This window comes from Trichosurus vulpecula, chromosome 2 (genome assembly GCF_011100635.1).
Source record: "Trichosurus vulpecula isolate mTriVul1 chromosome 2, mTriVul1.pri, whole genome shotgun sequence".
Taxonomy (NCBI): domain Eukaryota; kingdom Metazoa; phylum Chordata; class Mammalia; order Diprotodontia; family Phalangeridae; genus Trichosurus; species Trichosurus vulpecula.
In genome coordinates, this window is record NC_050574.1 from 76,776,114 (window position 1) to 76,889,205 (window position 113,092).

General features: G+C 41.6%; 2 protein-coding genes across 3 annotated transcripts; one reads left to right on the plus strand and one right to left on the minus strand.

The window, feature by feature from the left end:
* The first annotated feature begins 4,999 nt into the window (after positions 1 to 4,999).
* On the plus strand, positions 5,000 to 7,439 carry EVA1B (eva-1 homolog B). Its single transcript, XM_036745805.1, has 3 exons — positions 5,000 to 5,151; positions 5,949 to 6,059; positions 6,355 to 7,439. Exons 2-3 carry the CDS (start codon positions 5,993 to 5,995, stop codon positions 6,762 to 6,764), a joined length of 477 nt encoding a protein of 158 aa, XP_036601700.1. The 5' UTR covers positions 5,000 to 5,151; positions 5,949 to 5,992; the 3' UTR covers positions 6,765 to 7,439.
* A 7,870-nt stretch (positions 7,440 to 15,309) lies between these two features.
* THRAP3 (thyroid hormone receptor associated protein 3) lies at positions 15,310 to 91,624 on the minus strand. 2 transcript variants are annotated; one of them, XM_036744306.1, is made up of 13 exons: positions 91,439 to 91,624; positions 89,357 to 89,410; positions 65,253 to 65,360; positions 36,776 to 36,943; positions 31,078 to 31,983; positions 28,717 to 29,469; positions 28,082 to 28,254; positions 26,850 to 26,961; positions 25,550 to 25,634; positions 23,422 to 23,609; positions 19,309 to 19,504; positions 18,396 to 18,536; positions 15,310 to 16,831 (listed from the first exon to the last, which is right to left on the minus strand). In XM_036744306.1, exons 4-13 carry the CDS (start codon positions 36,910 to 36,912, stop codon positions 16,610 to 16,612), a joined length of 2,913 nt encoding a protein of 970 aa, XP_036600201.1. In that variant the 5' UTR covers positions 36,913 to 36,943; positions 65,253 to 65,360; positions 89,357 to 89,410; positions 91,439 to 91,624; the 3' UTR covers positions 15,310 to 16,609. The 2 variants fall into 2 exon arrangements, with proteins under 2 accessions (XP_036600201.1, XP_036600202.1); XM_036744307.1 differs by lacking the exons at positions 65,253 to 65,360; positions 89,357 to 89,410; positions 91,439 to 91,624 and adding an exon at positions 55,856 to 56,072.
* Positions 91,625 to 113,092: the final 21,468 nt, after the last annotated feature.

Sequence of the window (113,092 nt, forward strand, 5' to 3'; positions counted from 1 at the left end):
GCATATGCATGGGTCCAGCAGGATCTCCTCCTAGAAGCCCAAGACCAGAGGAGAGCCTTACCCCGTCCATCACCTGCCCCCATGCCGTCCTAGCTGGGAGCCAGAGATCAGAGAGGGCAATCACCTCTCCACTCTGACAGCTAGTGAGAAATGAGGGCAGGCAGCCAGGCAGGCCAACTGAGGGAGCAAAGTGAGGATGGGGAGCTGGCCAGGGCCCTAGGCTTCCTTGAGTAAATATCTTCGTTATCTCTGGGCTATTATAACAGTCTCCTAAGACATGCTACCAGACTTACCACCATCCTAATAGAGCTCCAGTGATCCAAATCTTTCAGGGGATCCTTATTACCCTCATAAGGTCTAAATAACCTGGCACTTAAGACCACCTTCCACAATATCATGCCAGCCTCTCTCTGCAGTCTAATCTCATGCTCTTTGCTGTCACACTCATCTATAGATGGGGCAAGCTGAATGCTCCCCACAGATGAGCGTTGCAAACTGAGACAAATTCTACAATATTAGAATGCAGAGTGACCAACTCCATAGTTAGATTCTACAAAGGGAGAAAGGCTTTGTGAACAAAGACTATCTTATGTATCTTCGTACCCCTTACGGGACCAAACCCAAGGCCTCTTTCAAAATTAGCTGTGTAACCTTGGGCAAGATCCTTCCCCTCTCTGTGCCTCAGTGAAGGGTTCATTGATTTCTTTTGGGGGGGGGGGGTGTGGAAGCAATTGGGGTTGAGTGACTTGCTCAGGGTCACCCAGCTAATAAGTGTCTGAGGTCAGGTTTGAACTCGGGTCCTCCTGACTCCAGGGCCACATAACTGCCTCTAACTCACTGATTTCTAAGGTTCCTTCTAGGTCTATGACTCTAAATGATAAATGACGATGAGTATTTGAACATACTCCTTCCTGGATTCACACCCACTTGATGCAAAAAGGCACACATCTGGGGATGGTCTGTCCACCTTTTCCTCAAAGGCGTGTAAACTCATGGAAAGCAGACTCTTTAAAGGAAAGACCCCCTCAAGCATCGCACAGCCAAAAGGTCATTTCCCAGATTTGGCTGCTCACTCCCAGTCTCCTTTTTAAAATTTCTGATGTCTTTATTTTGATATTTATATTTCCCCAGTATATCCCTTCTCCGTCTTCACAGGTGCACCTTCACAAGCCTCATTTTTCCTTGTGTCAAATGAGGTTTGATCTAGGTAACTTCCAATATCCTTTCTAGCTCTGGATCTGTGACCTTAAGTCATTTTGCATCAGTTCATATAAGTCTTCTTGTGCTTCTCTATGTTCTTCATATTCATTGTTATTTACATCATAAGACATTAGTTTAATGCTCTTCAGTTTAACTATTTCCCAGCAGATGGACAACTACTTTGTTTTCAGGTTTCTGCTGCCACAAAACAAAAACTGCTGCTATGAATATTTTTAGTGTCCAGATGGGCTTTCTGTCTTTGAACTCCTTGGGATACATGCTTAGCCATGAGATCTCTACAGACAATACTAAACACTGATCACTGGGGGACTTGGTACTTGTGGTCTTTGGTCCACTTACCAGGTGTGACTAGAAAGTAATGATCTGGGGAAGCAGTGGGTAGTCGTTATCTTCCCAATACCATCTGCCCCAAATATGTGTACGTATATGTGTATGTATGTGTGCACATGAATGTGTCTGTGCACACATAATAAACCTTCCTTTGGAGCTGCTGCTCTGAATGCTCAAACCTTTGCTTTTTTTTTTTTTTAATAAATCTCTGGTGTTCCATCCAGCAACACAATTCAGTGATTCTTTGATAGTTAAAGCTTTGTGGGATGGCCAGCTTCTTCCCTTACCTGCAAGCATGCATACAGATAGTCCTTGGGTGGGGGCCTTGGTCACTGTTTGCACACGCTATTGTTTTGTAGAGTCAATCTCTGCAGATGTTGAACCTCTCCCTGTTTGCAGAGCCAGTGGAGCGGTCACTGTTTGCAAAAATCTGCCCCATTGTATAGAATCTGTGACTGTAAAGCCTGAGAGTAAGCAGTCAATCACAGCTGGCACAGCCCCTTCTATGGAATCTCTCTCTGCTTACAGAAGTTATCTGCAGGATCTGTGAATATTCAAGGAGTCAATGGATGTGCTGTCAGCGCCCTTCCCAGTCCCCTCCCTGGGTCTGCCCATCTTGGTGGGGCGGGGTCCCAGCCAGCTGTAGGCAGATTTGGGGGCTTCAAGTTATCGGCACAGTGGTTTTTCTGCCTGCCTCCATCTTTGGTAGCTGACCCCTAGGTGCTTGGGCATCTGCTGTAGCCCTTTCTCTGCATGTGCACCACCTCTTTAACTGCCTCGGTCCCACTAAGTGTCCCATAAAGTCTGGGCAACTGGCTGTAATTAGGACCCACCAGAGAATTCTTCACCCTAGGGCTCAGAAAGTGGGGAGGAGATGGGAAGGTCAGAAGAAGAGCTGTAATTACATAAGAAAGGAACTCAGAGGTCATTGTCAAACCTTCAGTTTACAGATGAGGAAACTGAGGCCCAGAGAGAAAATAACAGACCCTACCTAGGTCCTACGACAAGATAAATCCAGCAGTCTCCTGACCACCAAGTCCCACACATCTCCCTTCTCCAAGAACACCACTCATTCCTCTGATAAAACTCAAATGCCATTAGGACAGTGTGTAGTCCTCTGACTTCTCCCGGACACTATGTATCCTTTCACATTATGAAGTGATTGGCCCCCAGCTAGATGGCCATGTAGAGGATAGAGCCCTGAGCCTGGAGTCGGGAAGACCTGACTTCAAATCAAGCCTCAGACACTTACTGGCTGCAAGACCCTGGGCAAGTTACATACCCCATCTGCCTCAGTTCCTTCAACTGTAAAACAGGGATAATAGCACCTACCTCCCAGGGTCATGAGGATCAAGTGAGGTAATATTTGTAGAGTGCTTAGTACTGGCACACAGTAGGTATTTAATAAATGCTTATTCCTTTCTCTAATATGTTGCTGTTTGAATCCATTTTTCTGCCAGGAATTTAGAAACAAGTAGCAGGGAGGAGAAGGAATGGCAGGGGGATAGTGATGCTGATGAAGAGGATGCCCCCCATAATGAGGGTCATTGACCAAAATGGAGTTGGGGAATAGGACTCCCAAGGTCAGGGCTTTTTTATGCTTATACTATACTCTAATTTGGAGAGGATTTTAGCCCTTTAGCTGTTAACCCATTAGGCTCATAAGATCATAGAATTAGAGTTGGAAGGAATCTTAGAAGCAACCCAGTCCAAAGCCCCCCACCCCCATTTTACAGATGAGAAAATTGAGATCCTGAGAGAATGATGGGATCTTGTAGCCCAGGTCTCTTGAGTAACTAAAGTCCTGCTCAGAGAGGGAGAGACAGGGGAAAGAACTGTGGCCTGGGAGTCCAGGATCCTAAGTATTCTGGGCTGATTCCTGAGGTGGGAGGGGCCTAGGTCAGACCGGCTAGCCCCCAGCCCACCCTTGTCTGTCCTTCCTGGCTGGATTGCCCTCACTGCCTTGAGGTGAGATTACTTAGCTGAGCTCACCAAGGGAAGTCCTCCCCAGCCCCCAACCAAGCCTGCTCCTAACATGAGACCCATCTCTGAGCGGGGGCCTGGGCTGAGGCAGGGAAGGGGGCCCCTAGCCCAGTTCCCCCTTCCCCACTAAGGGCAGAGCTGGGGGCCTGGAGGGAGCCGGCTATGTCAACAATTTCCTCCATTCCTCTCCCCCTTTTTACCCCCCTTCCCTGAGCCCCATTCAGTCCAACCCAGTGGGCCACCCCGCCTCCCCAGTGTTCCACAAACACGGAAGGACACCACCTCATGGGCTTGGGGCTAAGTTTGAACTCTCCATGATTCATGTGCATGTGCACGGAAGTTAGATGCAAATGCACCCCAAACTAGCAAGCACATTAGTGCAGATGTGTGCACAAGAACTCTCTGTCCTGAACAAGCTCACACACATTTACACACTCACCCATGCACACACAGACATAGCCTGCAGCTCTCCAGCAGCCTTAGGAATGGAATCCAGCAATCATTAACCCCAGACTGGCCCAGGCTCAGCCAGGCAGACACATTCCCGACTACCCCCCCTCCCCAACCCGCCAACCTGAACAGGCCTCCTGCTGGGCCCCTGACCCTTTCCTCCCCTTGCACTCTACTACCTCCCCACCCAGATCCCAGACCTTGGGCGGGGGAAAGGAGAGGGAGGATTCTCCTTTGCTCTTGTGTAGTTGGTTCCTAGCTCCCTTAGGCCTGACATCTGAGTCCCATCTCTTCAATGAGTTCTCCGGTGGGGACACCCGAGCTCCAAGCTGGGGCCAGAGGTTTTGGAAGGGTTGATGGGACTCGGGGACACTGAGGTGGGGGAGATGGTGTGGAAACGGTCTGAAGTTTAGGGGGCAAATGGAAGCCGGGAGAGATGGGGCTGGGGCTGGAGGCTTCTGAAGTCTAGTGGAATGAAGTCAGGCTTGAGGGGTTCTTAGGCTTAGAGACGCTCTAGGACTTGGGGGTACTGAAGTGTAATGGAAGGGTGGGGCCTGGGGGATGGGGACTCATTGAGAAGGGGGGCGCTGAGGATTTCTGGGGCTTTCAAGACAGCTGGGAGCTCTGAGCTGGGTGGGTGGGGGACTCCGAGGGGTTCCGAGTGGATGGGGAGCCTGATGGGGCGCAGAAGAGCGTTATCTGGAGCTTTCGAAGGTCTAGAGGTTCGCCACGCAGTGAGGACGGGTCTCGGATGAAAACTACCCAGACCCCAGGGATGGTGATAAAGAGATGGGACTGGCCAAAACTCAGCAGACACTCCCCTTTCCTCCCTCCCTCCGTTCCTCTCCAGGGCCGCCTGGGTTCTCCAAAAGCCAGTTTCCTGTGCCGGGGGTGGGGGTGGGGGCGGGGCGGGGGCGCTCTCCCCTCCCTCCCCCCCCTCTTCCTTTCCTCCCTACCCCTCCTGGGCCCTCCTCCTTCCTCGGAGGAAACTTTCCGTCCGCTCCGTTGGCTGCCGGGCCGCGGCTCCAGCGCCCCCAGGACTGCCTAACTCACCGCCGGACGGGGCGGACAGAACTTCCTCTGTCCCTTTCCCGCCATGGAGGCGCTGGGCAGGTCGGGGGGCGCTCCCTGAGCTGAAGCTGTGGTTGGAGCTGCTGAGCTGCGCCGGTGAGTGAGGGGGATTCTGGGGCCCCGGAATCCTAAAAGGGCAGAGTCTGCGGGGTGTGCCGGCTACCCAGCAGGGAGGCGTGAGGCGCTATCTTCAACCCGAAGGGATTCCCCGAGAGCAGCCCCTAGCTTAGACTGTTTTTTACTATCCCTCCGGGAGGAAAAAAAACCCTCCGACCTCAGATGGCCCCACTATGCCTTCCCCCACCGGTCTCCCAAGAAGATGCCCTAAGGTCAGCCTCCAATCTTTAAATTAGCCCCCTTCCTCAGAGCGCCCCACCCCCCAAATGACCCGGGCCTCACGGACCCTCCCAACAGCCCTTTCCCCCATCCCCCAACTTCAGCCTCAGCCCTGCAGGAGTGACCGAGGAGACGTGGGAATTTAGCGGATCTCGCCCTTCCCCCCCCCCCCCGCCCCACTTCCCCACAAACCCCCAAGGGCAACAAGGAGGAGAGCTGAGACTAGTGTTTCCTTGGTCCGGCCCTCTGTGGAAATGGGGACCCAAGCCATCTGTGGTCTGGAGGGGGCCAGCCTGACGGCTCTCCCTGCCTCATAGGGAGTGTCTTCCAGTGTGGGTGGAGGGGGTTATATGGAGCGAAGGGAAGGGGATGGGGTCAGAATGCTTGGGTTACCCTGGGATTTTGAAGGGGAGATGGATTCAGAAAGTCCAAGTTATCCCTAAGGTCTGGAAAAGATTTGAGCGTAGGGATTGAGAACCAGGCTTCTGGATTCCCCACCCCCCTCCCAATTCAAGAGCAATGCAGGCATCTTGACCCTCAGTCTATTGACCCTACAGACCTATTCAGGGGCCTTGCACCGTCTACCCTCCTCAGAAGAAACATGGAGGCCCGGAAACGGGACATGGAACTGCTCAGTAATAGCCTGGCAGCCTACGCATACGTCCGAGGTGAGTGCTGGGTATAATGAGGGTTTTTTAACTCCTAGCCCAGCTGCCCTTTCTTCAGAGCCCCTGATGGACCCTAGATAGTCCACCATTTGTAGAATGGAGAGTCTATTCTCATCCTGAAGCCAGAATTCCCAGATAGCCCACAAACCTGGATATTGGAGCTTCTGGAGTCACCAGCTGCCAGGATGACCCTGGGCCAGTGCAGAGTTGGGCAGAGGGAGGGAACTAGCTCCTTGACTGGCCCATGCCAGGTGAAGAGTCCCAGTCTGATCTTGCCAACCTCTAATTTTTTCAGATCACCCTGAGAGTTTTGGCCTCTATTTTGTTCTGGGCATATGCTTTGGGCTCTTGCTGACCCTTTGCTTGCTGGTCATTCGGATCTCCTGCCGACCCCACCCTAGGCCTTCCGGAAAAGGTCCCCAAAAAATCTCCCGAGGAGACCTCCCAGATGGGGATGAAGACGAGGACGAGGACGAGACCGACACCATGACCCGGCTGGGACCTGATGATGCTGGGTCAGGCCCAGAACTGACCCCGGAGATGGACAGTCCCCTAAGTGTCAATGTCTTCACCTCTGCGGAGGAGCTAGAACGGGCCCAGCGGCTGGAGGAGAGGGAACGGATCCTTCGGGAAATCTGGCGTACTGGGCAGCCCGACCTCCTCGGCACAGGCACTGGCACCGTGGGCAGGGTTCATTATTATTGACAGGGCTCCCCACCTGCAAGGGATTCTGGGGACTGACTTGCAAATGAGCCACCTTTCCCTTTGAGGCTAGGGGAGGACTCCCTCCTGCTCCCCCAGGCCTCTAGGCTGCATCAATTCTCTTCCATGGTGCTAAGGCTGGACTCCCTCTTGGGGAATGAGCCCTTCAATTCCCTTAATGGATCCCAAGGACTAGGGACGGGAGGAAGAAGGGTCTCTCTGCCCTGGGAGCTTTAAGGAGGTGACCAATGAAAACTGCCTCATCAGCTCTTAACCTCTGTCCTCTTCATGCATGGCACCCGCTCCAGAACAGAGAAAACTTTGATAGCTGACCTTCAGGTCGAGGGGGAGCACAATGGCGTCAGTTCCCAAACTGTTTTCTTTCCCTCTTACTTGGGGAGACTAGGAAGTCAAGTGGCTCCCAGGAAAGGGGACCCCTGGCCTTCCCTTCAGTGTGCCGGAACCTGGACTGAAAGCTGGAAGGGGACATGCTCCCGAGCACGGAGAATGCTGCCTCCCTCCCCCAGACCTCCCTCCCCCTTCCACCCCAAACTCACTCAGCAGACCTCCCTTAGAAAAATGTTTTGTTCCTTTTCTACCCCGCCCCTATTTCCGCCTTCCTTCCCAGGCTTTGGAAGGACACTGACCTTGAGGGCTTGGCTAAGATTAGCTATATGTAGCGTGACTGCCTGGCGTGTAATAGTGTCTTCATTGGGTTTGTGAAACTATATCTAAAGCCGAGGCGGGGACGTTCTTTCCTCTAAGGGAAAAGGGGTGATGTGTGTCTGATGCAGTGATGGTTGTTGTTCGCGCTTCTCACGAAGCATGGGATGTCTGAGGGAAATGTGGTTGTGTTGGGGGCTGGGAGAGTGGACCTGCGCGGATTAGGTCTCGCAGTGAGGGTTGTGGTGTTGGGGGTGGGGGTGGGGGAGTTGTGGCTGAGTTCCTGCAAGTCTGTATTGGGGTGGGAGCCTGTCGCGTTCAGTGTGTGAGGAATACGTATGACTGTCTCTCCCGGGCCTCTCCAGATGTATTCCGGGCTGAGCTTCGGAGTTCGGGTTTGGGGGAGGGCTGAAGCAGGCCTAGGCCCCACGAACCCCCTTCGGCCCCCCGGAGAAGGCGGAGCCGCTTCCCACGTGCCAGGCCCGGCCAGTCTCTCTCCAGCCCAGCCACGTCCGGGCGGATAAAAATAGCCCCGCGGCCCTGGCGCTAATAGGAGCCACATGTTCGCCAGATGTGCCCGTCGGCTGAGAAGGGGGGGACAGCAAGACACGCCCACCGGAGGCCGGAGACAGCGAAGAAAGCCTCGCCCCCTCCCCAAGTAGCCCTGCCCCTCAGAAGCTCTATTACAAATACAATTTTATTATACTCTACTTCTGACAAGGGTGGGGGGGCGTTGGGTATGGGTTTTAGGGGGAGAGAATTAGGGGCCGAGGAGTCCTCGGGGCGGGGCGCAAAGAGGCCCGGCTGCCCGCCTCACGCCGGGAGTTTGGGGGGCCCAGCCACAACCCCTTCACCCGCAAAGCCCCGAAGGGGGGAACGCGTGGTGGGGTGTGCCTGAGGCACCCCCTTCATGAGGAAGGGGCGGGGCGACCCCTCAGAAATGGGGAGGCGGTGTAGCCTGTGTCCGTGGGCTAGGACAAGCCCCCTCCGGGCGGGAGCCTACATCTGGTTTGCCTTTGATTTCAGCATCTCGAACTTAGCCTCGGGTAGGGAAAAGAGAAAAAGAGGAAGGCCCGGACCCCAACAGACCTCCCCTCCTCTCCCCAACAGACCCAACCCCCGAAAGACTTCGCCTTCACCACTGCCCCAACAGCTCTCTTTCTCCCTCCTCTATGCTCAGGAATCCAGAGACCCGACTGGAATAAGTGATGCCGGCCTGGGGTTTTTGGTACGCCCTTTGTCGGGCTCTTCTCCCCATTCAGGGACCCCCTTCATTCCCCCTTACCTGCAGCTCCAGTCTCTTCTCCTGCTCATTTCGTAGCTCCTCCTGGATTTCTGACATATCCTTTCTGTCGACAACAACCAAGCTCAACCCCAGCCTTCACTAACCCGGCCGTCCCACAACTCTCTGGATCCAGACCAGGAAGGTCTCCCTCTCATTTTATAGATGCGGAAACTAAGGCCCAGAGATAATGACTTAATCAAGGAAATACGGCAGAGCTGAGATTCAAACCCAGGTCCATTGACTTCAAATAAGGGGCGGGGAGAAGGTTTCCCTCTTCACTGCGGCCCAGTCCCTCCCTGCCTATCTCATTCTCCCTCCCGCTTCTGCCTCCCCTCTGCTGTCATTCCTCTCTCTTCCCTCTCTCCTCCTCCCCTCCTTCCCACCCCGTCTCTCTCAGACACTTACTCCTGCTGTGACAGCAGAAGCACCAACATCTCTCTCAGACAAGCGACTTCAGCCTCCACCTGTTCCACGCGGTCTGTCAAGCCACTCAGGGTGCTCTGGGACATCTCTTCGGCCACTGACTGCTCAAAGCTGGCTTCGCCTTTGGCTGCCTGAGAGTCTGACAGGGGCTGCTCCGGGAAGGGTGGCTTGTCTGAGGATGGTTTTTCTGAAGAGAGTTTGCCTGAAGGAGTTGGTTTGTCCACAGAGAGGGGGTTGACTGAGGTCCTGTCCTGTTCTGTGGAAGACTGCCGACTCGAGGTCTTCTTGTCCTCGTCTTTGTCTTTGTCCAGTAAGATCGTCTTGCTCGCCTTCTTTTCAAGGGGGAGGGACTTATCCGCAGAAGGGGTTTTGTCCCGATTGGCGGTCTTTTCATTGTGCTTCTTCTCCCGGGAAGGTGCCTTCTCGTGGGATAATTTATCCCGAGAAGCAGCTTTATCTGGGGCCTGCTGTTTGGTCTTGGGGGGCTGGCTCTTTGTCAAACTGGGTTTCTCTTCCTCTTGTCCCTGGAAGAAGGGAGGTTAGAAGGGAAGGAAAAGAGAAAGCTGTGGTTACAGAATAGTAAAGACAAGTCAGGGCTTTGACAGGGGACTGGGGTGGGTGGTGGGGCTCCATCCTGGGAAAGGTTAGAAGTAGCTAAGTCCTGTCTCCTTAGAACTTTTTCCCACCACCTACCGCCTTCTGCTCACCTGGTGGTCCAGATGTCCACCAGCCATACCCCTTACAGACACACACACCCCCCCCAGGCAATCTCCAGCCCAGCCCTGTCCTCTCGTCAGGGTGGTGGTGGTTGGGGCAATATAGGGGTTTGGGGATCCTCACAGGAGCGGGGGTCTGGTTGAAGCTGGAGGGATATCGACCCTGAGGCTTCGACCGAATGTGGATGGAATGAGTCGTCTTGGAGTCATTTCCGCCATCATTGCTTCTGTCATTGCTTTTGCCTGGCACTGGTAAAGTCAGAGAGATGGTCACTGTGCAGGGAAACAAGGCAGACAGGGCGATTCCTTGGGTACCCAGAGAAGGTTAATCCTCTCTAATACAGTGCCTCAGGCTGAACAGTGATCGCTGACATTGAGGGCAAACACTCGCTTTTTGTCTCATGATCTCATTTGGGAGGTCCTACAAGCTGTATTTTCTCCCATCCTTATAAATGGGGAAAGAGAAGAGTTAACTGACTAGTTCATGGTCCCAAGGGTGAGAGGCGAAGGCAGGATTAATGGGATCAAGGAGTGAGAGGGGCCCTCAGAGGACCACCTAGGCCAATATCATCCTCCTCTATTTTACATAAGATGAAAGAGATGAGGTCCAGAGACTCATGAGCAGCAGGCCCAAGGTCAGTCACAAAGGTAGGACGAGGCATTTGAGTCTCTGTAATTCCATATCCCCTATACTCCTTCCTTCTCTCTGCTGGCATCCCATATATGTCCCACATCCTCCCTTTGATCCAGTGTGTCTCTCTGCCCATTCCATTTCTGTCCCTCATTCCTCCTATCACCCAACCCTTTGCTTTTGTTTCTTTGGTTCTTAGGCTTCCAGTCTGAGGACTCAGCCCAAACTAAAGTCACTCACAAGGACCTGCTTGGGCTCACCTCCTCCTGGTCCTCCTCCTCCACTTCCATCCGATCCTCCTCGGCCGCCACCACCACCACCACCACCACCACCACCACCACTTCCTCCTCCTCCTCCTGGTTCCCGAGAGTTCTTCAGCTTGTCCCCAGCTGATCCTGCTGCCAGAGGCCTGGAATACACTCAGGTCCCTGAGACTTCTCTGGCCATCTCTCAAGCCCAGACCCAGTGCTGTTGTTTCTTGTGGTTGGGGTGGAGAGGGCCAACTCCCACTGTAGGCTCCTCTCTCAGCCCCTTGGGAAAGATACCTGGGGGTGGAGGGCCGAGGCTTGGAGGGCCTATTAGAGGCTGAGGACAGCTTTATGATGGGGGGCAGAGTGATTTTAGACTCCATCTTCTTAGACTCCTTAGCAGCTAGGGGGAAGAGAAGTAGGAAGAGGAGGGAGAGGCCACTAGTTTATCCATCGATCCCTCTCTCCCCCATCCCTGCATCTCCTTTGCCATGATCTGTCATAGTCCCATGCCCCCCACTCCAAATCCCACCTCCGTTTCCCCTTTACCTCTTGTTTCCTTGTTTGTCCGCCTCCTCCCACAGGAGACATGGTTTTCTCTACCAAACACTGATGGGAGGACAGGTGAGAATCACACCGAGGGCCTACAGCCCTTGTTCCCTCCCACTCCTACAGCCAGGTTTGCGTAGGGAAATAGGAAAAATGGGGCACACACATGCCAGCAAAGTGGGACCCTTCTCTTGTTGGGGAGTGTGTGGGAGTGTGTGTGTGTGTGTGTGTGTGTGTGTGTTGGGGAGGGGCAAGTCATATTCATGGGGCAATCAGGGGGTTTTCTGGGCCTTCCCGCCTACTGTTTCAGACTCTGGAGCCCAGAGTAACAAGAAGGGCAGTGGCTGGGTGCGCACTTCTCCCCTTCAGGGAGGTCACTACCTGATTCCTGGGGACTCAGCCGACGGACTGGGAGCTTCTTAATCTAAGAAAAAAGTGGTGGGGGTTGGGGTAGGATTAGAGGTCCAGTTATATCTTCCCACAGAGATGGAGTGAGGGAGGGTATGTATGATTAGGAAAAGACTCCACACTTACCGGGGGCAGCAAGAGGACAAAATTGTCTGGAAAAACTCCTCTTTTGCCTTCAAATTCCCCCTCCCACCAGCCAGGGTCCTCTGTGGTCTAGGAGAAGATTGGGTAGATAGTGGAGGAGCTGTGGTCTTCCATGCCCAGGTTCCCCCACCCTAGGCTCAATCTGCTCCACAGTCCACTCTCCTAAATCCCTACTCACCTTTCTTAACACCTTTACCACAGTACCCCTCTGCAGGGCCAGCTCATCCGGTGCCTCAGGCTCATAGTCAAACAGAACTCGACAGCTCTCAGTTGCTGGGTCAGTGGTGGGTGAGGGTGTCAATCATGGGCCTGGGAGCCCCCTTCTCTTGGGCCCCTCCCTCCCACCTATGGTCGAGGCTGAGAGGAGGGGAGACTATGGGCAAGGAGTTTGGGTGTATGGGAGGTATCTCATGGGGATTACTCACCTGTTTTGGGGTATACGGGAGTTTCTTCTTGGGTCCGGGTCAGCTGGGAGGTAGGGGCAGGTATGGAGGGATGGAGTCTCCTCTTCCCCAGCTCCTCCAAAGAGCCAAAAGCTCAACCCCTTCTCCCCCCAAATATTCCCATTCCCCCATTACCTTCGGGCAAGACTGGGCCACTCCAGTGGCCTTGGGGATGACATCAGGGATCACGGCACCTGGGAAAGATCATGGGGAACTACAGGGGTATGGGACCATTGGGGGCCACAAGATAAAGGCTGAGCATTTCTGAAATTGGGGGGCAGGAGGTGAAGGATTCAGGTAGGTCCTGCAGGGGTCTAGGAATTATGATTCAAGGACTAAGGAGCAGGGAGGTCATTGAGTTGAATGAAGTTAAGGATTCATGAAGAGGGGGCCAGTGTTCACCAGGGAATGAGGAGTTGAGCATCTCACACAGGGGTCAGGGGCTCTCACCATAGGGCCTATAGTCCAGCTCTTGCACAAAGTTAGAGGGAAAGGCCCCCAGTTGCCCATTCTTCTTCCCCAGCCACCAACCATCTTCGATCTGGAGAAATGGCCCAAGTAGATAGACCCCAAGGGTATAAGCACTTCCGCCATGCACCCTAGTCTGAAACCTATGCCCAAAAGCAAGTCCGGTGGTTCTCTCCTCACCTCTCGAAGCACCTGGACCACCTCCCCAGCCTGGAGCTTTAGCTCGTCTGGCTGCTCCGGGCTGTAACTAAAATTCACTTTACACCATCGCTGGGTAGCTGGAGGGCCCCCGGGCTGACCTGGGAGGTGGGTAGCAGAGCTTTGGGTCAGGGGTATGGGACCCATCCTGGAGACCCTCTCCTATCCCCTGCCCTGGCCCCTGGGGCCCTTACAATAGTAGGGGGGGTCCATGGCTAGGGGGAGGGCTCAGGGGCCGGAGACACTCCCACCCCCTTCTCTCTGTCCCTCCCCCATGCTCCGAGCGAGCGCTCGGGCCCTCCCACCCCGAGCCCCAAGCGAGTCCCCATTGGATGGGAAGGCAAGAACCCATTGTGTTCAGGGGGCCAATGACGACCCGGGAGAGCTTCGGGGGCGGGGTGAGGGAGCCCAGGGTGACCCTGCCCACGCCCCCACCGCCGTGGGACTAGGGCAGGTGATGGGTACGGATTCTGCCTCCACCTGTCCACGTCCAGACCGACCCCACCTGAACCCCACCTCGGCGCGTAGAGCGGGGCCTCCGGGGGCTTCCGTCATCCCGTAGACTCTCCGGAATCTCCTGGGGTGAAGCCAATGGCCAAGGGTCAGTGGAGGCGACGGGAAGTCACCGAGGCTGCCCACTGGCCCCACCCAACCCTCACTCTCACCTGGACGTTGAGCTTGGGGAAGAGACCACGGCGACCAGCCAGCTCCCCCAGGAGCCAGCCGTCCACGGACCCCTGGCTCACTTCCCGGAGCACGTCTCCAGCGGCTAGAGTCAGCTCGTCTTCCCTCTGAGCCTGGTAGTCCTCCAGCACCAGCACCTCTGCGTGCGGGGAAGGAAGGGATGAGGGAACCGAAGCCCTCCGATTGAGGCCTCCCCCCAGGGAACGAGGACCCGGGAGAACGCGGCCTCGCACATCTACAGGTGAAAAGTCCCTTTCACAGATGGAAAAGTTGCCGTCCGAGTGAAAGCTGCTACTCATCGAGACTTCATGCCTTCCTCCAGCCCTCGCCTGCCCATTTCAGGAAATCGGGATTCCTAAGTTGCACCCCGAACCGACCCCCTTATCCGTCCCTCACGTACCCATGGCGTCCGGGGGTTCCAGGGGCTGGGCTGGCTCCACTCCGCCCAGCCGGGGGAAAAGGGGAAGCCACTCCTGGTTTGTAAAAGGGCTGGGTGGGGGCAGGTGGCCCGTCCGCAGGTGAGCGAGGAGGGGAGGGGAGGGGTCGGGGGTGGGGTCAGGCTGCGGAGACTAGAAAGGCGGGACCGGGCGTCTCTGGGGCTGGCAGCTGTGGGGGAAAGGGGGAAGGACCCTGTTCAGCAACTTCTACCCCCCGCAACTCTCACCTCCAGGGCAGAGAGAGCCCCTCCCCGCTAGTGTCCTTAAAGCCGACTTGTGGGGTGCGGCGGCCCCCACCCACGCCGGCCGGGCGCAGCCTAAAGGCGTGGGAATCCAGTGGGCGGAGACAGGGGCCGACACACCTCTTATTCTTCCCAGACTGCTAGGTCTATTGCGTGGCCCCAGCCCCTGGACAGAGCTCGACAAACCTGGCTCGGGGTTCTCCGGTCCGTCTTTACATCAGCTATGTGGATGTGACCGGAAGAAAGCCTACCAACTAAGGTGAAGAATTTGCAGGCAGAAACTGACTTCAGTTGTGGGCGGCAAGGGAGTTGAGGACCTGGAGGGTATAGTCAAGTCTTACTTTGCAGGTGGGTTTTAAACAGTGGGAGGCCTTCAGGGATTTGCTCCCACCGCCACTTAGCGTTTGATCTAACCACCACATCCACCAACTCTCAACACCAAATGAGTCCAAAGGCGTATGTATTGGTTTCTGCCATAGGGGAATGGAGGAAGTGTGTCTCTTTTTTGAAGTAAAATCATTCCAGCTAAGAACCTGCTAATGTGGTGTTGGTGGTAGTAGGGAGCCCGCCAGGCAGGCCAAGAACAGAGCTAAAGTAAGGGGATTGCACATTAAGAAACTGCTGTGTGCTGACTCGGGTCACAGTAGTCTTTACACGGTGCTCCCACCAAGTCCTCTTTTCTTGGTTTTCTTGGGCCAGACGCTGATGCTTGTTTGAAGGCTTACCTCCCCCCACCCTAATCAGTCCATCAAGCTCTTGGGCGTTCATTGCCCAGGTTTCTTGGCTCTGACTTTCCTTTTATCTTCCAGTCCCCTACCTGGTGAGATAGAGCTCGGAGCCTGGGGGAGGGTGAGTCACCTCCATAGCTACTACCTTGCTCCTTTCCAGGCAGATTCCCAAGATGGCAGAGGGCAGGCACACCTGGAATCTCAGTGGAGAGGCCACCTCACCCCACCCCTCCAACTCCCTCCTCCTCCCTCCCTCCAAGAAGAAGCAAGGTTCACTTAGATCTAGTGCTTATTTTCTTTATTTGCTGGAGGAGTTGAAACAAACTTTAAATTTTTTTCCTAAACATGAATCATTCAAGTAAAACCAACTGAACTATAGAAATTTAGCAAAGTGAGGGAACAAAAGTAGCACAACCATCTGAAGGTGGAGAGGGCAAAGGTATGGAAGGGGAGGGGAGCAGTCTCTCTTTTTTTTTTTTTTAACAACATATATGTGAACTCCTTATGATTCTGCTTGTAGCAAGCATAGGGACTCATTCCAGATAATTGTTTTCTCCAAACATCTTTTGAGAAAATTTATATTTAAAACATAAGGTGTAATAAAAAAAATAACCACAAAACCCCCACAAACCACACCATAACTGCCTTCCTTCATTAATCACAGGAGTTTTCATTTTATAAAAAGATTAATAAAAAATATTGAAAAAATTATTTTCATTTTATAATTTTTTTTAAGCTAGAATTCAGAAGTTTCTTAGAAAACACACCAGAAACTGCCCTCCAGTTAACATCCCAGTTGCTGAGAGGATAAGCACAACTCGGAAACATCTTGGGGTCTAGTCCCACAAGGGATGGAAGCCCCCCGGAAATGAGAAAGGATAGAGGGTGTGGATGTGTGTGGGGCCAACATCCTGTCACAGAGAGCTCGGCAGGGAAGGCTTATGCAAACAAGGTACTTTGAAAGGACCTAAACTTACTACATACAAAAGCTGCTCTAAAAATTAGGTTTTTCAATGCTGCTTGGTCCCAAATCAGAGTTGACATGCCAATGTTTTGTTATTGAGAATCATTTTCCTAAATTAAACCTGGAGAGCTAGTGTTACTAAGTATGCATAGAGATCTAAAAAACTGTATGGGTGGGAAGGGGGATGGAGGAAGAGGAGAACAAAATTAACCAAATTAGTCCTCATCTCTCAGCTTATACTGGAAAAAGAAAAATAAAATTAAATAAAAAAATAAAAAATAAGACTTGGTTCAAAATGGGACACAGACTGAAATCCAAACAAGTTTTCATAGCCTATGCCCCACCCCATTCCCATACAAACAAGCAAGAAACAACCAAAAAGCCCTACTTCTGGTTAAGGGTGGAGAGCTGGGCCCTCCCGCAGCCAGCCTGCACAGACAGCTCTGAGTGGACAGGCCAGGGATGGTTCCCCTCTAGTCTGGGGTGGAGGTGGGGTGGGGGCCTTTGGGGTGTATTTTAGAGGATCCTCTCTTCAGCTCTTCAGTCTTTCTGGGACATCTCCCCAGCCAGTGCTAGATGCCTCCCTCCCTTGGGGGTGGTTGCCCTCCGGGGGATCTTTACTCAGCGGATGCCTGTAAATTGTCCTTCTCCTCTCGGTTTTCTGCCCCACTCTCATCATCTTCAATCTCGCCTTCTTCTCCGCTAAACTTGTCATGGGCCCACTTGGGGCTGGTGCTGGATTTCCGGAACATGAATCTGCCCCTGCCCCGAGGAAAGGCGCCCCGGCCCCGGCCTCGGCTCACCCATTTCTCGCTGCCTTCACCCTCTCGGTCATCGTGCTGAGGAGACAGCATAGTTCAGTTAGTTAAGAAAGCGCCAAGACTAAAGTTGCTGCTTATCTGCCCACCAATGGCTGAGCCCAGCTTAAAAACAAATGCTCCATCTCCATGCAACACCCCCTTACCCCCTCTTCACCAAAGCTACCAGGGAAGAGTGTGACATCTCACTAAGTGAGACGACAGCTGCAGGGGGTGGGGTGGGGGGGATGAACAGAAGGAAACTGTATTTCTACTCCCCTTCCTTTCCCATCTCAGGCTGACCATTTCTTCTTTTAAGAGGCCCAAGTTTTAAAAACTGCCTCTATTTTCCCAACCTCTCTCTACCCTAAACTTTTAGAATTAGAGTGAAGTATTACAGAGGAAGCAACTAGTTCAACTAAACCAAAGCAAAGGCCCTGGGCTAGTTGCTAGGAAAAAAATTAGGCTGAAGGACAAACTGTCTTGCCCTAGGTGTTAAGATTCCAGTCCATGTATCCTGACTCCTATCCTACATGACTAGCCAGAGTAGCCCCTTCCCCCTTCTGCCATCTACCATCCCTTGTAGCTCCACCAAAGCCTAGATATGTTCATTGTAACCTGGGGTCCTCATGTGCAACTCTGGGAAGAAAGAGGAATGGAAACAGGCTTGTTACTTCCCAAAGATGGCACAGTAAGATGTATAAATTGTTAGACACAAGCTAAATTAACTTTGTTGCATTTGATTTCAACTTTGTTGATGGCTGTTTGGCCTTTATAACCTGGTTGTCCACTCCCATCTTAAAAATAACAAAAACAAAACTCTGCCTTGGTGAGAGTTAATGTCAAAGAGGCAGGAGCTGCAGGAAGATATCCTACTGGCCACCTACTCCTGACAAAGAAGGCAGAATAGCTTTCACTTCAAAGGCAAGGAATGGCCTAAGGTCATCTAGGCAGATCTATCAGATGGGGCCCCCTAATATGTACAGAGGGGCCTTGTCTCCTATAAGGAGCTATTAGGGATCTGCTCTGAGGCCCTGTCTAGATATGAAGCTCCCAGAACTTCCTCCTAATAAATATGCACTTCATTCCCAACTGGGACAGAATGCTAAGCTGTCATTCCCTTTTTTGCTAAACTAGTGTACCTTGGTTAATATAATCGTGCTTTCAAGGAAAAAAATTATTTTCCTTCACATCTCAATTTTGGGGAAACTAATCCTTTGGTGATTCCTTTTAAGGACCACCCCTTAATCTGTTTTATAAACCAAGTTTGCTCAAAGAATGGAACCAGGTAAGCATGTACTTAGTTCAGATCCTCACTGTTAATCCAATTCATTACAGGGCCATAAATTTTAAAGTGGAAGGGGTCCTAGAGGTTATACACCTTGTTTATAATATTTCAGGATGCTTTAATTTGTCAGAGACCCTCTGGCTCCCAAATGCACAAGCAGCGGGACTTCCCCTTGGCTGGTTCATTGGCCCTGGGTAACTTTTGGCACAGAAGCCAGTTGGGTGCCTCCTCTACTCCACATTGCTGACTGCTTAAGTAAATCCCTGGTATCGACCATGGTCTAGGTCAGACTCCTTCTCCTTACTCTCAGACACATACCAGGTAATATTTTTTGCTTTTGGGTGTATATTCTGGGTCCCATTCCTCCTCTCGGGTCCTCTTCTGGAAATCATTGCTGCCACTGCTGTTATTGCCAGCGTAGTTGCCTCTGCCCCAGCCTCTTCCTCTAGCTCGAAATTGCTGCAGCAACAAAGAGGGAAGAGTTGGTCATATTTAAGAAATGGACAGCAGCCCCTTCTTGAAGACTGTGTTAGGAGATCTTAAGCTCTGATGGAGAACAAAACCGACGCATGTCCTCCTGCTGATAAACTGCTCTCTATCCAATCACGTGGCTGGACACTCAGGAACCTCAGACAGCTAATTCAGCTGGAGTATGAATGTCACTAAAAGCATTCTGCTGGGCGACCAATGAGAGAGAACAAGGTCAGAAACCAGAAGCTACAAAAGAAATCTTTCAATCTGAATAAGTAATTACGTTTGAAAAAGCAACTATAAAAAGCCAGCTGAGGAAAAGTGACTGGTAGAGGAAACCACCTGGAGGATGAGGAGTCTAGTCTGTCTGTGGGCTCCTTAAGAACCTACCAGTTCCTGAACCCAGAGATACACACTGCTGATGCAAAATGAGTGTTAGAGTTGGAACCTGTAACCTCTACCTGATGCACCAATCTTTCCCCATCCTCTACAATATCCCAACAAAGAATGAAAAGAGCAAACCTAGAATTATTACTACAAGATGAAGAAGGGAAAGAGATATAAAGAAAGTCTGCCCTGACCCATGGGGCCAGAAGAGTTAAGCACATGAAGACAGATACTGAATGTTCATGCTGAACAACTCCTAGAAAGACTCTCCTGGGACAGATGGACTTCTTGAAAAAGGAGAGAAGCACCCTTAGAAGCCTGTCTGCAGGTTATATGGTAGGGAGGGAAGGGATTAGGGTATGGGGTGACTCACAAAGGTCCCTCGAGCTCTGCCTCCTCTCTCACTTGGACCCACAAAATCTTTGGTCCCCAGCCGGGATTTGTCAAAGCCTGTGGTGCTCTCTTCCCGCTCCTCGGTCTCTTCGGTGTACTCCTCTGCTTTGTAAGAATGTGATGACTGGGAGGAGGAGGACGACGACCGAGACCGATCCCGTGTTCGACGATGCTTCCTGTGCCAAGAGAGAAGCCGGTGTGGCTCATGAGCCCCTTAAAAGAACCCTGGCTTGACCAAGCACCAGCACCTTGTGTTTTACAGGTGAGGACTAAGACAAGATATCTCAGGAACATGGCTGCTGAAATGGGTTTGAACACATTTAAATTAAAAAAAAAAAAGACAAACCCAAATGCACCCATCTAGGATGGGTTCTTCAAAATTCACTTTCCTTACAGAGCCAAGTAACAGGTGGTAACATTCAGTGGGACAGGATGAGAACCCAGAGAGCTGGAGAGGCTGTCTCATGAGTTACTTCTTCTGAAGTGGCCATTCCCTTTGGAACCCAGGGAAGATTAAAGACTAGAGCTTTAACAATCTGCCTTTAAAGATGATGTATCGTCTGTGACTGAGAAGGGGGGGGAGAGGCTCGGAGAGACAGGTAACTAGCAATACATTTTCATGATCTAGTAGGTCTATGTGATTTGCTGGCCTCTAGAAGGAAGTACAGAGGTTTGCCTCTTGAGGCAACACTGGGTCACATCATTTCTTCACCCCCAACTGCCCTGGATGGGGCCAAGTCATAAAGCCTCAGAGTTCCAAGGCTCATTTTTAAGAGAATTTTAAGCTCCCACTCAGAAAAGAGGAGTTTCTTTCACCTGTTACCATGTACTGTGGTTCCCCTTCAAGAAATGTCTGCCTCAGAAGCATTACTCTGACTCTAGGAGCTGGTAGTGTTTCTCATTCCCAGAAGTGCTTCCTTCTAGTATTTCTGACTGGTATGAATGTTTAGAGATTGTTCTGCCCACTCAATGGATCCCAAATCATAATCATAGACTGTCAGAGCCGAAGAGGTCCTTAAAGATCACTGATTTAACGTCACTTGACCAAGGCCATAAATGTAGCTGGTGGTAAAACCAGGATTAAGCTTGAAGTTTCTAAGGGAGAAGAGTTTACAAAGTTAGGGCTAGGTAGTCCAACTGTCCCCAAGACATGGTATGAGAAAATAAATTAGGTAGTCATACCTGTGGGATTAATATACTCCTATACTCACTCCGAACTGCTGAGAGCCATTTACATGGTTGGTGATAAACAAGTCCTTCTCCTATGCGCCAAGAAAGTAAGCATCTCAGAGGGCATCTCATCTGAATTCTGAGCAGGAATTCCTTCTACCACATGCCAGACAAGTAGTCATCTAGCCATCTAGAGAACCCACTACCTCTTAAGGTACTCCACCCAACTTTTGGACAATTTTAATTACTAGAGAGTTTTTCCTTACATTAAGCTTTGATATGTCTCTCAGGAACTTCCATTTATCTTAAATTTTTTAAAAAATCAATGCTCCCTTTTAAAAAAGTACAACTGAGCAAAAGAAATCAATGTGCTGCCGCATTCTTCATCATCCACTGTTCTTAGTTCTAACCTTTTCCACATAACATCCCTTCAAATGTTTGAAGACTATTCTGAGCTCTCTAAATCATCTCCTCCATCAGGTAACACAACTCAGATTTTTTCAGTCACTCCTTCTATGGTATGATCATGGCCCTCCAACTTATCAATGTCCATACAAAAAAAATATGGCGCCCAGAAATGAAAGCACCACTTCAGCTATTGCGCGACCAGGGCAGAATACAGTGATATAATCATTTCCCCCTTTTAGAACACAATGCAGTCTAAGAGCATGTTGTCTTTTTTTTTTCTTTTTGGTGGTTGCCATATCACAACACTGATTCATACTGAAGCTTGTAGTCCACTAAAACCTCCAGATCTTTTCCAGCCAAGCTGCTCTCAATCCATACTTCCTCTCCACTTTCCCTGGATTTTCTCACCCTCCCTCATTAACAAACTTACAATTAGGTTCAAAGATTTAACTTCTAAGTATAAGAATGACTTTATATTTATCCTAATTACATAACATCTACTGAGATATTCACATCAATATGCTAAGTGGATGAGATATTTTTGGAAACTATCACCCAACTCGTTACTTTTTCTGCAAATCTGGTAAGTGTCATCTATGCATTTCTATCCAAGTTATTAGTAAAATGCTAAATCAAAGAAGAATGTAAATGTCTAGCACATATTAGGCACTTAACTGAATAATTCAATGAAACCTTTCCCTAAAATATGGTCATGAATGTCCTTAACCTTAGAGATATCATTTTATAACACCTATTTGTTACTTTAGTCAATTAGTAACAACTCCTTCCCTAAAATTAGAGTTATCCTATAGTAGAACAGAACACTTGAGGGGGTAGAGGCAGAGTAGATTTCCCTCACTGGAGTTCTTCAAGAAGCAAAGCTTTATGACCACTTGTTAGGCATGCTGTGGATGGGATTCCTGCTCAGGTTTGCACTGCTCCATGTGGCTTCGGAGATGCCCTCCAATTTTCAGTCTATGATCAATTCTCTCTCTTGGAAGGAGTCCAAAACAGATTTGCTGTATATAAAATTCTACCCTAACACAAGGGACCTGAATAGACAATACATAAAACAGAGAGTACTGGAATGGAACGTAGGAGACCTAAATTCAAGCCCTAGCTGTCATTAAATAGCTATGTGAACACAGGGCAGTCAATATGGTTCAACTGTGTCAATTTTACTTATCTGTCAAATGGAGAAAATATCTGCTCGACTTTTCTTTCTCAGTGCAGCTTGAAATGTGATAATTTATGTGAAAGTTCATTACATAGTACTAGACTAAGGTAAGGTGGTTGCAACTTAAAAGTACCCAGGTCTATTGTACTCTACAGAACCAAGTAGAAGGTTAGAGTATTTTCAGAAAAACAAAAACCAACCAAAAACAAAATAAGGCAAGAACTTCCTTCACTGACATCTTCCTCTGATGCCTTCATGGGGCACGGAGGTTGAGATCCTGGGTTCTTTCAGACTATGCACAAGTGCTGGATGGTCACACTAAGCTACAAATGCACAAAGAATGGTCTAAATGTTTCTAATCCATGAATCCACCTAACAAAGTAAGGAAAAGTTTGTCACCAGAAGACAAGGCACCAGCTGATGACTCCACCCCCCCCCCCCCCGTCCCATCCCCCTATTCCAACACAGCAACTCACTAAGACCTTTCATTAAAGGGCAGAGGGGTTGTGAACTGCACTGGTAGACACCAAAGAAATCAAGGGTCCTTGAAATATATTAGAAATTGTATAAGAATTTAAATCCAGTTAATTGGTCATGCAGGACAATATATTATTACATTGTCTATTTTATTTTTTTTATCAAGAAAGGCCAGTTGATGACCCACATTATTCACTGAGAACTGTTCAATTAATTCATTGCTAAAAAAAAATTTCCCTCAAAGGACTAAGATCAACCACCAGCAAGTATACTGAAATGAATTGTTACAGGCTCAGCAGGCTATTCTCAAAGAGTGGTTCTAGAACATACCGAAATATGCTGAAATAAGCCACCAGTGACAGACTAAGCATATCCCCAAGCTGACTACTTTGAAGGGGGACTACACGTGTTTGGATTTTGATAAGTTATGATTTGTTTCTTTAAAAATTTACTTAATAGTCACAACTTGTCTAGGAAGGAGAAAAAGAAAAATTGAGTCCCTGAACCTGTCTGGGCTGACCCTCTGCTGCAGAGAAAAACTGGGCAATCCCTAAAAAAACATTTATAGGAATACACCTACCCAACAGTATTAGTTTCCTCCAAGGAAACCTGATATTAGGTAAAAGTAAATTTGAGAAGTTTAATTTCATAAGAATAATATTCCAAATTGGTGATTGACCAAATAATGTTAGCACAGGGCGGGGTTTTAAAATATGGAAAAAGGAGTTGGAGCAACTTTTTGGAGGAGTGTAGCTACTACCAGCAATTAAAGCTATCAATTCCCAGGCAGCCTGGAGAGTCTACACCTGGCACCTCCCTGCATCAAGCAGGACACCTAGATAGACACAACTGCCTACATACTTCTGCTTTTTGGATCCTTTGTGAGTTTTCTCAGTTTTTTCAGTTGATCTCTCCCGTGAGTGGCTTGAATCTCGGGAATCCACTGATTCTCTTGACTTATCTCGTTTAAGATCTCGTTCCTTATGTTTTTTACGACGTTCAATATCAAGGCGAAGATCAACTGGGTCATCTTTGTATTTTCCCTCAGGCTGCAGAGAAAGAAAGAAGTAGGAGTTAAGACTTTTGGACCATAAATATATCAACATATTAGCCACCCTAAAAAACCATGGTTTTCAGTACGATGAAGGGGAGGGAGTAGCAAGAATGCTAGTAAACATCTATCAGCTGCACAAGTGACTTAATGTCCCTTCCTAACAAGAAACTTTGGGCATTTATTTAACCTAGCAAGAACAAGTCAAAAACAAAAACAAAGCATTACAGGGAACTAGCTCATTTCCCACCACCATTTACAAATTACTCTATGCATGGAGACTGACTTGAGAATCCCAGATACAGGTTGAAAATTCTAGTGAGAAGGGCTTCTGTAGAATGGAAGCCTTTTCTCTTTCTCCTTTGTTGGGTGGAGAGGTAAGCTAGGAACTGGTCTGAGGGCATAGAGCTACCATGTTTACAACCAACATCATCTGATGACACCTGATATAGGTTGAACTCCAGACACATTCCCAATCTGCTTTAAGGCATCCTGCCAGCCTGGGAAATATCCCAAAGCACTGGCTGGCCTGGAAAGCAGGAACACAGAACCTGATCAGGCTATCCTAACATTACTTCTACAGATAACTGAGGAAACTTCCTCAGAAGGCAGCTGAATAATACAAAACAAAGGAAGTGGCAATAGTGGGCAAATGATATAAAAATATCTACCTTTCCAGGTGCTTGACAGAGAAGTTACATTACAGAGATGTAGTATAGTTATGTTGGCATTACACCTCAACAATGGCTTTAAAAAGAAATCATCTGTTATTAACAGATGCTTTTTTCATTCAAAACCAAGAGGAAGAGTGGAACTACAATGTGTGCATGGTGGTGGTGGGGGGCGGGGAGCACACAAAAGACAAGTTTAGTAATTATTTAGCTATTAAAATTTTATATAATTAAAATTTAAGCAACAAACTTAGATGAGAGCCCTTGATCTCTTCCTGATGGGGGCACAGAGATTTTTACAGGGTGCTAGTACTTTCAGTAGGGGTTGTATTTTGCCTGTTGGCTTTTGTACACTTCCCCAGGAAAGAGAATTTATTATTTCCACTCAGACAACGAACTACTCCCAGCAGCACTAATGGTCACTGACAAAAGCAGCTACTGCTCCCTTAGGTAGAGTGAACAGTGATTTAGCATTTCACCCCCCCCCCCCCAAAACATAGAGGACAAGATGTCTTCCTCTGTTTGAAAAACTTCCCTGTTTCATACAGAGCCAAGCTGGTATTCAAAGAGGGAGAAAAAAAGCAGTTTATCATATTTATCTGATATAACAAGTTGTTTTTGGGAAACCTTGAAAATAAGTACATAAAAATTAAGGTTTCAGCAGGATGGGAAACATTTCTCATTTTCACCAAAAACATACATGAAGAAAAACATATAATCTGCATTAGCCTTTAAAAAATAACTCAACCCAAATCCATAATACAATTGTAACACTTCATACTATTGTTCATAGCAGTCTAAATGCAACTGGGCTGGGCAGCATTAAAGTAACAGGGACAAATGATATGGGTACAACATTAGAACAAATTAAAAGTTTTATTTTCCTCTCTCTGACATGCATGTCTTTTTGAAATCACGTTTGGAAATAGCGCATGTATACAATTGATTTGATAATACTTACAAGCAGAAAAATATCACAAAAAGTTTCTTCTCTCATCATGGGCACTTGTTCCAAAACTCCTCTCTTTTTTTTCTCAATCTCACCTCAATAGACTTTGGGGTCATTTACCATATTCTAACCACTTCACAAAGGTTGTTGATACATTTAATAAAAATTAACCCTTTGTAGTTCATTTTTAGAATTATGCCCATCCTTAAAAGAAAAACACAAACTTAAGTAGAGAGTAATTTAAACAAAAACATTTCTGTTAAGTTCATGCCCAACGCACTCATTTTGTTGAAATTACTGATGAAAGCGACAGTTCACCTTGTAGCCAGGCTCCCGCGTGCCTTTCATCTCGTCATGAGTCAAACCATGTTTTCTGAACGTACTGGGAGAAATATCTATCCTCCTAGGGAATTAACAAAACAAAATCCAAGTCAATATTTTTCCCATGAAACTCAATCTCATCCCTTCCCATCTTTAGTGCTACATAACCACTTACCTCTAAAATTCATACTCATTCACTATCTACTATGTGCTAGCCATTCAGGGGGCCAAGAGATAAGTAAAATAAAGTTCCTCCTCTCATAGTTTATCAGCAGGAAAGAAAAATACCTTTGGAGAGTCCCAGAATAGTGGAGAGAGGGGGAATCTCAGAGGAAGGAAGATGAGAGTTTGTAAGCCCTGTCTCTTACATACAGTGGCATCAGTATCTGAGACCCCCTAAAACTCTTAAACTGATGATATGTTGCCGATACGCATCAGTGTAATTTCCAAAAAGAGAATTCCCTATACTCTGATGAAATCATAAATCTGAATCACAGCCAAACCTCTCTTCCTCCAACAAGCCTATTCAGACAAATTTTAAAAAAAAATTACTCAGAGGAACATAAATATGAAGTCAGCCAAAGAAATCAAACTGATTTGGTGTTCCAACTTATTTCTGCTGGCTCTACATCCAGGGCAAAACCCTGAGAACCAGCTCCCTTTTGTAAAGAATGGGGCTGTCTCCCACTGTTCCTTCCCTAGGAAGCTTCAGGCACAGAGAGCAGAGCTGGTTGCTGAATGCACAGCCCCCAAAGCATTTAACAACAACAACAAAAACCCCAAAAACCTTGAGCCTGGTGTCTAAACCTCTGCCCAATTCAGAAGGCAGAGGATAACTTTTACTGAAAAACCCACCCAAAGAAATGTCTAGATCAGAAACACAACTTGCTTAGAAACTCTCAACTCATCATGGTGCTTAATAAACAGAGAAGGGTTCAGAAATCTGCTAAAATAGTTAATCATATGAGACTTCCCCCACATCACCCCCTCAATATTTTGCAGCCTCTTTTGGAAAAGTAACCAATGTGTTTCAGGAAAACTCAAAGTAAGCTAAAAAGGAGAGCCTAGCCCTTTTGGCTAAACTTTCTGGAGTCCCAGACCAGCCCATGTCTGCCAGGTGTCTGTTTTTACTGGCCTCATAATCTTACATCATTTCTCTGGTGCACTCTACTACAAGAACCAATGCACCACCTGAGTTTGTATAAAGTAGCTCTAAATTCCATAACTAATATAGAGAATGTGACAAGCAAACTAAAACCTTCATTGAAACCTCCATGAGCAGAATCACATTCCACACCTGTGAATCTCTGGGCTCTTCTTGTTTTTAGCTGCATCCTGCTCTGTTCCCCTCTTTAGGTATTTAGTAAAACGTTCATTCAATGTCATTCCTGAGGATCCAAAATGATGCTCTGTGGAGGATGCAAAGAAAGATGTCTCATGATTACTATAATGCAGTATAGTATTGGTGGGATGCACAAAGACTCTAGAATCAAGAATACCCCCATTCAGACTCCTCCTCTAATGCTATCTAGTTCTGACTTTGGGCAAGTCCTTTCACCTCCCTGGGCCTTAGTTTCCTCATCTGTAAAATGAAGGGGTTGGACTAGATGGTTTCTAGTCCCCACGAGCTCTAAATCTACAATCCTGGGGGCTTAAGGTTAAATCTTGACACAGAGCAAACATACCAAATAGAAAAATTCCAGAGGTTAATGTAAACCTCATTTATTAAACACTGTCTTTGTAAAGCACTGAGGTAGGCATTGGGGCAGATGCCACCCACACACCTGTAGTCAAGGAAGGGGGCTTGGGGACATCTTCCCTTCCCAAAGCACAAAGGCTCCTTCTTCTAAAACAAGCCCTTGCAGATGTGCCACAAGTCTGAACCAGACCAGGCTCTGCCTCACATGGCTGCACTCCCGTTTTTGGTTTCTTCCTTCAGCACATAAACTCCTCCTCTAAATTACCTAGGAAGGGCAAAAACTGATCCAATTTCTAGGAAATGGTTTCAGGCCTTAAGATAAAAAAATCCCTGAAGGACATTTTTATCAAGTGGTCAAAGAAAAACACTCATTGCAGAAATTAGGGAGACAGAGGGAGACGAATTATTAAGATCTGTCACAAGAAGCCTATAATCAGAAGGTCTACACATAGACCAGAAGCTTGAGAAGTTTAGGAGGAAAAGGTAGAGGAAATCTGAAAAATCCCTTCATACTTAAATTGTATATCCTTGCTCCTACTAAAGGAGTTTAACCACTCTCACCAGACACCAGTAATTAGCACTTGAAACCCCATAATTTGCTGAACTGGTGAGGTGGCCGCAGAAGCAATTCTCTCATGCCAGCCAAGGATTTCAAAGACGTTTGTAATAGAATGAACAGTCAAGGAATCAAGAACAAGAAAAGAGCCCTCTCCTTTTAGAGTCTGACTGGCTACTTGGAAGGAGACCAAGACTCTTTTCCTCCAAATGTCCTTAGAAGAAGCTGAAGGTATGGAAGAGCAAGGGAGGGCAAGTGGTGGGCTTGGACTCACCTTTAACATGGTGAACAATAGTCACAATGTGCTGGGCAAACAGCTCTGAGGGGCTCCGCTGAGACTGAGCAGACTGTATATGTTGGAAAATGGAACGGAATTCCTGATCTTTTTTGTTACTATGGACAAGGTCTCGACTTAGTTTGCGTTCCTGAGCCAATAAGCCACTGGGACTAGAAGAGAAAAGGGGATGGGGGGGTGGAGAATAGGAGGGGAGAGGCGTTGTCAAGAAAAAGGCACATACAAAACTAGTATGACTAGAGCATGAGTGCCCAAAAACTGCATCAGTGTGGCCTGAAGGCTATCACTGCAGCAACCCTGCCCAGCCCATATGCGGCTGAGCCTCTGGAAATCAGTTAATAAGGTCTAAAGGAGCCTCAAAACATGGCCCCCACTGCCCAGCATCCTGGGGAAGCCCTCTTTGGGCAGCCTCTCAGCACACAGGTAGTGGCACAGCCCTGAAGAAACATGCCCAGCCTGGGGAGGAACATCAGACCCCCTTCTTCCCCCAGCCTCAGCCCCTCACTTCTATGCAGCCATCATGCTTGTACCTTGGCTACTGCAGCACCCTCTAGGTCCTGAGGCTGCCCGGGAGCTCCCCCACCCCCCCAGCAGAGGGCACCATCTGCTCTCACCGGGCCAGGTCTTCATCGAAGGAGTCCATGCGGACGTTGACCTGGGCCTCCCGGGTGATGGAGAAGGAGGACTTGCCCAGGGGCATGCTCTCAGCTCGGGGTGGTCCCAACTTGTCACGGGCCTCGGTGGATGCTGGGGTGGTGGCGGTGGCCTTCCTGGATGGTGGGGCTGGCGGGGACGAGCTCTTCTCCGGCAGGGCCTTATAGGCAGTCACCCGGAAGTTCTTCTCGGGCACGAAGCCCCGGTGCGCAGTGGCCTCGGTCCTCTTGGTGGGAGCCCGCTCCTCCTTCTTGGGCCGGTCAGTGTAGGCATCATCCTCCAGCTCCTCGGCTTTCCTCTGCTTCTCCTTTCCTGTGGGCACGTACACCAGGCCTTCCCACTTGCCAGGCCGCTCCTCCTCCTGGCCTTTGCTGGTGCCCGCAATGACTTTGGAAATAAATTTGGGTTCATCCTCAAACTCAGACTCCTTCCGGCCCTTCGCCTTCTCCTTGTCTTGCTCATCCATTTCCTCTTTGTGGAACTCAGCCATCTTCTTCTCAAAATCATCTCGGAGCTTATATCTCTTGGGGGACTGGCTGCCCCGAAAAGGTTTCTCTGCATCAGCTTTGGGAGCAAATGGGTCAGACTTTGCTTTTGGATCACCCAACCCCAACTCAGAGAAGCTCCCCTTTTCTTTCATTTTTTCCTTATCAACATTTGTTAGTTTCTGTTCCTTATCTTTTCCATTCTCAGACTTCTGCTCTTCCAGGTACCTTTTCACAGAAACATAAATACACACATACAAAAGAGATTTTTTTAGGCAACTTGCTCTGTACAGGCTTTTAAAAAAATTCTCTGAACACATCTTTATGATTCCAAAGTTACCAAAGTTTTACAACTGAGCTAATTTTGAATAATTTTCTTAAATAGTTCTTGTGTAGATTTATGAACCTAATGCTAAAGAAGTACAGGACATAGGAGCATAGGGGAAAAAAGGTGAAGAGGGAACAGCAGAGGGCATTTTTAAAGTACTAAAAGAATCTACTTACCTCTATAGACTTAGTCTATAGAAAAAAAAATTAAGGTCTTACCCAACACCTCCACTCAGTCATTTATAAATCTGCTTTCAGCAGTTAATACACCAGAATGTTCAAGCTTGGATTGTTTTGCTTTACACAACACACATTGGAAATAAAAGTCTCAAAAGCGACTTCAAATTTGATGCAAGTCGCCTAGAAGATCTAAACATTTCATCTACTGCAAATACAAATAAAAACATTAGTTAATGTGGGATATTTCTTATGGAAAATGAATACCATAATCAATTCTTCTAATAAGGATAGCTGTCTACATGTGTAAATTGGTAAAAGGCAAAATGTGAATCATTTAAAAACACAGTTATGTTTTTAAAACACCGAGCTGAACAAGGGAGGTATGACCCATTTCATTGGGATAATTAATATAGAGAATATCTACTGCAGTGAAATTAAAACAAAGAATCAGAGGGAAGCCGAGCACCTATAAAGATACTCTCAAGGGAGAAAAGACTCAAGGGCAGAGCAATGGAAAGGACACCTTCTAGGAGAGGCAAAGTAGAAGACAATGGCATAGTATACTTCTCCAACAGCCACAAACACTGGTCTATTCCTGTTGCCTTTTACCCCAATACACTCACACAAAAAAGAAACAAAGATCTGCATTCCACTCACCGTGTCCCCTAGTGCAGAGAGACTGGGGTATTTTGCCACGTCCTCTCCTAATATGCAGCCTGGTGGGTTTCTATTGGGATACACACCCACCTTGCAGTTTTAAAACAAGGCATTCCTGGGCATAAGCCTTGGACTTCCCCATTTTGCCCAGGTCTCCTGAGTTGAATGTGTGGGTATGCAGCTCTTCACAATGATGGGCTGGTGTAGATCGGTCATAGTAGACGGTAGGTCCTAGCAGGTGAATGCTAACCGTTCCAATGGTCATTCACTTTGGCAAAGACCATACTCTTTGATGGCTGACCCACAAAGCTCTACTGCTCTCTGGCTTATAGACACACTGGCAGATTCCAAGGCAAATTTAAATGTGAAAACACCATGGCAGAGTAGTCTAAAGAAACTTTATGCTGCAATACAAATTCAGGAAGGTAGGAAAGCTGGAGTTAAGCTAAAATTTTCCTTGTGTGACTTTTGTCTTTTTTTAAAAAACTCTGCTAAACAAAGTTTCAGGGAAACAGTGCTACCTCACTACCATTAATAAGAATTCTGACTTGGAAAACAAAACCACTATTTCCTTCACCACGAGTATTTTTTGGCATTTACACCACATTAAAATCAACACCCAGCTGGCATACCACATGACACAAAATAAGACAAGAAAAATGAGATACTTGCCTCTTTGAATAGGCTGCTCCTCCTGGAGCAGATACTTCCTCCTTTTGGGATGAAGAGCCGTATGTGGAACCAATGGCTGGGGGACTCTTACCCACAGGGCTCTTTTTGGATGGGCTCAAGCCCCCAGCACCATGATCAAATTGGCTTTGGTGAGCTCCAGCCTGAAAGCCAGTGCTGCTCTGCAGAGCCGAGCCCATCTGAGATGATGTTGAGAGTGGAGGGCTAGGTTTCTGCACAGGACTAGGGCGGGGAGACCGCCGCCTCACCACCACTGATTGGAGAGGACTTTTGAGGGCAGGGCTACGCTCTCTGGGGCTCAGCTCAGACACAGAAGCTCTTGATGCTGAGCCAGCACCATAGGTAGTGGCCTCAGGCCATGGCTTTGAGCTCTCTGATGGTTTAGCATCCTGAGAGGTACCTCCAGGGAAAGGCTGCTCCTTGGAATCATCACCTTGGTTATCTCCAGCAGTCTGTGATGGCCGGTTATCTTTGGAAGATGACTTTTTCTCCTTTACAGATTTGCGCTTAGAAGACTCAACTCGGCTATGGTTAGAGGAAGATCGAGAAGACGAAGAGCGCCTTGACCTGTCAGAGGAAGACTTATCAGAGTTTCTAGAATGGCTCCTAGACCTGGGTGAAGGGGACCTTCTTTTTGGGGACCGGGATCGAGAACGGCCCCGTCGAGGACTATATGCTTGGCGATAATTCTGCCAATTGGACCGGTAGTTTCCATAGCCTCCTCGATTATACTGGCCCCACGGATAAAAGCCTCTGTTGCGACCGCGGAAATAATAGGGCCTTCTATAGCCTCGGTTGTGACCTCGGAAATCTCGGTTCTGATATACTCTTGGATGATTCCTTTCTCTGTTATGAGCTGGAGAATATGATCTGGAACGGGACCTAGAACTGAAAAGGGAAGAAAAGAGGGAAAAGAGTTTCTATTTTTGATCCAAGTACTTTCTTTTTTTTTTTTTTGATCCAAGTACTTTCACTGGGGAAAAAAAGCATCACAATCTTCCTAAAAATTCTGACAAAGACACTCTTGAATGATAATAATTGCATCCCAAGGATCTTGTTCATTTGCTTTCCAATGCTAAAAGCAAATAAAAAAAAAAATTCATCTCACTACTTGAGTGAATTATTATGGTCTATAATCACCAATAAAGTTTGTCTTCGTATAGGCATAAAATCCCATTTCAACAAATTTGATGAGATGTTAAAATAGATTTCTTACTTCTGCAATAAATGAAAAACTACAGTTCCAGAATCACACTATCATTTATTTCTTAATTTAAATAAAGCAAATGTTTTAACATACAGTATTTGCAAACAATAAAAGCTCCTCCATTAAAAAAAATGCATTGGGGACATGCTCATTTCAGATTCCCAAGAATGTATAACCTGCAGATTATAAAGAGATAGAAGATGATTTGTGAGGATAAGTACCATAATATTTGTATTTGTGCCCTCAATTTAACAGCTCCTTAGACCCTGGAATCTATGTATTAGACCTTTCCTGGCTGTAGTAATTTCCTTGCTTCTCAAGCCATATCTTATAGTCTATCTGGACCAATTCTACAGGATTTAACAGAATCTATTAAAAAAAAAAAAACCAAACTAGATTGGCAAAACACTCTAACCACAGTATTAAAAAAAATATCCAGGGATAGCCAAATCTAATGTTAAAATATTACTTTACCATGAATGTAACATTTCGTATCAAAACCCTGCCACTGTATAATATGGCCTTCCTATGTTACCACAAGGGGTCACTGTATCCATGAGGTAGTACACTTGACATCAGGAGAACCTAAAAACTCACTGTTCTAATAAGGCTCTAGATGTATCAAAGAACTCTTTGGGTACCAGAACAGATCCGATTTGCCAGATTTCTAGTACTGATTCCTCTTCATCTGACAAGGATGAATAGTGGTAGCTGTGGTAGTGGTAGAAGCAGTGGTGGTAGAAGTAGTTCTAGCTTGCTTTTAAAATCACAGTGCCCTCAGCTTTCTCTGGGAAAGACTAAAAGCTAACAAATCTTGGACTGGTCCACTGAGAGGCATGCTTTCTATTAAACAGGAAAAATTAACACTGGACTTTATAAGGCTGTTGGGGACACTTATCTCCTCACCTCACGACACATTAGGTAGTAGACTATAGAAGTGGAAGAAAAGTGTCAGAGCCAATGTGCTGAATTTTTAAAAATGTACTTCTTGGTTGAAATGAAAGATTCTACTGGGACAAGGGCGAGTAGTCAGGAAGTGACAGCAAGATCATCAATAAAACATTAAAAAAAATTCCTATTCCTATCAGAATAAAATCTCAAGTCCAAAGTCTCCAAAAGGAACAATAACTTCAGACTATTAATAGAACCAATTTGTTTTTATTTTAAAATGGGGGAAGGGAGTAGGAGAGCACTTAGATGGAGAGATGAAATTGTATAGCAATGTCAAATTTACTGAAAAGTTTTCAAAAAGTTTTTTTTCTTTTTCTTCATGTGTGTGTGTGTGTATTGCCACATATAAGGACAAAGATGCTGAATATAGTTTGCTGGTAGGTCTATTCTGTATATGAATCTGCGCATATTTTTTTAAAAACCCTTTTACATATTCCTCTTCAGGTAAAGCTGTCCCTGCCAGCAATGCCTGATACCAGATACCCACGTCTCTTTCATGGGATCCCCTGTGGGCCAACGGCTCCATGACAGAAGCCCCCATCAATCTCCCATAGGGACTGTAATACATAATTCGAGAGTGAGTATACACTTTAGGTTTCAAGTTGAGTAGATGGAAGGAGTCTGTCCACTCACGGGCTGAAGTTTTCTTGTTTTAAAATACTATGTTTAACAAAGATCCAATGTTCTCTCAGGAACTGAGAGCAATTAACAACAAATTATCACTTTTGCAGCACAAATATTCAATATAATTATACTCAATAAAATCCAAATAAAACACGATGGGCTTAGTTTCCCACAATTCTGATCACCCTAAACTCAGGTCTTTAACTAATCAAACTATTTTGGCATTTAGATCTGGCAAAGATACGTCTTAATACAAATTGTTAACTGGCCATTAGTACAAAAAAACAACTTACCTTTAAAAGTTTCTCATGTAAAAACAGAAACAACAACATAAAGAAAGGAGGGAGGGCAGATGCAGGCTCTGAAACTGAATCTGACCTGATTAAAAACTATACTTGAGGGATATGATCCACCCAAAGCACTAAGTGGGGGGTGTGATTCAAGCTCAAATCCTCAGGAGGCTATTACATCTCTGTGACCAATTACTACTGAAGGGCCTGTAGCACACTGCATCCAAAACCTGCAGCCACTGTACAGATGCACGAACATGAGTCTCTGCAGACTTCAAAATGAAGTTATTTACGAGAAGTCGCTTTAAAAGGATACAGTCTGTGAAATACAAGGAAACAATCAGTTTTCTCCCATTCTATAGCACTCACAGCAGCTAATTAGATGGTTAAAGGGCATGTTCTCACAATCTGGACAGTATACTTTCCTTGTAGTTGAGAGAAAATTAAAAGAAAAACCATGAAACAGATGAGCCAGAATTTAAAACAGAGCATCCAATTGCAAATACATCTGTTTCCAGAAAAAGGAAAAAATATAGGTACTCTCTTCTCCAAGACTACTTTTTCCATGGTATGATGGTACAGAGTAGATCTAACTCTAACCTTAACCCTCAATGGATGCACTGCAGAGGATGGGGAGACACAGACACAGAAATACAGACACAGACACAAACACCTCTCCCCTCTTCCTTTTCTAGGCAAAGACCACAGCCAAATGACTTCAGGAGACAAAGGAGACAAGGAGAAAAGAAGACCTGCCCAGGACCTTGACTTGTCACAAAGGGTGCAGAGCTCATCGAAAACACCAACCTGGTGTATACGAGGACTCTGGGATCATGCCCTTAGCCAAGGTATAATGTCTTCAAAATGTTTACTCTAGTCTCACTTCTGCAAACTACGATTAAAAAAGGTATACCTTTAAGAGTCTCATAGCTGAGAAAGGGTACAACTATTCAAAGCTCTTGGTCAAAGACAGAAGTTGCTGAAAATGCCCCTAATGACCTGTGTTTTATTAGAAAGACAAACTTATCCAGTATTAAGTAGGAGTCTCTGATTCAGTTTCTAGCTTTGAAGGCTTCACAAATTCCGGAAAAAAAGACAAACAAAAAAAAAACTGCACATCAAATCCAAGTAAAATCTTTTAAAAATTGCACATCAAAGTGCAAAGGGAAAAAATTAAATAGCAATTTTCTTTTAATTATGACAGAAAACAATATCCCATCACAGGTTTGCAGTAACTTTTCAGATGAAGCATTTGAGAATTCAGTGAAATAGTGAGAAAGAAAAAAAATTCACGTGTCATATTTACTGGGCTATTAAAAAGCACAAGAGTGCTAAGAAAACAACTAAGATGACAGCTTAAAGAAATGAGTGACCTTTTCCAAAGATATTTTTAACTTCATGACCAATACACCTAAGGAAAAATGGACTCTAGATAAGTTATGAAACTGAATGGGGTTTCAAGAAGCAAAATCTTTATCTTCATTTCTTTCCTCTAGTAACCTATCAAAGTCAGCACACCTTTTAGTCAGGAACTTAAACCATTCATCGCATTTCCAGCAAACATCCAAAGAAATCAATATCCACTTAAGATGTACTCTCAAGTACGTTTCTATACTCCTTTTCTATCAAGAGTTGACTTTTTTTCCTCAGTCTTAGGTCAGCAGCTCAGGAAGAGGTGTCTTTCAAAGGAAATTATCTATCCACAAAGGAAAATTCAAATACTGGCAATTACCTGAAAATTAAAGACTCAAAACAAGAAAAAAGATAGAATGTGTAAGGACCAAGACATTATGTCCACACATATGTTAAAAGCTCATTAATTCAAACTAGGTATATCAGTCTGAATTAATAAAAGGCTCTTGATTTTAAAACATTTATAAAGAAGTTTGTGTTTATTAGGAAGAGCCCAGCATCTTCTCCTAATTAGGGATAAGGAGACCAGTTTTCCAATCTTGGCTCTTCTCATTTGCCCAAGTTTACAGAAAGGTTACCTCATCTCTGAAGAGTCTGTTTCCTTAGGCATAAAATGAAAAAGGTCATCATCTCTAAGGTGTGTTCCAACTCTAATATTTCAGGATACTATGAAATGTACTATAGCAAAACTATCTGCTGGTTAACAAAGTAACACCAATTAGAGGTCCTACCAGAACCATATGCAGACATGGCTAGTTTCTAGTTATCATATTAAACAAGTACAAATAAATGGGTACTTCCACATATATAAAACTCAATTTTTTTCAATCAGGTGAAACATTGCCCCTACAATATTGATTATACCATTATTTTGCTTGGTTGCCCTTATTCACAAATGAATCAAAAGTAAAATTTTCCCTATGCTTTTAAACATTTCAAAATGAAAACAGGCAGGAATAAAGAATAGAAACAAACAGTTCAATTCAAAATTGTTTTTCCTTTGATTTCAATAGATATGAGGCTTCCCAATCTAATTAACTCCTCTAGATCGGAAGGCTCTGAAAATGCACAAGCTGGTAAAAGGGAATTTGGGAAGGGGTAACAAAAGGCAGTTACCACTGGCATTTAATAAAAGATCCCTAAATGCACAGCCCGCCCAATATATTGATACAAATGCATGCTTGAATCTGCTTACCTCAGTCTGCGTTTCCTGGAGCGGGACACTGATCGAGATCGAGATCGGGACTTTGAGAAAGAACGAGAACGAGACCTTGATCCAGATCTTGAGCGGGAAGAACGAGACCCTGACTTGGATTTGTTTGTTTTTGACATATCTGAAGAGAGGGTCACTTTTCAAATATATCTACAGGTGAAAAATGAAAGCAGGTAAATGAGTAACATAAAAAACACTAAGTTGGCTGGCTTGAGTCCCGCCCCCCCCCCCAATTACTAAGTATTTACTTTCTCTCCCTCCCAGCTCCCCCTAAACTGACATCTCTGTCAGAACGTGGATGGCATTGTTCATCACTGAACTCTGGAATACTGGTTTGTTTATCATTGCTTTGATAAGACTTTTTAGGTTCTAAGTTTTTTCTTTCTAATGTTGTTGTTACTTTATACATTTTTCTATTGACCTAATCACTGAGTGCAATAAAGTGAACATTCATCCCTGGATTCACTTGTGTCAAGAAGTCTGGCAGCAGAGAACTGTTCAGCTGGTTTACTGCACCTAACAAAGCCGGCTCTTGATTTCCTGGATAAGACTGTTTCCTGGAAAGTACTATTTTATCTATTTCACACAACAGCTTCTGGAAGACATCATTTTGACTGCCATGCTGCCATGTTCGTACACTTTATTGGGGCAACAAAATAAAGTTTTGATATCTTGTTTTTACATCACGTAAATTTTCTCCTGTATCCTTCCCTCTCCCCAAAAGTACAGTAATTTGTTTTAAAGGTCAGCAAAACTGATCAATAGCATATCTGCAAAGGAGTAGGGGTAAGATAAGAGGGCAGGGAAGAGTGTGTAAAAAGTCTGATTTTGAATTCTAATGTTAACATTAAATGTGAGACTTGGGGCATCAGTTTCTTCCTGTGATAAATGATAACCTTCAAGATTCTCTCCAACCCTAAATCCTATGAGCTTCTGTGTTGCCAGCAGCTAAGTGGTGAAATGGATTGAACACTGGACCTGGACTCAGGAAGATGTGACCCCAAGCAAGTTACTTAACTTTTGCCTCAGTTTTCTTGTAAAATAATAACCCCTACCTCCCAAGGTTGTAAGGATCAAATGAGATGTTTGTGAACAGGAGCTCCTTCCTTCCTTATTCTTCTAAATGTGGAAGTCTTTGGACGTGAAATAGAAGACTTGGGGTTTAAGTACTGTTTCTATTGCTTTATTTGCTATATAACCTTAGAAAAGTTACTTCATCTTTCCCAAACTTTACGTTTCCCCATCCATAAAAATGAGACTTGGCTTAAGATAGCCTTTCTTACATTATTTTTTAAGGGAGTTATGATAAGGAAAGAGCTTTCCATTATAAACTAAATGTAAGCTCTTAGTATTTTCTGAAACAGTTGAAATCACTTGTCAAATTGCTAAGCTTTGGTTTTTGTTTGTTTTTGTTACAAAAACATTTATATTAAGAACACACCACAAAAAAGAACAAGCCAGCAGCGAAGGCAGAAACCATAATATAATTTTAAACTTGAGATTTCTAAGAAATATTTACGAAGGACAGAAGTATCAGTGAATGTGGAAGGACACAACTGTTGTTATCGATATGAAATGAGATATTTCAACTTTCAAAAGAGAGAATCTCCTAGGAAACCTACAGTAGTCACCCATTCCACTACAAAGGAGATCGCGCCATTCTAATACTTTCTATTACCCGGACTGTATGTAACATTAGTCACCAATGAGTCCCTAACATAGCATCAATAATTTAGGTGTGAATCTCAATGATTCAAGCACTTAAGATCTTTCTATATACTGAAAACCTTTTCTTTTCTCCATCATATATTCCCATTCTTTATTTGTTACTAACTCCTATCACGTCTACTTTGTGTTTGTGAAAGTATCCAACATTTTAACATCAGAACAGGCATTCATAATACAAGCGAATGATTTGGTCCTGAAAATAAATGAACAATGTAAAGAAGATTTCAGAGAATCCTGGGTAGCATAAACTGAAGCAGAACTGGGAGAACAATTCATACAAGTACAACGCTGTAAAGAAAAACGAATTTGAAACACTTAACTATCATCAAAGCCTTGGTTAACCATGTCTCCTCAACAGAGGTGATAGAAGGTGAAGAGACCTGCATTTTTTGGACAAGGTCACCATATGGATTTGTTTTGCTTGACTGTGTTTAATTTGTTCTTAATTCTGTTAATACTAGTGTCTTCTCCTCTGAGATTACTTTTCAATTACTGTATATATAGCCTGTATGTACCTAGTTATTTATATGCTGTCTCCACCATTAGATGTAGGCTTCTTGAGGGTAGGGACTGTTTTTTGCCTTTTGTAATAATCCCAGTGCTGACACAGTAAAATACCTGGGACATGATAGGTGAGCTCTTACAAAAGATGCTTGTTGACTGACTCTTGAAAATATTCATACGCTTTAATCTTGAGATCATAGTGCTAGAAACACATATCCAAGAAAGTTAAAGACAGAAAGAAAGGTCTCATATATACACCAAAGTATTCAAAGCAGCATTTTTTGTGATAACAAAAAACTGGACACAAAATAGATGCCCAATGATTGTGTAATAGCTAAAATGCATCTACTTCCCTGCTTTGGAGAGTTGGAGAAACACACATATTGTACACTGCATATAATGTCACTCAGTTGATAGGTGGGTTGGTTTGGCTGAACTATGTTCCCCCTGCCTTCTTTTTAAAAAAACCTTTGTTACAAGGGATGTACTGCTGAGGAGAGGTCCAGAGGGGAAGCTTCTATTCAGAAATAAATGATGTAAAGATAAAATAAATTAAAATGAAAAAATTTTTAAAATATTAACTGCCAAGGGGCAGCTAGGTGGTGCAGTGAGTAGAGCACCAGCCCTGGAGTCAGGAGTACCTGAGTTCAAATCCGGCCTCAGACACTTGACACATGTACTAGCTGTGTGACCTTGGGCAAGTCACTTAACCCCGATTGCCCTGCCAAAAAGCAAAATATATATATATATAAACTGCCTATCAATAATGGTACCAAATAAACTTGGTTTTTAAAAATTGTATTTTTATTTTGAATCTAAAGATGTGAATATCTACTGTCAGTATTTTTTTGTTGTTGAAAACTATATTACATTAAACCAACCATTTTTAAGATGCTCCATAGCAACTATAATTATCCTGTTCATACACAAACCAGTATTTTGGGCATTCTTTCAGTACAACACATTTTTGCTTAACGAATTCAGGACTTTTAGATAAATATTTTCCTTTGCCATTTTGCTAAACCATGAATTATTTTTTAAAAGTTGACAAAACACCTGGTACTTCAACATCTTGAAAAGTATAACCAAATTGGAGATACTTGACATCAGAATTGGGTTTCTTTTTCTTTTTTTGAGGGGGGAAGGGCAGGGCAATTGGGGTTAAGTGACTAGCCCAAGGTCACACAGCTAGCAAGTGTGTCAAGTGTCTGAAGCCAGATTTGAGCTCAGGTCCTCCTGATTCCAGGGCTGATGCTCTATTCACTGTGCCACCTAGCTGCCCCTGTGTTTCTTTTCTTAGGGGAATTTGTTATTTGAATTGCCCATTAATTATTTCACTGGAATAAGAGTCCTAAATATTACTTCTACTTTCCTCTAGCTCCTTCAAATTTCTGTGTTTTCTCTATTTTTAATGAAAGTTGGTAATATTAAAAATTATAACCAGAACAAAATATCAAGAACATAAACGGGTCCTGATTATTTTGCAGGAATTCTGACAAGATATTTTTTAAAAAAAAAAACCTGGTTTTGTTTCATGTTATTGGGTGCATTCAGCATTAGGTCTACTAGCAACCAATTGTTCTGTTACAAAGCTGATTTGGACAAATTGCTAATGATTCTCGAGAATCAAATGTATGATTCCACTTTATGTGAGAGTCAGCAAATCATATAGGTTTGCTGTTTGTGTTTACCATTATAATTTTTTCTTTACATTTAAGACTGTTTGACAGAGCCATTTGAAAAAATGTTATATTTACATACCATATCATCTTCAATAAAAAGCAGGGAACACTGCGTGACTTAAGTGCTCCATTTAGAATTTTCTTTATGGTTAGCAGTAGAACAAATTAAGTACCATATATATATATATATATATAAATAAATATATATATATATATATATAAAAAATCACGTTTGAAAAACTGTTGGGAAAACTAAAAGCAGTCTGGCAGAAAATAGGTATAGACCAACATCTCACATCATACCAAGACAAGTTTCAAAGGGGTACGTGATAGATCATAAATAAAGGATAACCTCATCAACAAATCAGAGGAGCAAGGAAGAAATTACCTGTCAGATCTATGGACAAAGAGTTCATGACCAAATAAGACAGAGAAAAGATCACATAAAAGAAAATTCTGATTACCTAAAATTTAAAAAGTTTTCCCACAAACAAAATCAATGCAGTTAAAATTAGAAGAGACATATACCAGTAAACGGGGGGAAAATCTCTGAAGCAAGTTTCTCTGATAAAAGTCTCATTTCTAAAATATATTAGGGAAATGATGCAATCAATCAATCAACAGTGAATAAATATTTGTTAAGGGCCCATTATGTGCTAAACTTGTAAGAGCCATTCCCCAAATGATAAATGATCAAAGAATATGAACAGGCAATTTTCAAAGAAAGAAAACCAAGCTATTCATACCATATGAAAAAATACTCTAAATCATTATTGCAGAAATGCAAATTAAAACAACTCTGACATCTCACATCCATCAGATTTTACAATAAAGATCATAGAAAGAAAAAAAAGATCCATATGTAAAAAAATATTGATAGCAGCTCTTTTTGTGAGGGCAAAGACTTGGAACTGGAGAAGTGTCCATCAACTGGGGAATGGCTGAACAAGTTACAGTATTTGAATGTGATGGAATACTATTGTGCCATAATAAATGATAAATGTGATAGAGTAGATAGAGCTTTGGGTCTGGAGTCAGGAAGACTTCAGTTCAACTTTAACTCCAGCCTCAGACACTTATCAACTATGTGACCTTGGTAAATCACTGAACCACTGTTTGCCTTAGTTTCCTCAATTGTAAATGGGGATAACAATAGCACCTACTTCATAAGGTTGCTGTGAGACTCAAATGAGATATATCTGTAAAGCACTTAGTATTGTGTCTGTCACAGAGGTGCCACATAAAAGCTAGATATTATTAGTGAAACACGGGAATCAACTGATGAGGTGAAGTGAACAGAACTAGGAGAATAATATAGACAACAAAAACAATATAAACCCAAAGAACTTGGAAAGATTTAAGGATTCTGATCAAAACAATGACAAACTGTAATTCCAGAGGATCCATAATGAAACATGCTACCAACTGTCCTGAGAAAAAGATAGTGGACTCAAGAGTGCAGACAGATATTTTAGGGAGTGAGGAGTGGGTGGTTGGGAGGGTGGGGGAAGATGTTAGGCAAGAGGGAAAGAAGGTGGATTTTCATCTATAGAAGTGATATGGGGAAGAAACATATAATAATGATTGCTAGTAAAAGTGCTTCCATTTCCTTACTATCATCTCGACCTGCTCAATGAACTGCTCCTTTCATTTAACCCTCTGCCAGCATCCTGGCAAGGATAAAGCATTAAGTCTGGAGTGGAGAATGTTTTCAAACTCCACCTGTGTGGACATGGGAAAATAACTCAACCTTTCTGGGACTAAATCTTTGTACATATCAAATGAGGGGAGCAGCTAGGTGGCACAACGGATAAAGCACGGGCTCTGGAGTCTGGAGGACCTGAGTTCAAATCTGTCCTCAGACATTTGACACTTAACTAGCTGTGTGACCCAGGGCAAGTCACTTAATCCCGAACTGCCTCGCCAAAAAAACAAACAAACAAAAAAAAACCCACAACCTAAAAAATTCAGACTTCTTCTCTGACATGAAGGGAGTACCCAAAAATTTTATACTGATTTTCCAGATCTCAGGGGTGTCATGGCCCTAACCCCCATGATGTGGAAGAGATAACTATACTTAGAGAACCCTAGAGGTGTGACTGAAAAAATTAAACCTAACAATGAACAACTGCAGCAAAATTGCAGAGTATGAAAAAAAAACCACCATGCAATTCATCCCCATTTCTGTATATTACCAACAAAATACAGCTGGAAGTGGTAGAAACAGAAATTCCATTAACGACAGACAGTATAAAATTTTGGAAGTCTCACTGCCAAGACACACACATGAACTATATGAACAGTTACAAAACACTTCACACAAATAAAGACAGATCTAAATAAGTGGAGAAATAGTAATTGCTCATAATAAGCCAAGACAATAAAAATGACAATACAAACTAAATTAACTGAATAGTGCTATACTAATTGTACCAAAGAATTACTTTATAGAACTAATAAAAATACAACAAAATTCATCTGGAAGAACAAATCAAGAATATCAAGGGAATCAATGGGAGACAAACAGGAAGGAAGGGGACACAATACCAGATCTCAAATTATTTAGCAAAGTTGTAATGGTCAAAACAATGTGATACTGTGTAAGAAATAGAGAGGTTAGTCAGTGGAACAGATTAGTCACACAATATGCAGAAACAAATGACAGCAATCTTTCTTCTTGTTGTTCATTCATTTTTCAGTTATGGCTGACTGTTCATGATCCCATTTGGGATTTTCTTGGCAAAGATACTGGAGTGGTCTGCCAATTCCTTCTCCAGCTCATTTGACAGATAAGGAAACTGAGGCCAAAAAAGGTTAGATGACTTGCCCAGGGTCACACAGCTAGTAAGTGTCTAAGACCAGATTTAAACCCAAGAAGATAAGTCTTCCTGACTCCTGACAAGGCACTCTATCTACTGTGCCACTGCTCCAATGGTACCTTCAGACTTTAATACAGAAGAAATCACCTGTCAGACCAGGGACAGGGGAAGAGTTCATGACCAAACAAGAAATAGTGGGGTTCAAAGGAGATAACAGATAATTTAGATTATATAGAATCTAAAAGTTTTTGCGCAAACAAAATCAATGCAGCTAAAATTAGAAGAGAAGCAGAAAACTAGGGAAAAAAAATTTTAATAGACAATTGCCCTGATAAACATCTTATTTCTAATGTATACAAGGAACTGAGTTAAATTTACAAGAAAAAGAGCTGTTCCTCAATTGATAAATGATTAAAAGATATGAATATAGGCAGTTTTCTGAGGAAGAAATCCAGTCTGAAACCATTCCCTTCATTATTTCTTACAGAACAATAATATTCCAATGTAAAAAAATGCTCTGAATCACCAATAATGAGAGAAATGCCAATTAAAATAATTCTAAGGTACCACCTTATACCATCAGACTGACTAAGATGACAAAGAAAATAACAAATGCTGGAGGAGCTGTGGGAAAACAAGTATACTAATACACTGTTGGTGGAACTTGGAAGTAGTGTGGCCATTCTGGAAAGCAATTTGAAACTATGCCTCAAAATCTAGTAAACTGTACATACCCTTTGGCCCAGCAATACTGCTCTAAGTCTATACCCCAAAGAGATCAAAGAAAGAGAAAAAGGACTGATATTTACAAAAATATTTACAGCAGCTCTTTTTTGTGGAAGCAAAAAATGGAAAACAAAAGGATGCCCATCAACTGAGGAAGGGTTGAACTAACAAGTTAGTCAATGAGATGGAATATTATTGTTCTGCAAGAAATAATGAAGGGAATGATTTCAGAAAAATTTGGGAAGACTTGTATGAACCAATATAAAGTGAAGTGAGTAGAACTAGGAGAATAATTTATATAATGTCAGCAATACTCTAATGATAATTAACTTTTAAAGACTTAGAAACTCTGATCCAGAACAGTGACCAACCATAATTTCAAAGGTTTCATAATGAAACATGATATCCACCTCCAGATAAAGAACTGATACATCAAACAGAGACATATTTTCTTCTCTTTCTTTTTATTTTTGGACATGGTTAAAAAGGAAATTTGTTTTTCGTTACTATACATATTTGAAATGGGTTTTGTTTTTCTTACTTTCTCAGTGGTTGGGGGAGGAAAGAGGGAGAGAATTTGAAATTGAAAATAAAATTGAATTAAAAAACCAAAAGTTGGGGCAGCTAGGTGGCGCAGTCAGTAGAGCACCGGCCCTGGAGTCAGGAGGACCTGAGTTCAAATCCGGCCTCAAACACTTGACACATGTACTAGCTGTGTGACCTTGGGCAAGTCACTTAACCCCAACTGCCCTGCCCAAAAAGCAAAAAAACAAACAAAAAAAAAAACCCAAAAGTTATGCAGGGATCTGGAATACACAAAACTCACAATCAAAAACCTGATGAAGGAACAGTGAAGGTCTCCAGGCTAATCCCCACATGAAACTATAGAAGGTAAAGATGGAAGAAACTTTTAAATTTGCCAATGATATTTTATATACTATGCCACAAGGAAAAGACCAATGAATCTGAGAAAAGTGTGTGTTCTCAGTCTGCTATGCAGGTAAGCCACTTAACATCTTTGGGCCTCAATAGTTTTATTTGTAAATATGGAGGTTATACTAGAAAAGTTCTAAGATTTCTTACAGCTATAGAGTTGTAGATCTCCTATGGTTTTTTTTTTTTAATTTTTACTTTTCCTCTTTAAGCTGGTAGGTTGCTGGACCATCCCCTGACCAGTGGAAGGTTTTGTCTCATCTCTCATTATAGCTCAGCCCAGGAAGCTTGCTGGGCCAATCTTTAATTTTATCCAGAGTTAAATATTCAAATCCTTTTTGGGATTCCTGACTTTGCTAGTGGGACAGATCAGATCTTAAAAGGAGTAGTTAACAGCAACGTACTTAAGAAACATAGATTTAGAGCTCAAAGGAAATCCAGGAGGCATCTAGCCCAATCCCTTCATTTTACAGAGAAGTGGCAAAGTGAGGATTCAAAACCAGTTCCACTGATTCCAAACCCAATACTTGTTTCCTCTTTTCACTGTATCACATGACCTCTTACTTGCTTCTACACTCAGGTTCTCCACCATCAATTTCTGCAAGTGTTTTCTTCTGATTAAGTGAAAAGGTTGTTTACTTTACTATTTTTTAAAGAAAACTATTCCTGGGAATTGCATTATCCCATGTCAGATTCCCAAATAGGATACTTGGAGGCCTACTTTTTTTTTTTTAAATTAAAATTAACTACAAATAATTCTGTTTTCTAGACCTAGCTAATTCAATCAACTATTTGGAGAGCCCCTCAGCCATTTAAATTTCATTCATATGAATACACACATATACATACAAATACAGAAATATATGTGTATATACACGTACACACACATGCATATTACATACACATGCATATATATCTTTATCACTAGTGCCATTCCATTCTCTTCTTCAAATATATCATCTTTCCAAAATTGGCACAGTTTCTGAAAAACTGTTTTAGCATCTTTAACAACTATAGCTTTATACATAAAGATCAATTTCTTAGGCTTCAGTCTCTCCCTATTACTGGCTCCTTCCCTTCTGCCTACAAAAATGTTCTCCTCCATTTTAAAGCAAAACAAAATAACTCTCATTAGAAACCCAACATTGCTTTAAGTTTTCATTCTATATCTTCCTCCCTTTCACAGTCAAACTCCTGGGACAAAATTATTTACTCTCTTTGTCTCCACTTCTCTCAACCCTTTGTAATGAGGCTTCCAATAATATCGTTCAAATGAAACTACTCTATCCAAAGTTATAAAAGATTTTTAGTTGACAATCTAATGGTCTTTTCTCAATCCTCCTCCTCCTTGACCTTCTTAACCTGGGGCACATGAACTCTGTGTGTGTGTAAAATATTTTCATAACTGAGAGTAATTATTTTTCCTTGTAATCTTGTGTCTTTTATTTCATTCATTTAAAAAGCTTATTCTGAGAAAAACTCCATGGGCTTCAGATTGCCACATGCATCTATGACACACAAAAAAATTAAGAACACTTATTTTTAACCTATCTTCTACGTGACCTTGTTGACCACCCTCTCCATCTATATATTACATCGTCTACGGGTTTTCATTTCACTATTGTCTCCAGTTTGCCTCTTACCTGTCCAACTATTCTGTTTTAGTCTCCTTTGCTGGGTCATCAAACATATTCTCCCTAACTCTGGGTGTTCCCCAAGGCTCTGTCCTAAACCCTCTTCTCTGCCATCTACACTCTTTTGGTGAGTTTAATAATCACTTCTGATATAACTACTAGATTATTCACAGCCATATATTCAGCCCTATTCTCTTTCCTGTGCATCACCTGCTCCCTATTGGATATTTCAAAACGGATATCCTATAGGGAAGAGAAACCCTACATGTCCAAAATAGAGCACACGATGTTCTAGATGCCTGCTAATCAGAAGTGTCCCAGAGGACCAGTCCTGGACCCTTCTTCTTCTCCCTCCACAATACTTCTCTTTATTACCTCCTAAATTTCCATGGATTCAGTTACCTCTACGTTGATAATTCTCAAATCTATTCATCCAGCCCTTAACCTCTCTGTTGACCTTAAGTCTTGCATCTCCAACAGATTACTCGTTACTTCAATCTGAATGTCCCACAGACATCTTAAACTCAACTAGTCCAAAACTGAACCCTATACAAGCTCATAAGAGTTTTTGTTTGTTTGTTTTTTGCTACTTTGTGTATATTCTAAGACTCAGTTCTTTCTGAATATTACATCAGTGACATCCTCCAAACCCTGGCCAAATGACCCTAAGAAGAAGCCACTCTTAAGGTTGCAACAGAGAGCAAGTATTCAGCAGCAGGCTCAATGACAAAGCAACATCCTATCCAAAAAGGTCCAAACTCCTAAGTTTGGTATTCAAGACTTTATGATGCCATACCACATTTCCCAGTTTTACCCCTTACTAATCCCAATTCTCCTTATCTCCAATCCAACCTACTTTTCAAACAAAAAGGTTTCTGTGTTTCTAAAAGCTTTTCCCAGAAGAGTCTACACCAACCAAAACATGCCAACTGAGTAAATAAAATTTTTCAAAACAAACATGCAACATATCCTCAAAGTAATCAATTTCCAAGAAATCTGTAATGCAAATATCCTGATTCAATGCACAAAGCCTTGGTAAAAATATTAATTCTAATCCAATAAATTCTTACTTTATCTATGAAAAATCTAGAACTCAGAAAAAAAAGAATGAGACACACTGGGAGTCACCTTGAGAAAAATGGTATTTTAAGGTACGGGAAGAGTAAGGGAAAAAGAATAGAAAGGCCAAAGACAGAATCTTGGGGAATATCCAAGGGTCTAAGTACAAAAGAAGTTATGCCAATGATGACACATGCTACCCATCTCACAGAGAAGTGACAGACTCTTGATACAGAGTAAGATAAACTTGCTGGACAGGACCAATTAGTATTTTACTAACTATGAATATTTATTAGAAGTGTTTTGGTTTTCTTTTCTACCCAGTTGTGAGAGGGGAGAAAAAGTTGGTTTGGGATTCCCCCTGCTCCACAAAAAGGCCAGAAGGAATTACAACATAGTAGACAATTTTAAAAACAATATGGTGAAGTTATTAGTATTTTTTAAAAGCCAAGTTCTACATAAGAGATTTTCAGATTCATATCCAGTTCTCTATTCTGTAATATGCAAATCAATCAACAAGTATTTATTAAGTGGCTACTATGTGACAGATATTGTTTCAGGTGTAGGGGATACAATTATATACAAAGAATGAAATAATCCCTATTCACAACACACTTAGGTTTTAATGAAAAGTACAAATTAAAACACACACACACACAGAGTAGTTGAATACAAAGTAGTTTGAGAAGGATGGCACTGGCACTTGAGGGGAACAGGAAAGGCTTCAAGTAGAAGACAGTACCTAAGCTGCAGCTTAAAGGATGAGAGGGTCAGTTTGAGGCACACTGGGAATGCATTCCAGCCATGAGGGATGCCCAGTGCAAAGGCACAAAGACAGGAAATAGAGTAGGGAGAATTAAGTACACAGAAACTGCAAATTAGATTGGATTGCAGAGTGTGGGAGGAGCAGTAATGTCCAACAGGTAAAAGTTATGTTAGGAAAAGGCTGTACAGGGTCTTAAAAGCTAAACAAAGGAGTATATATGGTTTCTCCTAGAGGCAATAAGGAACTTATCCTTGGTTGAGAGAGGGAGTGACATGGTTAGATCTGTGCTTAAAGAAAATCATTACTAACTAAAGAAATGCAAATAAAAGCAATTCTGAAATTCCACATCACACTCATTAGAGTGACAAAAGAAAATAAATGTTGAGGGACTTGTGGGAAGAAGCATGCCAACGCACTATTGGTGGACTTATAAATGGATACAACCATTCTGTGAAGCAATTTGTAATTATAAACAAGAAGTTACTAAACAGTACATACTCTTTGACTCTGCTATCTCTGTTAAGGCTTATACCCAAAAAACATCAAAGAAACAGAAAACACCGTATTATACACAGATACACACACACTTATAAGCAGTTTTTTCCGTGATAGCTAAAAATAGAAAGGAAATTGAAGGGATGCCCATCAACTGAGGAGTGACTGAGTAAGTTGCAGTATAGGGATGTGACAGGATACTACTGTCCTGTAAAAAAATAAAATAAAAAAAGAAAAAACAGATGTGGAATTATGTGAGCTGAAACACAGTGAGCAGAATGAGAACATTTTATACTGTAACATCAATGTTATAAAAACTAAAGATTTTGAAGATTCATAATCTGACAAAGAATGAAACAAGAAGAACCAAGAGAATAATTTATAAAACATCAAAACTGAAAAAAGGCAAACAACTTTGACAGCTGTAAGAACTATGATCAATACAATGACCACTCATGACTTCAAATGACAGATCATGAAACATACTATTCACCTACTGTCAGAGAAGTGATACAGTGCAGAACGAAACAGACATATCTGTATATAATGAGGGAATTTCTCTCTCTTTTTTAAACGGGGTAAGAGGGAGAAAAACATATTTTTTTAATGGAGCACTGGGGGATGCTGCAGACGTTGAATGTTAGACATACTTTCAGATGAGGTCCCTATATTGCTAGTTTTACTTAAATGTTATAAGAGACCTCTCAAGGAGTGGAGTTAAGGTGTAAATACTTGTTGACTTGAACATGAACCGTATTTAAGTGAGGCAGGGTTGCGCAAATAATGTAAAAACAAAACACATCGATACAACTTTTTAAAAAAATTACTTTGATAGGAGTGTGCAGGATGGACTGGAATGGAATGAGACTGGAGGCAGATCAAATAGGAAGCTGTTGTAATAATCTAGGCAAGAGGTGATGAGAGAAGTGATGAGGGCCTAAATTAAAGTTGTATCTGCAGGCAGTGAATCAGTCAGATGCAAGAAATACTGTGAAGGTAGAAATGGCAGGCTGGATATGCAGGGATGAGGAAAAGAGTAGAGTCCAGAAAAATTATAAGATTATGAACTTGGAAGACTAGAAGAATAATGGTGCCTTTGACAGTAAATAGGGAAGTTTGGAAGATGGATGGCTTTCCAGGGAAAAAAATTTAGATGGTTTAAACATGCAAGTTTAAGGGATTCTCAGAACTAAAACTCAGCAGAGAATTATCATCTGCAGAGAGATGATAATTAAACCCTTAGAAGGTTACAAAGAGGGACAGGAGGATCCATGACAGAAGCTTGGAGAACACCCACAGTTAGTGGGCATGTTGGGTATGATAAGCCAGCAAAGGAGATTGAGGAGAGAAAACAGTAGTTGTCATGAAAACCCAGAGAACAGTATATTCAAGAAGAATAGTCAACAGTGTCAAATGCAACAGTATAATGAGGAGGAGGAAGACTGAAAAAAAAAAGACTATCAGAATGGACAAAAGAACTCTGAAGAGAGCAATTTTAAGTCAAGTGATAAAGGTCAGGAGATGCAAAGAATCAAGGGTCTAGATGTAGGAGGCTTGGCCTTAACAGGATGTCAGGCCTAGGAAGTACATTATCTAGTCAGATTACTATGTTTATAGCACTGTTTCTATTGAAGAAATTGCCTCCTATGAGGTCCTGTTATTTAATGTTATATTCTGGCAGAACCAAGTGACAATATTAGTGGGCAAGTCTGAATATGAATTCAAAGATCCCAAACTAGGTATCCTTTAGCTACAGAAGATCTTCTTAGAGAATATGGAATTTCTTAAGAAACCAAGGCAAAGTAACATGACTATAATAATAAAGCAAGGGTTCCTTGAAGAACTAAAACTCAAATATAGAGTTCTCCTATGTAGACTATTGAACAAGAAAATGCTGTTACTCTTGGCCCAAATAATTCACAAAAGCCAGACTTTTTTACTACTTGTAGTAGAGGGGGTCAAAAGGGAGAATGTGGCAGTGAGAAAGCAATCTAGACATCCAAGACCAAGGCTGTCATGAGGGTTATTTCCTGTGTGAAGTCACCTTGTGACCAGCTGTCCTGGTAACTTAGATATAAAAAGAATCAAAATACTTAGAATTTCTTTATAAATGTCACTGGCTCTATTTTTTGTTGATCAGTTTCCAGAATCTATACTAGCACAAGATGACAGCCACATCACCGGAGAAATTGGTATCACCTGCTTGCTTCACTTACCGTGAACATGTCTAGAAACAATAGACCTGTAATATGATACCATCAGGGAAAAAGTGTATCAAGAGTCTCAATAATAGCTGAAACCCAACTGTAACTCCCAACAATCTGAATTACTGAATATCGTTATACTGAGAATTTGTGCTGAAAATTAAGGTCTTAGAGAACGTTTAGGGAGAAAAAGAACTACCTGCTTATGACTAATATTCAGGTCATAATTTAAATATTAACCATTAACACCTCTACTCTACTGGAATACTAGAGGGTTCTAAGTGAAAGTTTAATAATTACCCAGACTTAATTTCAATTTCTGGATGTCTGTTGGTGACTTAAAAATGAGCCAAAACTTTTTGTTTTTAAAGAGTATTGCCACATGATTTTAAATTTTTTAATGATTTTTATTTTAATAGTATTGGTAACACAAACATACCAATTAAAAAACCTCCACAGCCATTGATGGCCTTTTCCACTTCTCATTCCCTTCATCCACAGTATTAAGAGGAAAAGGGGCCACAGACTGGCAGAATATGGCAAGATAAGAACTATTACACTGCCTTCTAAGAACAAACACTTCCAGGCTTCTAAAGCCAGGGCTTTTAAGCTGAGCCTGTGACTTCCATCAGTACAGGAAAACTCCTTGGATGAAAAAAGTCCCTCTACCAATGCAGGTTGGCACTCTTTCTGTACCTTACAGTCTTAGAGCACTGCCCAGAGTATTGAGAGACTAAGTGACTTGCTCAAGGTCACCAGTTTGTGTCAGATGGGACCCAGATCTTCTTGGTTCAAGGTTGGCTCTCTACTACACCAGGCACCTTGCCTTTCTCCTAGGCTGCCAAATGACAAATATCCACAACCATACTCACATCTCTTCTATCCCTACCCAAGCCATGGGCAGGGAAGCCACATCAACTATTAAGAAAAAGAAGGATACCAAATGACAAAATGAAATAAGAAAATATAGCAGAAATAACAGGTTTGCAATAATTAATAAAAAGAGAAAAATCCTTAATGAGCAAAGGAAAGCAAATGCCGTGGGCCGATACCAGCATACTAAATTATTCACATGTCCTCCCCACCACCAAGAAGCTCCTTAAGAAAGCACCTTTAATACAGGACTGGATTTTTGCTATTGTGAGCCTTTAGAAAGACAGTGGAAAGAAAGCAAATCCCTGGTGAAAGACTACACCTGTTTACTATATTTTTCTGACCCTAGAGATTTTCTCCTCCTGGGAATGGTAGGTAGGAGTGAAAGAGAATTAAGAGGAGCAATGGGATATTGTTGGACTTTGGATATTTTTGCCCAGGCAGTAGACTACAACAATAAAGCCATTCCCAGATCCCTGAAAGAACCAGATGAGAGAAGAGACATGTCCTTTTATTTATCCTGCTATTCAATAGCTCTCATCAATAATTCACAACAGATTAATCTGCAAACATAAACAACAAAACTGGCTTCTACTGAGTCCAACTTCTGTAACTCAATTCTTAAAATTTATAAAGAAGAAAACCAGTAGAAATTTGTGTATTAATTAGCACAGAGAACATGATTTGCCACCTCACCTCCCCCTTCCCCACCCCCAATAAAAACCTGATTTTTTGGGAACAATTAATTTCTCCCTCATTTGACAATCTGCAAAGTGCTTTATTAACAACAGGCTTATAAAGTGCAAAGTACAAGTATTAACACCCCCACTTTACAGAGAAGGAAAGGATAACTTGAAGAGCCAGTAAATATTAGGCTCAGAACTCAAACTTAGGACTTCTGACTCTAACTTCAGCGCTCATTCCACTGTGCCAGGACCTAGTAGATACTTCAATGTTTGTTGAATAAATACATTATGCATGCTAGGGTTTTCCATCAAAAATTTTTTAAAGTATGCTTTCTTTTAAAAGATCAAAATTATTCTAGATTATCTTAAGGTTTTCCAAACCTCTTAATGTGTGTTTTAAGTAAATAAACACTACTTAAGTACTCTGGAAATGGTTGTAATTCATTTAAACACTGATCAATATCCTCTAGATTTCCAATTTGGAAACAACTAACTGTCCCTGACCTTCAAAGATCTGTAGCACAGCAAAGCTATCTCAGAACCCCCTCTATAAAGAGTACTTAAAGGTAGTAAAGATAAAGCAAAACTATAATCCTCAAAACCCAGGGGAATTCCTTATAATATGCTTACAGCTTTCAAATTCTAAATCCTTTTCATACTTTAGCATAAAATATAAGTAAGCTTCCTGGGACAAGGCTCTAAGAAGGTCCTGCCTCATGCATAATTTTTCTCTAAAAAGGTTGTCACAGTAAAGTTCTGGAGGGAGCAATAAAATACTGTTAGCCATTTTCATAGCTAGCTCCTAAAAACATAATTTTTTCAATAAAATATTTCCAAAGAACTGACCAAAAACATCACCCTATTGTCTATCCCCTGCTAAACTTTCTATTTGATGTATCCTGCAGAAAAAAATCTACCAAGAGAATGAGCCCCCCCAAAATAAAAAATCACTCTACACTGTGCTGAAAGGCATTTCAAGCCAATTCCAAAGGACAATCTTAAACTGTATCCAAATTCTAGGACAGAGCAGTCCAAAATACCATGTCCAGTTTGGGCTATTTCATCAACTGCTTTCAGAAATGTCTTCTCACTGCTTCATGTGAAACAAGAAGTTATTAGAATAAATCTCAATATATTAAAATTACAATAGCATTTGATCAACAATATGGTATCTTCTCAACTCTTTAGCTATATGGAGTTCTATTTTTATTGTTAAAGTTGATATCACACTCCTATCTAATTTACAGAAGTTTGATAAAACATTTACCATTTCAACTTTTTAAAAAATAAATATCTGACAATGAAAAACAGAAACTTAACATTCTTTGTTTCTCACTTTTCTTGAAGTTTAAGAATAGAAAATCCCTAACCAATTTTTCCAAATAGGTGCCTGTTTAGACAATTAGCTGTCATTACCCTTTTATATATTTCATGAGTGAATGAACATATCTGATGAAATGACAGCCTTAAAGTGGTTCTTCAGGTCAGAATATGTCAAGGAGGCCAGAATGGTCATTAAAATCAATATCCAGGGGTTAATATGACCAGTCATGAGTTCATTTCAGAATAACTTAGAAAAAGATCATCCCCCCCGCCCCGTACTGCCTTCATCACAGACACCAACAGCTCGTGTTCTAGGATGGTATTTCTGGCAGGTTTTAACATTAAAGGAAAATTTATAATATAAGCTCTAACAAAGTAAGTATCCATATTAATGAAGAAGTAGTAATATATGGCATTAACCTAAATATAAATTATTTTAAATATTGGATTTCTCTAGGTATCTAGACCAACCATATTATTGAAAATAGCAGTCTAGTTCTATTCAGAGAGGTCCAAATCACTTCAATGACCCTAACAAGTTGAATACCCAGGGATTTTCTCACTAATGTCACTTGATTGGAAGATATCTGGATAGACAAATAAGGCAATTCTGGATTGTCTTTGTTCATATAGGTTAATACTATCTAGGCAAGGTTAATGTTATCCTGAATGCTTCTTCAAAACTCCAACTGCCCTGTTAAAGTCAGTTTTACTAACTATGCTGACATACACTTTAGACATTATAGCCCTTAGAAGAATCTCAAAGAAATCTGGTATATTTCTGATTGGATTCATCTCATAATTGTCACTTAACTTGAAAAGTCGTGCTTTGCACTATTCTGAGAAGTTGGAACTACAGCTATTTCTTGACCACTTAGCAGGTAGCAAATGCTATGTTAAGGAGGAAGACATACCAGAGCTGTCTCCCCCTCCATGATTCTAGGTAATGTAACCCTCAGCCCCACCCAAGAACTAAGAAATAGCAGATGTTGTCGTCTTCTTGTACTTGGCTACTGACAGCACTATTCTTTCTTCACCACAAAAATCAATGCCTAAGTAAGCCTTAGGATAAATTAGCTTTTTTCTCTGACCTTCCTTAGAGGTAGTCCCAGTTTATAGGCAAGGTTTTAAAAATAAGACACTAAGCAACTCATTACTGAGGCCACTTTTACACCCAGTTGATTGTGAACAATTCACCCAAACTAAATGATTATATAAACCCCACATTGTAAGCATGCCTCTTCTCTACTCAAGGCCTCAATTTTCTGTATTTGTAAAATGAGAGGGTTGGAATAATAGTCTCTAAGGACCCTTCCAAGCTTTGAGTTTCTATGATTGATGAAAGAATTTTAAGTTTCAAACAAAATTAGGGATATTCTTTATCACGATGCTAGTGAAACACTGAGAACTGCCTAAGAATAACTAATAGTTGATTGGAACTTTAGGCTTTATGGGAAATCTGTTTTCCCTTCCCATTAAAGTTCAAAGAAACTAAGTTCTCTGTTGCTGAAAATCACTCAAGGAGGAACAATTTAGGAGAGGAATGTCACACTTCAGCCACTTCATTTATGGACAAGAAAATTGTCCTGAAAATAAAAGTATTAATTGAACGGAACCAGAAACTACTTACCTTAAAACTTTATTTTTCACTTGCATCTGGGGCAACTCACCTACAGGAAAACTACACAACACCACATTCATCTGAGAAAGAAAAGCTTTGAGAAGAGACAGAGTTCAGCTAAACTCCAGAAATTTTGCCACAGAGAAGGCCTCAGAGCACACTGAACTGAAAGCTAAGGACCGCTTCTTTCCAGCAGAGAGCCTGCAAGAGGTCACATTTCCTTCCTGCTTTCAACTAGTGAACTGCTTTCTTGATCTGATGACAGGGCAAACTCCACCCCTTCTATTTTCTACTTTTTAAAGGGACATGCCCAAATAAACTCTCTCGAAATCAGAAAAAGTGTTACAAACTTAGTGAACCTCTGTTCTCTATTAATCAACAAAATTAAAGGAGGTCGTTTTGATTTTTGCAATGGAGGCCAAAGATTATTCAAAAAAAAAAAATTAAAGGAGATGGCAGCTCCAAGGCTTCCTGTATTTTCTTAAGACTTATTTTCATTTCCATACCAGAAACAGATACTTTACAACTATGACATTTGTACTGGCACAATACTCATTGCTTTTCATATTTAAGATTTAGTTGGTCTATCACCTAATTTCTCTAGGCCTCAAATTAAAAATGTGGTTGGTAAACTAGATAACCTCTAATATTCCAGCTCTAAATATGATCTTATACTATAAATCCCATGATAAACTTTTTAAATGAATAATTACAGTGCCTGATAGACAGTAGGAATTTGATAAATGCCTGCTGACTCCCCACTATCCCGCTGGTGTTCATAACTGGTTTTTTTGGTTTGTTTTTTGGCAAGACAATCAGGGTTAAGTGACTTGCCCAGAGTCATACAACTAGTAAGTGTCAAATGTCTGAAGCTGGATTTGAACTCATGTCCTTCTGGTCCAGGGCCAGTGCTCAATCCACTGCGCCACTTAGCTACCCCATAAGTTCTTGAAAGCAGGCTGGCTATTGCCCATCCATTTATAGCAGATTCTAAAATGACAACATAAATGTAAATAAAGATGGCTATGAAATTCTGTATGTTCATAGAAATTGATCAGCATCAATACTAGTCTACAAATGCTATTAAAACAAAGAAGCATGGTCTCCAAGGGCTAGTTCTCAAAAGAAGCCATCACAGACTACTAACATACTTATAAATGATAGCTCCATTTCACTAATAAGTGAAATGCAAATCAAAACAACTCTGAGGTTTCACTTTACACTCTGTAAGTTGGCAAAGATGACAAAGGATGGAAATAGTTCTTGGAGGGAAAGATGGGTACACTTAACACACTGTTGGCAGAGCTGTGAACTGGTTCAACCCTTCTGGAAAGCAATCTGAAATTATGCTTTAAAAATCCCATCACACCAAAATAATTAGAGCAGCACTTTTTGTGGTAGCAAAAAAACTGGAAACAAAGTATGTGTTCACTGATTCAGGAATAAAGATATTTTGGCACATAAAATGAGCAGAATATTATTGTGCCAAAAGAAAGAATGAATACGAAAAAATTTTAAAAGCATGGGGAGCCATACAAAATGATGCAAAACAAGCAGAACTAGGAAAACAATAATCAGACAATGACTATAATAAGTGGAGAGAATAATAAAATTCAGAAATTGAAAGCTATATAAAGAACATGCTTGGCCCAAAGAAGAGATGAGAAAATGTGCCTCCTTTCCTTCCTTCCCAGAGGTAGATGGAGAACTTGGGATACGCTGGTGTGCTGGCTAATTTTGCTAACCTGCATTTTTTCTTTCTTGTTTTGTTCTTTGTTACAACCAATAGTTCACCCCATAAGGGGTGAGAGGATATATTTGAAAATGAAAACAACATAAAAAAGTCATCAATTTAAAAAATAGTAAAAAGGCCCTGGATGTAATGATACAGTTTTTAAACAAAGGTGGCTAGGTTAATGTTAAGTTTCCTTTCTTCTAGGCTCTAACAGAAATTATTTAGGTCTTCTTAGTGACTCCTCTTAAGTGAAAGACAAATTGATAAAATGAAATTTGCACGTTTATAAAATTTTTATTTTACTGCAGTAGTTAGCAGAAGTTTTCTTCAGGCTAAAAAAAAAATATGTAAAGCAAAGTGTTTTCACTACTAACCAATACCAGAAAAGTGTCAGAATTTATTATTCTAGCATTGTCAATATCTAACTTCTAATCCTAGCTGACAAGAAATGGATTAGTCTATATAAACTAGAACTTATATTGTTTGTATAAACTAGACATACACAGCTCTGAAGGAAAGGAGCCTAGTCAGGAGATCAATGCAATAATTAATAGTCCAGGGCTAAGGCAATGTGGACCAGGGAAAATGATGATGCTAGAGAAAAAGACAAGGATCAGAAGCTGGAAGAAGGAAGAATAGGTGCAGCTTAGTGACTAACTGGATCTGGGTTATATGAAAAGAGGAATCAATGACACTTTCAAGTTTTTGAAACTATGAGAATGATTTAGATAAGCCAATATTTTTAAAAGTGATTTTTAAATAAATTGGTTAATTTTAAAGCTGGAACTGAGCTTCTAGTTCAATCTGACAAACAGTATGCTATAGTGAAAAAGAACATTACATTTGGAATCATAGAGATTCAAAACCTAGATCTGCTACCCAGTGTAACTTTATACAAGTTGCTTCTGGCCTTTCTGGGTGTGGGCTTCTGTTTCTTCATCTATAAAATGAGGGGTTTGGATTTTGTGATGTCTAATCTCTGAAACTAACTTTCTACTACTAAATCTATGACCTATGGCTTCCTCATCTTAAAGAGTAAAGAAATTAAGTTTCAGAAAAGTGAAGGGACTTGGCAAACACTGCAAAGCTAGTTAACAAAAGACTGGGTCTCCAAATAATTATCCCTGTCTTCTTTCCACTGCAATAGGAGTTCTTAACCTTTTTCATGTGCTAGTCTCCTCAAACTAATGCTTTTATAGATGCAGAAAAATAAAAACATAGGATTATAAAGGAATACAATTATCAAAATATTAAAAAAACAAATTCACAGATCCCAGGGTTAAGAACCCCTACATTATAAAGACATTGTCCCTCAGAGGAGACTACAAGGCTGGCCACAGATCTGAACAGCTTCTTCTCTGCTCAATTGAAGTATTTTATGCTATTGTTTCTTAAATGGATTGGGCCCCAGCAAGTTTTTTGTTTTGTTTTGTTTTTTAAACAGGGCCAGGTCAGTCCCTGTCAATCCAGCTTTATCTCTGATCCTAGAGCAATCTTCACTCACTGGTTCCACAGGTCCATAACACAGAGTATTCCTGAGTTTTTGGATCAAAGGAGTTTCAACAGGGAGTATGCATACCTGTGATTCATCTACGTGTGTATAATCTATATCCAGATATGTCCATACTGTACAGTCTGAACAATCTTACTAAGCTTATGTTATGGTGAAATGGACTAAGGAAGAAGTAATATAACAAAGAAAATAAAAGACAAAAAGGTTGTGATCTCAAAAGTCACAGTCATTGGGAGAGAAACTACTAAACTCCTGGTTGTTAGTAGGAAAAGGTACCAGTGGCAAAAAGCTAAGGAGTCTTCTGTGTAAGGGATAGATGCCATGAACCTTTTTTTTTCATTGCAATAGCCCCTATTAGTGTGTAAGTTTTGCGTTGAGAGCATACCCAATAGGTGTCTTAAATCCAGCTTAATCCAAGCAATTACAGATCAATGCTTTTTATTACCTTCAAAAGAGTGAACACCACATTGAGAAAAAAAAAATGTCAAGATTATCCCCAGAAGCTCATCCCCTGGCATCCCTCTGGGAAGGCCAAATGCAGCAATTTCAGGGTTTTTTCAACTTATAGAAGAATACACAATAGCATGAGAATGTTTTCTTTTCATTTTCAGAAGCAAATCTTTATCCACAATCATCACCTATTCTGAATTTAAACACAGACATTGCCTAAGAAAACAGTTCCCCTCCACCTCCACTTTTTTTTTTAAAACAAACTTTGAGGCCTTCTACCTACTATCATTATGGACAATGATAATAATAAATGCTAGCTAATTAGTGGGCTCAACATTATTTGCAGGCTCCAAAGACCAGCATTACTAGTTAAGCACACAGCCTCTCCCCTCTGCCCCCCATATGATGCTTAGATATCCTTAGATATTTACTGATTGTCTTGTGTGACTTTAACAGAACCTTGCATCTAAATCATTCATAATTAATTACTCTGGTTATCTGGAAAACAATATCGATTTTCAAAGCAGACACTGAAGACATACTTAATAGTGAAACTATAAAATAAGCATAATTTAATCTTTCTTTCATGATTCTAATGCCAATATAAGAGCTTGCTTTGAAGCTTTCTTAATCAGCTAAGCTACTAAATTGTGTAACATAAAACATTAACTTGAACGTATCTAAGTTTTAATCGTTTTAATCTTGATATGACAAATAACAACTACATAAAAGAAAAATATTACTCGGATTATAGACAACTGCCATAAGGGCAGCATGGGAAAAATGACCAGAAGCTCCCTCTTTCCTTTCCAATGGAGAGGTTACCTTTTTTCATCTTGAAATTATCCTCTTCCCCTCTGAGCCCCCTCCTAAAACTATACCCACAAACATCAAAATATTCATAGCAGCACTTCTTTGGTAGTAAAGACCTGGAAACAAAGTAGAGAGCTGTAGACTGAGGAATGGATAGACTGTGTAAATTAATGCAATTAAGTATTCCTGGACCACAAAAAATAACAAGGGAAACAAAAAAATTAATTCAGAAGCATGGGAAGAGATATAAACTGATATGGAGTAAAGGAAGCAGAAACAAAAGAATATATATATATAATAGAAACAGAAAGAATAAAATGAAACTAAAAGCTGTGTACTTATAATGGCCAACCTTGGTACACAGAAGAATTGAGAAAATGCACCTTCATCTCCCAAATGAAGATGCAGAGGCATATAATTTTTGTTATCAGGAATAGCTTGCTAAGTAGGGGTGAAGGGAGAATATATACGTGTGGAAACGAACATGATAGAATGACAAAAGACAAGACAAATAAGATAATTTTTTAAAAAATTGAAGTTATTACCAAAGTTAAATTATAGTTTTAATGATATACCAATCAAATTATTAGAGGAATACTTTGGGGAGCTCAGTAAAATGATAAAATTCATTTATGGCAATGTGGCAACCTCTTTTGATTGGTGAGCTCTTACCTGGGACTTCCACTTGAGGATGTGCCCATGCCAACCACACTCTAACCTTATTCTCCTTCTGACTCTCTGGACTTTTATACTTTACCTGTGAGTGGTCAAAAACCCTCTCAGCTCCTTTTCATGCACCATTTTACCTCATTAGAATGTAAGATCTCCAAGGATAGAAATTATGTTTTTGGTTGTATTTGTATTCCTAGTGCTTAGTACAGCGCTTGGCCTATACTTTTATACGTAATAAAAGATTCACCTATCTGACGCAGAGAGGAATAGCACTTTAGATCCCAAACTACATTATAAAGCAGGAATCATTAAAACTGTTTAATAGTGGTTAAGTAACAGAGGGGCAGGTAAGTGGCACAGTGGATAGAATGCCAGGCCTGGAGTCAGGAAGACTCATCTTCCTGAGTTCAAATCCAGTTTCAGAAACTTACTAGATGTGACTCTGGGCAACTCACTTAGCCCTGTTTGCCTCGGTTCCTCCTATGTAGAATGAGCTAGAGAGGAAAAAGGCAAAGCAGTATCTTTGCCAAGAAAACCCCAAATGGGGTCATGAAAAGTTGGACACAACTGTAACAACAGAACGACAACAACAACAAAATAACAGAGGAATAGATGAATGGAACAGACTAGAGGAGGGGGGAATCAAAAATAATAGAACTCAATAACCCAGTGTTCAATACATCTGAAAACATCAGTTACAATTAAAACTGGAAGGCAGCCTGGCGGTAATTAGGCTTAGACCACCATCTTCTACTATGTTCCACAACAAATTCAACATGGACACATGACCTGACTACTGTCATAAAAAAACTTATTAGAGAAGCAGATTATATATCTTTCCCAGCTATGAGTAAGAGATGTATTCTTAACCAAACAAGGGAGAGAGAAAAGTACAAAACAATTTTGATTACATGAAATTGTAAAGTGTTTGCACAAACAAAACTAATGCATCTAGGATAAAAGAAAATAACTATTATCTTTTACATTTATCATTATTTTAAAGGAAAATAACAGATTTCAGAATTCTGATCAATGCAGTGAACAACAATGACCTCATGAGGCTGATAATAAAGTGTGCCTCCTACTACCTCTTGGCAGAGAAGTGACACATTAGAGTGAAGAATATGAGACGCATTTTCAGAAATAGCCAATGTGGTCATTTGTTTTGCTTAACTATACTTGTTACAAGGGGCTTCAAGGGGAGAGGGGAGGAGGAAATGCTGGGTAGTGCTGGGGGAGGGCACAGCATCAGTGAAATATTTTTTTAAAAAAAGGGAATAGGAGATACAGAAGGAAACAAAGATTAGTGAGTACAGTTAAGTTATAGAAATTGGTACTGGACCAGTGATTTCACTGGCATAGGGAACTCCCAAGCCAGGAAACTTCCTCTACTAATGCAAGTCAGCATTGTCTCCAAAACTTATACTCTTAGAGGTTGCCAAGAGCCCAGGAACAAATGCCTAGTATGTATCAAAAGCTACATTTGAACTCAAGTCTTCCTGCTTCAAAGCCAGCTCTCTGTCCACTATACCACAAGGCCTCTCATTCATGATACTACCATGTTCATTCTAACATATACTTCAAAAAATCGTATAGAAGTTCACAGCTTCTTATACTAAAAATAACTTTTTGTTGTTCTTTGTATAGCAGTTGGCCCCCAGGTGGAACTGGCCCGAGGAGTGAGTAATCACCCAATTAGAGGGTAAGAAGGAGGGTACACTCCCATCTCCCCAAATCACCTAGGAACTCTCCAACAGAAGCCCTGCCTTCCAACACTGTTCCCCCACACCTCTTATTGCTGGGCTCCCCTGTAGCTGTGTGTATCAGGTGCAGGAATTGGTAAATCACCATTCCACTTGATGGAAGGAGGGGGTGGGGGTGGGGTGGCCAGCGCACACCATGGTAGGGTACAAACAGCTTTTTTTGGTGAGAAAAAGTGAATCACTCAGGATGAGCAGGAGTGGTAAGTCTCAATTACAATTTTATTTTTCTCAACCACCTCTATTTGAAATTTCCCTATTTTTATCCTTATCATAGCCACTGTTTTAGTCTCTCAGGTCTTCAAACTTCTAGTTATTCTTGACTCCTCACTTAATTGACATACTGTCTCCTAAGCTGTCAAGTTACTCCTAAGTGTGGCTATTCCCCAGTGTTTTGTCCTAGGCCTTCTTCTCTTCTTTCTCTACTCACTTGTTAGATGATCTCATTAACTCCAAAATGTTTAATTATCATCTCTGTGCAGAGTGACATAGTAAAGCGAGAGCTGGCCCTGAAGCCAAGAAAATCTGGGTTCAAGTTTCATTTATGGTCATATATTGGCTATGCGACCCTAGGTAAGACACATAAGATCTTGGTGCTCTAGGCCAGTGGTGTAAAACTTAAATGGAAAGGATCTCTGTGGGCCCCATGTTGACTTGGAAAACCACAAATTAACATTATCTATGTTGTATTGTGTTTTTATTTTATTTTGTTAAATATTTCCCAATTACTTTTAATACGGTCAATGCATTAGGGAGGCCTGGCCAATGAGTCGGACACTTCTGCTCTACGGAATAATTAAGATTATAAACTGCAGCAAAAAGGCTAACTGCACAGTGGCGAGTTACTGAATGAATGAAAGAAAAAGCATTTATTAAGTGCTAATTATGTGGAAAGCATTTGCTAAGTGCTGAGGTTACAGACAAAGAAATCAAGTCAGTCTCTGTTCTCAAGTTAACAGTCTAACTGGGAAAGACAAGGAAAGTTCAAGCTACCAGGAAAATGTAAAATCCTAGAAGTACTAAGTAGCATAGATGGCAAGGCCCAGGGGTCTTTGGTAAAACAGATGATGGTGCCAGGGCATCTCTGAGGGGTGGAGTCAGGGTACATGGTAAGGCCTACAGGAATTCAGAATGCTGTGGGAGGGCAGATTTTAAGGCCTAGAAATCCTCCATCTCACTGGCAGGAACAGAGTTGGCAAATCAAACAGCTCAGATAGGCTCTGAGCAACTGATGGTCATCAGAAAGGGTGAAGGAAAGGCAGAAGAAGAGGGTGCCTGCTATTAATAAAATCACAGGTCCAGTCCCTATCCCTAAGCAGAGGATTCTCAGACCTAGGCAACTAGCTCGGTGGCTCAGTGGATAGAGGGCTGGGCCTGGAATCAGGAAAACCTGAGTTCAAATGCAGCCTCAAGATATTTACAAGCTGGGTGATCCTGACCAAGTCGCTTAACCTCTATCTGCCTCAGTTTTCTCACCAGTGAAGTGGGGAATAATAATGGAACCTAGATCACAGGATTATTATAAAGGTAAAATATTTGTAAAGAGCTTAGGTTATATAGCACAGTGCCTGGAATGTAACAGAAGCTATATAAAATGTTCATTCCTTTCTCCTCCAGATACTTTCCCCTTCCCTAATCTCTCCTGTGCTCTAGTCCCATGTTATCAACTATACATGTTCCCATTCTATAGCCAAGCCTAGCCTTTACTTATCACACCTATTTCCAGAAGACTTTTACAGAAACATGTCAACAATGAAATGCCATAGATATTCTCAAAAGAGAATTTCTAAAACTGTTTTTCTCAATAGTGGCATCATAGAAATTAAGCAATCAAATAAAAGGCATCACAGAAATTAAAGGAATTTTTTCTATTTCTATCTAGATCTAAGATACTCAGTCCATAATACAAAATGGATTTCTTATAAAAATAAAATCCTAAATTCCTCTAATGAGGAAAATCAGGAAATATTTCAGTTAGTATCTGATACAAGAAACAGATGATTTAGAAAACTTGATTTTTATAACATACTTAGAACAGAACCTGATAGGTTCAAAGTTTTCCTTTAACATCTGGTTTCACAGGTAGATTAGAAAGATTATTCCTTAAAATAACTAGTTGATCCACATCTTAAAAGAGAGGTGATGGACTCAGAGGGCAGATTGAGATGTATATTTTTTTGGACATGGCCAATATAGGAATGTTTTGCTTGACTATATATTTTGTGACACAGGTTTTTTTTTTCCCCTTTTTCAATCAGAAGCAAGCAATGGGGAGGGGAAAGAAGATATATTTTTCACTGACTGAAAAGAAATTTAATTTTTAAGAGCTATAAAAAGAATAACTAGTAGGTGGTTAATAATATCTTTATAAAGCATTTTCAAGAAAAATCAAGAATCTTATTACAAACTAAATTTCTACTCTCAAATAAGGATGTTACTTCCTCTTGTGGCCCATCAATTTACCTTATTTGAACAATGACAGGTTACACCCCTCCCAAAACTGCACCTTCTCAAAAAGGGCACTGGCAGCGTCTTAAATTTCTCCAACTGCAATGTCAGGAAGCAATTATTCTGAAATGAGAGGAAATCACACTGAGAAACTGGGTCAAATTCCCTGAAGAAGAGTTATATTCTTATTACTTAATGCTTAAAGTCTACAAGACATAAAAATAAGACTCCACTTAACGAGCCACACTTTAACCAAAGAGATATTGCTTGTGATTGGGTCATGCTAATATAATAAAATGACAATACTATTTAAATTAATTTACGGCTTCAAGGCCACTCTAAGCAAACTAACAAAACATTAGTAAAGTAGAAAAAAAGCAACAAAATTAATCTGAAGGAAGAATTTAAAGGCAAAGAATTAAAAAGGTGATAAGGAAAGGGGCATAGTAGTACCTAATCTAAAACTAATCAATAAAACTATTTGGTACTGGCTAGAAAATGGAAAAGTTCATCAGCATAGTATAGTATCTGATAAGCCTAAGATTCCAATTACTAGGATAAGGACTCAGTATTTTACAAAAGCTGTTAAAGAATGAGGTATAGACCAACACTGTACATCATATACCATGGCTAAAAAGGAATACATGATTTAGACATAAAAGGGTCACATTAAAAATAAATTAGAGAAGTACAGAAGAAAACCTTTTACAACCATGGATGGGGTAGAGTTCTTAACTAAATAAGTGAGAATCAGAGAAAAACATGTACAATTTTGATTATATGAAGCTGAAAAGGTTCTACAGAAACAAAATCAATGCAGTTAGAATTAGAAGGAAAATAGTTAACCAGGGGAAAAATTTTTTTGCAGCAAGTTTCTCCAATAAAGGTATAATATCTCCAAGATCTATAAAAAAATTGAGTCAAATATATAAAAGAACTCTTTTACAAAAAATAAATGTTCACAAGCTACAAATAAGGCAATTCTCAAGGGAAAAGAGCCAAAATTATCAACAATCATATAAAAATGCTCCAAATTATTAAAAATAAAAGAAACATTAAAACAATTGAGATTTCACTTCATACCCATTTGATTGGCTAGTGTGACAAAAAAGAAAAAAATGACAATGGTTAGAAGGAATATAGGAGGACAGGTGCATTAATGCATTGCTAGTAGAACTGAGAAGTGGTCTAACCATTCTGGAAAGCAATCTGGAATTATACTCAAAAAGGTTATGTTTTAAACGGAGTTTAGGCACAGCCTTTAACCCAGTGAAACCACTACTAGTTTATATCCTCCAAAGAAATCAAAGACAGAGGTAAAGCACCCATACATAGAAAAATATTTACAATAAAATATTTTGTTGTAGCAAAGAACTGGCATAAAAGAAGCTTCCCATCAATTGGAGAATGGCTAAACAAATTAGAGTATAGTATATGCCTATTTGTTACAAAAGTTTTCTTTACTAGTAGGAGAAAGAGTAGGAGGGAGAATATGTGGATTTTCTTTATTTAAAATTTTTTAATTTAATTTTTTAAAATTATGGTATATCAATTATCAATCAGATAATAATGAATCATTATCACATTCAAAGAACCCTGGGAGGGATTGTAAGAACTGATACAAATCAGGAAAACAATTTATACTCAGACTACAACATCGTAAAGCAGAACTATGATAAATGAAACAACTCTAGAAGACTGATAACGAACCACATTCTCTATCTCCCAAGAGAAAAGCAACTGATTAGAAGTGTAAAAAGAGACATCACTTCTCAGACATAGCTGAAGCGTGCATTTTTTAAAACATGACTATACTTATTTGAGACAGCTAGGGCCAAGGCCCTAGGAATCCATGAGTTCAAATCCAGCCTCAGACATTTACTAGTTATATGATCCCAGGTAAGTCACTTAACCTGTGTTTGCCTCAGTTCCTTCATCTATAAAATGTTGATACTAAAAGCACCTTGCTCCCAGGGTGGTTGTGAGAATCAAATGAGACAACTGTAAAGCGCTTAGCACAGTGCCTGCTATGCACATATAAATGTTCGCTATTATTATTATTATTATGGAAGGGTTTTTTGGAAGGAGGCAGGGGATAGTAATAGTGATCATTAAAAAGGCAAGTCAACGAGCATTTATTATTATTAGGAAGAGAGGTTATACAGTGGTTCAGTCAGAAGATCTGAGTTCAAATGGAGCTGGCTGGCCCTGGGCAAGTTACTTAACCGCTCTCTGCCTCAGTTTCCGCATCTGTAAGATGGGGATAATAATAGCACCTACCTCAAAGGTTGTTGCGGGGATAAAATGAGATAATGTTTATACAGCCTTCTGAAAATCTTAATGGGCTATATAAGTACTAGCTAATATTACTGAGGATATTAAAAAAAAAGGCAAAAAAGTCCTTTCCCTGAAGGAACACACAATCAAACGGGGGTGTGGAGTAGGAGGGAACCATGCAAATAACTGTGAACAAATAAGATATATAGACATAGATATATGTTAAATTAGAGAAAGTATCAGAAAGAAAGGACTAGTCTGTGGAAGAGTATAAATGAATAACTTAAAAATAAACAGAAAAGACCAGAAGTTCTGAAGGGACCACGGACATGGAACGTGTTAAATGTGAAAAGGAGACGATTTCCTGTTTCCTTGTTGAAATTTTGAAAAACATTATACCGAGTTAAGATTCAGTTTCATATGCAACCTGTTTTTCCTACTCTTCTTTGTATAGAGAAATATCTAACAAATTCATAATAGAAATAAAGAAATTGGAGAGCAGCAGATGGTGCCAAGATGGTGAAGTGGGAAGCAGTACAGCTGAGCTCCCCTCCACAAAACTCTTCCAAATAGACCCAAATAACGTACCAGACTCTGCTGAAGAAATCTAGAAAAAGTCACAGGGAGTAATTTGTCCAGCCCAGCTAGACTATACAGGCAGAAAGCACAGGAGCACACAGAAAGCAGAGCATTCCAGTGCCCAGGAAGAAATTGCACCAAATCAAGAAGTAGACCCAGATTCATACTGGAGCACCCCAGACCCATACCAGGGCACCACAAGGTATAGGTGCCAAATGGCAGCTTTGTTGCCCACTACCTAGTTCTGGATCACAGATCCAGGGTGGACTAAGAAGAAGACATCCAGCTGGCAGTGGGACCCCTGATAAGGCGGCCTTGGGCAGTGAACCGAGAAAGGAGGTTCTGAAACAAGCAGCAGAGGTGTGGTTCAAACACCAAGGGCACAGCGGAAATCTTTGTTCCAACATCTAACCCAGCCTGCAAAATATCTAGGGCAAAAATCCCAAACCAAAAGAGTAGTCTACAATTCTGTCACTCTGAGCCAACAGAGCTTTCCAGCTAGCTGACAGGGGCTAATGTATCAAACCAAAGCACTGGAAGTGTGTAGGCCCCCAGCCTGTCCCTGAGATCCTGAAATAATACAACATTCAATGCCCTAAGAAAGCAACAACAGGGTCAGCCCAGACCTTCCTTCCAGAAGTATGCAGAGCCAAGCTCTGACACTAAGCTCAAAGTCAGAAAGTAGGTTGGAAGAATAGACCACCACCCCCCCACAAAAGAATCCCACCATAAAGAGCTAGTATGGTGACAGACAAAGTCAAGATACAAACACATAAGAGAACAACTGCAAAACATCTATAAGCAAAGCTTCAGGGAAAAACACGGCTTAGACACAAACTCAGCTACGATTCCTAGAAGAGATGAAGAGTTAAAAAAAAAAATCATTAGACTAGTTGAACACCATGAGAAAATAAGAGGCAAGACATTCTATTTCAAGAAGTCTTTTTAGAACCGGAGGACAAAGTGGAAATAGAATCTACTAGTCACTTCCTAAAAATTAGAAACCCTAAAATGGGAAATTGAGAGGATGCCCACCAATTGGGGAATGGCTGAACAAGTTGTAGAATATGAATGTAATGGAATACTATTGTGCTATAAGAAATGATGAATAGAAGGACTTCAGAAAAATCTGGAAAGATTTATATGAACTGATGCTGAGTGAAGTAAGCAGAACCAGAACATTGTACAAAGTAACAGCTACAGTGTGCGATGACTGACTTTGACAGACTTGGCTCTTCTCAGCAATGCAAGGACCCAAAACAATTCCAAAGGACTCATGATGGAACATGCCATCCACATAGAGAAAAAGAAATATGGAATCTGAATAAAGAGCAAAGCAGACTATTTTCTTTTTTGGTTCTGTTTTTCTTTCTCATGGTTCTTCCCATTCGTTCTAATTCTTCTATACAACATGACTAACATGAAAATGTTTAATAGGAATATATATATAGCGCCTATATCAGACTGTATGCTGTCTTGGGGAGAGGGAGGGAAGGGATTTTTAAGGAAATTTAAAACTTATGGAAGTGAAGGTTGAAAACTAAAAATAAATAAACCTATTGAAAAAAAAAAAAGAAACCCTAAAATGAAAACTCCCAGGAACATCATAGCCAAAATCCAGAGTTTTCAAATCAAAGAAAAAATTCTGCAAGTAGTCAGAAAGAAAGAATTCAAGTACCCAAGGAGCCAACAGGATAAAGGAGTAAAGAAGTAGAGAACTTTGAATATGATATTCCAGAAGGCAAAGAAAATAGGTTTACAGCCAAGTACAACTTATCTAGTAAAACTGAGTATAATGCTACAGGGGAAAAAATGAACGTTTAATGAAATAGACGACTTCTAAGCATTCTTGATGCCGCAGAGAAAATCTGAAGTTCAAACACAGGAGTTAAGAATAACACAAAAGAAAAATAAGCATGAATGAGCAATACGGCACCGAACAAGGATAAACTGCTTGTACTCATACAAAGAGATATATACACGTATCCCCTCTGAAACCTATCATCATCAGGGGGTCACTTAGGAAGTCTCATTAGGCAGGGTCTGGGAGTGGTCATCTCATGTCTTAGTAGTCTTGAGAGGAAGAGGGGGTAGGGAGGGAAAGGAAGGTTAGGAGAAATTAATTCACATAATTAGGGTGTGCAAGCAGACATGTATACACACAAGAAGGAGGGGATGAGGGAAGTGGAGCTGACATTTGAATGTTATTCTCAATTGCACTGATTCAAGAAACAAAGAATACAAACACACACAGCTGGGTATGGAAATACATTTCACTAAAAGGAGAAATAGGAGCGAAAAGAGAAAAGGAAGGAGAATTAGAGGGAAGGTAGTTTAAGGAAGGGATTAGTTGTAAACAAAAGAAACTCTAACGATGTACAAAAATATTTATAGCTCTTGTTGAAATGGCAAAGAATGGGAATTAAGGAGGTGCTCAAATTGAAGAATGAATGAACAAGTTATGGTATGTAAATGTGATGAAATATTATTATGCTCTAAGAAACGATGAAGGCAATAGCTTCAGAGAAACTTGGTAAAACTTGTAAAAACTGATGCAGAATGAACTGAACAGAACTTATACAATGACAACAATATAGCAGAGGCAAACAACTCAAAGAATTGTGAATTTTTATTACTGTAATGACCAAACACATTTCTAGAGAAAACATGCTACCTATCTCCTGATTAAGATGTGAAGGACTCAAAGTGTAGAAGGAGATCATTTGCTTTAATTAACTATACATGCTTGTAATAGATTTTATTTTTCTTTAGTTCTCAATTAGGGTGACAGGGTAAAAAGCAGGATTTTTGTTGTTTAAATATATAATTTTTACAATATACGTAGGCCAAAATAGAAAAAAAATCTGCCAAAAAAGTTAACAATTTGGGGAAGACCAGCTAAGACGGCTGAGTAGAGAGAAGCAGTACAAGCCAGATCCCCCTCATGAGTATTCCAAAAAAGATCTAGAAAATGCACTAAGCCAAGTTTTGATCAGGAAATTCAAGAAAAAAAAAATCACAAGTCTTTTTTTCCCAGCCCAGACGAGGAAAGAGAACATGAGACATTGACAAACGGAGGAAGAGGAAGAGAGAGAAGGAGAAAGAGAGGAGAGGGAGGGAGAGGGAGAAGGAAAGAGGGAGAAAGAAGAAAAGGGGGGAGGGGGGAGAGGGGAAGGGAGAGGGAGGCAGAGAGAGAGAGAGAGAGAGAGAGAGAGAGCGCGCGAGTAAGCACGGGAGAGCAAGAGAGAGCACTAGCTCTTCAGGACCTGGTAACAAAGTGTCTAGCTAGGAACAAGAGACATTCGGCCTGAGGGGTGAGCTCTTGGATTCAACAGGGGGGCCTGCTTCAAGAAATGAAAAAGTATTAATTGGTAACCTGTTGTTCAGACCCCAGAGCTAGGCCCCAGATCCACTGAGAACAGGACCTGGACCTGTGCCTAGAGGTAGCTATGACTACTAGCAGCTATGTGTCTCTGACCCTTTCTGACACCCTAGCAGAACAGGGTCTCGGATCCAGCCCCTTAGTCTGAAACCTAGAGCAGAATAACCAGTGCAGGGAATTCAGATCACAGGGGATCCTATAGCATTATCATTATGAGCCTTCAGAGCTTTCTAGCTGGCTGACTTGGCTGAGTCCAGCAACAGTCTTGACCATTTATGAGACCACTCTGAGGACACTAAAAGCCTGTAGGTTCCCATCCTGAGCTGTTCCTGAGATCCTAGAATAACAAACACTCAAGGGCGAGAAAGAAGCAGTAAGAACCAGGACATAAAAAAAGACCAAACACTGCCTAAACATTCCTTCCAGAAATGCAATCCAAAGTTGGGAAGCAAGGGTGGAAGAATTAACAAATAAAAAAGGAATCCCAGCATAAAGAGCTACTATGATGACAAAGATGCCCAAGACAGAAACCCAGAGGAGATTGGACTAAAAAAAAAATCTACAAGCAAAGCATCAAAGAAAAACATATGTTGGGAATGAATTCAATTGGAATTCCTAGAAGAAATAAAGCAAGAGTTGAACCCCTGAGCATACTTCTCACTCATCACATTGTTCTAGCTTATAAAGGTAGGGACAAAGCACAGGAAACAAAGAGAGGGAAAAGTATAAGAGAACAGCATGGAGGGAAATACACAATTACATAAATGTGAATGGTATGATTACAGTTGTTACTGTTCAGTGGTTTCAGTTGTGTCCAACTCTTTGTGAATCTGGGGTTTTCTTGGCAAAGATAGTGGGATTATTTGCCATTTCTTTCTCCAGCTCATTTGATAGATGAGGAAACTAAGTCAAACAGAATTAAGTGACTTGCCCAGGGTCACACAGCTAATAAGCGTCTGAGGCCAGATATGAACTCAGACTGCAAGGTACTCTATCTACTGTACCTTCTACTCACCCCTAAAACAGAGGACAGAACAGATTAGAAAGCAGAATCCAACAACAGACTCCTTACTTTTAAAGTTCAAGATTCAGACACCAAAGCCATATGGAATAAGGATCTAGAGCAAAATGTGTAATGCTTCAGCTAAAGTAAAAAAGGCAGGAGTAGCAATCATGATCTCAGACAAAGCTACAGAAAAAAACAGACTTGACTAAAAGAGATAGAGAATAAACATTTGCTGAAAGGTAGCAAAGACAATGAAATAATTATCAATACTAAATATATATGCACTGAATGACAATGCATCCAAATACTTATAGGAAAAGTTAAATTTTCAATTACAGGTAGAAATAGTAAAACTATAATTAATAGTGGGGGACCTCAGTGTGCTCTCTTTGAAAACTAAATAACTAGCAAAAAACCAAACCCATGAGCCATTAGTATTTCTCCAATTATTTATATCTGTCTTTTCTTGTTCAATCATTTTTCAGTCACATCTGACTCTCTGTGACCCCATTTGGCATTTTCTTGGCAAAGACACTGGAGTAGTTTGCCATTTCCTTCTCTAGCTCATTTAGCAGATGAGGAAATGGAGGGGAACAGGGTTAAGTGACTTGCCCAGGATCACACAGCTAAGCCAGATTTGAACTGAGGAAGATGAATCTTCTGACACCAGGACTGGCACTCTATCCACTGAGCTGCCCAGATCTTTCCTTACTTAAGATCTGTAGTTGTGCTCTAATAGCTCCTGTGTCTTGGCAGGTAGACTCTCAAGTATTTTATACATTCTTTAGTTATTTTAAATGGAATTTCTCTTTGTCTTCCTGCTGAATTTTGGTGTCACTATATAGAAATGCTGATAATTTGTGTGGATTTATTTTACATACTGGAACTGTTAAAGGTATTGTTTCAATTAACTTTTTAGTTGACTCTCTAGGATTCTCTAAGTAAACTAATATATCAGCAGAAAGCAATTAATTTTATTTCCTTTTTGCCTATGCTTATAAATTTCTTTTTCTTGTCATATTGCTATGGCTAGCATTCCTAGCACTGTATTAAATAGTAATGGTGTAATGAACACCTGTGTTTTACCCCTCAGACCCAGCAATACCAGTATATCCCAAACACCAGTATTGGATTATCCCCCAATATCACTACACCAGTCTATATTCCAAAAAGAGCAAAGAAAGAAGAAAAGGATCTGTTTGTACAAAAATATTACAGCAGCTTTTTTTTTTTTTACAGTGGCAAAGAACTGGAAACTAAGGGGGTGCCCATCAGTTGGGGAATAGCTGAACACAACAATAGGGCATGGGAACATAATGGAACGACATGGAGGTATAAGAAATGAAGAGGATAGTTTCAGAGAAAGCTGGGAAAACTTGCATTAAATGATACAGAATGAAGCAAGCAGAACCAGGAGTAGAATTTATATAATAACAATAATATAAAGACAACAATCTTAAAGACTTAGGAACTGTGATCAAAGTAACAACCAACCACAATGAAACATGTTACCCACCTTCCCTAATAGAGAAGGGATGGACTCTAGGTATAGACTGAGACAAATATTTTTTATACACACCTAAATAAAGGAATTTGTTTTGACTATGAATACTTGTTATATGGATTTTGGGTTTTTTTCCTTTCTTTTTCAATAAAGCTTGGGGGACTGGAGAAAGAAAAAATAGATTTTTTTTTTAACTGAAAAATTTTTAAAAAGAAATCAAGGTGATTTAAAAATAGAAAACAGTAATAATTTTATACTTTTTGGAATCATTTTTAAAATAATTTTACTACATAATAAACCTACAATCTAATTGCAAGGGAAGGACTAGTAAACAAATAATTACAATAGAGAGAGGGAGACAAGTGCAAAAGAGAAGTCTGGGTGAAGCACTCTAAGGAATTTGAAGAGGGAGAATTTTGCTGAGACAAATCTGAGGGAGGAAGTGCCAAGGGAGCTGCCCAAAGTCAAGTTTGGCTTAAAAGGAAAAAAGGGACATCACTGAAAGAAAGAGATTGGGGGGAGTCAACGGCAGGCACAGGGATGTAGGGAAAAAGACAGTGAGACTGAAGACAGCATTATCATGATGACAGACAAAGAGCTGAGTTGGGTTTATGTGTAACAGAACCCAAAATAGTTAGAAATAAGGTTTAACAGGTAGGCTGGAGTGAGATTATGAAAGGCCTTGGATGGCAGGGTCAGGACTTCATACTTTAATAATTTTTGGTGGCTAACGTATCTGAATATAATAAACAATTATAAAGTATTTAAATTAAAACAATCAGCAAGGCCTTCAAAACACATTAGTTTCAAAAGACATACAATATGCTGTAACTTAACAAGAACATACTAGAACAAAGAGTTCTTTCAAAATACTGGGAGAGTTACTTACTGGAACCAGGATGCCAGAACTGATGGAAAGATCATCTTTTACACTTACCAGTGATACCACTTTCTATTTTTACCAACCTTCAGTGGTCAAAACACTTTTGCGGTTAGTAATTACTACTCAGGGAAGCAGCACACGCGCACTGAAATTTCAATACAGTCAGGGACAATTTTAAAGCGCCCAAGAGAATGGGTACTGAACAGCTGCTCCAGCCAAGGATATGGGGAGTGGAAGAGGGAAAGGAGAAGAGGAAACAGAAGTGAGTGATATCAATTAATCAACAAGCATTAATTAAGTAGCAGTACACGCCAAACACTAGGCTGACCCCATCATGCTCGAAATCCTTTTGACCACACCAATTATGTTAAGATCAAGATAAAATGAACATCAAGAGCAGGCATAAAAGGACAATCAAGCCACACAAAGTTAACAAACTCCTAGCACCTGTTACTTTCCCTCTATCCCTGCACTGCTCAATCACTGGCCATCTAATAGCAAACTGTTCCCAATCCTCACTTCTCTTTCTTATCCCATCCTGGGCCCAGGTACCACCACCCCAACCCAGTTTATCATGCCTTCCAACATACCCTCTGGAAATGTCATACCATAGTGACAAACGTCATTCTAGACTTCTTCCTCTCACATTCTTTCCTCCTATTTGTTCTCACTAATACTTGGCTTCCCCCAGATGACTCTCCATCTCTGACCATACTTACCAGCACTATCTGTACTTTCATTCACTCACCACCCCTTCACCTCACATACACACAATAGTCCTACATAATGGAGTCAAAATATCCCTTGCTCTCACTGCCAGACTTTCCCTCTAACATTATTATTCAGCCACCACTTTCTCCTTTAATTTTAATATTCGAATCTTCGAGGTGATTGTTTACTGCTCTCCTCAAGTCATTCTTCCTTCTCAAGTATTCCACACCTGGGTCTCCTAGACTTCCTCTCCTCCCCACCTGCTGCCCTACTGCTAGGGCAAGGAATTCTAGAGGCCAGAGGAATTTCCTCACCATTTCCCGTCCAACTACTTTCCTGGACTTCATCATCTCCAGAAATTTATCATTTCGCAAGATGAAAGCAACTGTGAAATTCTCACCTCCTCAGAACATCTCCACTCCAGGTATAGGATATAATCATTACCTACAAGTTTTCCATTTCCTTGATCAAAAAGTCTGTTATTTCTCTATCTGACTGTAATCTCATTTCTACTCCAACTGTCCCACTATGCTTGGTTCCACTTAAACCTAATTTCTCTCATTGAGACCTCTACCACCACACCCACATTCCCCCAAAATTTCTATTGGGATATGTTGAGCTTCAAGGGACATGAGGAAAGCTGGACACATTTAAGTTAAATATATTTTGGAGGATTTTTTTAAATTTTGTTTTTATGTTTTTAGAATGAGAGTAAGGAAAGGTAGTAGTGGGCATTTTGTAGACCCGATAGCTGATCAATTTTTCTTGAATGATATTACTACTCTGATCTAAACATAGTTTATTACAGTTTATTACAGCAGCAGTTTTGGAAAGAAAAAAAGGATTTCCTACCCAAATTATCATGTTCTCCTGAACTCCCCAAAACATCTGAGCAGCTATCTAGGCAGCTGACTGTGGTTTAGAGGTAAGCATTAGTAGCAGCAAACCTTTCTCCCCCAACGCTCTCAATTCCTGGGTCACTCATAAGTTTCATGAATGATGACTTCTTCACAAAATGCATCACATTTTGAGTATTTACAAAGAGGATCACTTCACTTGAATCAGCTCTTTGCCATAAACATAACTAAGAAGACAGAAGATTACTAAAACCACAAACTGGAAGAACTACAAATGTGATCATTTACTAAGAACTGTGTAGGCTGGCAAATTTATTTGAAACTGATTTTCCACTTGGGATCAAAACCAACTGTTCCCTCCTGCAACAACTAATTTAATAAAAGCCACATTCTCTGATTCAGCAATCCTGCGTTTCATTTCCTGGAAACTGTGGTTTCAAATTACATTAATATCTTCCTAATCTCTAGTACACAGAGTTGCTAGACAGTATGGCCTAGTTATAGGCACACTAAAGTATGAAACTACTGAGCAAGAAAAGATAGGGTTTAGCCATGAAAATTCCAGAAAACAATGAAAAATAAAAGTGCAAATACTAATTAAAAAAAAAGATAAATTTCTTCTATACAACGTACCAGATGATGGAAATAGTGCTCAGGAAACAAACATTAGTTTGACACCAAGTATCAACAGGTAAAATACCTGCTTTCTGATGTCAGTCTTTTTAGCTACTTTCACAATTAGTTGAAACAACCTTTACAGGAACAGGTCCAAAGGAGCAATGTCACAAAACGGAGGAGCTCATATCAGTCAAATACTAGCTTGTCTCAAATAAGTTACAAGTTTCCAAAGTTGTGTGACAGAATGTTGTCATAATGTATTTCAGACAATCCTAGATAGGTATGCTCTGTATAGACATCCCTGAAGAAAGGTAGTCACAGGTGGCTGAAAGGTAAAACAAACCTGAGTGCTTGAAACAAAAATGACAATAATGCATGAGTGATGACAATCAAAAGCCATCCTTAACCTCTTCTGTGAAACAAACTATCGGAGCCTTCTAACTTTATTGTGCATAAGTGACACTAGAGAAGAAATTGAGAATCATTGCTGAAAGAGTGAAAAGAGTTCAATCCAGTCCAAGTTTCAAAGGAAAAAACAATCGCACCATGTGGATCCCATAATGAAAAGGCCACAGAACTGGGCAGAAGGCCTGGATTTCAGGCCTATTGTATGATGGTCTCTGAAGTTGACTTTGGACAGATATTTTAAGATCTTATGAATTATCAATAGAAGAAACAGGATGCAACATTCCCAGAAGGTACAACACGGATTATCACAAAGTTTCCTTTATGGACATCTGTGCATTTTGTCCAATTAGAATATAAAATTTGTGCTTTACAGTTGTCTCAAGGTTGTCTTGTTCTCTTTCACTTCTGTCAGACAGATCGGAATTAACTCCTTGGCTTCAAGTGCATGTGCATACCCAACAAATCTGCATTTTGTCTGGAAAGGTCTTGAGCAAAAATATTATCTCTACAAAGTATCACTCATGATCTAAGTGTGATATTTTTTCCTTACCAAACTCTTCTGGGATAACCATGGCCTCTAGATACCCGCTACAAATTCCACTCATTTTCCATATAGTTATTCTACAGTAAATGAAAGCCTGTAAATATTGGGTTGCATGCTCTGAGGGGCAATAAGGGGCATAATTTGATTTCTTTTAAATTTTTTTGAGGAACACGGCAGCACAGTTGAGGACAACCCTTTCTCAAGCAACTTTCTGTGAGTAATGCCCTACCAACCCAGGAGTATCTTTCATTATAACCAATTCTAGCACCAGTCTTATTAGAGAAAAGAAACAAGGTAAACCAAATGGCTAAAAATGGCCATGAGTTATCCTCCTTATTCAAAACAACAATCTAAACTGATACTCCAGTTTAAAATATTTCTCCTAGGCTATGAGGCTACTGCATAGTGAAACTAAAAGATTTTACTTACTGAAAAGCAGAACACGCTCAGCAGTAACATCCCTGAGGATTAGTTAGAAACAAAGGAAGAGGAGAGAATGCTGATAACAAAGATACAAGACTACACAAAGCATCTGCTGGTAAGCAAAGAAGCCAGTCTGCAAGTAACTGTCTTGAAGTCATGCTCTCCAGGAGTCAAAAACTCCAGATGGGGACCAGCAAACCCTCTTGGCTCAAGTCCTTTAAATGCCCTCACACCTGCAACAATAACAACAAATAATACTAATAATGATAACAAAACAGGGGTTCTTCTGGGGCTTTATAAAAGGACATCTAATTAGTTCCTTAGTTAGGCTTGCAAAGGAAAAGAGGAAAAAAATTATAGCTCAGATTTATAGAACATTTTAAAGTTTTGCAAAGAGTATTAGATACACTGTCATTTGATACAGCAAAGTAAAGTAGTATCTACAGTAAAGCAGATGCTATGTTATCGCATTTTACAGCTGAGAAAATGAAGACTCACAGAGGCTAAATGATTTTCTCAGGGTCCCACAAATGTGTGAAGCAGGTTTCAAACCAGCTCTTACTGACTCCAAGCATGACCTTCTAACTCATTCCATTAAGCCATCCGAAACAGATTAAATAGCTATAGACCAAAACTGTTGCTGGAAGCTACCTCAAAATGACAGCAATTCATTTAGGTATCTTGTGAATATAAATTCTTAATGATCTGACATATTCTCCCATAGTGTAAAAATATAAATCATACTCTATGGCCCATTGTGGGAGGACACGTAAGAATCACACAGGATAGGTTGTTATTTCTGCCAAGCTCCTGCCTTCACTTCCTCCCTTTCATTCATTCCTCAACCCTTAATCTGGCACTTGACCTCATCACTCAAATGAAACTGCTCTCCTCAAAGAGGCCAATGATCTCCTAATTACCAAATCTGCAACAAAAGGGTATAAGACCCATAGGTACAAAAATGTTTGGCAGCTCTTTTTTGTGGCGGCCAAGAACTGAAAATTAAGGTGGTGTCTATCAACTGTGGAATAGCTGAACAAATTATTGTGTTATAAGAAAGGATGAAGGAGGCTGCTTCAGATTCTGAAAAGACTTATTTTATTCAACTAAACAGAAAAAAAAACACAGAACAACTTACACAATAACAAAACTGTAAAAACAATTTTGAAAGCCATAATACTCATTCACTCTCTTTCTGTAACCTCTTCAGTTTCCATGTGTTTAATTATCATCTCTATGGCAATGACTGCCAAATTTACAAATCTAGTCTCAGTCATATATCTCCCTTTCCATTAGTTTCAATCCCGACTAATGACCTATTGCATATTGCAAACTAGATGTCTCTGTGATAATCCTGAACGCAACAAGTCTACAATTGAACTCCTATATTTCCCTCCAAACCCTCCCTTCTTCCAAATATCCCCATTTCTGTTAAAGGTACCACCATATTTCCACCATCTCAGACTCATAATCTCAGTATTATCTTCCACTTTGCATTCTTCTTTACCTTCCATAGCCAACATGTTGCTAAATCTTGTCATCTCTATCTTTCCAACATCTTCCCTTCTCTGGCATTCAAGCCTCTGGCAGGCTGGATGATTACTTAGCAAAGTATCACAGAGCAGAGATACTTAAAACTGTGTCATGACTCCATTGGTGCTCTGGTGATGCCCATGTATCCCTTGTTAGAATGTCATTAAATGCATGAAATACATAAAGATTACAAAGGAAACCAATTATAATGACATACAGTGATCAAAATATTTTTTAAAAAGGACCCCAAGTTATGAAACACTATCATATTTAGGAATAAAGGCTGATACTATAAGCAATTTGAGAGACCAAGGAATAGTTTACCTGTCAGATTTATGGGAAAGAGAAGAATTCATGACCCATCAAGGGACAGAGTGTTACAAAATACAAAATAGATAATTTTGATTATGTTACATTGAAAAGTTTTTGTATAAATAAAGCCAATGCAACAAAGATTTGGAGGGAAGCAGAAAATTGGGAGAAAATCTTTGCAACTAGTATCTCTGATAAAGGCCTCATCTCTAAAATATACAGGGAGCTAAGCCAAATATATAGGAATACAAGCCATTCCCCAATTGAGAAATGGTCAAAGGATATGAACAGGCAGTTTTCAGAGGAAGAAATTAAAGCTATCTACAGGCATATGAAAAAATGCTCTGGATCGCTGCTGATTAGAGAAACGCAAATCAAAACAACTCTTAGATACCACATCTCTCCTGTCAGATTGGCTAAAATGACAAATCAGGAGAATGATAAATGTTGGAAAGGATGTGGGGAAATTGGAACATTGTTGCATTGCTGGTGGAGTTGTGAGCTGATTCAGCCATTTTGGAGGGCGGTGTGGGACTATGCCCAAAGGGCTATAGAAATGTTCATACCCTTTGACCCAGTAATACCACTTCTAGGGTTGTATCCCAAAGAAATCATGCAAGCGGGAAAAGGACCCATATGTACAAGAATATTTATAGCAGCTCTCTTTGTGGTAGCCAAGAATTGGAAAGCAAAGGGATGCCCATCAATTGGGGAATGGCTGAACAAGCTGTGGTATATGAAGGTGATGGAATACTATTGTGCCATAAGAAATGGGGATGATGCAGACTTCATAACAACCTGGAAAAACCTACACGACATAATGCTGAGTGAGCGGAGCAGAGCCAGGAGAACGTTGTGCACAGCCACAGATATGTGGATTCCGTGAGGACCAACCCTGACATACTGCACTTCTTTCAGCAACCTAAAGGGGCAAGGACAACTCCAGGGGACTCACGATGGAGAATGCTATCTTCATTCAGAGAAAGAACTGCAAAGTTTGAATACAGACTGAGGCACACTACATGCTCGCCTTTTCTGCTTCTCTTTTGTTTTGTTTTGGGGTTTTTTTTTTTTTGTTTTTTTTTTTTTTTTTTTTGGTTCTGTTTCTTCTTTCTCATGATTCATTCCATTGGTCAAAATTCTTCTCCACGACTTGACTAGAGCATAAATTAATTCAATGCGAAGTTATACATGACAGTTATAGGAGACTTCATGCCGTCTTGGGGAGGGAGGGGGGAGGGAGGGGAGAAAAACTGGAACTCAAAACCATGTAGAACCGTGTGTGGTAAACTAAAAATAAATAAAACACCTTTAAAAAAAAAAAAGATTACAAAGGAAACCAATTATAATGACATACAGTGATCAAAATATTTTTTAAAAAGGACCCCAAGTTATGAAACACTATCATATTTAGGAATAAAGGCTGATACTATAAGCAATTTGAGAGACCAAGGAATAGTTTACCTGTCAGATTTATGGGAAAGAGAAGAATTCATGACCCATCAAGGGACAGAGTGTTACAAAATGCAAAATAGATAATTTTGATTATGTTACATTGAAAAGTTTTTGTATAAATAAAGCCAATGCAACAAAGATTTGGAGGGAAGCAGAAAATTGAGAGAAAATCTTTACAACCAGCGTCTCTGATAAAGGCCTCTTATCTAAAATATACAGAGAACTGAGCCAAATTTATAGGAATACAAGTCATTCCCCAATTGAGAAATGGTCAAAGGACATGAACAGGCAGTTTTCAGAGGAAAAAATTAAAGATATCTATAGTCATACGGAAAAATGCTATAGATCACTCTTGAGTGGAGAAATGCAAATCAAAACAACTCTTATGTACCACATCTCTCCTGTCAGATTAGCCAACATGACAAAACAGGAAAATGATAAATGCTGGAGAGGATGTGGGAAAATTCAAACATTGTTACACTGTTGGTGGAGCTCTGAACTGATCCAGCCATTCTGGAGAGCAATTTGGAATTATGCCCAAAAAGCTATAAAAATGTACATATCCTTTGATTCGGCAATACCACTTCTAGGACTATATCCCAAAGAGATCACACAAGTGGGAAAGGAACACGTATGTACAAAAATATTTATACCAGCCCTTTTTGTGGTGGCAAAGAATTGGAAATCAAGGGGATGCCCATCAATTGGGGAATGGCTAAACAAATTGTGGTATATGAATGTAATGGAATACTATTGTGCTATAAGAAATGAGGAGCAGATGGACTTCATTAGAACCTGGAATGACTTATATGAACTGATGCTGAGTGAGGGGAGCAGAACCAGGAGATCATTATACACAATTACAGACACACAGTATCCGTAAGGACTAACTTTGATAACTTGGCTCCTCTCATCAATGCAAGGTTCAAAGACAGCTCCAAAAGACTCATGATAGAAAAAGCTATGCACACCCAGAGAAAGAATTACGGAGTATGAATGCAGATTGAGGCAAACTTTTTGCTCTCTTTTTTCTCTTCTTTTTTGGTTTCGTTTCTCCTTTCTCATGATTCATTCCATTGGTTGTAGTTCTTCTTTACAACTGGACTATTATGTAAAGAAGTTCAACGTGAAGGTGTATATAGAAACTACACTGGATTACATGCCGTCTTGGGGGGTAGGGGGGAGGAGAGAGAGGGAGAGAAAATTTGGAACTCAAAAAACTTGTGGAACTGAGTGGAATAGAGGAAATTCCTATGTCATCCACACAGCTGACACCACAGTGACTTTCCTCAAGTACATGAATGACTACATTACTGCCCCACAAAATAAATTCCAGTGGCTCCCTACTACCACTAGAGTCAAATAGAAACTTGACATTTAAAGTACTTCACAATATGGCTCCAACTCACTTTTCCAGCATTATCACACATTACTTACTCCTCTTTATGCATTCGATGATTCAACCAAACTGTGCTGCTCCTCACACACAATATTCCATCACCCATCTGTGTGGCTTTGCACGAGCTGTCCTCCATGCCTGAAACGTCCTCTCTTACCCCTCACTTCCACCTCTTAGAAGTCTTAGTTTCCTTCAAAGATCAGCTAAGTCATCATCTACCTCATGAGGCCTTTCCTGATGCCTGAGCTGATGGGATTTCCCCCACCAGAACTACCGTACTTGTGAATATGTTTTGTGCATAGTTAGATGTGTACATGTTGTCTCCCCAAATAGAAAATAAGTTTCTTAAGGGTAGAGGTTTTTCCCTTGAACCCCAGGTAGCTTGGCAGTTCTTGGCACATAGTAGGAGCTTACTAATTCAACAAACACCTACTGATTGATGGCTAGATGACCCCTAAGATGATATGTGTCTATTACCCAAAGTATGATCAGCATAGCACGAACTTTTGAGTGTGTGTTTGTGTTGGTTGTTGCCCTTCTTTCTCAAAGACAACCAAAATGATATCACTATGTTGGGGTCAAGGTACAGCGTGTTTGACTATAACTGATCAGATCAATATGGGTTCTACCACAGGTCAGGCACAAATAGTTCACATGAACATTTGGAGTAGAGATGTCTCTAAATTCACACATCTCATGTTTCTTCTGAGCTACTGTAATTCTGCTTTGCCCATACAGCACAGTGCCTTCTTTGATGTAGGTATGCCATGCTGAGTAGCAATGCCAACGCTGTGCTAAGCAGCCCCAGGTCAACAAGGCTAAGTCCAGTTAGCCCAGATGGCACCATCTGGAGGTGACCCTATAGCCTCCAAGGCTCTACAGGCAACAACAGCACAAAATGAACAAAAGAAATGCTCTAAAGGCCATGACAACAAGGGCAGATGCAGAATACAATGCCATTCAACAAATGTTTACTGAGCACGCTTCTGTCGAGGAGAGCCAGAAGAAAGGACAAAACAACTACAATGCAAACTAAAATATGAACCCAATGAAAAGAGAGACAGGGAGAAAAGTGGAGCTGTTTCCCAGGGTGAGGACATAGGCATCATCAGGAGCATTTCTACACCACTTGAAGGTGTGGATTCAGTCAAAAGGTTGCACTTCAGGACCTAGAGGGCCACATGTGGCAGGATGCTCACTCCTTCTAATTATAAATACTCTGGAACATGCCAGAAGCACAAGGAGGGTGGGTTAAATGGTCATACAAGCAGGCTGACACAGCTTTGGTAAAATACTGCTCCTCCAAGTAAGGACATTATGTAGCTTCTTGTTTGTATTTCTTTTCAAGGTGGGGGCCATCTCCAATCATCCTGATCTGTATCTTGCTATGGACTCAGATGACTCCAGAGGAGAAAGTGAAGTCAATGACTTTGCACAGCCTTCCTTCGCTTAAATCCAATTCACTTGCAAGTCATGGCATCACCTTCCTGATGTCATGGTCCTCTTCAAGAACGAACAACAATCTTTTCAAAGTCTAACACATATTCACTTAAGATTCCCTTCTCACTCTGCCTATGTCTTATTTCTATAGTTATTTCTTATTTTTCTCTAAACTGTTCCCTAAAACACCTAGACGTCCACTCAGTGCTGTGCAGTCAATTGCATGCCTTGAAGAGCTGTATGCTTCTTGTCCCACCTCCAACCACGATGATTACTGGGCTCCAAATCCTTCCTTTCACCTCTCCTCTCCCAGTTTTTATATGGACTGTGTTAGTGCTAAATAAATGATCAGCTATTAGAATCAGAAACTACCACCAGAACAACGGTATTTCAAAGTTGGAAAGCACCTCAGTTCAAACAAAGCTCACAAAAGAATGTCCTCTACAGCATATCAAACAGATGAGAGCTCACAACCTCTAAAAGCAGGCCATGCTACTTTTGTGTAGTTCTAATTTTCAGGCAGTTATTCCTTATATAAAACTTCAATGTGCTTCTTTACCTTCACAATTTCTAGTTCTGCCCTCTGGGATCAGGCAAATCAAACCTTAACCCTCTTCATCATGCTGTTTAACTAGACGTTGGCTATACTACGCACCTTTCCATACCCTTCAGCTTCCTCTCCTCTCTGATGGGAGGGCTGGAAGGGAAAGTACTCAGTTCTATCCAATGTCTTTCTTCAGAGGGCAGAATGTGGACTTTGCAGCTCACTCTCAACTTTCTAGCTACAGGCCTGCAGAGTACCCCCATATGTTGTCTTCCCACTTTAAACTGTGGGCAAAGACTCTCTTTTTCTTATCTATAAAATCAGCACTTAGAACATTACCTGGCACATAGTAAGTACTTAATAAATGTTTACTTGATTGAATTTACCTGCCAGCCCCTCCTCACCAAGGCAATAAGGATTTATTAAGTGTCCACTATGTGCCAGACACTGGGGACATGAAGAAATGTAAGACAGTCTTTGCTCAAATTGGGGCGGGGATGGGGAGGGGGATGGACAAGAGGAAAACAACTATGTGCAAACGGGACTATTTATAGGACAAATTAAAGAGGTAACCAACAGAGGAAATGCACTAGCATGTAAGAGCACATGAATGGATTTTCAAAGAAGGCAGGAGTTGAGCTGAGTCTTGAAAGAAGCCAGGAAGCAGAGATGAGGAGGGAGAAAATTCCAGGTATAGAAGATTGTCAATGAAAATGCTAAAAATTGGGAGATAAAGAGTGTCTTGTGCAAAGAATCGCAAAAAAGTCAGAGTCATTAGATCACAGTGTGTGTGTGGAGGGAATTAAAGATAAGAAGACAGGAAAGTTAGGAGTAGGCTGGGTTATGAAAAGCTTTGAATGCTGCCCCTTCTGCCACGTGGACCCCACCCCAAGTGTGGACAGCAGCCACAAACTAGAGCAATTGGCTGCAGTAGGATCATTTCTCTGAGACTAAATGCTCCCAATTCCTTCAGCTGCTTCTCATGGGCATAAATTAAAACCATTTCACAATCCTGGATACCCTCCTTCTCAACCTCAACATCCTTGTTAAAATACAATATTCAGAACTGAACATTATACCCCGTATATGGTCTGACCAAGACAGTACAGTGGGACTTTCACCTCCTTATTCTCAAAAGCTATACTTCTCTGAAAGCAGACTAACAGTAAGCATTAGCTTTCTTGGCAGCTATTTCACACTGTTTACTCATACTGAACTTGAAGCTCACTAAAAACTCCAAGATATTTTGCAAACTGCCTTCTAGCCATGCTTCTCCATCTAGGGCCAATAAAGATAATTTATTCACACATTCACACACACAGACACGCACAATGTGTATCTATCTCCATATTAAGACTATCTATATATAAATCCACATTAAAATTTCTTATTAGATTTAGCCCAATGTTCTGGCCTGCCAAGATTTATTTTTATCTTATTATCCAGTACGTCACCAATCCTTTCCAAATTAACATTATCTGTCAGTTTGATTAATCATGCCAAGTCATTACTAAAAATATACAGTACAAGGTAAAAGACAAATGACTGTGGACTCCACTGAAGACCACCTTCCAAAATGAAAACAAACCATTATGGCAACTCTTTAATTTGGCCATTCAGTCATCTCCAAATCAAACTAAACATGGGCTTGTCTAGCACATCTTGTCCACAAGAAAAGCATGAGAAATATTACCAAACATTCTTCTAAAATCTTACTAAATCAGATCTACAGCATTCCCCTGAACTACCAGCCTAGAAAATAATGAAACCACAGTGTCTCTTTGTGATGACTGCTTCTTTTTCTGGAAAGGTTCACTAGTTATCCCTTAAAAATGTAAGTCCATATAAAATAAATCAAAATACTGACCTTTAATTGGCAGACCACATTCTTTTTCTTTCCCCTTTCTTGAAAATAAAGACATTTGCTCTTCCCTATTCCAAAGGTACTTCTGTCATTGCTTCCAATACACAACTGACAATGGCTCTTTCTGTACCCAAAGATGTGGTTCCTCTGGGCCATGTGATATGAACTCAACAAAAGTTGCTGAGTGCTCTTCTACTATGTCTTTACTTAGAGTATCAATTTACTGCTAAGATATCTTCTGTATCCTTTAGAGTCTAAAGATCATGACTCAGTAGAACAAATAAGACAACACACTTTCTGTGGCTTGAATATCTGTTTCTCTCTGTGTGTTATACATATATATAGTCTCCTTTTTCAAAATGTAGGTTGATGTTATAGTTAATAAAATTCATTTAAAAGCATTACTGCATTTGCAGCTTTTCTTCTGTCATCATGTATCTCCTTAATGAAAGGATACTAACAGTACAACCACTATCATGTAAGGGACCATTAACTATTCCAAGGGTAAAGAGACATTCATACACAAAAAAGGTGGGGAACCTATATTCTAGGGTATTCTTGAAAGAACTTTAGGTTACTAGAACTCCACATTTTGAGAAACTCCATTTTCCTGGAGCATCCTAGAATAGTTAATTTCCAATAGCTGAGAAATCCACAGGAAGCCCAGGGAAAGAGACCAGCTTTTTTCTTGTCAAATACCAGGCTGAAGTTTACTTCAAATTTCCACAAAATGAAATGAATGCTCACAGAAAAACTGAATTATGAACACTACAAAGAACAAAATAAAAGTCTTGAGGGCAAAGAAATGGTAGCTTAAGGAAGTTCAAAAGATGCGAGCATGTATTATTTGAAAGCAACTTTGCAACACAGACTCTAAACAAAGTCAACTATCTTAAAATCAGACATTCAGAGATTCTTCTCTTTGCTTGTTGTGCTACTTTCAAAAGCTGACTATAGCTGTTCTCAAGAACACAAAGGAAAAATGTCCATATAGAAAAGGAGTTAGGGCATCGGTCAGAACAGTTTTATCAGAACACCCTACTAGTCCTGGTATCCTTTCAGTTAGGAAACAAACCAGTTTACAATTAAATGTAAACTCTTTCCCTTCTCAGCTCTGCCGCCCTTCAGAATTCCAAAAAGTATATTTTCTAGAAGAAACAAAAAAGAAAGATACAAAAGGCCAGAAAGTTGACAGTGAAATGATTCATATGGCATTAGAGGTGCTGTATCCCCCAGCATTAAGCTGCATATTGGAGAGTTATGGCTCTTTCAAGGGTTTAACAAAAGAATGGATACACATAGCGTATGTATCTGAAAAAAACATCCAGCCCTGACACAATGTAGCAGTTGGAAATCTGGTTTAAAAGGTATTAATATGACCTTAGTATTACTCTTTATTAAAAGAATCTTAATAATCTCATGCTGAATCATTCCTATGTTCCTGCTGTGCTTAGCAAATAAATGTAACAGAAAATGGAAAGGGACATTTATCAAGTCCTTGATTTCACACATCTTTCAACTACCAAACTCACTGGAGAGATAACTCTTGGACAGTAACCAACTAGAAGATGATGGGAGGCAACACATGTGGGAAAAGTCCTGGACTTGGGAGCCACACAACCTTGGTTCAAGTCTTAATCTGCTATTTAATAGTCATATGACCCTTAGCAAGCCCTCTCACTCCGGCAAACCTATTTTCTCTTTTATAGATTGAGATTCATGGTACTCATACCATCTACCTCGAACATGTTGTCAACTGTAAAGCACTATATGTTTACTACTGTTATCATTTTATGATACACGTATAACCCAGATGGTTCCTCCCTAAGAAATCAAAATTTTCTCTGGAAGGCTAGAGAGTCAATGTTTGAAAAAAGAAGGCATTTCTGCCACTTACTCTACTGGTTAAGTACTGGATAAATACTACTTACAGGGTACAAACCTACTGTGTGTATTTCCAGATCTAAAGAATGTCTGAGGCCTGTAAACGATAGGCTAAGCTGAATAAATCTTTGGAAGCATTTGTATTAACACATCTTCCACCTGATTTGGACGAAAGGCAATCACAATCAAAAGGCCTTCGTATATTTCCAGAGTTGAAGAAATCACTCATTGAAGATGAGGAGTCCAATTTGAAGGGAATCCTTTTCCTCCTTGCTGCTCCATTATCTATATATAGACCACCATTCCCAATCAATCCAATAGAAATTCTCCAAAATGAACAAAGTTCTTAACCTACTTCTTTCAACACAAGGAAGTTAACTCTCCCATCTATAGTAATCTCATATACTTATAGACAAGACAGACTGTGCAAAAGAATAAGCAGATGTATATTATATAAGAGGGAGGGAATTCTTAACCACTGTTACTTGTACTATACCTGTTTTATGGACAGAAGATGTCAGTCTCCAAAGCTGTAGATCTTGTACTGGTGCTGAATCAATTTGAAAGGAGAAAAAAGATTATTTTAGATAACAGAAATAAAAATATTCAGTAGCCTCTTACATAGATTTCACCTCCCTCTGATTTCCAGGTGCTGACAATATGAGACTTCACTCTGATAATAAACATAAAATAAAAGAGAATCCTAGTAATGTATAACATTCCTCAAATCTTTCCTGGCAGAGAACCTGCTCACCTTTATTTACCCCACTGAGGAAATCTAGCTCTCTCTGACAGCAGACATTTTTGCTCTTGAGTATATCTCCAAAGTATGCTGCTGTTTTCTAGGCTCTAAGGAGCTTTGGCCAAAGATGGAAAAGCAAGCTCAATCAAAAGAATTAAGAAACTGTGGAATGCTGCATGCCTCTGCAATCTAAGGCCACACCATGGAAATCTATTTTGTTGGCATGAGAAATCTAGTTATGATCTTACTTTTTTCCATTTGACAGGACTTTCACAGTCTCAGCTGGATCCCTTCAGCACAATTAGCAACCTCCTCTCTACATAGCAGGCACTAAACTCCCATTGGTAGTTATTAACTTTCAAGCACCAGTAATGGTTCCTTCAACTTACACTATTACCACCTTCAAATGGAATTCCAAAATCTATGATTCTGAGTAGATAAACAGGGAAAAGGTAAAAATGTCTAAGAATTCCACCAGCCAGAATCTTCCCAAGCCAACAGGCTTGGGCAAGTCCATGCATCAGTTAAAAACACTCCTTCCTGGCATAGAATTGCAGAATCTAAACATGGGGAGCAAGTTTTCTTAAGAGCCAGGTGGTATGGGGGGGGGGGGGAGGAGGGGAGGTGTGCTATAAGAAAGGATGACCCAGTTACTGATAATATAGGTGGATTTTAAGGTAGAGGACCCCCCCCCCCAAAAAAAATTAGAGAGATTCTACAATTTGGTCTCTCTGCAGGCAGGCAATAGTACACAGGAGAGGCAGGTAATAGCACATGAACCCCAAAGATTTCATATTGAAAGAGGAAGACTAGGAGGGAAGGTGATAAGGTCTGAGGGAGGAAAACTGCCTAACCCCTGTGCCAGGAGTGGGTGGAAAACCTAGTTACTAGGTGAAGCTCAGTTGAAACTACCTCCAATAAGAGTTCCTTTCTGAACCATCACTCACTCACAACTGCTAGTGGCTCCTAGCCCTCCCAATCAGAACTACGTTGTCTACAATTTGTACCTACTTTTGTATACATATATGCTGTTCCCCCTTGCCCCATAAAATAGAAGTTTCTTGAGGACAAGTGTATTTTGGTTTTTCTTGTTATGTGGCAGGGACAGGTTTAACTGCCAGATAGTAGGCTCTTAAAAAATGCCTGCTGATCGTCTGAAGGGAAACAGTTTAGGCCATTAAGAAAAGAAGAGAGGAAAAGTTTAGCCCGAGGGGCAAGGGAGGGCAGCCTAGACCCTAGGAGAAAGAGGAAAGAGAAACAGCTTAAACTATAGAAAGGGAGAAAGAAAACAGCCTAGAATCTAAAAGGGAAAAATTAAATAGCCAAGAACCTACAAAGAGAGAATATATCCTAGGAGGGAAAGGGAGAAAAACAGCCTAAACTCTATGTGGGGGAGGGGGGTGGTCAGCTTAGAACCTAGAAGGAATAGAGCCGTAAAAGAAACAACCTAGACATTAGGCGGAGGAGGAAAGGAAAGCGGCATAGACCCTAAGAGAAGGAGCCGAGACCTAGTCCAAGAAGAATGGGAAGTCAGCGCGGACACTAGGCGCGGGGATCAGGAGGGAACCAGCCTAGAATGGGAGTTCAGCTCAAAAACAGGGCAGTTTTCCGAGTCTCGGGCCGGAAGTGGCACTACGAGCCCACGGCAGCTCCAGGCCAAGGGGCTTGGGGGGCGGGGGGAGGGTGGCTGTAGGGCAACAGGCCCGGGCTGAACGCTCGGGGCGCTGGGATCCATCCCGGCACTGAGGAGGAAGGGCCGGGGGCCGTTAGGCCGCTGAGGGCCCGCGGACTCCCGGAAGCCGCCGACATGGCTCTCCCACCGAGTTGCGGACTCACCAGAGCCCCCGGGGCGGACTGCAGCTACAAGCCTCTCAACGGCGGAACCGGACCAGGCCAAGCCTCGCCTCCGCCACAGCGTCAGCCCTGGTCTCAACCCGTCTCTCCGCCCGCCTGTCCGACCGTAGTACCTCCGTCTCTCCGTCCCGCGTCCCCGCTCTCCGATGACGGCGACGGCGTCGTCCCGCGGCCTTCTGGGACACGTAGTTGGGGAGTGGCCCCCTGCCCAGCCGCCGAGGCGACCTGGAGAACTACTTTTCCCACAAGGCAGCGCGACGGCGCTCTCCGTACGCCTTCACGCTGTGCGCAGGTGTCAGTCACGTGGCTTCTCTCCTTCTTTCCCTCCCCCTCCCCGTGGGCAGCCTGCTTGAATTGGGGAGGGGAGCAGAGGGGCTCTTCCTCTCTACCTCCCTCACTTCCTTCTTCCCCTTTCCCTCTCTCTTTCTTCTCCTCTTCCCCCGCCCCCTTTCTGAGAATTAGTTGCCTTCCGTAAACCCTTCCTTGGGTATTAGGAATGCTCTCCTTCCTCTTTTAAGCCTTCCTTTAAGACTCAGTTCAAATGTCACCTTCTCCTGGAGGCCTTGGTCATCCACCTTACCCTTAACCCCACCCCACCCCCCACTGTTACTGCCTTCGGTCAGCCCCGAATGTACGTTGTATTATTACTAATTATTTACATGTTTTCTGCCCCTTTAGAACATGACCTCATTAAGAATGGGGACAGTTTCTGCCTTTCTTTTTTATCCCCAGTGCTTAGCACAGTACTTGGCGCTTGGTAAACACCTAATAAATGCTTGTTGATTGCTTTATTCCTGAATAAATGAAGTTGGAATAGTAGATAGAAGTTAGATTGCCGAGGGCTTGATATGCCAGACTGAAAACTTTTTACATTCTCATAGAGGCAACGGGGATTTTTAGCGGTGAAGTGAAATGATTGAAACAATCCTGGGAAGATTATTTTGGCATTTGTGTGGAGGATGGTCTGGAGGGGAAAGAAGCTTAAAGCAGAGACCAATTAGGAGTCTATTACAGAGGTCTGGATGAGGATGGTAGGGTAACCTTGTGAGTGGAGAAAAAAGATGAATGGGCAAGAAGAAATTAAATCAATCAACAAGCATTTATTTAAGCACTTACCAGATGCCTAATAAATAGGAGCTTACGTTCTAATAGGAGAGACAACTATGGATGTGTATGTAAGTATATACAAGATATATCTACCTAGTAAATGAAAGGTAATTTTATCAGGAAGGTACTTGAAGGAAGCCAGGGGTTCTCAGAGGCAGAGTTGAGAAGGGGGGATATTGCAGACCTAGGTGCCAGCTAAGGCAAAGTAGTGGAGTTGTGAGAAAAGTGTTGTGTGTAAGAAAGAACAAGCAGGTCTGGTGAGGGCTGTCTCTTCCCTATGGTATGGGGGTGTTGTTTTTGTGGCTTGAATCGAAGTAGAATAGACATCTCTAACCCCTTCTCCCTCCACTCTTCACCAAGAATGACACTGATTCTTGCCAGGAAGGGAAGCAGGAAGTTCCAGGCAAAAGTTTGGCCACTCTGCTCTCCTTAGCAAGAAGAGGTACCAGGTTAGAATCGATGAGGTGCTAGTGCTTGGACCCTAAATTCTAACAGCCTCTGCTTGGGTGCCTGTCTGCTTCTTCCTTCTTTCTACATACAGTAAATATCGTTATGACTCAGTGTACAGTCAATTATCAGCATCCGGAAATCGATCTATAATTGGGCATAGCTGCTTACTGAGGAAGAAGCAGAGATAAGTTGGGTCATGCTGCCCTTTAACTAGAGAGAAACAGCCTGGGAGAGAATATGTTTTGAGAACTGTATGTGTTTTGGAACTGGGGTTCAGGCACAGGCACCCAAGCAGAGGCTGTTAGAATTTAGGGTCCAAGCATAAGCACCTCATCAGAATTACATCTGTCTGCTCCCTTAAATATTATTAGTCTAAACTTTGATAGACTTACCTCTTCTTAGCAATGCAAGGATCTAAGACAACTCCAAAGGACTCATGTTGGAAAATGCTATCCACAACCAGAAAAAGAACTATGGAGTCTTAATGCAGATCAAACCATATTATTTGCTTTCTCCTTTTTTTTGTTGTTTCTTCTTTCTCATGGTTTCTCCCATTGGTTCTAATTCTTCTTTACAATATGACTAATGTGAAAATAGGTTTAATATGAATGTATGTGTAGAAGCTATATCAAATTACACGCTGTCTTGAGGGGAGAGATGGGGAGAAAATTTGGAACTCAAAATCTTATGGAAGTGAATGTTGCAAACTAAAAATAAATAGATTTATAAAAAAATTGTTATTCTAGGGAATCTGGTTTTGAGGTTTAATATGACTTTTAATCACTATTTTGTGGGGGTGGGGCACAGTACAGGGGAGAAATCCACCAAATACCAATTGCACAATAATCACACACAGCAATTATCAAAGAAACCCATTTATCCAATTTGAACGGAATAAAAAAGGAAATCAGAGAAAGTATTTGTTGTTGTTCTGTCATGTCTGACTCTTTGTCACCCCATTTGGGGGTTTCTTGGCAAGAGATACTACAGCAGTTTGCCATTTCCTTCTCCAGCTCATTTTACAGGTGAGGAAACTGAGGCAAGTAGGGTTAAGTGACTTGCCCAGAATCACACTACTGGTAAGTGTCTGAGGCTGGATTTGAACTTAAGTCTTCCTGACTTCAGGCCTGGTGCTCTATCCACTGCACCACCTAGCTGCCCATGAGAAGGTATACATATAAGAATATATACCAGACAATAAAGAGTGAAGGTGCTCTCCCATTGGGAGTGAAGTAACTCAGCTCAACCAAAAGACAGACTTCCCTGAAGTCTCTAGTGTAGCGAGCTAGGAATAGGGACATGAGGAAAACCACCAACTCCCCTCATGTTGGCTTCTTCCCAGAGTCTTTTTCCTTTAGCAACCTGAAGTGATGTTGGCATCTCCCATCTCTCAAAACTAGAAGCCAGAAGGACTGAAAGTCTGAAGAGACCCAACAACTCAAAGCAAACTAAGGAGTTCTCCTCTCTCCTGCTCTAACTCTGGCCTTCCTCTCATGCAGGCACAGGGCATTGATCTCTACCAATCCATACAAATGGGTTTGGGGACTGGGGTTCAATTGGTCAATATGACTTAAGTGTGTGGAGGGGAGTACAGTTTAAGAAGATAAAAAAGGTAGGAAGGAGTCAGAATGTGAAGAACTCTACATGCCAAATAATTTTATTTGATCCTGGAGACAATAGGGAACCACTGCAATTTACTGAGGAGGGGAAGGATTTGGTCAGACCTATGCATTAATAAAATTGCTTTGGCAGCTGTGTAGAGAATGGATTGGAATGAGGAGAGTCTCGAGGAGGAAGACCGGTTAGAAAGCTATTGCAGAAGTCCAGATCAGAGATGATGAGAACCTGAATTAGAATGGTACCTGCATGAGTATCAAAAGGGGACATGCACGAGAAGTTGCAAAGCTGGAAATGACAGGACTTGGCCACTGATTGGATATTTTGGTGAAAGAAAAGAAAATGGCTGGAAAGAGAGCAGTGGGTGGGGGGGGGGACATCTATGCTAAGGGGGTAAGACACGGATGTTGATTCATCAAGTAAGACTGAGAAGGAGCCATCAGAAACGCAGGAAAAGAATCAGAAGAAAGCAGCATCATGAAACTTTTATCTGTTCTTCCTTTAAGATTCAGTTCAAATGCCACCTTTTTTTTTGGAGGGGAGAAGGCAGAGCAATTGGGGTTAAGTGGCTTGCCCAAGGTCGCACAGCTAGTAAGCGTGTCAAGTATCTGAGGTCAAATTTGAACTCAGGTCCTCCTGACTCCAGGGCTGGTGCTCTACTCACTGCGCCACCTAGCTGCCCCCCAAATGCCACCTTCTATAACAGATCTCTCCCAGTCCCTCTAGTTATTAGCATCTTCTACTTGATAGTAATAACTAGCACTTACATAGGACTTTAAGGTTTACAAAACACTTTGCAAATATCATCTCATTTTATCCTCACAATAACCCCACAAGGTGGTGCTATGATTATAACTTTTGTAGATGAGGAAACTGAGGCAGGCAGAGGTTAAGTGGCATTTACATAGCAAATGTCTGAGGCAGGATTTGATTCAGGCCTTCCTGACTCCAGGTCTAGTGCTCTATCCACCGCATCACCTAGCTGCCTCTTAGGTTACCTTCCATCTACTCTGTATATATCTACCTTTTTACACACAAGTTGTCTCACACATTAGGATTAAGTTCTTTGACGGCATAGACTGATTTTGCCTTTTCTTTGTCTGGCTTGATGTTAACCTTGGATATGCCACGCAACTTCCAGCAGCTGAGTGACATTTTGGAATTGGTACCCTAGGGAGGAGGGTAGAGAATACAGGGGAAGCAAAGGAATATACAAGCTAGGCTAGGAAGCAGAGGAAGTTCAGAGTTCCATCCTCCATCATGGCCCCATGTGGATTTTTTAATGATGTAACTGTGTGCTCTGGTTCACTCTATTTCAGAGCCAGGGTAGGTACATCAGCCCTGCAGGGTTCTAGGGTAACCAAAATGGTTTGGGTAACATCTTACTATCGTATCTCTTAAGCCCCTACTAGTTGTGTCCCTACTTTCCCTTCCCATTGTTATGTGCCAAAAATTAGTATTTAATGACTTAATACAATTTATAAAGGGATATTTACTTCAAAGATACAAGAAGAATAAAGTATAAACATTTCCCCTAATACTTCAGTTTTTTTGTGCTTCCTTTGCCAAGCCGTTGACTTTTTGAATTATTCTCTTATATCATTCATTTCTTTTCCCAATTCTTCTTCTCCCTCTCTTATTTGATTTTTAAAATCCTTTTTGAGCACTTCCAGGAGTTATTTTTTTGTGGGGGGGGGTCTGACACCAATTCACATTTTTCTCTCAGGCTTTACATGTAGCTGTTTTGACATTGTCCTCTTCTGAGTCTGTGTTTTAATCTTCCCTGTCACCACAGTAACTTTCTATGGTTAGGTTCTTGTTTTGTTTTTGCTCATTTTTAAGCCTATTTCTCGACTCTTAATTTTATGTTAAAGTTGGGCTCTGCTCCTGGGATGGAAAGGGCACCATCCCAAGTTTCAGGTTTTTCATGCTACTGTTTTCAGAGCTAACTCTGGGGACCTGTAAGTTTTTGGTTCTTCCAAGGTGGTATAATCTAAGGAGAGGTGTAGTCACTGCTCTCCTGGCTTGTGCTCTGGTCTGTGAGTGACCACAAGCTTTATTCTACCCTAGACCTGTGACCAGGATCCCTCCTCCCCTGTGGCTACATTCTCTAATGTGCTTTCCCTCACCCCGGGGCTGCAACCCAGGTCAGTGACCCAGATCCCCATTTGGGCAATGCAACAGAATTCTACACCCAATTCCAGCAAAATGTCCCCTGTAATCTCCCTCTGACCAGTTGTCCACCTTACTCTGTGGGCTGAGAGCACCAGGAGTCACAACTGCTGATTCAATTGCCCACAAGGCCTGTGCTGGGTTGCTGCATGGGACCTACTGCTGGCTTGTGCCTATAGCTCCTGGCTTGCCTTGGCCACCTGTGCTGGACTGCACTCTACTCTCCCCTCAGTGAGACAGATTTTTCTTGTCAACCTGCTAAGTTGTCTTACGCTGGAAAATTGTTTCAAACTGTCCTTTTGTTGGTTCTCCTGCTCCAGAATTCATTCTGAGCCATTATTTTATTTGTTTTTTTGGCAGGGCAGTTGGGGTTAAGTGACTTGCCCAAGGTCACACAACTAGTACATGTGTCAAGTGTCTGAGGTCACATCTGAACTCAGGTCCTCCTGACTCCAGGGCTGGTCCTCTACTCACTGTGCCACCTAGCTGCCCCCGAGCCATTATTTTAAAGTTGTTTGGAGGGGAATTTGGGAAAGCTCAGACAAGTTCTTGCCTTACTCCATCATCTTGACTCCATACCTCCCCTAATATTTTAGAGGCATACTCTTCGCTATATGACCTTGGTCTTTGGGGAGAGTAGGCTCAACTTAGCCCATTCCCCACATAGCATGGTTGCTACAAAGCAGAAAGCAGGCTCCCAAATGTCTTCTAAAGGGGAGCCAACACTAGGGACACTCTCATACCAGACACCCATTCATCAGTCAAGAATTTAACCCTGCCTTTTCACTATGATTGGTTCCTCTCTTGGAATGCTTTCCTTCATTTCTGCCTCCTGGCTTCTCTGGCTTCTTTCAAGTCTAAGCTAAAATTCCATCTTCTTCAAGAGACCTTTCTCTGACTCCCTCAATACTAGTGCCTTCCCTCTGAGATTACCTTTAACTTACTCTGTTTATATCTTATAGGTACATAGTAGTATACATATTGCCTCTCCCATTAGAATCTTAATCCCTTGCAGACAGGGACTATTCTTAACTTTCTTTGTATCCCCAGTCCTTAGCACAGTACCTGGCACATTATTTATTAAAATGCTTCTTGAGTAGATTCGACTTGATTTAGCCAGCCACTGCCCTATGCTCCTCTGGACTTCCCCACAAAGATTCTGATAGGCAGCTGTGGCTGTCTACATGTCTTTAACAATGCCAACTCATACTGAGCCAAGAAGGACTGTAAGATTTGGTGCTGATCAGATCAGAATTTAGTAAGATTAGTAAGATTGGTAAGATTAGCCAATTGCCCTTTAGAGACAATATTCCTCTCCTAGAACTTCAAGCCAGAGAAGGAAGCAATTGCCCCAACTTCCCTCCAGGAGAGACTTCTCCATGACAGTAAGTTTGGAGTTCTGATAGAGCATAGCTTCCCAAAGTGGGTAATATTGACCAATGTAAGGGGGTGGGGTGCGGTAGTAGCCTCGGGAGCAGCTGAGATACATTAAATAAAAATAAGGGGGCAGTGGAAGCTTAAAGAAAGAAGAAAATTTTGGAAAACCATTCACATATGTTTCATCTGTTGTGTAACAGAGTTAAAGTCGTAGTGATTACATTATTTTCCAAATAGACACATGAAATGTAAGTTATAATTGATCAGTGGTCAAGTCCACTGACAGGTCTTAACAAGCAGGTGTTGGCAGGTGAGCTTGTCACACATCGTCGGGAAGTCCAGCATGCATCAGCAGGAATATGTGCATGTAATGAATTGCTTACGGTTATATGATACAATATTGCATCATCAAAATTTCAATGCAGGAAAAACCCCACAAATTTACAATAAATTGTTAAATTTAAGATGTGTCTTTTTAAAAAAAAAAAGTATATATATGATGCAAATTTCAAAAAACCACCAAAGCGTTAAGGAAAGTAGATTTCCATGGGGGCACTGAGCAATTTTTTTAAAGGGGCTGTAAGCCAAATAAATCTGGGAATCTTTGCCATAAACTATTCCCCCTCACAGCCACTCATCTGTTCTTTCTCTCCCTACCATTTATTCACATTATTATATAAACAAAGTAGTGGCCACTAACCCTTATTGAGTGGTCAATGTTGTATGAGCAGGTTAAGGGGAAATTGGATGGTCTGGGAAAAGCAGAAATACGTTGAGTCTCCGATTCAAGTAACTAGCATGAGGTAATGAGAAAGATAAATAGATGAGAGAGAAATAAAGAGACACAGACAGAAGGAGAATGAGAGGATGAGGGACAGAGAAAGAGAGAGGAAAGAGACACACAGAGAGAGGGACAGAGAGAGACAGAGAGGGAGAGAGAGAGAAAGAGACAGACAGACAGATGGACAGACAGAGACAGAGGAGAGAGAGAGAGAGAGAGAGAGAGAGAGAGAGAGAGAGAGAGAGAGAGAGAGAACATTAATGAAGTGTTCACTATGTGCTTCCAAAAATGTCCATCCTCCCAGGAGTCCCACAATCCTGGTGCAGGCCCAACATTTAATCTGAAGATACATTTTCTTTTCCTAACAAGGTAAACAATGTGAGCAATCCCAGATTACAACTATCAAGAGAAGTAGTAAGCAAAGAGAGATCATTAACCTAAAGCATAAAAAAAGAAATCAAATTCCCCTAGATTAGAAATATTTAGTGAGTTTCATGGGAATGAAGAAGGAAAGTGATTTGCATTCCAGAGCCTGGGGAACAAGCCTGACTTCCATAATAGTCCCCTATAATTCATACTACATATGGGAGGCCAGTCCCTTTTTTAAAAAAAATTAACATTCATATACCCATGGCTTAGCCCAGTGTCTGGTATACACAAGATGTTTAATAAATGCTTGTTTGTTGATTGATTACATGACTTCCTAGGGGGCAGCTATGTGGCAAAGTGGTTTGAATCCTAGACCTGGAGTCAGGAAGAACAGGAAGAAGTCAAGTTCAAATTCAGTCTTGGACACTTAGCTGCGCGACCCTGGGCAAGTCGCTGCACCTCCATTTGCCTAAATTTCCCCATCTGTAAATTGGGGACAGTAATGGCACCTTCCTCCCAGGTTGTTGTGAGGATAAAATGAGATATGTATAAAGCACTCAGCACAGTCCATGGCATGTAGGTGCTATTTAAATGTAAACTATTATAAGTATTAATATTCCCCATCATGCACTCTGTGTTCCACCCAAACTAGACTATTAGCCATTTCTCAACCTCAGCTCAGACTATTCCAGTGTTTCTGCATCCCCAAGAGCTTTCCTTCGTTCCTAGAATCTACTCCCTCCTCATCTCTGTTTTTTTAAATCTTTCTCTTTCTTCAAGACCCAGCTCAGATGTCACCACCTCCGTGAAGGCATCTCTGGTCACCTTAACTAAAAATACTCTCCCCCTCCTCCAATTTCTTTTCTCCAGCTTTTTTTTACTCCAATTTTCTTATATCCCTTCATCTGGATCCTACCTTTTCATTAATCACATTCTACCTTGCATCTTACTCAGCATGTCTACATATTGTATCTCCCCTATCAGATAGACTGTAAGCTCCATGAGGACAAGGACAACGTGATTTTTCATTTTTGCACCACCCCCCTCCCACAAGGAAAGCGCTACCTGTTCCCTTTCTTTGTGCGGGTCAGATATCTGAGAGTGGTCTTTTCTGGCCCAAGAAATGGAAGAAACTATGATAATGGTGGAGAATCCTGACAAAATACACAGAAGCTTCATTAAGTCCTAGATATGGCGCCAGAGGAGAGTCTGTGAACAACATTATTGCTGAGCCCCAATTTCCTAGTTGGGGGTAGGAGGCTTTCTAATGATGTCAGAATCTAGTGTTTTAGCCAGGGAAAGGATATTTTTTGGGTAGTCAATCAACAAGCATTGATTGTATGTTCCATGCACTACAATAATCACTTATTGTTCTTTGTCCTTCATTCTTGAAGAGGACCATGACATTAGGAAGGTGATGTCATGATGTGCAAGTGAACTGGATTTAAGTGAGGGAAGGCAGCGCAAAGTCACCAGCCTCACTTTCTCCTCTGGAGCCATCTGGGCCCAGTGGCAAGATACAGATCAGGATAACAGGAGATGTCCCTGGATGCAGACAATAATCACTTAGGATACAAAGAAAGGTAAACATACAATTCCTGATCTCAAGGGCATACTAGCCTTTGTCTTTACCTATATCCAGATGTTAGGCTTCCTGGAAAGTCCAGGGCCAGGTCTCTGGTCTTTGACCTATGCTCACAAAAGGAAACAGAAAGAGGAGAGGTAGCTGAGAATTCTGTTCTCCAGGCCTCTCAGGCAAGCACAGGCAGCTTCCCTGCACTTCTGCCCCAAAGCAGTCATTAGCAACTCCTAGAGAGAGGAAGAAATCCCTTCCTGCTCTTTCCCCTCCACCTACTACACTCTAGAAACAGAACAGAGCCCGGGAAGGCTGAACGGTTCTGTGGGTTTATTTTTACAGGCCAGCACAAAGGATGGCTCCTTCCAAAAATGTCCATCCTCCCAAGAGTCCCACAATCTCAGAGCAAGCCTGATACTTAATCTGAAGGTGTATTTTCTCTTCCTATCAAGGTGGCAATGTGGGCCATCCAAGATTACAACTATCAGACTAATCCAGGAATTCCCCAGATCACTCCTCCTTACAGAGATCCATAATGTTGTTTATCCTTCATTTCTGAAGAGGACCAATGACACCACAGATGATGTCTTGACTTGTGCTCGAATTAGATTTAAGTGAAGCACAGTTGCACAAAGTCATCATCCTCACCCTCTCTACCAGTCAATGAAGCCCAGTGGCAAGACAAAAGTCAGGATAACTGGTGATTGCCTGGGATGTGGTAGATGAACTTGGCAACTTCAATGTCTGGCCAAGCTCTAAGTCCTCCACAGCACCTTCTTCAGCCTCCTTCTTGGCCATTGGAACAAACTGCTCTCATTTGCCCATTCCACTGGGGTAAGTCTTCACAGGCTGGGGGTAGACATCACCAATGTGTTTGAGGCCCCTTGGTTACCCTCAACCTGTTCTAACCTGTTACTGGGTGTGGCCGCTGCACGTGCTACAGCCCCTTGGAGCCGCAGGTGAGAGTTGAGTGAGAGATGGACACCAAAGTTAGATGAGCAGCCCTGAAATGGGCTCAGCAAACCCTCATGCCAGAGGTGTTGTTATCTATTCATTTCAGTCGTTGACTGACTCTCCCTGATGCCATTTGGGGTTTTCTTGGCAGAGATACTGGAGTGGTTTGCCATTTCTAGTCCTCTCCGAACACCCCATACTCACTGGGGATCCACAACAAGGATTATTGAGTTGAAATGAACCGCAGAAACCTGCACTTTATTTAGGAGAAAGCACTGTATTGCTAGGGCTAAGATAATTCATTAAAGAGATGAGGGGAAAGGAAAGGAACAAAGATAACACCAGGGATAGAGAAAAGGAACACTTGAAGGAATGAACTGGTCCTTAGCCATCTTGGAATGAAGTGGTAGAGGGGAAGAGAAGGGAAGGAAGGAAAGGAAAGAAGGAATAAGCCTTTATTAAGTTCCTACTTTGTGCCAGGCACTGTGCAAGTGCTTTACAAATGTCATTTCATTTGTTCCTCCCCACAAGTGCCTTTCACACTACTTAACTTTAAAGGAAATTTTGATCAATGGACCTGAATTCAAACCACTCAGCAGTTCTAAAGAAGTAACTTATTTCAAGGTGACCTTGGACAGGTCATTTAATGTCTTTGGGCCTCCATTTTCCCATCTGCAAAATGGAGATAAGTAATATTTTCACTCCCTTCCTCACAGAGTAATTGTGAGATTCAAATGAGATAATGTTTATAAATTGCTTTGCAGCCAAATAAAAGTACTATAAATGGGAGCTGGGGTATTTTTTATTTTTGCCTTTAGGTAGATAATGCTTGTGTTTTAACTTCAGATGTTTCTTGAACTCTAACTTTAGATTAATTTATTTTTAGAAATTTATTACTCTCATTTATTTTTATATTACCTTTATTCCTGACTATACCCATCCTGCTACCTCTACCCATCCTTTGTAGCAAAGAATTAAAAAAGAGAAAAAAGGCACCTATCAAAGTATATACAAAGTTCCCCAAACTTGGCAAAGTAGGGAGGGAGGTGCATTTTCTCAATTTTTTTCAGGGTCAGGCTTGGTCATTATGATTCCACAGCTTTCCATGTCTATTTCTGTCCTTTCCATTTACACAGCCATTCTGTATTGTTTTTCTAGTCCTGCTGGTAGTAAGGAGCCAGGTCAGGATTCAAACACTTCACTCCAAGTCTAGCGTTTCTCTCACTATGCCAAGATGCAGTTTTCTAAGTTACACCCCTCCAGCTATGGCTTAAACTCTTCTGTCTTTGTTCTAAAGCTCTGCCAAGTTTTTAATCTAATCTTTGATGACAGCTACCACCTCAGCAATTTGATTATCTTGTCTAGACAAGCTGGAGAGCTCCCTGAGGGCTGAGACTGGGTCTCCTAGTTTGAGGGAGGTCCCAGGGGAGGCAGGGAAATCAGAAACTGTGGGCCTCAGCTGTGAGGACCGGAGTGGAGGATCTACCTCAACTAGGGAAGTGGGGAGGGAGGAATCCCCAAATTTAGCCTGGGTAAACCTTTGGGTTATACTGACTAGTATTTATATAGTATTTTTAAAGGTTTGCAAAAAACTTTACACGTGTGAACTTATTTGATTCTGACAACAACACTGTGAGATAGGGGCTGGTATTACCCCCATTTTACAGATCAGAAAACTGAGAAAGGTTAAGTGACTTGCTCAAGGTTGCACAACTAGTGTTTGGGGCTGTGTATGAGTTCAGTACTTTCGAGGTATAGCACGACAGCCATTGCCTCACTTAGCTGGCTAAAGAAGAAAAATAACCTGCTAGCCTTGTCTTCCCATCAATTTAATAATAACTAGCCTTTACAGAGCATTTTAAAGTCTGCAAAGCCCCTTACATGTTAACTCACTTGATCCTCACAATAACCCTAAGAGGTATTATGATGATCCCCATTTTACAGAAGAGGGTTTTGTGTTTTACAGTTTCTCAGGGGAAGTATCCTACCAATCCCAACCCACAGATGCTCTCCAACTGATACCTACCATATATACACACATTCCGAACATAGAGAGGTATACTCCTTACACAGACAATTCCCCCCAATACACACACACTACAATGCAGTCATGTAGACACAGTCTTCTAGTCACTTACAGAAGCCAACATCCATACACTCTTAAACCACAGAACCATGCATCTTATACCCAGACAGAAACACAGGCACATCCATCCCCACTTCCCTCTTTCTCAGACATAGACTTTGGCATAACTTGTTCCAGCTGTGCCACCAAGGAGTAGGGCAGACAAAGACAAAGGGAGGCGTCAACCCTAGAGAATATTCTCCTCTTTCCTCTTCCCCCAGCAGCTGAGAAAGGTGATTGTTTGCCAAGTGTCAAAGAACAAAGCCGTAGTCGACTAGGATTCCAGAGTACCAATGATGAGGCTGAGGTCACCCACCTCAGGATAGAGAGATAGTGAGTTAATATGCAGAATGAGACACATAATGTTGAACGAGGTCAATATGGGAATTTGTTTGGTTTGACTATGCTTATTTGTGTTTTTCCCCCTTTAGTCAGTTAACAAACATTTATTAAATGTGTATTGTGTACCGGGCACTTTGATAAGTGCTGGAGATTCAAAGAAGCGGGGGCGGGGGAAGTCCCTGTTCTCAAAGAGCTCACATTCTAATGGGAAAAATGACATACAAACAAATATATACAAACCAGGTATATATGGGTTAAATTGGGGATAATCAACTGAAGAGAGGCACTAGAATTAAGAGGGATCAAGAAAGGTTTCCCTTTTTTGATCATAACTTTCAAGTGACTATGCCTATTTATTACAAGGATTCTCCTCCCTATCCAAGGGAGGAAGAGAAAAAATAAATTCTTGATCATTGAAAAAAAATTTAAAAATAGGAATAGGTCAGGGTTCTCTGGCTTTTATTAGGTAAGACTGGCTGGTAGCTACTGGCCATGACTTGTTCTGGCCCTGACCACTTAGACTATTTGTGACTCAGGAGTTTTGTCTCTTAGAGATGTCCCTTTACTGTTGACAGTGGGACTTCCCCTCTCTCCACTCCCACATTGTTACCAACCACCCCCTTCCCTCCAGCTCTTCTCTGTAGTCACTTTTCTGATCTGGCTCTAGATGTGATTAAATGGTAGTGAGTCCTTGAAGATTTGCAAGCGACCCTCTCCTAAACACACATCCCACCCCAGCTACAGGATCCCTTCTCTCTCAGACACGTATTAGCTGGGTGACCCCAGGCAAGTCATTTAACCTCTGTTTGCCTCAGTTTCCTCAACAGTGAAATGGGGATAATAATAGCACCTACATCTCTGGGTTGTTGTGAAAATCATAGGCACTTAATAAATGCTTGCTTGATTCCTTCCTTCCTCCCTCACCACCCATTCACTCCCTGCCCCCTCTAGCTTTCTTATTTATTTCTCCCTCACTTCTCTACTCCCCTCACAAGCAGATGCCCAAGTATCAGTTAACATCTGGAACCCTCATAGCTGTCCCCCACTCCCCCAAAAAAGGGAGCTCCCAGCTACAGCAGGTGCAAGTGTGCTGTTAATAGTAATGGCATGCTTGAGGCCTTCTTTATGACTTATTACCAAAAATGACACTGCCCTTAGGGTCATTTTGCTGGGAGCTAAAGCCAGGGAAAGGAAGATGAGACCATAAGATGTGGCCATAAGAGAAGGGGATATGGGCTTTAGAGGTGTTCTAGGCAATATTAGTACACAAAACATTTTGTAAACCTTAGAATGCTATATTAATGTGAGCTATTATTGTTACTAGTACAGCCTCATGTTGTTTGATAGAGTTTTAATAAAGTAGTCCTAGTTCAAGTGACCATGCTACTATTATTCTTTTATATTTAATATTCTGTGGACTATTGAAATAGATAAAATAACTGCTTCCTGTAGTTGAACAAAAGTATTAGGATGCCAACTCATTTTCACTAGGTTCATGGAATACATCTTCAGTTAAACTCCAGCAGTAGAGAGGGTGATGGGACCGAGATATATATAATATATATATGTACACACACACACACACACACACACACACACACACATAAAATCTTCCCTCATGATTTGGATTTGTGTTAGATCTCTATATTTATAAAGTGTTTCATTTCCGTATTGCTGCTGCCACTATCACCGTCATCATCGTCATCAGATATGTAAGTATGCTGATTCAAAGTAAAGTAAACAAAGCTAAGAAAACAATACCTATGCAACGAGTACAACGTCAGTGGGAGGAACAATCACCACAAAATAATAAAGTGTTGCAAAATTACAAAGAGCAAACATGGCCCCAAAGAAGAGATAGAAGGAAACACTTCCTCCCCACTCCTTTGAAGGGGTGAGAGGTCCACGGGTATGAGCCATTGCATGCATTTTCAGATTTTTGCAATGTTTTGATTGGCTATGGGAAGTATGTCAGTCAGAGCAGATCAGAGCTTGAAGGGTCCCTAGCAATTATTATGCATACTCTCTTGCTGCCAGGGGCTGTGGTGCTGAATGGCCTGAGACGACAGAGAGTGAAAAGAAAAACACGGCCCAGGCAGAAGGGTAAAGAACAGCTCCATTTATTTAACTGAGGGACAGGGCTTATATACCTTTTAGGCAAGCAAAATCAACAAATCCATGTGCGAGGCATTTGCGTAATGCATGACCTCCTCATGCTTTTGTTCCCCTTTTGCTGTAAACAATATTGTGTTAATAGCCCACAGGTGGTATTTAGCACGCATGTGCCTTAGGGGTTTTAGAGAGAACACATGTGTACCCAGGAGGTTTGACAAGCCTTCATCCTGAGCAGCACATGTATGCCAAGGTGGGGATGGAAAACCCACATGCCAAATTATCAGCCCAAGGGCAAGAACAGGCCTCTGACCTGTATCTTATCCCAGAATGGACTTTCTCAGAGCTGGCCCTCTACAATCTCTCATTTTATAGATTAGAAAACTGAAGTTCAGAGATGGGAAGTGTGATTTGTCCCAGGTCACATAATGCATTGATGAGGTCACCTGACTCCAAGATCAAAAGCCTTCCCACTATGTAAACAATTAATGTTATTTGAAACATAGCAGATTCAACTTAATTCCACAACCACTGAAGTACCTGGATTATTCAAAGTGCTGTACAAGGTATTAGAGATAGAAAGATTTTTTTTGTTTGTTTTTTTTGGCAGGGCAATTGGGGTTAAGTGACTTACCCAAGGTCACACAGCTAGCACATATGTCCAGTGTCTGAGGCCGGATTTGAACTCAGGTCCTCCTGACTCCGGGGCCACTGCACCACCTAGCTGCCCCTAGATAGAAAGATTTTAAAATAATAGTTCTTGCCTTCAAGAAGTTTACTTGATACTGACTACAACGAAATAGAAGACATAGTTGCTACAGGATCGAGAAGCTATTGTACTCTGGGGGAGTAAGTAAGGTAGTAAGAAACATAAGCAATAGTTGTCATGGGGGGAGAGGATTATATCTCTCTATCAAGAGATACAGACTGTGGATCCTAACCATTAACTCATCCAGCATGATGCTAAGAAGACAAAATCATGGGCTTTAACCTCACTTTTTTTCCTCCTGGTTTGTTCTCCTCCTTGTCTGATTGCTATTTCTCAAATGTCTCTGTCCGGTTCATCATCCATCTCCTGCCCCCCTTGCCTCAGATGAATGGGAATGACTGATAAAGCATTTATTAGGTATTTACTACGTGCCAGGAGCTGTCTTAAGTGCTGAGGGTACAGGTATAAACAAGGAAAGACAGTTCGCTCACCACCAAGGACTTTACATACTAAGAGGAGGAGGAGACAGCTATGAGCTTACATTTAAGGGGAGAATATGACAAAATGAAGCTGGAAGTGTTGGGACGGGAGGTATGCTAGAGCTTGGTTTAGAAATTGTCAAGAAGTGATGTAGAGGCATTTGTTGTTCAGTCATGTCCAAGTCCTTGTGACCTCATTTGGGGTTTTCTTAGCAGAGATACAGGAGTGGTTTGCCTTTTCCTTCTCTAGCTCACTTTACATACAAGCAAACTGCGGCAAACAGGGTTAAATGACTTGCCCAGGGTCACACAGCTAGTATCTGAGGACATTCGAACTCGGGAAGCTGAGTCTTCCTGACTCTAGGACCAGCACTCTATCCACTGAGCCATCTAGCTGCCCCATATATATATATATACACACACATACACGCACACACACACACATACATACACACGTACATATATATGCATTGTCTTTCTAGTTAGAATGTAAGTTCCCTGATAACAAGGATGATTTCACATTTTCCTTTGTATCCCCTGTGCTTAGAACAGTGCCTGGTACATAGTAAGCACCTAACAGATACATATTATCAGCAAGTCAATGAACATTTATTAAGGGCCTCCCATGTACCAAGTACTGGGAATACCAAGAATATCAAGAAAAGCAAAAGTCCATCCAAAGAGCTCACAATCTGATGGAGACAATATGTAAATAACTATGTATAAACAAGCTCTATTCAGGAGAAATTGGAAATGATCAACAGAGGGAAGGCACTAAGAGAGATCAGGAAAAGCTGCTTGTAGAAGGTGGGATTTTAACTGTGAATTTAGGGAAGCCAGGAGGCAAAGATGAGCATGAAGAACATTCCATGAATGAGGGACAGCCAGTGAAAATGCCCAGAGTGGGGAGATGGAATTCCTTGTTAAAAGAATAGTGAGGCCAGTGGGGTGGAAGTGGGATAGAGGTTGGGGGTGGAGGGAAGGTGTAAGAAGATTGGAAAGGTGAGGAGAGGTAGGTTATGAAGGACTTTGAATGCCAAACAGAGTTTTATATTTCACCTTGGGAAGATAGGGAGCCAGTGGAATTTGTGTGTGTGTGTGTGTGTGTGTGTGTGTGTGTGTGTGTGTGAGAGAGAGAGAGAGAGAGAGAGAGAGAGAGAGAGAGAGAGAGAGAGATGATACGATTTGCCCTGTACTTTATTTTTTCTTTTTTAAATAGTATTTTAGTTTTTTCATGTACATGAAAAGATGGTTTTCAACATTCACTTTTATAAGATTTTGGGTTCCAAACTTTTTCTTCCTCCCTCCCCTCTCCCCTCCCCAAGACGGCAAGCAACATAATATAGGTTATACATGTACAATCATATTAAACATATTTCCACATTAGTCATGCTGTGAAAGAAGAATCAGAACAAAAGGAAAAAGCCAAGAGAAAGAAAAAACAACAAAAAATATTGAAAATAATATTCTTTGATCTGTATTCGGACTTCATAGATCTTTCTCTGGATGTGGATAGCATTTTCCATCATGAGTCTTTTAGAGTTGTCTTAGAGCATTGTATTGCTGAGAAGAGCCAAGTCTATCAAAGCTGATCATTGCACAATGTTGCTCTTACTATGTTCAATATTCTCCTGATTCTGCTCACTTCACTCAGCATTAGTTCATCTAAGTCTTTCCAGGTTTTTTTTATTTCCCTGCTCATCATTTCTTATAGCACAATAGTATTCCATTACATTCATATACCATAATTTGTTCAGCCATTCCCCAATTGATGGGTATCCCCTCAGTTTCTAGTTCTTTGCCACCACAAAAAAAGCTGCTAAAAATATTTTTGTATATATGGGCCCCTTTCCCTTTTTTATGATCTCTTTTGGATACATACCTAGTAGCAATATTGCTGGATCAAAGGATATGTACAATTTTATAGCCCTTTGGGCATAATTTCAAATTGCTCTTCAGAACGGTTGAATCAGTTCACAACTCTACCAACAATGCATTAGTGTTCCAGTTTTCCCACATCCTCTCCAATACCCATCGTTTTCCTTTTCTGTCATATTAGCCAACCTGATACTGACCTGCTCTTTAGAAAGAACCCTTTGACAGCCAAGTGGAGGATGAATTGTAGTGGAGAGAGACTTATGGCAGTCAAACCAACCAGCAGGCTATTGGAAGTGTCAAGCTGTGAGGTGATGAGGACCCATACCAGGATAGTGGCAGTTATCAGGGGAAAAAGGGGGGTATATGCAAAAGATGTTACAAAAGTAGAACTGGGTGGTCTTAACAACAGATTGGATATGGGGGATGTTAGAGGGTGAGAACTCAAAGATGACATCCAGATTTTAAGCTTGGGTGAGAGGATGTTGGTACCCTCAACAGTAGTAAGAAAGTTTGGCAGGGGGAGAGCTTTTTGTGGTGTGGGGGTGTGTGTGTGGGTGTGTGGGGGGGGGGGTGTGGGTGGGGGGGGGGCGGGGAAGATAATGAGTTCAGTATCGTCTCCCTGATTAGAATGTAAGTTCTAATGGAGAGAAGCATGATGATGGGTATAAGGAGTTAGCCTAATAGTGAAGTGAGCAGAACTAGTAAAACAACTTATATGATAATTCAATTCAATTTCCTATTAACACTTATTAAGCACTTACTGTGTGCCAGGCACTGTGCTCAATGGATACAAATAAGAAAAAAAACCCAACAGTTCTTGTCCTCAAGGAGCTTACGATCTAATGGGGGAAGACAAGACACAAAAGGAAGCTGAGAAGGGGGGGAGTGGTCATCTGGGCATGATGTTCATTGAAGTAGACACCAAGCAGAGCTGTTGGTGGAAAATGAAAAGTAGCCTTGAAAGTTCTGAGCCCTCAATAAAGGAGGAATTTACTGATCCACCTTCTAGCCCTCCAATCAGAGGAGAGAGGCAACTGAGGGAGTTAAGAAGATGCTGAGTTAAAAAAAAAAGATGCTGAGTATTAAAACCTGAGTCAAATAGCACAGTGATGGGATTTTAGGTGATCAACTCTATACCAGGGGAGGCCTGATGTTCTGTGAATCCAAAACCAAGCAGAACTGCCGATGAGTTACAACATCATAAAAAAAAACCCACTTTGAATGACCAACCATGATTCCAGAGGACTTGTGATGAAGCATGCTATACACCATCTCCTGACAGAGAAGGGATGGACTCAGGGTGCAGACTGCAACATATATTTATTGCAACATATCATTGAATGTGGCCAATAAGGGAATTTGTTTTGCTTGACTGTACATATTTATTGCTAAGGTTTTATTTTTCCTTTTTTTTCCCCCAATGGGTGGAGAGAAGGGAAGGAGAGAAAAAATAGATTTCGGTTATTTAAAGGGGAAAAAAAGTCAGCAGCAGATTGGGATTTATGCCCAAGGAGTGGTGTAAAAGAAAAAAGACCACCAAGGAAGCATAAATTAGAGGTGAACTGGTCATAAATGGAGACTGAGGAATGATAGAGAACCTGACAGCTATACTGGGAGCCACAGGGCATTGAGCACATTGGATAGATCTTTCATGGAAGATTTATGGCAGGACAGGAACAATAAGAGGTGTGGATAAATTATGATCTTTCCAGTTAGAGGGAATATTGAAATCCACAAGTTCATAACTCCATATTCAATTATTATTTCCCCTAGAAATTGGGGCAGAAATTGTCTTTTTTTACCTTTCTTTTTTTTTTAGAATAAAAGTTGACATTTATATAGAACTTTTGAAAAAGCTACACCTGGGAGACCTTGTATGAACTGATGCAGAAGAAAATGAGCAGAAATAGAATAATTTATACAAAAACAACATTGTAAAGACAAGCAACTTTTAAAGATGGGAAAAGTGCTCCGAACAAGTAGAGAATAGAATTTTCTGGCATCAAACACGTGCAATTTTAGAAACAATATTTGGAGTTGTTCCCCTGCATATTGTGCCCTGAGTGACCACCTCCTGTATCTGTCCCAAGGCCTGGTTGTGCCAGTATGGCCAATGACCTGGATTCAGCACAGTCTGTGTAACCAGGACAAGCTCATCAATGCAGTGGCCAACCAGCATTCCAGAGGACTCATGATCAAATGTGCTTCCCTGCCCATCTCCTGCCAAAGAGGTGACAGATTCAAGGTGCAGATTGCAGTATTTTGGGGGGGCAGGGTTGAGGAACAGTCTTTGGAGGAATTTGTTTTGCTTGACTATTAATGTTTGTAACACCAGGGCTTTGTTTTTCCTTTTTTTCAATATGGTGGGGAAGGTGAATTTTCATTGACAGAAAACAATTTTTATGTTTTAAATGCTATAGAGAAAACTGCTTTGGAAAACCGTGGAGCACTATATAAATGCAAGCTATTATTATTAATACAGCTTATTTCATTTGGTTATCACAACTGTTTCAGGAAGTGGATGTTATTGGGCAAATGGCGAAACTGAAAGTTGAGGACGTTAATGACCTTCCCTCGGTCACATAGTTAATAAGCTTCTGAGGCGAGACTTGGACCCAGGTGTGCCTAAGTCTGGTGATTTACCTACTAAGTAAGGCTACCTTTAGAGCCCCAACTCAGGTCTTTTTCCATAGGCTGGGTTTAATCACTATTTGCTGAACTTAATTCTCTAAAGCCCATGGGTATAAAATTTAGGTTACAGTAACAGCTTAAAGCCTCCAATGGAGAGTAATATACCAAGGGTTACAATTTTCAAACCTTGCCAACACACGTATATGTGTTGTCCCAACTCTGCAGGGACCTAGGCCCTGACCCTGATCTTGACAAGCCATCTTGCAAACATGTGTCTTTGGCCATAGGAGAGAACAGGGCTAGAAAGTAAAAATAACCCCTTTTCTAGGACTAGGATGGGGTGCGAGTAGGATGAGAAAACATTCTCAGCCAAATAGTACATTTGGAAGTAGGGCTGAGGTAGCCCAATGTTTCTACATGGAGGGCATCCCAGATACATGGATTTAAAAGTTAGACACTATGGGTTTTACAAAGAAAGTTTGGTAGAGATAGAGAGCCCTGTCTGAAGTCCCAGAGATAGACTTGTTGACGGAAGGGAACAGCTGAGTGGGTCGAGAAGCAGAGCTGGGGGAAAGGGGGTGTTGTAGAAGGACAGCTGGGAAACCAGATCTCTAGAGAACTGGGACACTTTGGGGAAGGTTTCCAGGGGAGGAGAGCTGGGGGAAGGGAAGATGAACTAACCCCAACATTCCCTTTTCCCCAGTCCTTAGCTTGTGTGTGTACGTGGTGAGGAAGGGATAGAGAGTTCTTGATCCATTGCCACCCCCTTCCCTCCATCAGACATACACTCTTGGGGAGGGTGAGGGAGGAGAAAGAAAGTCTGGATCCACTCACTTGGGCTATTAGACCCGGTTTCCACCCCACCCCACACCCCCAGCTCTGCCCTGCTGTTCTGACAGTTACACATTGCCACCTGCTGCTGAATTGTCCCTTCTCATTCTGAAGACTCCAGGCTCC

Coding starts and splice junctions, on each gene's coding strand:
- THRAP3 (XM_036744306.1), bottom strand. CDS start 36,912: ATGTCAAAAACAAACAAATCCAAGTCAGGGTCTCGTTCTTCCCGCTCA. Junction 23,610..25,549: donor CGCGGGAGCCTGGCTACAAG/GTGAACTGTCGC, acceptor CTTTCTCTGCAG/CCTGAGGGAAAATACAAAGA. Junction 18,537..19,308: donor GCAGAGCTCGAGGGACCTTT/GTGAGTCACCCC, acceptor TTGTTGCTGCAG/CAATTTCGAGCTAGAGGAAG.
- EVA1B (XM_036745805.1), top strand. CDS start 5,993: ATGGAGGCCCGGAAACGGGACATGGAACTGCTCAGTAATAGCCTGGCA. Junction 6,060..6,354: donor AGCCTACGCATACGTCCGAG/GTGAGTGCTGGG, acceptor TAATTTTTTCAG/ATCACCCTGAGAGTTTTGGC.